Source organism: Balaenoptera borealis (genome assembly GCF_965194805.1).
Source record: "Balaenoptera borealis genome assembly, chromosome: 18".
Taxonomy (NCBI): Eukaryota; Metazoa; Chordata; class Mammalia; order Artiodactyla; family Balaenopteridae; genus Balaenoptera; species Balaenoptera borealis.
This window is the reverse complement of record NC_138877.1, coordinates 71,472,607-71,616,785: the sequence shown is the minus strand read 5'-3', so window position 1 is coordinate 71,616,785 and position 144,179 is coordinate 71,472,607. Positions and strand designations below refer to the sequence as shown.

At 39.5% G+C, this 144,179-nt stretch overlaps 1 long non-coding RNA gene across 1 annotated transcript; it reads right to left on the bottom strand.

Moving 5' to 3' along the window:
• Nucleotides 1-63,886: 63,886 nt before the first annotated feature.
• On the bottom strand, nt 63,887-135,993 carry LOC309616032. Its single transcript, XR_014237218.1, has 5 exons — nt 126,839-135,993; nt 125,116-125,693; nt 122,111-123,729; nt 115,573-120,964; nt 63,887-68,277 (listed from the first exon to the last, which is right to left on the bottom strand). It is a non-coding gene; the product is annotated as an uncharacterized lncRNA (long non-coding RNA).
• Between the last annotated feature and the right edge of the window lie 8,186 nt (nt 135,994-144,179).

Here is a 144,179-nt window from a genome sequence, read left to right as displayed (position 1 = left end):
AGATAGCATTCTTCAGCTTTCAGATGGCTTAAAGCAGTCTGGAAAGGCACCCACTTAAATAGTGATTATGCCTCAAGAGGAGAGAAGAGTCAGGAAAGAGAGAAATGTGGTCCATAAATCCCTTATTCTCTTAGTGTTTCATGCTTCACCGTAAGTATGCATAGTTTAAGCAATTGGATTTTTTACATAAATGTAATGGAAAAGTCATTATAGGCTAATATATATGACCAAAAGAGGCTTCACAGGAGATGTTTGGGCTTGAGGGAAAAAGAACTTAGGGCATTGGTTCTCCCCGGAGGACAACGTTGCCCACTAGGGGATGATTGGCGATGTCTGGAGGCATTTGCGGCTATTACAAGGGGAGGGTTGTACTGGCGTCTAGTGACTTGAGAGGCCAGGACGCTGCTAAACATCCAACAGCACACAAGACAACCACCCACACCAGAGAACCGTCCTGTCCAAACTATCAAGAGTACCTTGGTTGAGAAACCCCTACTTAGAGAAAGGGATACTGCATGTTTCCGAAGGAGAATGAGCTGAGGAAACCCACGGAGGAGAGGATGTCCAGGGTGTGAACAGTTGACCCCGTCTACACCAGCTATGCTGGAGCGGATCACTCAGGTATTCTCAGGGGGCTTCTCAGCACAGCGCTAATGCACTCCCGAGAATGCTATGCTTTCAGGGGATGAAGCAGAGGGAAATGAGAAAAACAGCATTAAAGCTGTTTTGGTTGACTTGCATTACTTCAGACTTCTTGCATTTGATTTTATACCCTATGATTATTTAAAAGGTTTCCTTTTTTTTTTTTAACATCTTTATTGGAGTATAATTCCTTTACAATGGTGTGTTAGTTTCTGCTTTATAACAAAGTGAATCAGTTATACATATACATACATCCCCGTATCTCTTCCCTCTTGCGTCTCCCTCCCTCCCACCCTCCCTATCCCACCCTTCTAGGTGGTCACAAAGCATAGAAGGTTTCCATTTTAATCAAGACTATTTACTGCATTTTAGACGTCTGTTCTGCATAAAATAATACCACATGTATATCATAACACTTTGAATGTTCAATTTGATGCATTTTTAAAAACTGGGTTCCACAAAAAATGATTAGTAAATACTCAGTTCTATCTGATACGTTGGATTAATGAGGCCTGGCACGAGGAAAAAATGACTAAGAGAATAAAACACTAATTTTTAGCGAAATTCCTGCCACAGAGTGTCAAAATATACTCTGGCAAGTGATTTCCATACAGTTGGTGAACCTGGGGATCACCGGATCCAAAAGCATTGATCAGGAAGATAATTATTTGAATTCAAATAGATATTCCTACCATTGCAACAACCCCACAGAGTAAGATTTCAGTCCAAATTCTCCAGGCAGCTCCACTAGGTAAACTGGGAAAAGCAGATGGATGTGACTTCCTTTGTCAAACATCTTTTCAGGTCCTGCTGCATGTGGATGATTTGGTAGCGAGAAAGGTATGCTTTGGCGATACATGTTTTTAAATGATTTAACCAGGGTTGTCAGCATACAGAGGATGAGACACAACTGTCTACACTTCACAAGGGTATTTCCGGGCTGGGCTATGACTCTCCCAAGATTTCAATCCCCAGTCACCTAGCTTGCTAGGGATACTGTCCAAAAAGCCTCTTTGATTTACCAGGGTAAGCCTGTGGTTTGACAGAATGTACCAATAAATTGCAAAGTCTGGGCTAACCTGGCAGCTACTCTAAGAAAATGCATCTCAGTAGTCCAGTGGGACCCTTTGAAACATCTTCAGCAACTGGAGAAAGAAAAAAGAGACATCCATCTCCCTTAGCCTAGGCAACTACAAACGCATGAGTTGTTAGCTCAGCTGAGAGCATCGTGTTAAAGAGACCAAGGTCTCTGATCTGATTCCTGATTCTCTTCTGTTACATGGCCACAGTATCTACAACAGTAAAACTCCTTGGACTCAAGAGGACCCAATGGAAAATTACAGATGAAACAAAACATAAATAGGACAAGGAAGATTACAAGCCCTTAGGATGGATTAGGAATGGTGTATGCACAGAACTCCATTAACTAATTCTTTTCTACATAGCATTTTCTGAATTTTTCCTACAAATCTGCATTCAAATGGAAATCGTTTTGTAGAAAAAAGATACTTCTGTGAAAATAGACAATTGAATAAAAATGAAATGTCCAATTTATGCACTACCACAAAGGTGAGCAATTTTTGAATGAAATTTTTTACTTCTCATCTGTTTTTCTCATCTTCATGGAAATAGCCCAGACTGGAAAGTGGGATTAGAAAGAAGTGAGAGAAATTCCACACAGCATACCTTGTATGTCACCTCCATTTCTTCTCTTCTTGATAAGGAAATGGTTCATGATCACAGTCACCCTACCACAGGGTCTCCCTCACCCCAAGTTCTTCAATAGCACTCTCATAACTTGCTTCTGCAAGTGTGACCCGTGAACCAAGTGTCAAGGTCACTTGAGAATGTATTAGAAACGCAGGTCCGCAGGCTCCTCCCAGATACACTGATTCAAAATCTGCCTCTTGACAACCTGCCCGGGTGACTCTGATGTGGATGAAAGTTTGAGAAGCGCTGCCCTAATAGAGACCCAGAACATGACCAGCAGTGTGGCTTGTCCAGGTCACATCCGTGGGGCCACGTGTCCTCAGCAGTCATTCCTTGACGTGCCAGCTACCTGCTTCACAAGGTGGATCACACCTGGTGGTGTTTTGTGGTTGACCTGTTTGATGGGAATTCTTTTCAGAGCTTATCAGCATTTCACTTGGTGTTACAGGTATCAAAATGTCTAAAAGCTCAGCAGGATTGAGCAACCAGCAAATGTTTGCCGGTTCAACGTGCTCCTTTACATGTGAGTGAAAAGCAAAGGCTGCCGTTGAATACAAATAGGACACAGTATGTATTTGTGGACTAACCAGTTAAATGTAAATGGCTTACCCATAATATCATTTAAAGGGCTCACAGCATGTAAAATTGCCGTTTGAAGCTGTTGTACTGTGGACTGAACAGTGGAAAACATCACACTGTGATTGACCTTGTTAGCTAATAAAAATGGTCAATATTGAAATACTTTAGTCTTTGACAGTTTCGTGTACAAGTAACCCTTTTCAAAAGTGTGGAACCAATGATTACATACAGGACACAGGAAAGCCCATTGAATACATCATCTTTCTAATAAACTATTATTGAAAGAATCGGTTCAAAATGAGGTATCAAGTATTTCTACATTTTAAAACCTAATCCCAAGAATAAAACAATTTTTAAGAAAAGGAGCAGAGGCTTAGTAGATCAAGAGCATCAGACATGGAATTCAGTATTTACAGATCAATCCCTGTGTCTCAGTGTTTAATGAAGGAAATGTACAGGGTTAGAACTTCACTTGTTTTCATCCGAGACATACATTTTTCCTTGAAACGCTGAATGTGTAGAACTCATTTCTAACCTAAATTCTGACTCTCGTTGCTCTGTCCTCTCGTTTTTTAAAATTATCTGGTAGGCTTAATAGTGTTATGCTGTGCTATGTCTTTTCAGAGACACAAAAACCGGAACAAAGGTCATAAAAAATAAGGGTGATTTCTTTGATCTGGCAACAATCAATCAAGCTGATTTTTTTTCCTTCTTGGGTGGTTGTCTGTTGCAAATAGTCCTTTGTTAGGAAGATAGATTCCTCCTTTTCCTTTCCTCTTTGCTCAGGCCTGGTCCTGTCCTCCATCCAGACATCTGACTGCTGAGTATTGGGCTACTGATATGTAGGCACTAAGACTGCCAACTTCCAGGGCATGGAAAGGGGGCCCCTATGGCGCCAGGGTGGAAGTACTTACTGAATAAATAAGCAAACGAGTTACCATGAAAGCAGGCTAACAACTCAGCTGGCAGCCTCAGCGTTCAGACCCGCCAGCCCCACTCCCCTCTGCCTTGTCTGTCTTTGCCCCTGGCCACTGCTGCGCATTCCACAGTGATTTTCAAAAACATTGTTAGAGTAGGTTTATGTCTCTTCTGATTTGGCAGACACGCTGTATATTTACTGCAATGAAAGAACACTGTCATCAAATCCACAAACAGCTGACAGTTGGAAAAGGAATTCCAAAGTGGAAATCCCCACTTGGGACCTTTGATCATCACAGAGACGAGAACGCCAACCAGTTCTTGTAGGAAAATGAAGGGATGGCAGCTAAACCTGGACTGTTTGTCCTTATTACAGCAAACTGTAAAGCAAATGCCGGTGTTGAAGAGAAGTCCAGAAAAGATTCAAGCAGATTCTGCCTTTCTACAGGAAAATGCATGGACAATAAATTCAGTGGGGTTGATTTTGTGTCTTGGACCTCTGATATGAGTATTAATTTTCTTAAACCAAAGGTTTCTCTAAACATACTGGTCTTGACCTCATATCAGAAACTTGGGCAAGTTGACATCTCCTTGAGAGTCCTCTCTTTTCAAAATGCAGACCAAAAACTCGATATCAAGTTTAGGCTTTTGGAATTTATCTTAGCCATTTACAATTTTAATGGCTACCAGTTTATGTAGAAGTTGGCATCTGTAAAATCTCCTACCAGCAGGCTCTCAAAGTGCATTTACAGACTGAGTTAATATAATTGCTGAAAAAAATCTACCCCCTTCCCCTTACTTTTCTCCCCAGACCAAGTGTTGTAGTATTCCAAGGTTTCACTCCAGTTTAAAATCTACTGAAGGGGGAAAAAGAAAAGTAAAAATAAAATTTATAAAATGCATCTATTATAGTTTTGACACGGATAGGACTTCCAAGAAAGAATGGTGTGTAATTATCATGCTTGAATCAGTCGTCCAAATTTTACCTTGGGAAAAAAAAAAATAGAGTGTTTTTAAGACTTTTGATGTAATCTCTCACTCCTGTCAATCACGAACATAAATGACATTTGCTTAGAAAACAAACTCAAATCATGTGTGTCATCGTGCTATACAAAGTTATTTTTAGCTGATAATGCCACCTTATATTGAATTACTGTCTACCAACAGACCCCATTTGTAGGCTTTATCCAAGAGTGACAGTACAAATTTCACACACACATTTTTTTTTAAGATTCATATCAACAAGGCCTCTGGGCAAATGTGCAGACAGAAAGTTCATACACTGCCTTTCCAACAACTTTCTCAGTGACATTCCAGAAAAGACTGTGGTAAAACAGTCTTGTCAACAGATTGGGACTTCAATGTTTAATTTGTATCAAAACCATCTATTTTTACTTGGCTTCACATAATACCATTTATTAATCTCAGTAGTAGATATTAGCACAGTATTTTAACAACCAACTGTGGGAAAGAGTGTTACCCAACAATGCAGAATATCTGACATTTACTATTGTACACATTTAAACACCTTATTATGTCAAATTACAGAATTGACACAAAGGCCTTCAATCCTACTATTAATATTAACCCAGTAATTATTTTAAAAGACATATATTTAGAAATATGTATGTTATATAAGTATAATGTAGAAAATTTAGTGAATATCTTTTCATACCATTCTCTTTGGCTTGGCTAAAACATTTACCTACAATTTGTTATACAGTACACGGCATTTTTATTTGGTATTAACTTTTACTTTAACAGGAAATTTGTAAATCACACCTTTCAATTATGATGTAAACATCAAAGATGACGCTCCTTGGAACAGATGTTTATGAAATGAAGCTTTATCTTCTTAACATCAATAAAAAGTAAAACCTAAAGCCTTACTCTATTTGTGATGCCTCAATCACATAAATAACATTTTAGAGCTGGAAGACGGAGTTGAGATTTATAATCCAATCCCATCATTTTAAAAATGAGGAATCTGAGAGCTGGAGATGTTAACTGACTTTTTCAAGGTCACAGAATTAGTTAGAGGCAGATTGGGAAGTAAACATCCCAGCCATCCACATGCCCTTCCCTTCGCAAAGGGTTTGGCATTTGACCCTGTGGTAATGATATCTTTAAAGATGCACACACCTGGCTCCAACTGTCCATCTACTGAGAAGAAAACAAATGATATATAGGCCCTTTCATGGTTCCAAGCCCAGAGACAAGACCACTCTGTGACCCATTAAGCCAGATGGGCTAAGTCTGCCTGGAAGCCAACTAGATGTCAATCTGTTAACCTTGGTGTGGACTCACTTTCACTTTAATGAAATATTAAAATATTGACATCTTCCTGGGTAAATGTCCAGGAGGATTCAAGCTTCTAAAGTCCTTTAGTCCCACGGTGTCTGTGGGAACATTTCAGAATCCGAGCACAGTTATAGGTTATCCGGCAATCCAGTTAATGGGTAAAAAATTAGTAATAATAAATTAATTCATTAATAAGCCCATGCTTTGAAATAAAGAGAAATCCCCCAAAACCTTCTTTAGGGCATCTTTATATCTCTGGTGCCTAAAAGAATTCCTAGCATTTAGTAGGTTTATTGAATGAACTATTTATTGATGTTTATTCATTCCTTAATAAACCTATAAATACAAAAAACAAAAATAGATCCACACACTAACTTACTGAAACTGATGTGACTTTAGGCAATGTCTGGCGGGTTTCTGGGATATGCAATTTGGTTTGTGCCTGGTAAGTCCACATAGATGAGAAAGCCCAGATCGAGGTACAGGGTCAGCAAGCCTGGCTGGGATGTTTATGTTCAGGAATCAACTAAAACTAAGCACTATTAATAATCTGAGCACAGCTCGAAGCCAGAGGTAAAAGAAAGAAATAACTTTCAGCCAATTGATACTGGCCTATGTAAAATGAATGGGTATCTGGAGATTTTGACTGGAAGGAAAGGAAACATAATCCCTTTCAATGTTCTGCAGATACCCATGTGTTTAGAAATAATAGATGTGTTAAATGTTCTAGATGTTTCATTTGCTGTCTCTTTTTCTGCCATTAAACTGAATAGTACTATAGCTGAGTTGTGTGAATCATGAGATGTCTGCTCTACAACCAGGTGTGGCATAAGAACAAAAGGAAGATTGTGTGAATATGACAGAAAGGTTCAAGACAGGTTTTCAAGGTTGTTGGCCGTGTATCCTTTTGACGATCCAATGGACTAATTTCATAATAATGCTTTTAACTGGGTAAAAAATATATATAAATATAAAATAAGTGTAAAATATTTAATATAAATAGAAGTGTAATAAATATGACTAAATAAGTATAGAGTATAAAAAATAAAATACAACTACGAAGGAAACAAATTATATTAAAATGCACATATCAATATGTTAAAAATAAAGTACAGTAATTTATCAATAATGATAAGTAAATGTTATTTCAAGATATCTGCAACAACTGAATTGTGATATAAAAACATCTGTGCTTTTTATAGAGGATAAAGTCTACATATACTGCAGATACTTCTGTGATTGTCTGCATTCATAATTAAAGAAAATGTTCAATTCCAGTTAGAGGTAAACAAAGATAAACATGCAAATTTTTCCCCATCCAAGTTCATGGAATCCCTAAGTTCCTTCCACAGACTCCCTGAGGAAGTGTAGACCCAGGTTAAGAACCCCTGATTTGGTGTAAGACAGATCCTGAGCTGGAATTCTAGCTCTGCTGTGGGTGATTTCAGTGACCTTGAGTAGGTTGCTTACTTTCTATGAGATCCATAACGTGAGAGCAGAAATGCAAGTCACATGGAATACGGTGTGTGTCATAGTGTACACTGCCTGGAATATATTAAACTCTCAAAGTATTACATTTTTGACTCCCAATGAGACAATTTTTTTCTAGCTCTTGATTTAGTATTTTAGAATAAGTTGCTTCACTTCCAAGTAAGCATGTGAGATTCCTTCTCTATTGCTGAGAATTACACTCTTCTTCATTTTAGCAACTTAATTCACAACAACAAAAAAATATGCTGAGGGGATTAAGGTCACATGTGATTCTAGAATACTTCATAAGACAAACAAAATATCAAGTGTTCCATACACCCAAATTCATACTGTTGGAGAGGAGGTGGGCATTGAATTTAAGACACGATATCCCTTAGATCACTGAGACAATATGGTGCCCCCAACAGTATATACCAATTTTAATGTTGCTATTCATATCAACTAGGTATTTGTACTTAATTGAGCCAAAATAGTTGAGATTCAGAAAAGCTAAGCAGGAGAAACTCTGAGTATCTGATTTCATTTCAGCAGGAGCCTTTCATTTCTAGAATCTATAACTGACCAATGGCTATGGTCAATCCAGCCTGTACTGATGGTCATTACATGGAGGCACAGAATGGGAAAAAGAGAAAAGAATTTTAGTGATTACCATGCATGATCATCTTAAGTGAGAAAATGCATATGAAATCATTGTAAATGTTTTTTTAAGTCATCAATTCAATTTTTGCACCCTCAAATTAGAACATAGAGAGTGAGGCAGCATGCTAAGAATTTTTTGGAGCAGAAAAATCTGTTCCCTCCAAGGATGAATTGACAAAAATAAGGTTTTCTTTCTTGGGTTTGGAGGATACAGTAGTATATCATTTCATACTGGAAGAGATATATGAAAATTTCATCAATATTGTTATTAAAACAGAAGCAAAAATCAACAAACGAGAGTACATCAAATTTAAAAGTGTCTCCAAAGCAAAATAAACAATTAACAAAATTAAAAGACAACCTACAGAATTGGAGAAAAATGTTGCAAACTATTTATTGGTAAAATATATAAAGAACTCATATAATAACTCAATAACAAAAAAATCTCCAAACAATCCAATTTTTTAAATGAGCAGGAGAACTACAGAAACATTTTTCTGAAGAAGACATTCAAATGGCCAACAAGTGCATGAGGAGATGCTCAGCATCACTAACCATCAGGGAAATGCAAGTAAAAACCACAGTAAGAGAGTATCTCACACGTTAGAATGGCCATCATCAAGAAGACAAGAGATAAAAAGTGTTGGCGAGGGTGTGGAGAAAAGGGGACCCTTGTGCACTGCTGGTGGGAATGTACACTGGTTCAGCCACTGTGGAAAACAATATGGAGGCTCTTCAAAAAATTTAAAATAGATCTACCACATGATCCAGCAATTCCACTTCTGGGTATATACCCAAAGGAGATTAAAACAGGGTGGTGAAGATACATATGCACTCCCTTGTTTATAGCAGCATTATTCACAATAGCCAAGATATGGAAACAACCTAAGTACCTGTCAGTGGATGAATGGATAAAGAAGATGTGGTGTATATATATATACAGCAGAATATTATTCAGCCATGAGAAAGAAGGACTGCTTGCCATTTGTGACAACATGAACGGGCTTTGAGGACATTATGCTAAGTGAGATAATCAGAGAAAACCAAATCTTGTATGATATCACTTATATGAGGAATTTTAAAAAGCCAAATTCATGAAAACAGAAAGTAAAATAATATTTATTAGGGACTGGGGGATGGGGGTGGATAGGATAGATGCTGTTTAAGGGTACAGATTTACAACAAGTAGCAAATAAATCTTACAGATCTAATGCACAGTACAGTGAATATAGACAACAATATTGTGTTATAATCATCAAACTTGCTAAGAGACTAGACCTTAATTATTCTAACCACTGAAAACAAATGATAATTACATGACATGATAGAGGTGCTGATTATCACTACAATGGCAATCATAAAATATATAAATGTACCAAATCAACATGTACACCTTAAATTTACACAATGTTATATGTCAAATGTATTTCAATCAAAATATGGATTTTTAAGCATTTAGACAATTAGAACTAATGTTGGAACAGAAAACCTAAATTATCCTTTAAAGTAATTTTATGTAATTGCTTTTGCCTATGATGAATTCGAGCAAATTTAGAATGAACAGTACATTGGTAGAATAAGATTACTATAAGTTTTAAAGATAAAGATCTTTGATTTCTCAAGTAAAAAGAAACATTGTTATTCATTGAAGTTCATTAAAATTTTGGAAACCTTCAAATGGGGAAGAGGAATTTGATTTTCCTAAGGACTGAAACACATAAATTATGCCTACAAGTTCTTAAAAAGTTCGTTTACCCTTTCTAGGAAATGGGAGATATCCCTTTTGGCTATTGGGTGAAAATGTCCTTTTTATTGCCATGAATAATTCAAATCCTACTTTTGTATTCTATATATTTTACCATTTAGTTCAAGTTTTCTTTCTTAATTTCTTTTTCTTATGTTTTGTAATTTTTTAATACTTATACTTTTAAAATATCAAGTAAACTCTAGACAAATCTTTGTAAATCTTTTCACCATATTTCTCTTCTCTCTTTTGTTCCTTCACTGTAAACCCCGAGTTTGAAAGTTGGCTTTTGCCAAATTACAGTTAGAGAATTATAATTAATTTATTTACCCTGTTCTAAGCAGCCAAACATCTACACAAATATCTCTATAGAGAAACAGTATTATAAAACTAATTGACATATTTCCAGCAAAACAAAAACTTTATTACCTTATGGCTCTTCATATTCTAAACATTTTAATTTTAATTAGGCTTTAAAATTTTTTTTTAAATGCCTTAAACATGCACCCAACTTTTTGTCTCTGCAATCTCTGCAACAGATCCAGGCAAATTATTTTTCAAGTGACTTAATTTCACAAGATACTACTTTGTACAGTCAATGTATAAACCATTGATTGTTTCTAAATTTTCCTGTGTTTATGACAGCGAATATCAGAACAGATAGCCAGTGGAACCCAGTGTATAACTATGAATCAACTGTACCAGCAATAAATACTTTCACAGAAAAGTGTTCATGAATCTTTCTTAATTTCTTACTTACCAAATCTAGATTCCAAACTATATGAACCTATAAAACCTCATGTGCTCTGGTTACATGATCTTGGATAAGTTATTTATCTTTCTAAGACTCAATTTGTTCAACTGTACAATGGAAATAATAATAGCAATCAGGTAGGGTTGTTTGAAGTTTTTGGCAAAATGTATAACAAATAGCAAGAAGCTTGGCACACAGAAGTACCCCATAAATAATAATCACTACTTTTCTCATCCTCAGAAGCATTGATAGTCTTGGCTTCTGGGTCAAACAGCTGCATTGTTCAATTACATCCAATCCACCAAATGTCCTACTACTCACAATATATACTGTCTTCATAAATCACCTACTGTTGGAAACCCATGAATAAAATCAAGAATTTGGCTTAAATATTTTTACATATGAGTCAAGTAAGTACAATCAAAAACCATATTACAATTAAAAGAAGGAGTTTTGCTTCATGTTCTGTGGCTCCAAATCCCAAATTTCCTTTTTGTATTTAATTCTATTTTTATTATAGATATAGTTTCTCTATGAATAGGGAAAAGGGTGATCGAATTCTCCACGAGTCATTGAAAATACAAATACAATTAGTATTCCAATTTTTAAAGGAAATTATTACTTTTTAAAAATACTTCCCCTTGAAATATACTTTTTTAGGATAACAAATGATTTAATGTCAAACAAATAGTAATTACATAGCACTTTATATTTTATACAGTTACATGTAAAGGACAAAATTTTATAAAATATTTACCAGAAATTATAAACCTTATAACAGGGACAAGCAAGATTATGATCCTACAGATAAGAAAGTCAGACCCACTTCACTATTCATGGAAATCCATCCAACAGCCAGTAGTGGCAGAATTGCAAATGCAAGCATAGTGAGCTGGTAAAGCGACCCTCAAAAAAAAAAAAAAATGAAAGAAGCCTTGATTTGTCACATTTGTCAATACTCGTGGTCCAATATGGCCCACTATGACCAGTTTCAAGCTACCAGTGATTTAGCAACCAGCTATAAAATTCCCGAACACATTCAACAATCAGCTCTCAAGAGCCTGTCCAAAAGGACTTCTGCCCACCACTGAGGCTGGTCTCCAGACCCGTAGATTAGTACTCTCTCCACTTCACAAGGCCACCTCCTCAACATGCATCATGGACATGTCCAAAAATAATGTGTTTTGGGAATTCCCTGGCTGTCCAGGTGTTAGAACTCCACTCTCACTGCCAAGGGCCAGGGTTCAATCCCTGGTCGGGGAACTAAGATCCCACATGCCATGCGATGCGGCCAAACAAAAAAAATTAAAAATTAAAAAAAAATTTTCAATGTGTTTTTTCTAATCTTTTCGTTTTTACATCTGTCTTTATGTTCTGGAGTTAAGGCCACCTCGGTTCAAATTCTGGGTTCCCCTACCTCTAAGTTGTGAACCTGACTTTGGGAAATTTACTTAACTTCTCCATGCTCAATTTACTAATCTGTGGAATGATGATAAAGAAAGCTAATAATAGCACCTACTTTATAGGGTTGTTGGGAAGCTTAAATGAAATGTGTATAAAGTGCTTAGAATAGTGCTTGGCATAAAGTGAGTTCTCAATAAATGGTAGCTCGTTGATATTAATGATATAATCTTTAAGTAAGTATAGAAAATATTAATATATAGCAAATATTTAATACAGCTTCTAAGTGGCAGAACTGAGATTAGAGATTCCATACTCTTTACCAATATGCTATACTATCTCTCAATACACATATTAATAAAATGCACTAACACATTAACAGTGATAGTCACTCTGTGGATTATGGGTTATATTTATATTTTCTTTATAATATTTTCATATTTTGAAAACTGAAGTATTACTTTTACATATATATGAAGATGTGTTTGTATAAAACACACACTCACACATACACGCACATATACACATACACAAGTTTTCATAAACAGAGATATAGCTGACCTAATAAAGGCAGCCACAACCCAGGTCTATGCCTATGGTTACCTTAAGGCTGTGAGATATATATATAGATATAGATATATATAGATGTATGAAATATAATATCTAATATATGTATGTATTAGATCTATAAGCTTTATATAATCTCCTTCTACCCAGCCTTCTCAATAAAGAGATCTGGGCTTCCCTGGTGGCGCAGTGGTTGAGAATCTGCCTGCCAATGCAGGGGACACGGGTTCGAGCCCTGTCTGGGAAGATCCCACATGCCGCGAAGCAACTAGGCCCGTGAGCCACAACTACTGAGCCTGCGCGTCTGGAGCCTGTGCTCCGCAACAAGAGAGGCCGCGATAGTGAGAGGCCCGCGCACCGCGATGAAGAGTGGCCCCCGCTTGCCGCAACTAGAGAAAGCCCTCGCACAGAAACGAAGACCCGACACAGCCATAAATAAATATAAATAAATAAATTTAAAAAAAAATTTTTTTTTAAATAAATAAATAAATAAAGAGATCTAACTCTACAGAGCATTAATGATAAAAGTAGATTCTTCTGAAAACTTTGATGGGGGGATGTCACATCATAATCTAAAACCAAAAAATTTTATGAGATGTCTTCATTCCTCCAAAGTACCTCTCCAGCCTCATTTTCCCTCTCATGGGCTCTCAAGGCCACTCTTATGTGCTGAATGCGTTAGATTTCGAATGTCATTCAGCACAATAAAAATCAGGCACAATAAAAATTTTCATTCAACCTGCCCTGCGACAAAAGAAGAAATTGAAAAGCAGGTATCACAGTGGTTGGAGGGGAATCTGAGACTAAGAAAATATGTTATGTTGACTTCTTGCCTATTTAGAATATTACCAAATATCGTATTTCCCAAATTAACTGATATCTGTCATCAGTACCTTCATTTAGCTATCAACTTAGCCTTCAGCTACGCAAGAGTGATTCAGTTCATTTAATCAAGCACATTTTGAGGACCATTATTTCAGTCATTCATATTCGACAGTTGTTTATGGGTGTCAACTACAGCATTAGATTCTGAAGGTCACAAACATGAATGAAAAATGGTCTCTGTTTTAGGGAACTTATAGTTTAGCACGCAAGATAATAAGTATATTCAGAATTCAAAACATGAGCCCTGGTTTATCAACACCGAAAAGTAGTCTTCTGAGACGGAGAGATCTTGTTCCTCTGGGTAACAAGATACCAATAATTTTTGAAGAATGAATGAGTGAATGAATGAACAGTTGCAGGAAGAATATCCCCAAAGGTGTTTGTAGTTTGAATATATTTTTACTAAATAACTGTCTGATGAAAACATACAGGATCTTCCTTTTACTCCAAAGAAGTGTTCCCAATATCAGAGCACCACTCAAGACCAGAGGAAGGTAATAAATGGATCAGTTGCCAAGAGAACACAAAATTAATTTGAAAAGGAAGGTTTTCTTTCTTTATTTTATTTAGAAGACCCTCAGGAATCAAATTCCCAGAAAGAAACAGTAACATTAGTTGGGAGAACTGAAGAAGGAAATGCATAACTTAAAAAAAAGAGTTAAAATGAAGGAAATAAAGGGGAGAACTCTAGTAACCTACAAAGTGATCCATACCCATGAATGACAGGCGATGGGAAACAAGCTCAGAGAGAAAAAGAAGGGCACATGGTTCCAGCAGAGGCTTTCGTCAGAAAGGTAGGAAAAAAACCCAAAAAAACAAAAAACAGTAGAGCGAGAACATGGGGATAAATACTAAAAAAAGAATATGGGTATGAAACTACCCCCAGGAAAGAATAGACCACTTTATGTGGTACTAAATCCCCATCTTTGAAAACATTGGAAGAGGAGATGGATGAACAAGGATAAAGCAGAGATGGTTCATTCAAGTACAGGGTTGGGCTAAGTGACACTGAACACTTGGGGTTCATTCCAATGTGGAGAAAAGTCTGATAGTGTGAATACTTTAAAACAAATGAAGGATGAGGCACATAAAAAAGAATGAGCAAAAAGAGTATGGAGACTCAGAGAGAAACAAAGGAAAAAAAGTAAAAAGAAAGAAAGAAATGAAGGAAAGGAGGGAGGGAGGAAGGAAGGAAGGAAAAAGAAGGAATCTGTAATCCCAACTACGAAATGCCAACATGCAAGTGTTCCTTTTGAAGACACCTCTATAAGTCCAGGAAAATTGAAAGCTAAAGTAGCGCTACAAGAGAAATGGCCCATAACCTGGTCTGCTGATAGCAATTTCAGGGGCACAGAATAAGCCCTGGTTCTGATTATGCCACAGCAGCTTCAGGGGGGGCTCCAGGAACAAACTGGTCCTAGAGCCCCCTCCCAGGCTCACACCACTGGTTCTCAACAACAGGTTTATGAAACCCCACCTCCCAGCACACTAGTAATTCACATACACTGTGTCAGTAACTAGTCCAATGAAAGATTTTCCTTTGCCTGAGAAATTCACTCTTGCTGGAATTTGAACCATAGATCCTTAGATCCGGAGGAACTAGAATCAACATGGTGATTCCCAACTCCAGCAATATTCACTTACTCAGCTCCCTGTTAAATCCCCATGTGTTTATAAGTTGTTAACTGGGAAAAGGCTCGTGCTCACTGACCATATTAGCTTGAACTGTCTGAATAACCACAGCTTTGTGACTTAGGAACTAATGACACTCAGGCCAAAGATTCTGGTTCTTTCCCATTTTCCAATGTCCAATTACTTCCTCCAGCAATGAGGCCAGATGCCAGGCATTAACACTTTCCTTTTCCTTCATAGGGAATCTAAATGTAAAGTTTCCTTATCCTCACTCTTTCTGGTAAGGTAAATTTTTTTTTCACAAGAACTATTTATTGTAGAAGTTTCTTTGGAAAATAGGCCTTTCACGTTTCAGAAACTGAGCATTGCTTTTCATCAAGAATTCAAGTTCTTTAAGAAAGATTAACACTTGCAAAATTAACACTATAAATTATAGGAAAAGAGACCGACTTTGACTCTCAACCGAGTTACATTAAAACCCCCATTTCCTTATAAACTTCCATCATTTATTTTCTTTTCTCTAATTTTATTACTCTAAAGTTCACTTTATTTTTTTTTTGCATTTTATTTTATTTATTTATTTTTTTAACATCTTTATTGGAGTAAAGTTCACTTTAATGCAGTTGTATTAGGACCAGGAAAATTAATATTAAACTACTGGAAGTGAAAATCAAGGCACCTCTGATTTAAGGATTTTTTCAAAATAGTGCCTCTGAAATAGCTTCCTGGCTGTTTATTATATATCTTAGCAAGAACCAAACTTTCTTTCAACAATTTACACATAATTCAGAAGCTGGAATATGCCAAATGAGAATGATAATATCCTTTAGAATAAATTCTTCCATTTCCCGAGACTCTACAATATTTTGAAACATTATTTATAGCAATGGTAAAATACTGCATGTACAAGGCACTATCGTGTACCAACACAGAAAGTGTGATATTTCCTGCTACATTAGTCACATACAATTGTACAGAGAGATCCCACCCCAAATCTTTCTCTCTCTGCTTTTCCCCGAGGTCTGCTTGTCCTGCTAAGTCTGACTCTAAAAACTTCGTCTTTGTGACACCATTTTAATTTTTAAGCAAGTTACAACAAAAGAAATCAATAATGTGCAACTTTGATAGGTTACTGATATTAAAATACCAATTAGTATTCCTCACTTTCTTTAAGAATAAAGACAGAAGATGGATTTTGAAAGATGGCAGTTTTTAATTATTTCCCTTATCTGTGAAAATTCTTTGAAGTACAATAAAAGGTTTCTAGGCATAAAGGCACTATTTATGCCAAGAGGAAGATATAGGTAGACAGGGAAATGGCATCAACAAATTTTGTACGCTGTGTACATTTTCCATTTGCTTGGTCTTCTACTACATTTCTGAGACACGATTCTTCATTAAGAATATAAATTCACATAACTCTATTAAAAATGGTGGTGAAACTGTCAGAGGGATCCGAAGAGATGTGATTTACATTTGGGGGAATAAACAGAAAAAGGTTTTCGGAAGAGGTCCCTAGGTAAAAAAGACCAGTATCTCAGATTAAAAAGCCCTGGAGAATGAGACAGGAGTTCACACTAATCTTAAGAATATAGTGAGAAAATGTAAGGGATCAGCCACCAGTGAATGCTCAAGGCAGATTCAGGGAAAAATAATAGGCTTCCCTGATAAAGTAGAGAATAAGTATATGATGGTGCTCTGAATGGAAGATGCCATGGGTGCTTGATGGAAAGAGGTTATTAAAAGCATATAGTCCCTACAGCCAGTTTGATGTCAAAGGAAATACTCAATACAGGAGATGGCCCCTGGGAAGAAAAAGGTAATTTCTCTCTAAAAGTTAAACCAGAAATAGTAAATACCCAATAACAGTATCCATACGGTGAAGTCATCACAGGAGAAGTGTTATCTCAAAAAATGACAAAAAAAAAAAAGGGAATCCTGGTTGTCTAAAGATGGATTCTAGAGTAAAATCTAAGGAAAGCAGAACTTTAGTATTGGTAATAACTCAATATTATTGTAAAAAGAACATGTGAGCAGAAGAAATGTTATTTCATGTGACAGAAAAAAGAGACATTCTGAGATCTTGGCAGATTTCATCATATACACGCCAAAGGAGAGAGATGGCTGAGGCTTTGTCTATTAGGGCAACATAATTCTTAAGGACAGGGATCATTTAATTTAAATGTCCTAGCCAGGAGAAAGTATGTTTAAGATTATCTACCTCCCTAGCTTGGATTTTATCTTCAGTTAACTTTTGAAATTTAATTTTGCTTCCATGGGAGAGAATATGTGGATTGTGGATGACAATATCAATTTGCAAAGCTTCCTACTGCAAAATAATGAGTTTGCATTCCAATGTATTCATTAGTTTCTTGTAAATGGTGTTAGTGTCAGTTCCTAGAGGATGATCAACGTTCGGGACACTGAAAATTCAAACTGAGGGTTTCATTAAGGTATTTGTTCCTCTAAAGCTTGTCTGGGTCATCAGCTCACTCCAATCTCTGCCATCTTTGTGAGAGCATATTTAAATTCAGTAAAGGCAGCAAAGCCTATTAGTACAGTGCATGTGTGGCAGGTAGAAAAATGCTTCCACCACCTCCAAGATGTCCACCTTCTAATCCCCTGGAACCTGTGAATATGGTAGGTTACATGGCCAAGGAAACTAAACCTGTGGATGGAACTAAAGTTGCTAATCAGATAACCTTTAAATAGAGAGATCATCCTAGATTATCCACATGGCCCAAGGTAATCATAAGCATCCTTAAAAGTGGAATAGGGAGACAGAAGAAGAGAGTCACAGGGAGATGTGATGACGGAAGCAGCGTCAGAGAGATGCTACCTTCTTAGCTTTGAAGATGAAGGGAGAGGCCATGAGACAAGGAATGCGAGCGAGGGTGCTCTAGAGGCCAGAAAAGGCAAGGAAACATTCTCCCCAAAAGCCTCCAGAAGAACCGTAACCCTGCCAACACCTTGGTTTCAGCCCAGGAAGACCCATGTTGAACTTCTAGCCTACTGAAAGGTAATAAAGTTGTATCATCTTAAGCTACCATGTTTGTAGCAATTTGTTACAACAGCAATAGGAAACTAATACAGCACGTGGGCAAGTACAATTGCATTATGATTTAGTTGAACTAGACTTCCAGAAATGCAGTTGTGTAACCAATTTCTAAAGAAATTGCTCTACTAGGATAATTAAGGTAATAGGATTTGGAAGTAGACAAACCCAGATTCACATTCCAATATGGACCATTAAACGGCGATATGAGTAGATTGTTTAACCTCTTTAAGCCTCAACTTCATCATCCATTAAATAAAGAGAATACCTACTCCATAGACTGTAGTGTGAATTTAATAAGATAAAGTTGCCTGGTCAAGTAAAAATGTCTGTGAAGCATTCACACTTGGTAAAATGTTTGATGAGGGGAAGTTATGCAATGATTTAAAAATACCAATTAGCACTTCTTTTCTTTTTTCCATTTCTTCTTTTTTTTTAAAATTTAATTTATTCATGTTTTGTGCAGCAGGTTCTTATTAGTTATCTATTTTATACATATTAGTGCATATATGTCAATCCCAATCTCCCAGTTCATCCCACCACCACCAACCCACCCCCACTTCCCCCCCTTGGTGTGCATACGTTTGTTCTCTACATCTGTGTCTCTATTTCTTCCCTGCACACTGGTTCATCTGTACCATTTTTCTACATTCTACATATATGTGTCAATATACGATATCTGTTTTTCTCTTTCTGACTTACTTCACTCAGTATGACAGTCTCTAGGTCCATCCACGTCTCTACAAATGACCCAGTTTCATTCCTTTTTACGGCTGAGTAATATTCCATTCCAATTAGCACTTCTAATATTAGGTGCTGGGTCTGCAAAAACCAACTTGATAGACTCTGAAAAATAACCATGTGACTAATATCTGATGATAAACCTTTGATGAGTGTGCAGAAAGTTCTATTATCACATAGGGGCACTTTGGCTGGACTTACGTATCAGAGAACACTTCTTTAGGGAAGTAAACTCTAAAAAGAGGCCTAAAGAATAAGTGGAAAGTAGACAAAATAGGCAGAGGATGAGTGGAAGGGCATTCTAGATCGGGAACGATATGGTACAGGGCATGAGAGCTTGACAATCGGGGGAATTGAAAATCACAGTGGGAGAGCTACATTTCTGGCCAGCACGGGAAGCGTCTTTTATCCTCATTGCCAGATGGATTTCTTGCGATGTTTTAACTGGAGAAGAGACACAGGTCACGACTGTGTTTTAGGAAGATCTTTGTTGCTACAGTGTAGAAGACAAATTTGAAAAACTAAAAAGACAAAAAGTCAATAGGATACCCACTGGGAAAGTGCTGTAATAACACAGACAAACTACTATTGCTACTTTTGGAATCAAGCTATGAGAAAAAAGGAACACACATGAAAGAAAGAAAAGAGATGAGCCCATGCAGAGGCAGTGCTTTACTCCAGAGTGGAAATGGAAGGAAGGAAGGAGGGAGAGAGGGAAACTACTGCACAGCAGCTCAGGAGAGCAATTGTTCAGAGACAAGGGACCAAGGAGTGAAGGGTCCATCAGCCACTTACAGGCAAAGAGAGAGGAGAGCAGGATGGAGGGCAAGATGTGACCTAAAGACAAGATCTCAGACCCAACAGAAAATCAGACTATCCCAGCTCAAAGGGAGCCCTGTCTCACTATTACTGGGTTCTCCTGGTAGAATTTTAAATGGAATGTACACAACAAAAATGCAGGATGTGACTGAACCACAAGAATATTCCTGTAGAACTTTAGGTTTCAGGGTAAAGAGAGCAATCTTGGGAAGTAATACTCAAACCCACAAGTACCTCAAAACCCTGTCTAATTCTGAGCCAATGTGGAGGAATGGAGGCTCTGCTCCATGGCCTTCTCGCCCCCCGGGGGGCCTGGGGCTTGAGGTGGATGAGGAAGCAGGAGACGAGATACAGGTGCTCATGCGCAGATGCTCCGTGGGGAGCAGGAATGGGGAGAAGCAGGGTCACAGCACATCATCACTCAGACTCAGCCAGGCTTTCACGAACAAGGGATCTCGTGGAAATGTCCGCTCTCAACAAGAGAGCCTGTACGTGTCAATAAAACCTTTCCCCATAGGCAGAGGAATCTCACAAGAAGCCGGAAGTGAAAAGAACAAGGGTTTGTTTGGGTTTTTTTGAGCAAAAAAGCAATACTATCGAATATGATATTAAGGTAAAGCATAATTTTCATAACAAGGGTAAAATCGTGACTCTTACGCAGCTATAAAAATGAACACGTGTTTACAATTTTATTTAACTCATGAATAAAGAAAGCAGTGAGGTGTTGCCACCAATTCAAAGGAGAAAACAACAACAGGACTATGAAGCAGTCAGAAATATTGAAATGAATGTGCAAAATGAAGACAAAACTGGCCACTTCCACAGTCAGAAGAGAGAGGACAACAGAATGAACCTCACTGGACAGAATTCGTGTATCCACAGACTGGAAGTGTTCTAGACTTGCTATGGTTATCCATAAGGACAGCTTCCAGTGTAGTAAATTAGCTCCCACAGAATAGAATCACGTGTTATGGACAATGATAGCTTTCCACTGAAACTCAAATTTTTCCTGAGAGTGCTTCAACTGGTATTTGTCTACAGAAACTTACCAAAGGTACTTGCAGATGGTCCTGGAATTTTAGAGAAAGAAACCCATCTCCAGGCCACCATTTATGCTGAGGGTGGTACAGATCCTGAGGAAGCAATAGAAGATGATGGGGTGGCAGCAATCAGAGAACCTTGCCAGTGTGACTTTCTCCCATAGCTCTTTTCCGAAGATCTGTCTATTAATATTTGATCACGGAGCCTGCCTGTACCAAGTTCCCTGTTTCTCAGCTCATTGCCCACCTCCCACGCCCAAAGCAGACCTTGAGAAGGTCTGAACCTGGCCCCCACTCCTGGCACCACCCAGGCACAAAGCCTGGGTCTAGGGGATCCCCCAGTACTAAGATGAAATATGACAAATCCAACCCTCCTGTTGTTTATCTGTAGCGCCCAACACTGAATCCAGATAGCGTTTCCACGTACAAGCTCAGCCTCCCCTACCTCACTTGGGTGACAGATGTTAACAGGATTAGAGCTCAAAGGCCTTTGATGGTGGAATAATAGACAATGACCAGCACTGCTTACAGACTAGAGTAACCAGAAGACCTGCAGCCGAAAGTGGATAATTCCTTTTGAAACAGGAAGCGAAAAAGCATGTGGGAGCAATGAAACAAAACAGTAACTTCCACAGGAAGCTTATGAGAAAAAAGTACATTCTAAAACTCCAGGGAACTCCCAGAATCCCGAATAAGTACAAACAATCTGCCAATATGTTGTTTCAAAGGCAGAGGATAAAAAAAATATTAAGTCTAGGTGGAGGGGCAAATTTTGCCTCTAGATGTCAAAAGTAATTGTAACACAATATGGGAGAGACATTGGGGAAGCTCCCAGCAGCAATTTTACATATGCACGGTGGTCATTTCCAATCATGTAGACAGAATGACAGCAGTAAACAGTTGCAAGAAATAAGAATACAATCTAGACCAAGAGATTTTACTATTCTCAGATGTCGATGTTACATGTGATTTAAGAAAAAAAAATCCGTTCCCTTGTATGTTAAAACTGTCTTTAAAATGATGTCAAACAAAATAAAGACAAAAGTAATATATTTTATGAAACTTTATAACAAACGAATTTCTACTTGTCCTCCAGGTTGGAATCTAAATGCCCTATTTGTTCATGGAAAACCCATTATGGCACGTGGGGAGAATGCATTTTGTTAAAACAAATGAGGATTCGTCCCATCTCACTGACACCACTCTCTCATAGTTAGTCCAGAAATTTTACAGATATCAACAGTGGCACATTCAGCAGACATATCATTAAGTCCTAAAAAGAAAGATGAGAAATAAATATTTATGATCGCTCTGTGCCAGGCCCTGAGCTAAGTGTCGCCTCAATCTTATTGAGTCAATCACACGTCCAGATTCAACCCTAGATACAAACAGAGGAGGATTTTTAAAAAGAAAGAAAGAAACTCAAAACTGAACCTAAATAATCATGCTTGCCCCAAACAATTAAGCCATGGGGTTTGGATACAACCCGATTCTGTCTGATTAGAGAGGAAGTAAGACTGCCTTAGGTGACGGGTAGAAAGCAGTCTGAGTTATCTTGAAGCAAAACTACTCTTCGACTAAACCAAGATTATATTCCAAAACATCTTTAACTATACTCAGTCAAAATTGATTTTCTGAGCACCTGCTATTTGCCAGATATTGTTCTAAGCACTAGGACACATCAACACACTAAACAGAAAAAAAAGAAGAAGAAGAAAGTTCTGCCCTAGTCGACTTACAGTATATAAGACATAGATTTGCTGATATCTTTGGAGAGACAGAAAACATTCCACTCATATTTTCTTTAATTAAGGTTCTTAAAGTTTCCCAAAGGAAAAAAAAAAATAGATCTGTCAATAGTATGGTGAAATTAGCAATAGTATGATTAAGCCTCCTGGTATTATAGTAAGATGTCAGATTTTGGGAACACTGTTGTCCCAGTAAAACAGACGATTCCTTGCCTGACTTCACTCTGTAAGTGGCGGGTAGGATGCCATCGTATAAGGTAACGTGGAAGAGTGGCGCCTGGAGTCCTACCGTGTGTGTTCCAGCCCCTGCCCACCAGTTACTAACCCTGTGGAAATCACCCCAGCTCTCCAGATCCCAGTTTCTTCAGCTGTAAAATGAGATAACAATACCTCCTCCACGGGGTGGATGAGAAGCTAAGTGAGCAGAGACAGCCCTCAGCTTAGCACAAAGCACTTGTGAGCGTTAATAGATGCTATCATGATGTGAACGAGAACATGACTTACTGCTGCTACCCAATTCAGTTGTCTTTAAAAGATCAATATCTATGCAGTATATTAATACTTAATACCAATGTCACACAGCAATAACATTCCATCAAATCTATTGGCTATGCTAGAGGATGGAAACGGTAGTAGAAATATGTGGTATATACACACGCACGCACACACCCCTACACACACATATGAAAGGAAAAGAAAATGTGTGTGTATTACTTACCTAATTTCTAATGTGCACAATTATCATGCTTGCCCTATACTACTGCTGCATTTCACAGAAGAGGAGACTAAGGATCCGAGTGATTGATTAATATAGCCAAGGTCACATAGCACTTAAAAGAATAAATGTAACCCCCATCCTCGTCTTTTTTATTCTGAAACCTTGGTGCTTCCAGCAAGACCATGCTTCTCTCACATATAAAGACTTAACAATATTTAGTTCTGCAGTATTCTTCCATACTTATATTTGGAAAAAAATTTTTTGCCTTGTATCCTGAAACTTCCCAATGCCTCCATCTAAAAGCACAAAGTTGTCCTGTGAAAACTGTTACGGTCTCCATGCGTCTTTTAATGGCTGAGAATCCCCAAATCCTCACTCCATTTGGGGCACATATAAAGCATCTCTGAGACTTAGACAAGTTCAGGATAAGAGGTGCTTTCTTCCTTCTCTAAACAACTGAGAGCCACAGCCTCTATGTGACTCACCTGTGATGATCTGGGGCCAGTGTGTGGATGAATAAGTGAGTGAATCCATTAATGCATCGGATGTGACTAATTCAAGAATTCTTGATCAGCAGTTACCCCAAATCTTTATGTTCGCCTGCTGTCCACCATCTTGTTACCCACCGTCCAACCCCAAAGTGGATCAACAAACTTACTATGTAAAGTCTAAGAGGGAAAGAGTGATGAATGTATGTACTTTCAAATACCTCCTTATTTCCATGACTCTAATGCAATGTAAATACTCGTAAACACGTAATTTGTACATTAAATTGTAATTCAAGAAAGGTTTGTACAGTGAGAATCACTAGATTTGCTTTGAGAACCATCACAGCAACCACTTCAGATATGGTCATTCACAAAGCAACCTACGCACTCCAGAGTTTGTATGTTTGAGATTTGCCTTGATTACTTGGAGAAGGCTGCAAACATAACCGTCCTTGCCAGAGGGACGTGAAGTCCCCTTACATCTTCTTTTTTTTTTTTTTAATTTTATTTATTTATTTATTTATTTTTGGCTGTGTTGGGTCTTCGTTTCTGTGCAAGGGCTTTCTCTAGTTGTGGCAAGTGGGGGCCACTCTTCATCGCGGTGCGCGGGCCTCTCACTATCGCGGCCTCTCTTGTTGTGGAGCACAGGCTCCAGACGCGCAGGCTCAGTAATTGTGGCTCACGGGCCTAGTTGCTCCGCGGCATGTGGGATCTTCCCAGACCAGAGCTCGAACCCGTGTCCCCTGCATTGGCAGGCGGATTCTCAACCACTGCGCCACCAGGGAAGCCCCCCTTACATGTTCTTAACACCTGTGACCAGCCGTCACGCTTGCGTATGAAGTCGCCAAGATCTTTTGAACTTTGTTATCTTAACCATTCTGTTTATAATCAGTTTCAGTTTTTAATTTGATTTTGCAACTGTAGTTAATCAAAAGATATTTTCAGTGCCACATTTTCATTTCCTTCCAGCCAACACTGCAATAACTAGAGTTTTAGCAACTTATTCCTCATTAAATGCCCATTAGAAACACCTTCTCCTCCGTATATTTTGGATGATAGTTCGTATTTCTGATCCTTCTTGCCTTTTATAATGCTTACAGTTTTTCACTGATAATCATACTTTGGTTCCTTTTCATATGAAAGTTGAATTTTTATTTTTCTTGTTTTGTTTTCATTGTCAACATTCCAGATTGAGTTTTATGTCAGTGCTTCTTGGAAAATATATAAATGTTATATCAAAATTCCAAAAGTAGGAAAAATTGTATTCCAATAAAACAGTTTATATATATAATATTCCAATTCACTTTTATGAGGCCTCTAGGCATGCTAGGGGAAAAAAAGCCCTGCCCCAAAGTTGCCACAATCTATATAGTCTAAAATAATTAATGATTAATTTAGCCCAAAGGTCAACTTTTAAATAGAAGGGTAATTGATCATTCTTAATAAAATATTTAAGAGTGAAAAATACCTGGAATAAAGCTTTTTTTTTTTTTTTAATTGTGATCAGTTTCAAGTAATCAGCACACTCTTCTCCTTGGGGACCAATATTCAGAAAAAGCAGTTCATTTGATTTTATTGACAATATAGTGATACTTGGCAGATTGGGTATTTTTCCCCTTTTTAAATTTTTTAGATGTTGAAGACCTGCCACGTTGGCAGCTCTGGAAATCTCAGTTACTTCAAGAAACTGGCTCTCAGTATCGCTGGGTCCCCCAGTCTGGGGGTGCAGATTTTCTTGCGGATTTTTCCCCCTCTTAATTACTTTCCTCCTAGAGCACAGTCATTCATGAATAAGAGAAACCACTGGAAAAGTGGCTGACCAGCTCCGTCCCTAGTGAGAAATAATTGACTTCTTAGTATGACAGGAGAAGAATTGGAACAGAGAGCAAGGAATAGAGGCGAGGGAAAAAGAGAAACAGTTATAGATCATGGAGTCCGGTTGTAAACATCATTTACTAGGCTGTCGGCACGGTTTCTAACCCCATCTGAGTAAAGACGCAGGAAATACCTGAGCATCAGAGAAGATCTAGCTCCTTCCCACCTGCGGGACTGCAGAAACTTCGACTCTAATGGTTAAAGGACCCTGGAGCTGAAACACCGCTCACAGCTAACGTTTGCATCCTCTCGAACACATGCTTCCCAGGTGATCATCTGTTCTTCCAGCGACAAGAAACTTTATATCCCCTAAGGAAGTTCACTGGAGAGATAAATATTCTTTTTATGAAGTCGAAATGCCTCTTCTTCCAAACTCAGACTCTAAATGGCGTGGTGGTGGCTGAACCCAATTCTATCCCTTGGGTTCAGCTCCTCGGAAACGTTTTTTGTGTATTAGGTTTTCGACCATCTTCCTCTTTCTAGTCAAGGCAAAGTTAATAAGAAAATAACCAGTCTTGTAAATTACCATTACTTATGTCTCTCGGCCTGTCTCCAAATGACCCCAGGCTAAAAGACAGTTTTTCATTTTGCTCTTATCTAAACCAGGGATTTGGGGGTTTGTTTTGAAGCTGAGGAGCCCATTTCTATTTGCTTATTTTTCATTCAGAAAGTTTGTATCACTCTGTTTTTAAGTGTCTTTTAAATACCTTTCATCCTGGGGGACATGGGCAGACCATCTCCAAAATGTGAATAAAATAGATCTCGTCACATTACTGTTAGGGGCATTGTTGGAAAATGCCAAGTCCTGGGTTTCAAAAGAAAATGAGAAATTTTCAATTTACAGCTGTAAATGTATGAAACACCAAACTAACTTTGCTTGAAGTGCTGACCATGACAAAAACACACTACAGTCCTTGGTCTGAAAGCCCCTTGTTTCCCGACATGAGTAGGTAATAACACACAAAAACCACCTCAGATGACTTTTTCTTCCAGACACATGGTCAAACCAAAATAAGCGCATATATTAGCTAAATAGAAAATTAACAGAAACCATTCAAAAATGGGCTCTGTTTGCACTCAGGAAAGGGCACAGAAATGTGGGGCACACATCCAATTAAAAGTTTATTTTCTGATGTCTAAACTGTTACATATACACTATTTATCAAAAGTGTCATAGGCAGTAAACTACTGCAGAATGATACGCATGCCAGTGGCAGACTTGTGCCCTGTAATACAGGCTGTTGGTGATTTAAAACTTTAGAAGAGTGACAAACATTAATGAATTCTGCATGTCATAAATAGTTAATTACCCTTTCTAGAACAAATGCCAAAAGAGAACAGTGGCAGAGAGAGAATAGGAGATTCGAATGACATATCTAGAGACCGTATAATATAGGTTATCTCTGTCTACTGATTCAGACACCAGTTGAAATGAGTTGCTAAAATGCAAATATTCCTAGGTGCCTGTGATCCTCTGAAATTCATATCACCCACTAAAGAAACTAGTCATTAATAGATTCCATTTCTCTAAAGCACGTGTGACTGATCCTCTTAGAAAATAAAGCCAAAGTTGGAAGGGAAACAGTCAGTAGAAGAAGCAGTTTCTGCAGCTTCTCCAGGTAATGGCACTTTATCTCTATTTCACTCCAACTAAAGTATCCACCAATGCCTAAGGGACTCCTTCTCAAGAGGCAGACAGACTCTAATTTCACAAGCCCATGCGCCAAAGGAGGTTATGCCATTCAGGCTTTCCAAGCAGGGTGTGAAGATAAACCTCTGCATTGAAGGGACAACCCACTTTAAATGTTACATCTTACACTTTGCAAAAGCACGAAGACCAGAACGAACTTACACACAACAGCGCTCTTTTTTACTATAAAGCATGTCAAGTTCATTTGGCTGCAAATTAAATAAGTAGCCAAATGTGACTATTTGATTTTCCGTTCTTAAGTTCTTTTTGATCCAGTTGCTTCCAAAAATGCTGAAGAAAACAAATGTAAAACATCTTCCTGAATTCAGCAGTTTTCCCCTTTTCTAACATGGGCAGGAAAAGTTGATATGAAAGTCACTATTTTAATAGTGTATAAATTTATATGTAAACTCATATAATTTCAAATTAATAGAATAATACAATAGTTTTTCAGAGTAGTTCCATTCTTTGGAATGTTTAAAACCATAATCAACTGTGATGGGGTATTTTAATGGTTCAGTTTGATTCAGAAGTAGAATGCCCTCATAAAATATACACACTACTATATACAAAATAGATAACCAACAAGAACCTACTGTATAGCACAGAGAGCTATACTCAATATCTTGTAATAACCTATAATGGGAAAGAATCTGAAAAAAGAATTGATATATATATACATATAACTGAATCACTTTGCTGTACATCTGAAACTAACACAACATTGTAAATCATCTATATTTCAATTAAAAAATCTTTTAAAAATCTAAAAGAACATAAAATTCTTTTAAAAAGATGTAGAATGTGCTCTATAAAGAGGAAATGAAGAAACATGGTTAAAAATTTGATCTATGTTCTGCTTTAAAACATTTTTTTCCAGTGAGGAAGCTATTCAAACTTACAGACAAGAGATGAGTAAAAATAACTTCCCATCTACTAAGACCTCTTTGACCACTTCAGTTCCCCCCTTTCAGGAGTAGTATTTTAACTAAAATAAATGGAACAGTTCTTATGTCTCTTCCCTACACCCACAGATCCTATTTTTCTAGCCGGCAAGAAATAGTATCATAAATACAAGTCAAGGAGGAAAAAAAAATCTAATGATGCCCTATCAGAAGCATTTTAATAGAACCCTGGTACAGATGATTTACTAAGAATACATCAAACTCTTGGCTGGAAAAGGAAAAATAAGCAAAACAAATGCTTAGAAATACAGTAAGAACACATATGGCAAAAGCAGAGAAATGAGTTTCCAGAAAAATCTAATAAACCCCCAAATGCACATAAACTGATTTCTTAATTCATCTGAAGGTTCTGCTTGATTGTCATGTCGAAGCCACCTATAAGCTAAGGCATACTGACCATTACTCCAATATGTCAAGCAGTTTTTCCGAAATTTGATCTAAGTTTCCATCACAAATGAAACAAGTCTACTGAAAGTTAAAATTTACTTCTAAAAGGAAGTTGAGCTTAGTATTCCATTTTAGTGTCTGTATAAGTCTCACAAAATACAATACATTGTAAAAAAAAAAAAAAGTAAATTTATTTCCAAGGAAGAGATTATAAAATATGACAATGTCCTCTGGGAAGCCACTTACCTGACTGAGACAACTTTACCACAGTCTTTACATCATTGTACTTTAAATGTCTTCCCCTAAGTACCTCAGTTTATGTTCAAATAAGCATCTGTTTTTCAAGTAACCAAATGAACATAACCCGATCACGTGGAAGCAATTGACTTGTATAGCTAATAAATATTACACAAACCAAGGAACGGTGGTAAATTTATGACAAATGGCATTATGTTTCCTTTTAGATGTATTATAACACTCCAAAATGATTGCCAATACCATACTTTAAACAACACAATTGAGTATTTTCCAAAACAATATTTTTGACAACATATATATATATATATATATATATATATATATATATATATATATACCAAATGCATCATGTGGTAAATTGATTTGATTTTATAAGCTACTTCTCCCATAGAAAGTAGAGTAAGGGAAAAAGCACCCCATCAAAATTAAGAACTTAGGGGAAGGAAAAAAACACGGAAAATACATTTGAATTAGTGGGGTTTTTTTTTAAAAAAAAAAGGTCTAGTAAAATTGTACAGGTTGGATTTAGAAATCTGCTATGAACTGTATAGATGATCTTTGAGTACTTGAACCGTAACTAGAAAGTTTACAGCTTGGATCAATTATGAGTAATTGATTCTCTCAGTTGCACTGGCCGATACGTGTGTGAACTCATTCTCCATAACATAAATAAAAGGATGCCTGTCTCAAACAGAGACTAAAGGCAGCCACTTAGACAGACAGGGCTACTTGAATGACTAGGTGTGTGTGTGTGTGTGTGTGTGTGTGTGTGTGTGTGTGTGTGTGTGTGTGTGTGTGTCAGTACAGTAAATTGTCTTACAAGATACTCAGCATTTTAATAAGTCAGGTTTTTAGTTTGTTAGTGTTTTGCTTTTGCTTTTGGTTTTGTTTGGTGGTGTGCAGAGAGCTGGACGTCGTGGCTGAGATCCAGAGATGCTTGCGGCATGCTGACAAGACACCTTGGCCAAAGTGCTGCACCTTCCATCTGACAAGACACCTTGGCCAAAGTGCTGCACCTTCCATCCTCTTGGCCTTTCCCGAATTCCCCAGTTCATTTGTTTCTCTCCCAGAGAGATTCACTGAGCAGTTAAAGATCATGCTTAATAGCCCTCGGATATAAGGAAAAGATTATATTTAATGGATTTAAATATTCCTTTCCCTATCACGATTAGCATTTCACAATTCAGGAACTTAATTGGTTTCCAAAGGTACAGGGGGAAAAAAATAAAAAGAACTCTGGATTTTATATGCAGTACTCTCTTGCCCCCTACTGGAAAATGTGAGCCTGGCATACTAATCATTCTCATTTTAAAGTATTTTCTAATTGATTTTTCCTGTACATCAGCTACAAACCCATATCTACTTCAAGCAAAAGGGAAGGGTAGTAGAAAAGTGTAGAAAGCTTTAATACCATTAGCTATGCATTTTATTGAAAAAAATGAATTTTAGAAATCCAATTTGTGAAAAGAAAAAAAAGCCCTTAGGAGTATACAAAAGTCAATTTTCCAATTGCATAGTAAAAGTAAATCCACCGTATCAAGTTGAAAACTGGTAGAATTTTTGTAAATAGAGCTTAAGGGAAGCTTAACATTCAACTGGATATGCAAAGATTATAAAGGGAGTATGTTTCCTGCTTTTAAATATTATTCATGACTTCTTGAGCATCAAGAAAACAATTTCATTAGAAAGAGTATTTCAATAATATCTATATTTTTGAAGGCACACTTGCCATTTTTCTTCAGAAACATTTTCTAACACAGAGCAGCTGTGGCCTCTGGATCACTTTTTGATCATTTTTCCTCCAGCAGTAAAATTATTAACGTCCTCTCTTATTAGGGTGATGACCATCACTATTTCTTGGGTATGCTTTTTAGTTTTTATGGTTCAAGACCTCCAAACATTTTTATACAAATATAGCTAATCACAAATCGCAACCCGCACAAGGATTTACGTTTTCCTTAGAGCAACATTCTTTTTTCAACAAATTCCAGGGATCGCCAGGTTGATAATAAATATGACCGGCCTTCAAACAAAGAAGAGGTCCCTCTTGGTGGGGTGTGCCGCTGGGACGTGCGTCTCTGACTTTTTCTGCCTCTTTAGGTCTTTCAGACAAGCAGCGGTTTCCTCCTGGGTGTCAGGGACCTTTGTAAGGAGAATAAGCAACAGTGACCTTAATCTTTCAAATGACAGGTCACTTCCCTGGTGAGGAAAATGTCCTCTTCCACCCACATCCAGCGGGGAACGGCTCAGACAGACAGGCAAGGGCATCCTGTGAAGAGTAAGGACCTTCGCTCTCCACAGCCCTCCTTTGACACTGAATGTCTTCAAAGGCCAGTGCTTGGCTTGATACCAAGACAAGCGTTGCACTCCAAAGGCACCGAGCAGACACTGCTGCCAGCAGACCTTCATTTACATGCCTCTTGGCTCTTGACTTCAGTATATGGAGGGTTCCCATCTCCTTGGAATGATCAGTGGATTCTTTTGGATTCTTTTCATCCTTAGTGTTCTTCTGTAGTCCGATCGTTTTCATGCGAAGAGAGAGCTCTCCAGGTGAGACAGAGGCGCATCATTATCTTTGATAATAATCTTTGAATTCCAAATTGCAAACATCTGCTCCAGGACAGCCGCTATCCTTTCCTGGTAAATGGCATCCTGGTGAGGGCAGGGAGAGGGCAGTCGTTCAAAGGTTTCATTTCATAGAATGCCTGAGAAGGGTCTTGAACCTTTTAGGACTAAGTCATTCACTCTTGTTATGGGCGCCAGGGATGCTGCCTCAGAAAAATTACCTGCTCTATAAATAGCAAGAGCCAAATCTCTCCGCTGACTTCTCTGTGACCTGTACAAAATGAGCATCTTCCAATAAATTTCCTAGCAAACAGGTGTGCATATTACCAAGCTCAGGGTAATAAACACCCCCCTTACCCGCACAACAATAAGGACTGGAAACAGGGGACACTTCGGTAAATGTCTCAAGTTGAACTGAAGTATGAATAAACTCAGCTCAGTGATTATCCTGCCCTATATCCTGCTACAGAAGAAATAGTTTCGGTTGTAAACCAATTCCGGAAGTGTCAAAGATCAGCATTGTCTCAAAAATGTACCTGACGGTCTCACTCCACCCTATAGGGAGTTGACTGCCAGGACAACTTTTGAACAGAAAATCAGTAAGGATGCAAGGTCATTTGAGTTTTCCTAGTCTTTTTCCTCCTGACTTGTCTGCATGGGTGTCTCCTCAAGGTTCACTGGTCGGACTTTAAGGAAAAGCAAACTATCATGGTATGATGCCATTAAATCAAATTACTTACACACCCCTGAGTATGGTCAAAATAATTAAGTGGTACATCTGGAGTTAGATTTTATAATATCTCTCTATAGGTCAACTGATTTAGTTATCTGTAAATGGAGGGCCATTTTGTAATTCACTATGTCTGTCCTCGGAATCTTCCAGGCCTCTTTTCTAGAATTTAGGAAACAGAACCTTTAAGTCTTCAATCAAACAGTACTGAAGAATTTTCTCACATCCCAAAAAATTTCCTGAAAAGAGTTTCAGGCTACCTGTAAACAGAGGGAGGTGGCATCTCCAAACACAAAAGTCTTCATTAAGAATGCCTTCATCCTACTAAGGATATATGTACTGGAAGAGCCATCTACTTTCTTGCTATCTAAACACATACCTGGCAAGTAAAAAGATAACCTGAAACACTCAGCCACAGCTATTCGCATCCATTTACCAGTAGGAAAGCAGGCATTTCTGGGTGTCACCTCTCCATTGCTTTGGGACATCTGATACAGAAAACGCATAGGTTTGGAGAAGCCTCTGGGGAATGGGGCTCAATGCCATTGCTTCACTTGTGTGTCGTGTCCTTATAATCAACAACACAACTACGGGCACTTCAGGTTAGCTCAAAGGCTTTACTCTCAAATTCTCAGCCCTCCACGTCATGTTAAACTCACTGAAATGGTTGATTTCCAAGGGCTTTCGACCTTTAGCCATATTGGCCGAAAGTAATCCTCTGGACGATTCAAGTTCTGGATCTCCAAAAAGTCAAACTCTGGGACAATTATTCAATTAATAATTTAGTTTTATTAGTGTATAGAAAATCTCACGAAACTCATATTTAATACTTATTACACACACAACTTTTGTACAAAGCAGCCTTGGAGAAACAATGAAATGGGTATCACTACAATGAAATGAGTATCGGTTCCCGATTTACGATGCTTTGACTCATGATTTTTCGACTTTACGGTGGTGCAAAAGTGATGTGCATTCAGTACATGCTTCGAGTTTTGAATATTGATCTTTTCTTGGGCCGGCAATATGCAGCACTATCCTCTCTCGTGATGCTGGGTGGTGGCAGTAAGCCACAGATCCCAGTCAGCCATGCAATCAGAAAGGTCAACAACCAATACACTTACAACCATTCTGCACCCACCCAGCCATTCCAGTCTTCCCTTTCAGCACAGTGTTCAATTACATGACATATTCAACACTTTATTCTAAAATAGGCTTTGTGTTAGATGAATTGCCCAACTGTAGGTTAATGTAAGTGTTCTGAGCACATCTAAGGCAGGCTAGACTAAGTTATGATGTTCAGTAGGTTACGTGTACTAAATGCATGTTTGGCTTATGATATTTTCAACTTACAATGGGTTTATTGAGACATAACCCCATCATAAGCTGAGGAAGATCTGTACATCTTTTGTAAAAAGTCTGCCTTTTAAAAAGGAATAAAGATTGTGATGTAATATCATATTCTCTTTTGTTTGCTTTTGCCTTGCCTTCCAGATCATTTAGTGCAAAAACTTTGTCCTCGATGATGTCTGATTTTCCTAGTGCAGGAATTTTGGTGAAAAGACCCTCTTCACTCCTTGAGGGAAGCATCATGCAGTGCCTGGCACACAGCAATTGCTCAATAAAAATCAGTTTCCTACTTTCCTTCATTACAGACTTTGAGCAAGGGTAATAGCCTCTCTAAATTTCATTTTCTTTATAAATAAAATAATAATATTAATACTGCCTACTACAAAGGGTTGTTGAAAAGATTTAGTGAGTTAGCACATGTAAAGTGCCTGCAAATCAAAAAAAAAAAAAAAAAAGCAAAATAAATGTTAGGTGCTGTTATTGCTGCTTTTGTTATACTATTATATTTCTATGTTCTAATGGTGGTATTGTATTTTTCTCTTGTAAATCACTGCTAATCCATCTAATAGGTGAATAGCATGGATCATAAATCAATGATATGTATAAACATATCTAAGGCAAAAAACATCAAGAGTCATACCCAATGATGTGCCATGATTGTGAAGAAGAAAATAAAGGCGGACTTTCTGAGCTTTAGGAAGAAAATAGAAAAAGTATATTTCATATTATTGAGGTGGCCATCAAAAATTTTCTGACCATAAATAGGTATATTTTATGGACTGAAGAGCTCTAGAAGAAACCTCTACCAGAGGACACTCTGGTAGATCCTAGGAAGGTAAAATGATGACCTGAGACACTCATCTGTGCCCTTCATGTCCAGTGGCCAGTGGAAAAGGAGTTGTTTCTGGGTATCCCCCTCCACAGCATTGGGACATCTGACACAGAAAACACAGAGGTAGTGAGAAGTCTTTGGGGAGCGAGACTTCAATGTTACTGCTTCATTTGTCTTATTTAGTAAGTTAATCAGGACAAATATGAATGGATTATAAAATGAAGTAATGTGTCACTTCTTTGAGGGTTCAGACATTTTTCTTCCCATATCTTTGCTCATTTCATGTTATTTTCCACGATGCAGAAAAAAATAGTTCAAACTCCTGGTTTCATTGGATCTGCAACTGAATGTTTGTGTGTCCCCGAAAAACCAGATTACAATTAGAAAAACAAATGAACACAGCATACCCTAATGATCGGTCCAAATAGCTAAAGAGTTGCTTCTTCCTTCTTCAAACATTCATCCCAGTCTCCATTTCGGGTTTTAGAGTTAAGACTCTGATGGTTGTTTCTTATGGTTTACAAGAAGTAGATAGGAAAGGAATAAATTAAAGGAACAATAGGAGTAATAGAAAAGGAATCAATTAAAATGACCCTCTTAAATTTTCATTTTTCATCTGAAATGCCAAGCCTCTTCCACAAATCCTTGGACCTCAGCCATCAGTCTCTTACTCACTTTACCCTCTAGCTTCTGGTTCTTTTCTCTTCATGACCCCAAAACTCTTAGCCATTCACTAACACAACAAGCCATTTATTTATGTTAACTAAAATTAGAAGAAACAGGTAATTAATGAAAAGACAAACAACCAGTGTCTTCATTTACTAACTCATAATTTCATCTTAAAGAAAGCATGCTCTCGCTATGATTTCTAATTGATTCCTTCCTCTTTGGGAACACTGGTGTTGTAGTTAAGCCATTCCTTTAAAAAAAAATAATAAAATAACTATGGCTTATTTCAAAAATAAAATATGAATAACTGAAATGATTTTTGATTTCTTTTGACTGCACAAATTATTTTGAAAGCTAACAGCTCTCCACATTTTAAAATAGATTCAATCATTCAAACTCAATCACAAATTTTCTACCCCATAATAATTTCTAATCATTTCACAGTGCACACACACCCGCATCTAAATGCCTTCTTCCACATGTCAAAATAAAATTCATATCTATTACCACATCTCTGAACCATCAAATCGTTCAAAATGAAGATCATAAAATGAAGATATATGGAAATGATGTGTAATGCCACAGTGGAATGTATTCAGCAGAGGTGAGCTAGCCAAACTCCGATAATACATTCCTAAAACTCAACAGTATTTTGCCTTTGAAATAATTTATTATTAACTTTATAAAATAGTTCGTAATACTTGCAACTTAACTCAAATTTTGCTTAAAAGAGCCCAGATTTGTGCTGAACACAGTATCATTTTTGGAAGCATCTACAGGGTAAACACTGCTAATATCATCATTACTGTCCCTCATTCCATTTATAAGGTTGCTGCAGTAATTTATGCAGAAGCTCAGATTTTAGGAAAAATAATTTACCCCAAACAGAAATAATTCACTTGTGGATAATGAGAAAACTTTATTAAGACTGAATGATCTATATACACTTCCCCTTCTCCAATAAATAGCAATAATTATAAAATAAATGACTCCCTTCACGTTTCTCCTCCTCAGGACCTCCACTCCGGTCCACACGTGGAAGCAGACACAGAAAACTTCCACGTACACACACTTGCACACACCTAGACTCACATTCTCAAATGCTCACACACACGCACACACGTGTATACACAGCAGACCTACACACAGACATGCAGGTGAGGACAACCCGGATGGTCTAATAAGGGTGACATGCTAGGACTGTCCTTCAATACACCTTTATTCTGGGCCCCTACTTATAGAAGAGAAATGTATCTTCTGAGCCCTATACATACCTGTGAACGAACTGCTAGACAGCAAAAGGCCTCATGACCCAAGTCCTCCCAATGCCAAAAGTGGTTTCCTGGCTGTGATCATGATGTGACTAAGTTAGCAGTGACCCCAGCTGGCATTATAACAGACTCTCCTCTCAGAGGACAAAGTTCACCTACAGAGGACAATCCCATTATCCTGGAATAACCATGCCCCCTTTTCCTTCCTTTAGCTGGGCTGCCCCTTCTCAAAAACCCCTACTCCTCTCTTCCCCTGATGGGCTACACACACCCTGAAGGATGCCAGAGGCTCAATTAAGCAGGCTTTCAGCTGAAGGCTTCAATCAAATGCTGGGAAACAACACACAGAGAAGGAGTCATCCACCCCTGGAGTGGCTAACCCATCCCAGGGACCACTCAGAAGGGATGCAGCCTCACTGGGTAGACCTTCCAGGAGAACCCAGTAAAGATATTCCTCATTCCCTCCCCCAGATGTTCCCTACTAGATGCCTCTTATCTTTAATTAATCCTGACCTTGCTGTTTTCCTTCCTGTCCCCTCCCTCCACTTGGGCTACCCCATCTCTGTGATAGAAGTGTCTCTTCTCCAGTTATTTCCCTATGTGTCTTCAGTGGGAGGCCCAGGGTGTCTTTAGATGTTCTGTCCAGCTTGGAGTGATTTTCTTACAGGAAGCCCCGAGAGTGACTCTTTTTACCAGAACTAGCCTTCTTTAACTGTTCATAGCTTAGCCCATTTTCTAAGTTAGATTCTTTCCATCCAGTCATTCCAGAGCACCTTGTCTTGAACTTCTACACATTCCTATTAAATTTGTATTACTTGAATTAATACAGCTTCCCAAAGCATCCTATTTGGGCACAAACCATGAAATCCTCTTATTTTACAACAATATGATAAGATTTGAGGAATCATTTGCATTCCTGGTTAAATGGGATATTGTTTCTGATTCATCAAAGTAACCTAATTTTCATCAAGAGTTTGGTCTTTCCCTTTTAAGATCTCCCACAGCCCAGTCCCAGGAAGGATACAGTAGGGTTCACATTGCACTGCTTGTTCCTCTCCAAAATCATTAGCCTCCATTCTGATGGTGTCAGCCAGAAAAGAGGTAGAATCCTATGCTGGTCAGAATGGCCATTATCAAAAAATCTAGAAACAAATGTTTCTTTGAGTTCGATTTACAAGGAGTTGAATTCATAACTTCTAAATGGTTTGATTTGAGAGGAGGTTATTTGTTAAAATGCCTCTGGAAAGGTACATGATAGCATGATGATTCATACGGAAGCTTAACACAAGCCATAGAGTGTATTATTTCGGAAACATCATCTCCGGGGGTCGGGCCAGCAGGCAATACATTCTGCTGGTAATCCCATCAGGCTGCGTGTTTGGTCATTACTATTTCCTTTTGTTTTTGCTTACCTACTTATCCAGTTCCCTGGGAAAGTGATCTTCTCTGATTGCTAAATGAAGATACTGAAATTTGCTCAGAAAGAAAAAAAAACAACAGCATTCTTTTAGTAGATTTTGCAATGTCTTGCAGTTTCCTTGCATCATCGTCAAAGCATAGGATTCTACCTCCTTTCTGGCTGACACCATCAGAATGGAGGCTAATGATCTTGGAGAGGAACAAGCAGTGCAATGTGAACCCTACTGTATCCTTCCTGGGACTGGGCTGTGGGAGAGCTTAAAAGGGAAAGACCAAATTCTCGATGAAAATTAGGTTACTTTGATGAATCAGAAACAATAGGCTGCTACAAAACTGCACAGAATATAGTCTTAAGCATAATGATATTTCAGTCTTACAAAGGATTATAAAACAGATACACAATAAGAAAAGTAAACTAAGATACGTGTAAAGGAATGCTTTGGAGGTCAGGGAGGTAAGGATAAACTCCATCCTAGCTATTAAGACAATGGATGGTTTCACAGAGGAGATGGCGTTTGAACTGGGGAAGATTAGGTGGGACGTGCTCATTTGGAGGCGGAAGAGAGAGAGTTGAAAGGGGAATGTCATGGCAGAGGGAAGAGGACCAACGAAGGTGAGAAATCGTGCGGTATGGGAATAGAAAGCAGTATTCCCCTTAAGTGGCCTGCAGCAATGGCTCATGAAGAAGGGGAGTGATGGGAAACATATTTGTTAAAACATGTTGAAATTAGATCAAAGAGAGACTAGCACGCCACCTGAGGAATTGCTCTTTATTCTAGAGGGAATGGAAAATCTCTGAAAGGTCAGTAGTCAAAGGTGGCTTCGGGAAGATTGCCAGCTGTGTGTAAAAAGTAGAAGGGGACACAGCTGGACACAAGACCAGTTAGGAGGCTACTGCAATAGACCTCACAAGAGAGGGAAGGAAAAAGTCCAAGAGTGTGAGGGATACCTCAGAGACAGAGCTAAGAGGGCTTAACAATCAAACCAATAGGAGGGAGACGCCAAAGAGGAGGGCTCATAGAGCCTTGAGTAACTGGGAGAACCATGGCACCTTCACAGGCAACGCAATAGAAGGAAGCAGAAGAGAATAAGCTCATTTCCATGCATACAAATTTGTGTATTATTTCTGCAAATTTTAGGTGCATCCTCCAATCCAGAAAGTTGTGCAAGTCATCTACGGAAAATATGTGTGTTGGATAAATATCACTCCCATTAATTCTAAAGCAACATTTGCCCTATCAACACCTCAACGTGATCTCCACCTAATCTTCTTTCTGCCTTCCCAGCAGCGAGCCTTTCCACCTGATGGCTGGCTTGTCACCTCACCCCGTTCACCCACAGCTCAGGCTCTCCATGCTGGCCTTCCACTGACTTCAGGCTGCTCTTAAGCATTGGACCTTCTCAGTTTAGCCCCAGCATCCTCTCACCAGGACTTTCTAAAAATCCAGCTGGACACAGCATGTCCAAGGACCTGCCCCCATTGGATGGCTGGGCCCAGACAGAATCTGAGGTGTCCGGCCGAATGAAGGTGGCGACAGTCCCGTTGGAAAGGCAAGATGGGAGCGGAGAGTTCTGAAGAGCTGGGAGATCTCATGACAATTATCCTCAGTCATCATCACAGCGAGGGGGACCATGGAATGTGCCAGCCCATCCTGTGGGACAGCAGGGTGTCCCTCTGAGGACAGGAGGGCGGGGAAGCTCACACACCTGGTCTCTTACACACACCTGGACGTTTGCCTAGTAGAGGATGGACAGGCGTTGGGACTATTTTGCCAAGTTGATTCTGCAGCGGGAGAGTGTGAGTGTGCCCTCTGGCGGCTCACGGATGCTGAAGGACCACTGGTGGCCCGCTCTAGCCACAAGCAGCAGGCGTGCCCTTCAGAGTGGAGCCCTGGGAGGCCCGGAGTGAATGAACAGCTAAAGTGAAATGAACAGAGGTTAAATGCTCTTTCACTTACTTCTAAGTGACAGGTTTTAATTAAACATAATTCACACCTCAGTTGGGCCCATCAGCTCTGCAGAGAGTCCAGGTTTCTGCTGCTGATGGACTTGAAGGCTGATAAGAGAGGAAGTGAGGAAAGGAGACCTCTGTGCAGATGGGGTGGAGAGGGAAAAGGTGCAACTTGTGTGAACCCATCAAAATTAAGAAAAGAAAGAAAGTACACTAAAGGGAATACGCTATGACTAAATACAGTTTGACATACTTAGGCTGGTGATTTTGATGTTTTCACTCTCTTAAAAAAGTAGCTAAATAACTTGTCTTTGTGAAACAATACCTTGGATCCCAATGTTACTTTTCACCAGTTTCAAAAATTACTGGAAAATGTTATCAATATTTATTTCATGACAGTAGAAATATCATAAATCCAAGCATTCCCATTATATAGATTCGACCACTATATAATGAAGCAGGGACCAAGTTATGTGGAGAACACGGTCCAGGATGACAAAAGAAACTCCGATTCCTCCATACAAGACTCCAACCTGGCTTTCAATGGAAGAAAATCTGACAGCAGCAATGGCTTTTGCCATTGAAGCCATTCCCCTTTTGTTTGCCAGAGCTAAAAACAATTAAGGATATACAGAAAAAACTTATTCTTGCTAAAATTCTATTTCTGGGGTCACAGCTGCAGGATTAACATATGTTAAAGCTCAAACTACTGAAGGTTGATTGTGCACATCTTTCTAAGTGCAGCTTAATCGTCCAAGAATGCAGATCACATTTCAGATGTATTTAAAGCATGAAAAATATTTATATAATTATTGTCTCATCCGATAAATATTAAAATCCTGAACCACTCTACTTAAGGTCCCTGAAGTTTCTGCTTAGCAAAATCCTCACCATCCACTCAAATCAGCTCAAATTCCACATCCTCCGTGAAGCCGCCCCTAGTGCCCCAACAGGAACTAACTGTCACCTCTGTGAAACCTCAGAGCACTTTGTCTTCCTAATGTGGCGCTTATGTGCCCTGGATGGTCGTTATCTGAAGACGCACACGTCTTATTTCCCTACTTCCCTGTGTAATCCCCAAGGGAAGGAACTGTAATTTACTCATCAGCATATCTGCCCTAAGAGCCCAGTAAAAGACATCCCACTTAGGAGGTGTTAAATATATTTTATAAATGAATGATGACTGCATGAAAATTCTCCAGGGTACCCCAGTTTTCCTTTTAAAGTTTGGTCTTCTAGAATATGAAAAGCAAGCTTCTGCCAGATGCACCTAGCCCAGGGCTACTCCTCCGCCACTACATCATAAATAAATCCCATCTGCTGCTCCTCTGTGCCCAGACCCTCTGGAGATTCCCTTTCAGCTAAATGGTCACTCTCTGCTCTTACCTTGGATTTCTCTCAGTTCTCACTCCTGGGGAAACCTCACTTAGGCCAGGGGTCTATCTAGGATGCTGCTTTCTAAGTTATACGCTCAATACCATACGCTTTTCCTCTTTAAACTCTTAATCACTACTTTCTTTTTAGTTATCTTCATTTCCTCCCTCTTGAAATGTTCCGTTTCCGGGTCTCTCCTGAAACTATCTCCTTTGAGTCTCCCACAGAACGGAAGGCAAACAGATGGTACTCCAATATCACTGGTAATTACCCCCTGAGAAAAGCATCCTTGTTCCCAAAGCAGGTAACTTGGACTAAATGAGAACTTTCGCCAGAATAACCCAGGTGAATAGGGTGATGTGCTCTGTATGTATACGATCATATTTTACATCATAGGAACCATCATCATTACTTTTGGGCAAAACCAGGCTGTCACTCCCTACAATGAAGGATGGCCAACATCTAAAAACTAATATTAATGATTTTCCTTTCTGTCTAAAAGGAAGTCTTTCAGGCTCCACCCACTTCCACATCCAACTCCACCTTGAGTATGGATCTGGGGGCACCTGAATCACAGAAGAGAAACTCTTGGGCACCTACTCTTACCAACAGTCGTGTACTCTCCTTCTCATAACTAACGTTTAAGCACAATGATCTTATTTTTAAAATGCTACTTATGCAGTTTCCACCACCACCAGGTAAATTATTTTGACTTTTTGGCAAAGTCAGTATCAAATCTTTAAACCCAGGCTTGGGACAATGGGACAAACAAAGACCCCTCTTTGCTCGAGAGGAAACAGAATTCTGCCTGCACATTCAGTTTGACTGTAACTGCAAACCATGATCTGCTGAAATTTTCCCCTAACAGTAACACTAACTAGCGAGCTTTCTCCAAGAACAGAGCATCTATGTCATCGGGCAAAATGGCAAAGGTCATCCAAACGTACTTCACACAAGAAGAAGGGAAACAGTGAGAAATGATAATTGCCCTTTTCTCACCCAGACCAGGTCCAATTACCATCAGTTCTTTGCGGTGGTGTTTTTCCTCTTTTCTATCTGGTGTATTAGAGGGATCATCCAAAGGCTACAATTTAGATGCAGGGCTCATTAAAAAGAAGGTTGGGATTTTAATATGTATACCCAACACAAAAGCAAGATATTTATTGCACTTGGCAGATGGCTGAGGTTAACATTTCATTGAAAAGATTTTTCAGAGATTAACATAACTGCATGTATCTCTTTCCTTCTTCTCTCATAGAGAGGCAAAATAGAGCAGGAAAAAGTACGTAAGGATGGCAGAGCTCCTGCTAAACTTGTCAGCTTCATCAACATTATGGACAAACGATGGTCAATTTTACAGTAAAGTGCCTGTGTTTTCCATTTCAGCATTTTGAGTCTTAACTTAGAAGGCTGTTTGGTACTGTTTTGTAATCTTCTCTTCCTCTGCTTCTTCTGACATTCCAAGTTGTCCAGACTGCTTGTGTTTTCTGTTATTAACCTTCGAAACTCCCATCCACGCTATGATAAACTTGCTGGGAAAGTAAAAAGTGAGAGAAGAGTGATGTTTTATTTTTCATTGTTCTACTTAATGAAATAGCTTAAGGAATTAGTTTGCTCTTTAAAATTTACTCACCTGTATCCGTGGGAGAGAAAATAGCTGTCACATGAAGCAGCATCAGAACCTCACAAGTATTAGCATTTCTAATAAGACTCAATTCTCTCAGTCTGGTGAGAAGGAAAAAACAACTGTCTTGGTCATTTGTAAGAGTAAACTTAAGACAAGTAACTCTGGTTAATATGAGGCCAGATAATTTGAATAGTAGTGAGACCAACAGAGACCTACCAGAGGAAGTAATTGATTGATAATGGATAATCAATTAATACTATGTATGGCTAATAGCCAATACTTGACTCTTATCTCTTATGGACTCTGCCAATAGAAATAGCTCTATTTGCAACCCAACTGATAAATTCCTTCACATTGAGTCAAATTCGTACTTCAAAACAGTCCTCGATAAGGCCTGGTAAAGCCACGAACTGCACCTCACATCCAAGGTACTTTGATGTTATTTATAAAACAATTAACGTCATGTTAAAATCAGTTTTGGACAGGCTATGTCAACATGGGTAGACACAGTCTATGCGTTGGACCCTTTGTACCTTGAAAATTAGCAATTTGTTCCATTGGGGGTCCAATTTGAAGTTCCATTGTGAATAACAATAATTCATGACCTGAAAAGGAGCCTATATCACCTATGAATTGTCCTTCAGCAAACTATGGTCTGAGGCATACTGTCCTCAGACTCCTCAGAACGGTTGGTATTTGTCAAAGTCTGACTCTTTCCTGACCAACAGGCTCCCATAACTGGAATACCCAGGAGCAGCGGTTCTCAAAGGGCAGACTCAGCATCACCTGGGAACCTGTGAGAAAGACAACCCGTGAGGTCCAGCCCCAGACCTGCTGAATCAGAAACTTTAAGGGTGGGGACCAGCAGTGTGTGTTTAACAAGCCCCAGGTGATCCTGATGCAGGCTCAAGTTTGAGAACCACTATTCTTGAGAGAGATTTCTCCAAATGTGGTATAGGAACCATTGGCCTTAGAATCACCCAGTACTAGTTCCTGGAGCCTGCCCTGACTTGCTGAATTACAATACCTAGAAATCTACATTTTCCATAAGCTCCCCAGGCCTCTGTATGCACCCTATAGTTTGAGAAACACCCAGTTAGACGTAAATGAATAGAAGATTCTTCCACTGAAATGCAAAGGGGGATATGAACCCAACTATTGGATTTGCTGAAAATGTGTCATATTTGAAGACATCAGTCTAGGTCTCTCCTTCAAACTTGGGAACTGTGAAGTAAGTCAGACAGAGAGACAAATATCAAAGACATCACTTATATGCGGAGTCTAAAGAAATGATACAAATGAACTTATTTACAAAACAGAAATAGACTCACAGACATAGGAAAGAAACTTATGGTTACCAAAGGGGGAAGCGGGCAGGGGGAAATAAATTAGGAGTTTGGGATTTACAGATACACACTACTATATATAAAATAGATAACAACAAAGACTTTCTGTATAGCACAGGGAACTATACTCAATACCTCGTAATAAACTATAATAGAAAAGAATCTGAACAAGAATATATATATAAATATATATATTTTTATATATATATATAACTGAATCACTTTGAAACTAACACAACATTGTAAATTAACTATACTTCAATTAAAATTTCAAAAAAAAAGAAACAACTTGGGGACAAGTAGAGAGATCTTCCGTACTGGTTAGTATGAGAGCTAAAGTCTGCACCTTCATGGTAGCTATGAAAAGGCCTTGACTCATCACAAAGAGTGATTATTTTCTAATTGAAAAGAATAAAGCTGAAATAGAACTAACATCTCAGTGTCCCCAGATCATTCTGTAATTAACATGAGGCTGCAAACAGCCCAAGGAGTAGGCATTTTTTTGTGAAACAGGTTTTTTTTTTTTTTGGGGGAGTCCAGAAATATCGCTGGTGACAGCATGGACATTCCCATGCCTCTCCTCAAGCGGCCACACTGTCCATCAGTAACATCATTAAAGAGTCTCCCTCTCCATCAAAACACAGCCAGAATTAGTTAAAAAACACTTGCCAGTACTAACAAATATTTTCATGTAGGAGAAGGGGCAGCAGATGTTGAGATGGGGAAGGGAGGAAAAGGAAAGTGAAAAATGGAAAAGCAATAGATTAAAAGACAGAAGGCCAGGCTCCAGACTGGCCTTAATAGAAGTCAATTACCTCCCCCTTTATCTTGTTGAGTGAAAATAAAAATATCTACAAGCACAGTAACATTCCTATAACAAGGATTATAATCATGGCAGCAGCCTCAAAATCCCACCCTTTTCCTCTGAGGTCTCTGAAAATAAAAATCCACAGAAACAAAACATTACATAATTAAAAACCTGCACAGTGCAGTGGTTGGACATAGTGGGTTTTCCCAGCATCTTCATACATCACAGAGCCTTTATCAAGGTAACATTTGGATTTTGCCAAATTAATTTTTTTTAGCCTTATCATTATAAATGAATGTGTCTACTCTCCAACCCTGCAAGCAGCAACAACAAACAGATGAACCTTTCAGATATTGCAAGAAACTGCTTTCTCACGAAGACAACGTGATATTTTGGAGAAAGCAGGATGTTTGCAACAAGAGAGCCTGGGTTCAAATATCTGCCCTCCCATTTAACTACTATGTTAGAGGAACAAGTCAGTAAAATCAATCTGGGTTTCAATTTTCCCATATTACAAAGATCCTTCAGAAGTTTGGATATCAGTTAAAATCCATGAAAATTCTTTAAGTGTAATGAGTTTTCATGCATGTCGCTGTACTCTAAGTGTCCTAACATTAGGAATTGTGTCTTTTCATCCTTTCCAATGCACATAATAACACATAATTTATTTAATTAGTAGATTAATTAATTAGGTGATGTCTGATCCTGTCATGGGCATTAGAATTGGCCCCAGAAGATTGTCAACCAAGTAGACCCAAACCCCAGGGTTCAAAGCCAAACCAAGAATGGCAGTTATCTAAAATGGAGCCACCAGTTAGTACAAACCCATGTCAGAGGGTGAGTGGAGACGGTCCAACAGCAGGTACTAAATCTTTCATCTGGCCCCAGAGGACAGGGCAAGACCCAAAACTCGAGGCCATGCCCAAACATCTAGGAGTGAACAGCACAGGCATGTAGAGGAGGGAAGAACAAGGAAACAGGACCAGAGACGTCACAAACTATGCCCAGGGGACCCTCATTCCAGGTGGTACAACACCCCAAGACTTGTGTGATTCAACCTGAGTTAAAGTCCCAGGATCAGGGCAGATGGCTGGCTAATTTTTACTTACCATTATTTGAAGGAGTGAACCTAGTATATTTGAAAGAACTTGGGTGGGTTTTCAGCCAGACAGAACCAAGTTCAAATCCCATTCTGCAGTTTACTAGCCTTATGACTTCATGTAGGGCACCTAACCCTTGAGAATATCAATTTCCCATCTCCCCATAAAATTAGGATAATAATACCCTCCCTAATCCCCATAAAATTAGGATAATAATACCCTCCTCACAGTGCTTTTGTGGAAGTTAAATAAAATCAGCAGTCATGAAGGGTCTGAAACAATACGTGGCAAACACTCAACAAAAGTTAACTTCCTCTTCTGGCTGTAATTTCTTGACTTCTCTCTTGGCTACATTTTTATTAGCAATTTATTATCCTTATAAAGTTTTTAGTCAGTAAGTTCTTATTGAAAAAGAAAAATTAGACTTTAATTTTCTTTTAGCCTTACTTCAATATCTGATTCTAACATAAACCATACCACCCAGAACCTCTGATTCCATTCATAAGAGGCAGCAGTAGGATGCTGGAAAAACATTGACTAGAATCCTCGGCAGTAGACTCTTCAATAAAAGCAAACAACCTGCCTCACACTGACTAAATAGGCCTCGATACCTATGCCATAAAATAGAAGGTTCCCTATGAACTAACATTAAAAAAGAACTTTTTTTTTCAGAATGTGAAATCTTAAGATTGGCCTTTACAGGTGAAATACAAAGAAATCATAAGTTGATGAATACATTAATTTATTAATTTATTAATTTATTCAGCACATATTTATTGAGCTCATACTGTATACTTGATATTCGGTTAAAAGTTCAGGACACAACATTGGAACAGACAGACTTTGTGCTGCCCTCAAAAAGCTTATAGGCTATTTATCAGGATAGCCTGCATAATAAATGAACTTATAAAGTTTCAGTAATTTCACAAGGCCAAGATGTATTTCTCAGTCAGTTAGTAGCTAGCAGTTCTCTGTGCTTGGCAGCCCTCCTTCCAGTGGTTAACACGTGTATCCAAGTTTCTTCCATCTCTTTGTGCCATCATCTTAAACACGTGGCCTCCAGGGTCTTTAAAGAAAGAGAAACGATAATTCCCAAAATATGCAAACAGCTTATACAACTCAACAACAAAAAAACAACCCAACTGAAAAATGGGCAGAAGACCTAAATAGACATTTCTCCAAAGAAGACATAGAGATGGCCAATAGGTACATGAAAAGATACTCAACATTGCTAATTATTAGAGAAATGCAAATCAAAACTACAGTGAGGTATCACCTCATACTGGTCAGAACGACCATCATTAAGAAGTCTACAAATAATAAATGCTGAAGAGGGCGTGGAGAAAAGGGAACCCTCATACACTGTTGATGGCAACGTAAGTTGGTGCAGCCACTATGGAAAACAGTATGGAGGTTCCTCAAAGAACTAAAAATAGAACTACCATATGATCCAGCAATCCCACTCCTGGGCATATATCCAGACAAAATTCTAAATTAAAAAAGATACATGCACCCTTATGTTCATAGCAGCACTATTTACAATAGCCAAGACATGGAAACAACCTAAACGTCCATCGACAGATGAATGGATAAAAAAACATGTGGTATATATATACAATGGAATACTATTCAGCCATAAAAAAAGAATGAAACAGTGCCATTTGCAGCAACATGGAAGGACCCAGAGCTTATCATACTAAGTGAAGTAAGTCAGAAAAAGAAGGAAAAGTACTATATGATATCACTTATATGTGGAATCTAAAATACGACACAACTGAACCTATCTACAAAACTGAAACAGACTCACAGACATAGAGAATAGACTGTGGTTGCCAAGAGGGAGGGGGAATGGGGGAGGTGGAGTGGGAGTTTGGGGTTAGGAGATGCAAACTAGTATATATAGAATGAATAAACAACAGGGTCCTACTGTATAGCACAGGGAACTATATTCAATATCCTGTGATAAACCATAATGGATAAGAATATAGAAAAGAATGTATATATGTATAACTGAATCACTTTGCTGTACAGCAGGAATTAACACACCATTGTAAATCAACTACTATATTTCAATTTATAAAAAATAGAGAGAAAGCGAGAGAGAAGAGAGTAGGTGATCGACAGCGCAGCCTGGAAGTGGATTACAACACCTTACCCACGTCCCACTGGCCGAACCCAATCACGGGGCTCCAACTTCATGGCAAGCAGCGCTGAGGAGGTAGTTTTCCTATATGCCCAAGAAGAAAAATTTACAGTGGGATTCAGTGAATATATAAAACGACCTCTGGCATCTCTACTGTTTGCAAACTGCTATCCTGGGGAGTAAGAGAAACAGATGCATTCCCTCCCCCAAGGCCCTTCCAGGAGCTTACAATCTAGTGAATGATGATAAATATATACATGAATAACTGATCAGAGATAGACTGGACCTATGATATTACAGAGGGTCTGAGCCCTGGAAACACTGAGCTCCTGAAGCATATGCAGGGGGAAAAAATGTAGTGAAGAAAGGGATGAGCTTTTACAAGGAAATGTGAGGGAAAGAGTTCCAGGTGGAGAAAGAGTTTGAGAAGAGGAAATGTTTGAGCGACAGCGGGGGGCCCAGCGTGGCTGGCGTGTAACTCATGAGACACATGATGAGCTTGAAAAGGGAGGGAGCAGGGGTTTGAATGTCACGGCTTAGCGTTTGAAATGATCCCTGTGTACAGCAGGTAGAAGGAGCAGATGTTTGTTTGGAGAATGCAGTCAAGAGGCACTGAGGTTCTAAAGTGAGGACCTTCCCAGGCCGCTCCTTGATTCCATGCCCCTTGGAAGCAAGTACCATGTCTTCGTCAACTCCTTTTCTTTTTAATTTTGTTTTTAATTCACTTCCCTGCCTACCCAGGGCATAGAGGGCTCACTTGGTCGGTGTCGATTGACAGAACAGCTGCCCAAATAAATGTATGAATAGAACCCTTCTGACAAGAGCAAACACCACAAGGACACTGATAACTGCCCCATACGTAGGGGATCCACGTACAAAAGTTAAGGAAAGAAACAAGTAGCAAATGATGGATAGTGTGCGCCATTTTAGAGCTGAGACCACACATCACTTGCTCAGCAAGAAAAGAGTATGATTCATAGGCCAAGGCCCAAGAAATGAAGAAACAGAAAGGCTGGCCTTCCATTTTGGGTATCTCCATGCCCCCTGCAGCAGGGAGGGCCTTTACCCTGGTTTCTGGGACAGCCGAGTTCTCAGCTGCCTCCACCGATTTCCAGCCCATTGGCCTCAGACAAGCCAGCTGCCCGTTCCATTTCTTCATCCAGACACACTGATGTTGCCAGCTACCTCCCCCAGATTTTAAGGAGGTAAAAGGAGATGGATGTCAAAGCCCTTTGAAAAGATGAAAGTCCTAAATAATATATAAAGTACCCATTTTAATGGAAAGTATGGTCTTCAGGTAGAAAGCGCAAGAGATGGAAGCAGGACACTGGTTAAAAGAGGAATGAAATCGAAAGCTTTTTTTCCCACCACCATGCTTGGCCCGTCCGCGGTGTAGGCTTCAAGTGCCAGCTGATTTGAACAGAAAGCATCCCCGTCGGCAATAAAACCAGTTTCAGACCCAAAGCAGCTTCTGCCTTGGGCTTTGCACTGGTGATTAGCTTCTCTTGTTCAGCACCCGAGGGATTGGCTCTTACCATACTGTAGGGCAACTTAATTAAAGAATCAGATAAACAATGCAATGCCTCCCTCTCTGAATCAAGCCAAAGTGTCATGAAAAATAAAACAATTAAGCAGAAACAAAGGCCCCGATAAAGTATTCAAGCAGAACAAGTTTATACAAAAACTTAATGAGGGTTTATTATTACAAATCAAAAGGCCAAGAGGCAGCACGCCAAGCTCTCCATGGCTACCTGTATCAGGCTCACCTATAATGCAACAGCGCCGAGGGGAAAACGAACAATTATGCAGAAACCACACTATGCCGCGCATGTGTCCTGCGTTGAACTTTCCCGGGAGCTTTGATAGGCTACATCTCTTTTAAGCCTTCCAGCAACCTCTCTGAAATAGGTATTAGCTTCATTTTTCAGATAATGAAACAAAGCCTTGGGGAGTTCATGTGGCTTGCCCAAGTTCACAGAATTATGAAGCATCAACCAGAACTAAAACCTAGAGAGCTCACCTCAAAACACCGTCCTGTACTGGGGTTGTAGGTTGATCTCCCTACCCTCCTCCTCTTCCCTGATTTGTGCCCATGCTGGACCTTAAGTGGCCTCAGTGATGCATTCCATTTCTCTAACTCATCTTTGAGGCTAAAATTTTGAGATGAGAAGAAAGAGATGAAGTATGGAAATATTGTGACCTGTCAGAAGGCAGAATCCCACCCTTTGTAGTTTGAACCAATTAGTGATTCTTATAGAGAAAAGTTCAGAATGGATAGCAGATGCTAGTAAGCAATATTTCTGGGCAAGCAAAGTTTTTAAATATGCTGCCAGGTGGGGTTGCCCACTCCTCCTATTGAACCATCACCAACTTTGTGTCTGACTCTGAGGCTCCTTCCTCTATTCTGAGTATTGCTGATATGGAGGGATTTGGTCAATGATAATGGATGCTTATGAAGGTGAAAATCAATAAATACCAACGTCAAAGGTATTATAATTCGTGAGCTTAGAAAATGCCCTGTGTCCTGAGTTCTGTTGTTGTTCTTGTTGTTTTGCATTAGAGGAAATGGAGAAGAAATGTCAGATCTAAGACACTGAACTCTTAAAAAAAAAAAGGCAGAATTTGAAGATAGAGATAGGTTGACAGTGAAGAAAAAATCCTGTAGATGTGGACACCCACATCAGCCAGGACCTGAGCCTCATAACCAGGAGAACAGGGTTGTTGATGGCAATAAATGGGAGCACTGGAGTCAATGTATAGCTGAAGTGGAGACGACCCAGAGTTTTCTGGAAATATGCAATTGTGAGAGTCTTGACATGTCGGTGGTAACTGACATGACAAAGAGAGTAAAGGTGAAGTCAGAAAAAGTAAGAAAGGATCAAGTTTAGACTCAGAGAGAAAATGTGAATGATCCGTGGGCAAAGAAGAAAAAACAATGAAGGGTAACAGGATAAAACAACTAAAGAAATGAAGAAAACAAATCCAAACCAAGAACCCTTATTGTAAAACCTAAATCAGTCAGGATCCCAGCAGGAAATGAATGGTACACTCACACTGGGAGAAGGGTTTATTAAACCCTTCAAGGAGGATTTATTAAAGCAGCTCTTACAAACAGGGAGGCAGGGCATTGGGAGACCACAAGAGAAACTGCAGAATCCCAAGGCTAGCATGAGCTGAGCAGCTGTCTCCACCCCACGGTCTGAAGGGCTGTGAGCAGAGAATAATGACCAGATCCTAGAAGGTGAGACTTACAGAGGGAGAACCAACTTGGTGGGGCTGTGAATTTGATTAAGGGGCACACCAACTTGAGGTTACCCTGCAGGGAGGGTTCTGGAGACTCAAGACCCCAACCACACCTCCTATTCCTCCCCTCCCTGATCTCTTCCTGGGGCTCCCCACTGGACAAATCCAACCAGAACAAGACAGTGAGGGTGCCATTGGGGTAATTCACGCAAGTCAACCACAGAGCTGAGAGAAAGGGGGAAAGGTACAAACGGAAGGTGCCCAGCTTAGAAGCCAACAGGACAAGAGTCAATGCCTCTGATCCAGAGTCTAATCTTGGTACAGAGAACCAGTCTCCAGCTATGACATCTGAGTGCCAAGGAGAACATGGAAGGACTAACTACATTTCAAAGCTCTGTGTGGAAGAACCCCAAACTGATGTCACTTAGCAATCATCTACTCCTCAAAACAAATACATATCGTTTACTTTTAGAGTCGGATATAAAGAATATTAACACCCAGAATAGACTTTAATGAATCTGTTAAGGAAAACAGCAAAATATCACCCAGCAAAAATTCAACTCCTTAATTAGTAGTCACAACAAAAGCCCTAACACGTTTTCGCCACCACGAGTTACAGAGACCTCACTCGGCCAGACTGAAAAGTCAGGCTCTCGGCTGTCAGGCCTCCCAGCTGCAGGATCAGCCGCGCTCTGGGCAGCCCGTCTATGTTCGCCGCACTAACTCATTAATAGCCTCTCTCTCTAAACATTGAACTTGCCCAGGCCATCTCGTCTAGTCAATTGAGAGTTCTCTTTGGAACACGGCATGCCGAGGTTTAGAAAAGAAGCACCAGCATTTTTTTTTAACATGCCCAAGAATTACGGGTGCCATAATTGCTGTCCCACGTGGTCACCATTTAAAGTTTCCAATGATCCCGCACCTCTCGCTTATTAAAGGCTATTTGACTTAGAATGTAATAATTAAAAAAAAATGTTTTTCTACTTATGGCATCAATTATGCAGGTTGGCTTTTCTGGCGGGGGGAAGCAGAAAGTAATGAGACATCATCAGTATTCTTTGAATTTCTAACTTTAATTCACAGGTACCGTGATAGTATAACTTATTATTGGGTACCTGAGGTTGATGAATCCTCCACAGGCTGTCAGTAATTATTCTCGCGTATCTATTAGGAGGACACAGAAAATTGCTCTTATGTGCTGACTCAGAAGTGTGTGTGAGCCCTCTGCCACCCTCCCTTTTCCTTCTCCAGGCTCTGAGATTTCACCATGGTCTATCTGAGCTGATTCGCTCACAAAAGTTCTATTAAATTTCAAATTATCTCATCACACTTCTGATGGTATATTAAGATATAAATAAAAGGAAATAGCGACATGATTTATTGGGTACGTGTCACCCCATAGGAAGAAAATGCAAAATGAAACCCCAGGATGATATAAGTAGCAGCTCCAAAGAAAAATATTTGAGGGGATTTCTGTTCTATCTCATCTCATGAGGCCTCAAATATAAGTTTTGGTGGAACATGAGAGCCCCAAGCACAGGACAGCTGTCCCTGTGACCTCGTCAAAGTCTGGACCCTTCGGATGCAAGTGAATGCAACCCAAGTGGTTCTGGACAAAGCAAAAAGGGAAGTGATTGGATGTCGTAACTGAGACGTTGGGGCTTCAGGAACTGCAGAAACTCACATGAATGATGGCATCCGTTGCCCTCCCCACCTTCAAGGTGACTTGTTTCCCGTGTATTGGTCTTGTTCTCACTTGTCGCAGTTCTGTCTTTCCTTGAGGGGTGTGGAGGAGAGGCCTGGGTGACCTCGGGTGTGGTCGTCTGAGCTCAGGGCCTGGGATGGGGACAGAGGATGAGCCCATAGGCCAGGTCCTCCAAGGAAGGTGGTGTTGTCTCCAGGAGAAGAGCAGGAAGGAACCCTGGGGGACAAGATCAGGAAATGTCCCTAGGGATTCTAACCCCAGAGGCCCTGAAGCTTCCCCTCCGGACAGAGGCATTGGATTTCTTTGGGGCCCCAGGGAGGCGGAGAAGGGGTCCTGAGCAGATGCACCAAGAGTTGTGAGGCTTTGTGTCTTCAACAAAAGAAGTTACATTTATATGTGGAATCTAAAAAAAATGGTACAAATGAACTTATTTACAAAACATAAATAGAGTCACAGATGTAGAAAACAAATTTAAGGTTACCAAGGGGGAAGGGGTGGGGAGGGATAACTTGGGAGATTGGGATTGATATATACGCACTACTATATATAAAATAGATAACAAATAAGAAACTACTGTATAGGACAGGGAAATCTACTCAATACTTTATAATGACCTATATGGGAAAAGAATCTAAAAAAGAGTGGATATATGTATAACTGATTCACTTTGCTGTACAGCAGAAACTAACACAGCACTGTAAATCAACTATACCCCAATAAAAATTAATTTAAGGGGCTTCCCTGGTGGCGCAGTGGTTGAGAATCTGCCTGCCAATGCAGGGGACACGGGTTCGAGCCCTGGTCTGAGAGGATCCCACATGCCGCGGAGCAACAAAGCCCGTGAGCCACAACTACTGAGCCTCTGCATCTGGAGCCTGTGCTCCACAAGAGAGGCTGCGATAGTGAGAGGCCCGCGCACCGCGATGAAGAGTGGCCCCCGCTCGCCACAACTAGAGAAAGCCCTTGCACAGAAACGAAGACCCAATACAGCCAAAAATAAATAAATAAATAAAAATTTTTTTTAAAAAATAAGAAAAAAAAATTAATTAAAAAAAAAAGTTACTTGTTATGTTGTTCCTTCCTCTTCAATCCCAGAAGAGAAAACAAAGATCTGAGGCCTGGAAACAGCGGAGGCCGATGGAACATCCCCGAGGCTGGAAACCTGGGGAAGAGGACCGACTCCTTTCAAGGGTCGTTTCTTCTGCTCACTAAAAACAAATTAAACAAACAGCCACCAGAACAAACAAACCTCATTTTCTTTTAGTTCCTATAGCCTTTTAATAAAAATTCAAAATCTACTGGGAGCCTCTATGTAGTCCTTTAGCAAGTAAGGTGCAAGAGCAGAGGATGTTTTCATTGGAATAGACGGTGCTCCACGCTGATCTGTGCGGCTTTTCTTAAATGATTAACCTTTTTTCGTGTTGACATGCTGACTGCGTATTTAAGAAGTAGTATCTGATGAGTCTCCCCTTCAGAGCTGATGTAAGAGGCACCGTGGCTTCTCCATCCTATGCAGGGGAGAAAATTAGACACCTCTCTGTAGCCCTCTCCCACTCCAGCTGCATTCACCCACCAAAAGTTTTCTGAGAGGGCAGGAGTTTTCCCCTAAAAGTATTTTTAAATTTTTTTTCCTAAAAACAAACGCCTTCCAAAATCTGGGGAAATAGAGTCACAACCATCAGTAAATTCTGATACAAGGAGAAGTGTGTACATGGGCGACCATAGGACACAGAAGCTCAGAGGACAGGGCAGCAAACTCTGCCCTGCAGATCGATGGGGGCTCCAGAAAAGGCTCTATTTATGCTGTGTGTCTTCAAGGACAAATAGGACTTTGCCAAGCAGCCAAGGGGAGGGTGACAGGGCTGGAGGGGGATTGAGGTCCTCCAGGCAGACAGATCTATATGGGAAAGAGCATGGAAACAGGAGAGACCACAGAGTGGAAGTTAAGATATGAGCACCGGGTGCTGATAGAAAGTATTGGGAGCCTGTGCTGGCTGGTAAAAATCTCTGTATCCCAAGTGCATTAGTCTCCCAGGATGGCCATGACAAAGCACCACAAACTAAGTGGCTTAAAGCAACAGAAATTTATTCTCCCATGGTCCTGGAGGCTGGAAATCTGAAATCAAGGTGTTGTCTGGATTGGTTCCTACTAGAGGCTCTGAGGGAGAAACTATTCCAGGCTTCTCTCCTGTCTTTCAGTGTTTGCCAGGCATCCTAGATTCTCCTTGGTTTGTAGCTGCATCCCTCCAATCCCTACCTCTATTTTCACATGGGCTTCTCTCCTCTGTGTTTATCTCTGCGTCTCCTCTCTCCTCATAAGGACACCAGCCACACTGAATTAGGGCTCACTCGACTCCAGTATGACTTCATCTTAACTTACATCTTCATGACATCTGCACAGACTTAGTTCCAAATAAGGTCACATTCATAGGTGCCATACTTTTTATGTGGACAATTCAACTCACAACGCCAAGGTAACTGGTGTCAAAGAAAAATTGCATGGACAAGTTAGACAGGTAAGGAAGGCTTTATTCAAGATTTTGCCATGCAGAGGAGATCAAGACCATTGAAATAGGTGGGAGAGATCAAACTCAGCTCCATGGAAACACAAAGGATGCGTTTTTAAGCACAGGATTGAGCTGGTGGAAAAGTACTGAAGAACATTATTGGGGAGTTTGGTCAATGTGATGAGGCATCTGTGTTGGCTGATTGGTGCTGATGGAACTTAGGCTCCTACCCTCCCACAGAGACCGGCAGATGGGGCACTAGCTTTCTTGATAGTTGCTTTTCAAAGGGATGGCTCCCAGGTCCTTGAGAAAGACATTGCTGGCTTGTAGAAGATTTACATCCCAAAGGGGCAGAGAAAGAATCAACAACTGCAAATGTCTAAAGGAAATGCTCTAAGAAAAGGGGGGTCAGGGCCTGTAGTCAGGAAGAAACAGGCTAAGGAGAACATTAAGGCAATCTTGGTCACTGGTTAGTCCCAGGGGTCAGAGCTTCAATGATGTGCGACGGTTACAGGTGTGTCTGGGTATAGAGCCCCTCCGCCCAACAGCCTCAGACTTTGAGGAGCTCTTTCCATGCATTTCGGCGTGCTCTGACATGAAGGTCTTTATGTAGCTGCTGGAATTTGCAAGAAATTTGAAAGAAATTCTAAAGACCGGGTGAAGGATAGTTCATAAGGAGACAGGAATGAAGGCAAAACAGCTAATTATGAGGAGCTGGAATATCCAAAAGTAGCATTAGAGGAGACGAGAGAAGAGGTTAGAAGCATTTTTAATGTGTCTGAAATAGTCTCAAAAATTGAGGTTGATTTGATGCAGTGTCTTGTGGTCTCGAACTGTTCTGGAGACAAAAGGCCTGTCACTTTCCAGTCCTTTGAGGTGTTTGGAAAGATGCCTTGGGAAGTGTCCATTCATAGCTTGTAAACCGCAATCACCTCTCCCTTCCACTGTCCTCGTGCAGAGCAAGAGACGGAGGAAGAGGGGCTGGGAAAAGGAAACGAAAGATTGTCGTCTGTCCCTAAATGACAATCTGAGTGGCTGTCTTTCCAAATTAAAGAGCAGCACATGGGCTTCCCTGGTGGCGCAGTGGTTGAGACTCTGCCTGCCAATGCAGGGGACACGGGTTCGAGCCCTGGTCTGGGAAGATCCCACATGCCGCGGAGCAACTAAGCCCGTGCGCCACAATTACTGAGCCTGCGCGTCTGGAGCCTGTGCTCCGCAACAAGAGAGGCCGCGATAATGAGAGGCCCGCGCACCGCGATGAAGAGTGGCCCCCGCTTGCCGCAACTAGAGAAAGCCCTAGCACAGAAACGAAGACCCAACATAGCAATCAATCAATCAATCTTTAAAAAAAAAAAAAAAAAAAAAAGAGCAGCACACACTCAAAGACGTCTTCAGCAGCTTTCGATAAACTCAGGATGCCCCAGGGACCATGCGTTCGTGATCACATGTTGTCTTTGGTCCATAGATTTTAATCTTCCTCAACTTAAAAACAAAAAGGTGATGCAGTAAGCCTTGCAAAGAGGTCCACCGGGACCTGAATGAATAAAACAACCCCCTTGTCCTTTTCTGCTTGAAAAGAATTCTACTGGTAAGCAGCATAGAAAGTCTACAGGTATCAAGCTGGGCAATGTTCAATTGTAACCAGTGTATTTCTAGGGAGGGCTAAGGCTTTCAGTGAAGGGTTAGCAAACTTTTACAGGGAAGGGCCATAGCATAAACATTTTTGGCCTTGCAGGCCCCATGGCCTCTGTGGCCACTACTCAGCTCTGTAGTTGTAACGCAAAAGTAGCCGTAGTCACTGTGACAATGAATGGAGATGACTCTGTTCCAATCAGACTGACTCAATGACACGGAATCTTGACTTTCATATGCAATATTATCTTTCTTTTGATTTGTTTTCCAATCATGTAAAAATGTAAAATCTGTTCTGAGCTTGCAAGCTGTACAAAAACAGGCAATGGGCCAGATTTGGCCCACAGGCTGGAGATTTAGACCCCTGGCAAAATGAAAAAAGAATGGCAAACCCCACATATGCCCAGCATATCTCATTTTCTTGCTTTTCATCCAAACATGAGCCAGTCATAGGGGCAATGTCCCAGCACCCACGCTGACAAAAAGAGAAAGAGAGGCAGATCCTAAGTTGCTTTACCGGTGTCCCAGCCTCATAAGTGCCTAATACTACACAGAAGCAATCATTAATCAACGTGCTCGCCACATGTTTACTGAAGGCCTGCTCTGGGCCAGGCATGCACGAGACACTAAGCCTACTTACAGCAGAGACCCAAACCCTTGGCCTCATGGAGTCCTCCCCACGCTGTTGTCCTTTAACCTAAGAGAGCGTTAGATTCACCGATGAGGCTCTCAAAATTACAGAGAGTGGATATTTCTCAGAATGCCCCCAGATCAATTAAACCAGCATCTCTGAGGTGGGGCACAGCCAGCCTTCGCTGCCAAATCGATTGGCTTTTGAAACCTTCCGCTGCCCACACGGCAGCCTCGGGAGTGGATTTAATTGCTTTGGGGTGGGCCTGGGCACAGGTAGTTTTTAAAGCTCTCCGGGTGATGGTAAAATGCAGGCAGGATTGTGAACACCAGCCTAGAGCTTCTAAGGAAGCAGGTTTGATGCATGAGACTCGTGGGGCCCATCAGTCACACCAACACCTGAAAGCAGCTTGGGGAGGAGCCCCCTAACCCCTGCCCACACCCCCAGCCTGCTGGTGACTTCATGTGAATGAGGGCAGAGTGTTCTAGCCTCGGTCAGTCCCTCAGATCCTCAGACCCTCTGTACCCAGGTTCAAGTCCCTGACCTTTTCACCTTGAGATCCAATTTTCTCAATTACTTCCCTGACTCCACAAGGTCATAGCTCAGCTTCTCCTTTCTCCCCGAAATATAGCCTTGAAAACATAGTCTTCTTACTACTAAGATCTGTGCAGAGTAGTGGTTCTTTTTTTTTTTTTAATTTTATTTATTTATTTATGGCTGTGTTGGGTCTTCGTTTCTGTGTGAGGGCTTTCTCTAGTTGCGGCAAGCGGGGGCCACTCTTCATCGCGGCGCGCGGGCCTCTCACTATCGCGGCCTCTCTTGTTGCGGAGCACAGGCTCCAGACGCGCAGGCTCAGTAATTGTGGCTCACGGGCCCAGTTGCTCTGCGGCATGTGGGATCTTCCCAGACCAGGGCTCGAACCCGTGTCCCCTGCATTGGCAGGCAGATTCTCAACCACTGCGCCACCAGGGAAGCCCAGAGTAGTGGTTCTTAAAGGATGGCTCTTGATCTGGCAGCGTCAGGGTCACCTGGCACCTGATTAGAAATGCGTATTCTTATCCCCATCCCAGACCTACGAACCAGGAACTCTGAGAGTGGGTCCCAGCAACCTGGTTTTTCTGTTTGTTTTTGTTTTGAAGTATAGTTAATTTACAATGTTGTGTTAGTTTCAGGTGTACATCAAAGTGATTCAGTTATACATATATATCTATATTCTTTTTCAGATTCTTTTCCATTATAGGTTATTATAGCATATTGAGTAGAGGTCCCTGTGCTGTACAGTAGGTCCTTGTTGTTTACCCATTTTATATGTAGTAGAGTGTATATGTTCATCCCAAACTCCTAATTTATGTCTCCACCCCACTCCTGCTATCCCCTTTGGTGACCATAAGTTTGTTTTCTATGTCTGTGAGTCTATTTCTGTTCTGTAAATAAGTTCATTTGTATCATATTTTAGATTCCACACATAAGTGGTATCATAGGGTATTTGTCTTTCTCTTTCTGACTTACTTCACTTAGTATGATAATCTCTAGGTCCATCCATGTTGCTGCAAACGGCAGAATTTCATTCTTTTTATGGCTGAGTAGTATTCCATTATATATATGTACCACATCTTCTTTATCCATTCATCTGTTGATGGACACTTAGGTTGCTTCCATGTCCTGGCTATTGTGAATAGTGCTGCTATGAACATAGAGGTGCATGGATCTTTTTGAATTAGAGTTTTTTAACAATACCTCCAGGTGAGTCTGAAGCACATTTGAGTTTGGAGAACCAATGGCACAGAGAAGTGAAGAGTATAGTGAATTTGAAGATGTCACTAAATCAATTAGCAATTGTTGGAAAAAAATAAGCAGTGGACTAAAGTTTGGGGAGATAAGTGTTTCGGAATTTCAGCCTTTGATCCCTTAGAACACTCAGACTCTAACTTGAAAGATGGTAGAACTCTTTCAGACTTGAATCCTTCCACTTGCAACACCATGGATGAACCTGGAGAACATTATGCTGAGTGCAATAAGCCAGACACAGAATGACACTCACTGCGTGATCTCACTTATAGGGGGAATCTAAAAAGGTCAATCTCATAGTAACAGAGAGTAGAATGGTTGTTACCAGGGGCTGAGAGGTGGGGAAAATGGGCTGATGGTCAAAGGGCACAAACATTCAATTATAAGATAAATAAGTTCTGGAGACATAATGAACATCACGGTGATTATAGTTAACAATACTGTACAGTCTACTTGAAATTCGCTAAGAGAATAGATCTCAAGTATTATCACCACACACACACACACACACACACACACACACACACACACACACACACAATGGTAACTATGTGAAGTGATGGGTATGCTAATTAGCTTGATTGTGGTGATCTTTCCACAATGTATACATGTATCAAAACACCAGGCTGTACATCTTAAATATATACAATTTTTATTTGTCAATTATACCTCAACAGAGCTGGGAGGAAAAAATAATGGAGCTCTTTCAGCTAAAAACTGCAGCTCTTGGGGATTATATCTCCAGACTTAGAATATTCTCTTAAATTAGATTACATAAAACATATCACAAGAACACTTCCAGCATTTCTAGGTCACCAGCATAGAACTTAATTGGAGAATGGAAGACAGAGCCGTCTCTTGCTTGTTGGAAAATTAAAACTCCTATGAGAGGGTTTGGGGTGGCAGGTGGAATGGGAATTGGGCCATGATATCACGTATAAAGCTTCAGAGAGTTTGGCCAGCAAGGAGCTAGTAAACTGAAGGGTAACCCACCCGCCACTCTAGGTTGGGCCTATCTGATCCTGGTGTTTGGATATGCTGTTTTCAGAAGCTTGGTTAAATTTGTTTTCATTGCCCACATGTCACCAAATATGAAGGCTTGAGAGGGACATAAGGATAAGGGGTCTACATAACCATTGTCAGTGATAAACAATGCCAGATGCTATCTCAAGCAGTAAGGATGGATTTTAATCAGTAATATAGTGTTGCACTAGGGAAGAGAGTCCAGTGTGAACGCAACTCAAATTCAATTTGTACAGAGGAGATGGGGCATTTTAAAGGGAGAAGGAAATTAGAGAGAGGGAACCGTAGGGGTTTGAGAAGAGTGAGGGAAGTGAACAATGGCAGGGCGGGCAAGGGGGCTTCGCCCATGTGAGAACCACCTGGGTTAGGCCCCTACCCTCCCACAGAGGCCGGGACACAGCGACCCTGCCTTCTGGTGCTCAAATGAGGTCACCTATCTGTGCATTTGGGGACATAGCAGGCCTATGTCAGTGTGTGCGTGTGTGTGTGTGTGTGTGTGAGAGAGAGAGAGAGAAAGAGAGAGAACAGTGCTAAAATTTCTCAAACTCCCCTGAGAAATGGTATCAGGGGAAAATAAACAGAGAAAAATTAAGAAGCCTCTCAAAGACATTTTTATCTCAGAGAAAGTGGGGCACCACCCACGGCTGCCTCTACCCAGGAGAGAACTTGTTTAGAAAATGCAGCTACATCATGAACCTTAGAAGGAAGGTTCACAGAGGCATTTCCTTTTTAACTTCAGTGAGAGAAACACAGCATCAATATTCCAAACTGCTGCTCTAAATTTGTCAAAGAGACCAAAGAAATGGCAGAAGAGTTAAAGGCACGGCCATCTAAACACAACAGATGGTAGGAAGCCTGTCTCCTGGTGGGGTGGGGGGAATCTTGAAAAACAATCAGTGCCCAACAAATATTATCAAGTGGCAAAAGCAAGCGCAGTAAAATTCAGGTGGAAAATAGATTCTCGGCTGTAACCAAGCTAGGAAAACAAGACAGATTAGGGGCTGTAAGAGACTTCAGAGTATAATTAGAAGGGCAAGAAGAAAAAAAGCCCACGAACGCCAAAGGTATAGAGTGAAAAGGCGCCCCAGGCGTGTAATGAATGAAACGCAAGGAGAGGAAGAAAATACTTCACAGATTCTGACCCTCATCCTCTTGTTCCTATTAAATTTCAGTCGGAATCAAAGTTACACATGCAGAAGAACAACAGGCTTAAGAAGATATAACATGAATAGATGTATAAAAATCATTTCTTACACAAGAAATTAAATTGAATCAAGATTCTCTTTAGTCTTTTTTCCTCTCATGTTCCGTCCAAGTTAGATTTAATCACCCCGTGAGCTCAGAGAAACCCATACATGTAAGGACATGAAGTCTGACAATTGCTCAAGACACCACCACCTACGAGGCTCGAGGCTGCTGCAAGTGAAAGCCAGTGAGCCCCCGGGAAAACTTCCCCCAGATTCTGCAGTTACTAGGGGCAAAAGATGACCTCACAGCTGGTGCCTTGAACGTTTTCCTGACTCAGGGGAGGAAAATAGCTCCCAGGGAGCTGGCACGACCAGTAGGAGGGATACAGACGCTGATCAAAGGAACAGCTCGGCAAAGCCGTACACCGAGATGTCTGCGGAGTTCTGGAGGATGCGTGTAGACGAGTGGTTCCCAGCAGCGGTGCTCTGGTCCTGAGGCGACAGCTGGCAATGTGTGGAGACACTTTTGTCACACCGGGGGAGGGCGACAAAGACATTGAGTGACTAGGCATCCGACAATGCATGAGACAGGCCTCCGCAGCAGATCCATTCAGCCCCAAATGTCCCTAAGGCTGAGACGGAGAACCCATGGTGTAGACCAAGAAAGAAAAACGCTGCTGAAGAATGAAAAGGACTCAGCTTGTGGCAGAAGCATTCATATTAAGTATCGGAGGATGCTGGAGAAACAGCCAGCCGAATCGTTAGCACAGTATGTGAACGTTAGTACGGGCAGGTATGCTCTGGGAGGAAAAGAAGACAGAGGCCTGGGAACAGGGTGCATAAGAAGTCATACGATGTCCTCTACGCCATACTTATAAGTTGGACAGGGTTGCACTGAGCGTTTGAGATTTTATGAAGTAAGATATGCAAACAGTGTAGAGTGAGGGGATTGGTCTGAACCCCTGTGTGAGTCACATAAGACAGGCTGCCATGCGGAAGACAGAGGCTGGTTGAATTAAAACCACTTCAGTGAGGCGTCACCTCACACCAGTCAGAAAGGCCATCGTGAAAAAGTCTACAAACAGTAAATGCTGGAGAGGGTGTGGAGAAAAGGGAACCCTCTTGCACTGTTGGTGGGAATGTAAATTGGTGCAGCCACTATGGAGAACAGTATGGAGGTTTCTAAAAATCCCAAAAATATAGTTACCATATGATCTAGCAATCCCACTCCTGGGCATATATCTGGAGAAAACTATAATACATGCACCTCAATGTTCACTGCAGCTCTCTTTACAATAGCCAAGACATGGGAGCAACCTAAATGTCCATCAACAGATGAATGGATAAAGAAGATGTGGCACATATATACAATGGAATATTACTCAGCCATAAAAAGAAATGAAATGGAGGTATTTGTAATGAGGTGGATGGAGTTAGAGTCTGTCATACAGAGTGAAGTAAGTCAGAAAGAGAAAAACAAATACAGTATGCTAACACATATATACGGAATCTAAGGGAAAAAAAAGCCATGAAGAACCTAGTGGCAAGACGGGAATAAAGACACAGACCTACTAGAGAATGGACTTGAGGATATGGGGAGGGGGTGGGGTGAGATGTGACAGGGTGAGAGAGTGTCATGGACATATATACACTACCAAATGTAAAATAGATAGCTAGTGGGAAGCAGCCGCATAGCACAGGGAGATCAGCTCGGTGCTTTGTGACCACCTAGAGGGGTGGGATGGGGAGGGTGGGAGGGAGGGAGATGCAAGAGGGAAGAGATATGGGAACATATTGTATATGTATAACTGATTAACTTTGTTATAAAGCAGAAGCTAACACACCATTGTAAGGCAATTATACTTCAATAAAGATGTTTAAAAAAAAGATAAAAAATAAAAAATGCTAGAATATAAAAAAATAATAATAATAATAATAATAATAATGAAATAATGTCATTTACAGTGACAGAGATGGACCTAGAGATTATCATACTAAGCCAAGTAAGCCAGACAGAGAAAGACAAGTATCATATGATATCACTTATATGTGGAATCTAAAAATATAATACAAGTGAACTTATATACAAAACAGAAATAGATTCACAGACATAGAAAATACACTTATGGTTGCCAAAGGGAAGGGGTGGGTGATAAACTAGGAGTTTGGGATGAACACATACACACTACTATATATAAAATAGATAACCAACAAGGACCTACTGTATAGCACAGGGAACTATATTCAATATCTTTTAGAACCTATAAAGGAAAAGAATCTGAAAATGAATATATGTGTGTATGTGTATATAACTGAAGCACTTTACTGTACACCTGAAACTAACACAACATTGTAAATTAACTATACTTCAATTTTAAAAATAGGTAAAAATAAAAGAGAATGACAGGAAATATTGGAAGATAAAAAGACAGAAAGGAAAACACTTCAGTGGCTGCCCAGCCGCCAGATGGAAGGTTCGCAATCCCTCTGTCAATCGAGGGCAAGGTTGGGATCCTTAGGTTGCTGGTTTATAGGTTCTCAAAATAAAGCTATTTGCATGGTTGGAGGAGCAGTTTCTTCCAAGAAGAAGGCTGAAAGGGGGAAGTTTCTGAAAAGGTAGAATTCACCTGAATCTATTGATTAATCTAGATAGAGAACTAGAAATTGCAGCATCGTGAGCCTATGAGTATCATATGAAAAGCTTCTTCCTAGATTCTTGATTTAAATATGGTACTTTTGGACCTTCTTCCTAGCTCTCTGAGACCCTGCAGGCTTAAACGCTAACAATTATGTGCAGGACAACTGATGACATCAGAAACCTTAGGGCCTGGGCTTCATCTGCCTCATGCTGCCATGCCCTTAAAGAGCCAAACCCAACAGCAAATTTAATAAATCCCACACATTGTAGTATGTAGTCCAAGTCTAGTGTGTCCCACTGGTGGATTTTGTTTTATCACGCTTTAAGCAGTCTCTCTGGAACTCTCTGAGTAACTATGCTTTTTTATTCTTTTTATTTTTAACAAATTCATGTTCACTGATCCATAGATGTTGTGATACCATCATAAATCCTTACAATACCAGGAGTGCCTTCAGAGATTTTATTTTTGGTTGCTCCCAGTATTCTCATCTACTTTGATGTGAAGCAAAGCCTTTACACAAAATTCAAAGGGCTACAACATTGAAAGGATTACAATGGCAAAATGTCAACAATTTTGCACAATGAACTGAGAACTGTTTCTGAAAACTGCTCTCTTTATCAAAGGAGCATACACGTCTAGTTATTCGGAATCTGTGCCAATCTTCTTGCAATGATGTCCTTAAGAGCGTGTAAAGGGCTTTTTGTTCCATTACAATGACTGAAACAATATTAAAATAAAGTTGGAAATAACATTTCAATAAGTGAACTAAAAATGAAGGAGAGTGGCACCTAATTCATCATTTTTCCAAATTTATTTACCTGGATGTTCATTTGGATCAAACCACCAGAAAATGCCATATTGTCCCAGAGATACCCTTAAAAAATACACTAAACTAAAAATGGCTGCTTCAGAAATGTTTATATATATAATTTTTATTTTTGTCATATAATCTTTTCAATAGCTGTAAAATTGTTACTTACTTTGGAGAATTCCTTAGTTTTCATCAAATGTGCATGAATGTCACTTCTTATAATCATTGATCTCAATTTTTTTTAAAAAATGAGTTCTAAGAAATGCATATAAGTATGCCTTGGGAATCCAGTTTTCATTTCAGCTGACCAGACAAAACCTATGAAAAATTTAATGCTTGTGAAATCTAAAAAAATTCTGATTTTAAACAGGAAAATTATATCTACCCTATAATATACATTCAATAAATTTGAATATCATGTATTTAATATTCTATTTCAAATTTGCATATGATCCACGTAATTAACAAAAGACCAACAATAGTTGGTCTAAAAACCACCTAAAAACACTTCAAATCTACCATATACTTTTATATAGAACTATTACTATATTATTTAAATATTAATTTTCACACAAATAAGTTCATATAAAAACACCTTAGGTCTGCAGGCTAATGGGTAAAAAGGTCTGCAGGCTAATAGGTAAAAAGTCAAAATTACAAAATACTAATTTCTATTTAGTACTGGTCTGAAGTTCTTGATTTTTCCAAAAAGCAAAAGGAGAAAAAGTAAAGGAGGGAGAAAACCAAAATTCCAGAAGCACCCACCACGTTCCAGGCCTTTATGGATGGTCCTATACTTGGTCCTTTATATCAAGTTATTTCATTGCAAGAATAATTGCATGGGATAGACTCTTACACATGAGAATAATCTAGGCATACGTATCACTTTAACTTACCCTATTTCTGACAGCTAAACTTGTAGTAAATACAATTTGGTTTTCCCCAGTGTCATGCCTTTTTGGTAATCTCACAATTTTCCAAAGACCTATAGGAAACAAACCTATTTAGTTTTATTTACTCCATCATTTTCAAATTCATTTGACCACAGAACCCTTTCATTTTCCTACAATTAGATGTTAAAGGAACAATGAACTATACCAGTCTTTCTGGTGTGGGTAAATTGAACGTATTACTGGAAAATACAAACCATACAATTTGTCAAGGACACTCAGAACAAGCCCCTAGGAAGGGACCTTGATCTAGTATAATGCTGCATTTCACCTCTTGGCTTTTTAATGTTCTCAGACTCTCAACTTGTTTCAAACAATTCCCTATAACTTGTTATGGCTTAATTGGCTACCCTCTCTAGAAATGTTTTCAAATTAAGGAGGGCAATGGTGAGAATTCCCTCCTTCAACGCAAAGGTAAGATCTGCCGGAGGAGTTACAGGGCTCCTTTGGAGTAGCTAAGCTTTTCAGGTGCACCTCAAAACCCAGCACCCCCAAGATTACCTGATCAGCGTATCTTGGGTCTTGGGCACCTACATGACCCAACTGCATCTTTTTTTTTTTTATATTGATTTTCATCTTTATTTATTTTTTTTAACATCTTTATTGGAGTATAATTGCTTTACAATGGTGTGTTCGTTTCTGCTTTATAACAAAGTGAATCAGCTATACATATACATATATCCCCAATTACATCTTCATTCCCTCTTTAGAAAATGTGAATAACAAGATGCCACTTTCCACAGATGTATAGAAATGCTTAACAATTGAGTGAACCGTTTTTAACACAATTTGAGCTGCGCATACAAAGATGTAGAAGAAAAGGTCTAAAAATGTAAGGTACTCCTATCTGGTAAAGTCATTGATTTCGGTTAAAGTATACGTTTCCATTTAAAAAGAAGATAGCATCAACAGTGAAATGTGCAACTTAGTAAATCCAAAACCCATTCTATGAAAATGACTTTTTTTATTAAATCAGGAAGAAACTAAAAATGTTTTTGACTATGAGTTCACTGAAGTATGACATGGTTACCGTAATTTCCACATTTAAACATGAAATAAATGCATGATTTTGGTTTGTCGAAGTGAATATTAGGAAGCCAGAGCAATTTAAATTGAGATAATCTCCCATTTTCCTGTTATTGCATTGTCACAAAAAGGTCAGCAGAATAAACAAGAATATGTTAACAGAATTTCAACTCTGATTTTGTCACAAAGCCGTGTATTAGTCGGGTGTTTTCCTCTGCATTATTCTGTGTGAAATACTGTGTTAAAATGTGACTTTGAAAAATTCAAGTCAAAGTTTTCAGTAACTGCAGGCATTCACAGCTCTCCAAATATTTACTTACTTTGCCAAATTAAAAACATGCTGTTTTTCTAAAATAATTCAGTTACTCTAATACTTCTATTATGGGCCCAACCTCTGCTAAAGACACTGTAGAAGAACACACACACACAAAGTGTACATACCATGGTCCCTGCCCTCACAGAACTTACAATTCAATTATGAATTAAAATAACAAGAATAGTAATGGTTGAACACATCACTACAGCGTAGATCCTTGATGTTCATGACAAAGGCATTCATCTGGAGAGCCTCATGGATCCTAAAATATCAGGCTCTCCCTAAAGCCCTCCTGTGTTACAGAGATGGAGTAACACACCAGCTAAGTGACTCTGAGAAGTGAAACAGAAAGAGGAGAAATGATGAACGGTACCTTCATGAATGCCCAAGTCTACTTCAAATCACTTGTAAAATTGTGTGATGCTGGCAGTAATGCTAATATAATTCAGAAAGTATGGATATGTACAATGATGTATTCACAACAAATATTATTGCACACTTACTATGTATCTGGCAACTGTTCTTAGCATTGGAGATATAGCAGTGAATACAGGATACAAAGGCTATTCTCTCACGAAGCTGACATTCTAGTGGGAGAAGACAGAGAGTAAATCAATAAATACTGAATTTGTCAGGTTATGTTGTGAGTGCCGGGGGCAGAGGCACTGCTGGAAATGGGGATTGGTTGCTCTTTATATGGAATGGTCAGGAAATACCTCTTTGTGACTTTGATATTTGAGTAGAGAACTAAAGATGTCAAAGGGAAGACCTTGCCAAGAGAAGAGGAAAGCACATGCAAAGGCCCTGAGGTGACAGTGCTGTTAGCAAATTTGAGGAATAGCAGGAGTGAAGTGCAAAGGGCAGAGGTGGGAAATGAGGTTAGAAAGAGACAAGTACATGGGGTAAGGGCAGCAAGAGCCAACTGTGCTGGGCCTCAATCAAACATGGGCTGGAGTCTTACTTGAAAGTGTCATGACATGGGATACCTTTGTACAGATACTGAAGGATAAATGAGATTTATCTAACTTGAAGGAAAGGAAATTTGAGATTCATGCTTATGTCTGTTTGCTCTTTATTTTTAGATCTTTCTGGTACTTCTGAGAACATTAAAAGAAAGACCAATGCTTGTGCTCAGACTTTTATTCAAAATGAATCATCCATTCCTGGCCATTTTTTTCCCACCAGAACATCTTGGAGCCCACTGAATTCATATGGCCAGTTCACTGGCTTTCTAACTTTCTTCACTTTATTCAAATCTCTCAAAAAATGAGAATGTATAGTAAAACGAGTCACATATGGCTCCACGTGAAAGGAAAACTTCTCAAAAACTATTTAAACATCTGATTAAATTTTTTAAAATCCATTGTGGCCTCGGTCGGCTACCAGCTTATAGTAGCAGAAACTTTAAGAATGTAAGAAGGTGAATTTTCATACACCTGTCTGATAAAGGCATTCAAGCGTGGTTTGGAAAAAAAGGTGAGAACTAATCAAGCAAGGTGATCTCACCCTAAATATACATTAATTTATGAAATGTTAACAGCATGGGAATTAACCTATGAAATAGCTGCTCACTTTATTAAGCAAGGAGGACCGAAATGTGCTACTCTCATTATAACAAAAAAATGAAATACATCATACTGCAAGGCAACTAGGCAATGACTGAAATGGGTTTTATAAGGACAACATGCCTACTGAATGGCCCAGCCCATTTCAAGTTCAAGAGACTAAATCAAGAACTAAATTTCAAACTGATTTCTTGAGCCTTCATAAGCATATATGGAAAATTGATTTCTCTTTCTACTCTTCAATTTTCTCAGCTATTCATTGAGGAAAATTCCATTTCACTACTTCCCAAGGGGTATGTTTTGGAGTTGTTCATGTCTGCGACTGCTAAATATTATGGTTTTCTCTGCTGTGTCTATAACCTCAAAACAGTTATTTGCAAATTCCAAGGCACACACACACACACACACACACACACACACAAAATCCATGCATCCTAGTTTCATTTATTAGAAATCTCCTAAAAGTTCATTGGAGTGCATAGCCCAGTATCCTGAATATCATTTTGTAAGGTCTGGGATTCCTCATGGATTTTTCTGTTGAATTTATACAAATGAAAAAAAAAATCTGAGCAGTCATTTGGGAATGGGAGTTTAAAAATTCTGCAACCTTCATAAAGCCTTTCTCAATCAGGTACATAAAAGTGATGTCTCCCTTCTTTGAAATCTTCTAGCAGTTATGGCCTGTATTAGTCATTTGTCAATTTATTTTATACTTCTCTTTGATAGTTCTTCTAGTCTTTGTATTTAAGTATTATTTTTAATATTTTATTGTTACATTTCTCGATACTTAGGACTTATTTAACCAGATTTTTAACCTTTACAAGATTAAAGACTAAAACTGTAACATCTATGCAATCCCTTGCCCACCTAGGCATTTCCAGATAGGAAATATCTGGAATACAGCAGCTATGCCTTCCAACAATAAGTTGATTAGATTTTTGATTTCAGATACATTGTTGGAAAAAAGTCCACAGCTGACACAGCTGCTGATACTAAAGCAACTACATCTTCCAAAAATATTCACAAGAGCCTGAATAAGTCAACCTATAAGGATAATCACAATTTTTACACAATTGAAGATATAAAAGCTGTACATTGAGGAGGATTCTGGAAAATAGCAGAGTAGGAACCACCTGGAATCTATCTCCCCACCTAGACAACAATTGCACCAGCAGAACCTATCTACTATAACTATTTTAGAACTCTGAAGGCTTGAAACTTCCAGGGGGAAGCAATTAAAGACATCCAAATTGGAAAGGAAAAAATAAAATTATCTCTATGTGCAGATGATGTGATTTTATATAGGGAAAACCCTAAAGATTCCACAAAAAAAACCTGTTAGAACTAGTTCAGCAAAGTAGCAGCATGCAAAGTTAACATGCAAAAATCACTTGCATGTCTGAACACTAACAATGAAAAATATGAAAAGGAAATCATAAAAACAGTTCAGTTTACTAGAGCATCAAAAATAATAAAATACTTAGGAGTGAACTTAACCAAGGAAGTGAAAGACTTGTGCAATGAAAACTACAAAACAGTGCTTTAAAAAATCAATGAAGACATAAATAAATAGAAGCACATCCCACGTTCATGGATTGGAAGATTCAATATTAAGATGTCAATACTATACTAAGCAATCTACAGATTCAATATAATCCCTATCAAAATTTCAGTCACTTTTTTTTTGCAGAAATAGACACACCTATCTTAAAATTCATATGGAATCTCAAGGGACCATGAATAGCCAAAACAATCTTGAAAAAGAAGAACAAAGCTGGAGGGCTCATACTTCTTGATTTCAAAAGTTACTATAAAGCTACAGTCATCAAAGCAGTGCATTACTGGCATAAAGACAGGTGTATAAAAAAGTGGAATAGAATAGAGAGCCCAGGAATAAACCCTCACATATCTGGTCAAATGATTTTTGACAAGGGTGTCAAGATCATTCAATGGGGAAAGGACAGTATTTTCAATAAACGGTGTTGGGAAAATTGGATATCAACATGCAAAAGAATGAAACTGGACCCTTATCTAACACCACATACAAACATTAACTCAGAATGGATCTAATAGTTAAATATAAGACCTAAAGCTATAAAACTGTTAAAAGAAAATATAAGACAAAAGTAACTAAGAGGATTTTCTTGTTTAATTTTTTTAAAGGAAACTCAGAACATTTAGCCCAACCTTATTAGTTTATTAAACAAACTCCACTGCATGCATTTCTGTGGACCACCTTTACTTGTCTACTTCTGTTCTACTCTTAGTATGTTTCTATTTATGTTTTGTTTTATTACATTGTATGTGTTTATGCAGCTGCAAAACGTTTTAGAAGTTATCTAAATACATGAACAAGGTACATTAGATAATGCTGGGCATTGACAGATTTCCTTAAGGATTACCCAGTTCAATGATTGGGGTTTTTTTTTTCATCAATAAGCAAGAGAAGAAAAGAAGTTAAATGCAAAAAGTCAGTTGATCATATTTTTCACTTTATATTTTTAATTGAAGTATAGTTAATTTACGATGTTGTTTTAGTTTTAGGTGTGTATATATATAAATATATTCTTATGTTGTTCACTTTTGATTGTTGTGTCGTTAAATAGAAAATGTGTAATTCTGGCAGTGGCTTATGAAATAAAATATTTTCCTGCATTAAAGTAAACAGGATCTTACAAAGGCATTGCTGTAGAATAAGGGCATATAACTGCAAAGAATTAAGAAAAGGCTATAATTAATGATTTTCTTTAGCCCTCTCTGTGCAACTCATCCACCATGAATGTCATGGTTTTCTCATTTCACTGCGTTTAACAGGAAACCAAAATTCCTGAAAAAGCTGAGTTCTTCATCTTACCCCTTTCACTTTACGATTCTCTTAACAGCTTGGACAGTACAGTTTTGTTCATGTGGGAATATCCCCCAAGTCACAGAGGTTGAGATTTTGACCCATGCCTCTTACTTCACAGAAGAGATCCCACTGCACCTGGTATACAAATTAATGTTTTTAACGTCCTCACACGCCAGCAAACACATTAACTTTTTAAATTGTGACTGAGTCATTTCTTCGAAACTTTCTCAGAAAAATGCTGATCCTAACAGATTTGCTTTCAAAAAATCTGGATATGATTTCCATAACATTTTGAGGGCAAAATGCCAAACGCTCAGAACTATTAAAGATAAAGAGCAAGCAGACGAACAAAAAATATTATCAGCTATAAAAGTCACCGACTGGGAGAGCTTCACAGTTAACTCTTGCATTTCTTCAGCTATGGACTTATCTGGATCAGCTTCTTCAATAAATTTGATTATTCTTTGATCTTAAAAGGAATCACAGTGTTATTTGAATGGAGAGAAGATTGGTATTTCACTTGTCGTGGAGAAGGAGGTCCTGTGACTTTACTTAAGGCATCACCACCTGTATGTAGTCTCATCAGGGTCTCTATTTCCTTATTTAGGTGATGGGTAAGCTTTGTGGACATTTATTGAGCCATACAGTTATGCTTTGTATGCTTTTGATAATTAAATTATAACCCCCCAAAATTATTAAATGTTTTTAAATAAGTGATCTTGATAGAAATCTTTTAGGTACATACCAACCTGAGAGATGTACTGAATCCTGCATGTTTTGAAATTCATATCAAATTTATTATAGGCAGTAATGATTTAGTGTATGGTTCACTTAGGCATCTTGTTTCCCTTCCTCTCTTTTCTTTAAACTACTTGCTACTTAGTATATCCTCTTCCAGATGGACAAGAGAAGGAAAAATAAGATCAAAGTAACCTAAGGCTTTATACTACCATAATGGGTGTACCAAAAGTCTCTCATTTTTGTAAAGGAGGTAAAATATATTTGCCAGGGAATTCCCTGGCAGTCCAGTGATTAGGACTCCGAGCTTTCACTGCCGAGGGTGCAGGTTCAATCCCTGGTCGGAGAACTAAGATCCTGCAAACCTCACAGCGTGACCAAAAATAAATAAATAAATAAATAAATAATAAAATATACTTGCCAAAGAGAAATTGGGTGATTATCAATGGGATTCCATGATTCATTCTAATGCTCACTCATTTGTATGATACTCAAGAAGTATTCAGAAATAAAATTCTGACACCTGTACAAGATCTATTAATAATTTGTTTCATATTCAGATGTCCCATCAGTTACTCTGGGTTTCCCTTTTCCTACTTTGAATGCTGTACCAAAAAACTTCCCCCCTCCTCGATTTGTTCTTCTTTTTTGGCTCTAGAAAGGATATGGCAGAGCTAATCAGTTCTTACCATGATCTTCACTCATTTTACTTTGATTTTCCAGATTCCACCTCCTAGGGCACATGTCATATGGTCCCACGTGCTTCTCTTTATTCATGGGTTAAGAAATCTACCAGGGGTCAATCTGAGTGACAGTATATATATTTTTCTAACCAAGGAATTCAATCTATGTGGGATTTAGGTCTACTTACAGGAAGTATGCATAAAATGCTATCAGTTGAAGTGTGTGTGTGTGAGAGAGAGAGAGAGAGAGAGACAGAGAGAGGACGGGAGGGAGGGAGTTAAGGAGAGAAGCAGGGACAGAGGGAGACAGAGACAGAGCAAGCATTGGAACCCCGTTTCTTGGATGCTGATCATTTCACACGTCTATTGCACCTACTAAATTCCCATTCAGAAGCTATTGACTTTACAGACCATTCTCACTGATATCCAACAAAAACAAGTTACAAACTATTAAGCCTTTTATGGCGATAAAGCACATTGATATATATTACCTCATGTGATCATTACAACCACCCTTTCATAAATGTAGGCGGACTCTCATTAACCTATCAAAGCCATGGGAAAGAAACTTTTCAGTTAGTGCTTTAAAAAAAAAAAAAGCAGTTACCATGGGAAGCATTGCTTGTAGTACAAAACCAATGGAAATGTCAAAAACTTTGTTTAACTGAAAATGTATAGAGTTGCTGAGAAGCCTGTTTAAATAATTCCTCCTTATATTTTTTAAACTGACTTTTTAAACCTAGCAAATAAAATACAGTTGACCCTTGAACAACATGGGTTTGGATTGCATAGGTCCACTGACACGTGGATTTTTTTTCAGTAGTAAATACTGCAGCACTACACAATCCATGGTTGGTTGAATCCGTGCATGTGGTACCATGGATATGCAGGGGCCACCTATACAATGGACTAACTCTAAGTTATACTCAGATTTTCAACTGCTCACAGAGTTGAATCCCCCGCTTTGTTCAAGGGTCAACTGTAGACTAAAAGGTTCAAATCAAACCAATCATTGGGATTTTCAGAACATCTTCCACAATTAGAAATGTTTTTCTCTTCCTTAAGAACCTATGTTAATAGAGAGATGATAAGGTTGGTCTGAACTATCTAGATTAACCTCACTCACACAATATTCACAGATTATTGATTCCTCCATTTTAGATTATTATTCAAAGCAATAATAAAAAATTCAACTCAATTTTAAGTGGGCAGTTCTTTAAGATGTGAAAGTTCTATTTTAAAATATGACCCTAGCTTTTTCCAGTGTTGTATGATATTTATCAAAAAAGGTGTCATAAACTGCATGAAAATTTAAACTGTGATGAATTACTTATGAGATTAGCAGATATCAAGTATTAATGGACTAAATTAAAGTTATAACTTTGTCAACACAAAGTGCCTTTCACATATGTTATTAATAAAAGAAGCTATTTGGGACTTAATTTTTTTACTAGCTTTCCAGTGTTAGATTGTGAGATCCATATCAGAAATATGATAGATATTCTTAATCAGTGATACTAGAATTCTCATTAGGTACTCATTAAACTCCTGCACCTTAGAATAACCTTGAGAAGTACATTAGACACTAATGAGTATATGCTTTCATTGTATAGTCCTTATTAATGATAATGGAATTTACGTGCCTGCAGTAAGCAAAGACAGTATAGATAAACTATAAAAATAATAGCAGTTAAAACTTCATACCGCAAGACCAAAATAAAATATATATTTGTTGATTTGTTAAAATAAAACTCTCTGCATAAATATGGGATAAAAATTAGTTAAAAGAAAAAACTTCCAGACATTTAAAAATACATAAATGCTTGGAGATAAAAAATGAAAAACTGCCTGGATTTTTCAGAACAAGAATAATTTTTCAAAAACAAAGCAGTAGTTTTGGATTCTGTGAGATGTTAGTCAAGTTTCTCAACTTATTTAATTAGCAATACCCTTGATGAATGGATAAACCACTAATCTCACTACTGCCCTTTCTGATTTTTGTTTATTGTTGTTATAGTTTTTCTTATTTAAAATATGCCCATGCTCAGAAATGCTTTGCTGTGGGGAAAGACATTCTAAAGGTCAAATTAAACCATGAGTCGGAGGTAATAAGAACCTGTCTATTTACTTCCTTTTGATTTTGAACACAAGTTGCTAAATCATTTTCATAAGTTACTATGCAAATTATTTTTCAAGTTGATCTGCAATTGAGATTTCCTAAAACTTCTGATGGTCCTACTCGTGAAATATCGTTGTCTTTCAGGAATTTCTTTTTCCTTGGTACCTAAATTGCTCTAATGTACTTAAATTCCATTTCTTCTTGAATCCTCTTTAGAGATGAGGAAAATAAGGTCACCATCTTGGAAGAGTAGAATCTTAGATCTGAAAGCTGTTGAAAAGATCAGCTACCTGCCATATAGTAGTCATTCTTCTTGCATATCTCTAGCACTGAGAAACTTAGTACTACAGAAGGGAGCTCGCTCCAATTGTTAAAACATTCTTTCTTTTAATTAGCTGAAATCTACTCTGTGGGTAATTTCTGCTCCCAAAACCTAGGTCTGAAAGCCCAGGGGAATAAGTGTTAATTCCTCCTCTACATAACAGACCTCAAATGCAGTAAGGCCTGTTTCTGTGCTGATGTCCCCTTTTTCCCACTGAACATCCACGGCACCCTCGACCATTGCTTATGTAAGATCGGGTTCATTACCCACTGACCTCTGGCAGAGATGTTAGAGAGATGCTCTCCTGCTTCAGTAAGGCACCTAGAATTAATCACAGTTTTCCTGGTGTGGGTTTAGTTGTGCTGAGTGCAGGGAGCTTATTATCTTCTGTGAAAAGGATACCATTCTTCTATTAATGCAACCTAAGATTACATTAGATCTTTTGCCGGCCTCATCACCTTGGGTCACCCTCCATGTCCGTGGTAATAACCAGAAGGGAATTGAGAGGAACTTTTAACAGAGCGTCTAATCTGCCCCCCTGATCCCTTGGTCAAAGAGCAGTGCTTTTATACCTGGCTATCTGGAAACCTATATAAATGGGTCGTTAAAAACATTGTAGTTTTTGAGCCACTAAAAAAGGGGGCAAAAAGATTGTCCAAACACCTCTTCATTCATTCCTGTCCTCACAAATTCAGAGTTTAATATTGAGCCATCGCCTTGTGTCCGGCTGGGACAGACACTGGCATCTCAAGTCCCAGGTTTCTCCAATAATATAAGCAAATCACCAATAACGAACTGCACAGAGTGGTGTGATGACAATTAGTAGCAGTGATGTGAGAGCACAGACCAGAAATACCCAACTCAGCCCAAGTCAGATGAAGCGGGGAGGCGTCACGGAGAATCCTATTCTGACTTCAATCTTAAAGGAAAAGTGAAGGTTTTCATAGATCCCACTCATTAGTGCCTTAGAACAGTGCCTGGGCGCTGAAAAATAAAGGAATGAAGGGAATTCTCCAGCGGTCCAGTGGTTAAGACTCTGCGCTTTCATTGCCGAGGCTCGATCCCTGGTTGGGGAATGAAGACCCCACAAGCCACGCGGTGTGGCAAAAAAAGGAATGAAAATGTAAAATAACACAAATTTAAGCGGTGGATGAGTTAATTAACTGATGGATGGATTGATTAATTAATTAGAAATAAAGAGTACTTCAGGCACTACGTGCCTGTCAGGAAGATGAGAGTCTAAGCTAGTCATTGAGAGGTAAGTAGTTTGGTTAAGTTACAGCTGGTGCTTGTGCAGGTAGAACACGAAATGGGACTAGGGAAGTGGGCAGTGGAGAGAGAAACGCGAGGGGAGTGACTAGACATGCAAGAACCAGCCAGCATCACTCCTGCAAAAGTCCAAGTGGGAAAGAGAGAAGGGAAGAGAGGTGGGGACAGGTCTGAGAGATGCTGAGGACCCGACAGATGTCAGAAGTAAAGGATAGACATCCTAATTCCTTCATTTCTTGCTTGGACTCCTGTAAAGAAGAAGATTGCAATTATCAACCACAGGTAGAGCAGAGTTTGAAAGTGGGGAGGATGACAAATCCAGTTTGATTTGGATTAAATGAAAGGATGAAATAATGCCATTTGCAGCAACATGGATGGACCTAGACATTCTCATTCTAAGTGAAATCAGACAGACAAAGACAAATATCGTATGATATCGCTTATACATGGAATCTAAAAAAAAAGGCTACAAAAGAACTTACTGACAAAATAGAAATAGACTCACAGACATAGAAAACAAATTTATGGTTACCAAAGGGGAAAAGGGGCGATAAATTAAGAGACTGGGATTAGCATATACACACTACTAGATATAAAATACGTAACTAACAAGGACCTACTGTATAGCATGGGAAAATATACTCAATATTTTGTAATAACCTATAAGGAAAAGAATCTGAAAAAGAATACACACACACACATATACTGTGTGTGTGTGTATGTGTGTGTGTGTATAACTGAATCACTGTGCTGTACACCTGAAACTAACACAACATTGTAAGTCAACTATACTTCAATAGAAATAAATAAAATGAAACAAATTAAAGATGGAGTATTCACAAAAGATGTTCCTGAGGAATTGACCATCCACACCCAGTCTCCAGCTGGGGAGAGAGGTCTAAACACAGATATCTGCGTCATCAGAGTCAGAGCTGAAGTCCTTGGTGCGGGTGAGATTGTCCAGGAAAAGTGCATAGTGCAGAGGGAAAAATGCCAACGTCTGCAAGCCAGACTTCAGAAAGTAGTGAGAAAGGTTTCCTCGCTAAGATGGAGGGACTGAATATATGTGTATGTTGAGTAACAAAGCCCAGCTGAGCAGAAGTTGAAAACAGGGAGGACAGAATAATTAATGGATCAAAGCTTCTAGCATTTATCTATAGTTCAGAAAATTTCTCCTATCTTTCAGACTTAAATCATAAAATGAGAACTTTATTCCCAAAGAATACATTTTTCTAAGAAATCAGCTAACAGGTTGTTTTCTGAATTATTAATGATGTTTCCTTTAGTCTCTTTCTCACATTCAGAGTCTCCACTCAGCTACCTCTGATGCTAAAATTCCTCTCCTGAACCTTCTGGAGAAGCTAAGGATGGAAAAGAGGCAGGGTCCAAACATGGGCCTTGAGATGGAGTTGGGGTTTGACTCTCTGTCAGGTAGGAAGCTCTAACCAGTAATATTCAGCTGCTCTGGACCACAGCATCCAGCCTTTACCAGAAGGTACTGATGTCCAACAAGACACCTTGCCTAAGACCTCAGTTATGCAGAACCCAAGGCCGCAGCTCATTGTGGATAGCTGGATGGTTTACCAACCTGCTCCCCACACCCCATGACTTTTTGTGTGGATTCTTCCCTAAAACCCATCTACAAATATTTCTATCTTTATTTCTGTTTCTTAGCATGTTATAGTGAAAAAATAGAAGCCCTGAGGGGCATCCCCTTATCTTACCACCAGCAAAGTCACCAGCCTTCTCCGTATCTGTTCCCTGCCATCCCTCTTTATACCCTGGGCAAGTGCCTCAGATGGCATCACAACCTACCCATCCTTTGTGCTCTGGACCCCACCCTCACTCACTCACCTTCACGATGACTTTGCCCGGCTATTCTCAGAAATTATCCCATCTCTCCCCTCTCTTCTACATTCTTACATTCTCCCTCACTACTAGAGCTTTCCCTTTAAAATACAAATACACTATACAACTCCCACCTGACACTTAACATACAAATAAACACCTTGACAAGCCAAGGTCTACACTCGCCTTTATGGTGTAACCTCAAATGAGTGTGACTATTCCTGCTGCCTCTACTCTCACCTCCCATTTTCTCTACCACTGACGGTGCAATCTGATGTCCAATTTTTCAATAGAATTCCAAGTGGATTTTTATTTTTTCCATAAACTGATCAAATCACGATCGCCAGTGAGCCCCATGTTGGAAGATCCAGTGGTCCCTCTTCAACCGTCATGATATTCGACCTTCCACAAACATCTGATTAAGGCACACTTTCTTCTGTTGGTTTCCACAACCCTTTGAAGTTTCTGACTTACCTTGCCGACTGCCCCTTCTTGCCTTCCATTGTTCATTTCTCCTCCTCCTTGCACGATCTCCACTTTGATGTGTGTTACAAATCCTACACTCAACATCGCAAAATGGAGTTTGTCCTTTACACCCCAAATTCTCTCGATATTCCCCATTTCAGTAAACAGCACCGCCAGCCGTCTGCACAGTTGCTCAAGTGCGCGCGAATCTTCCTTGATGCCTCCCTCTCTTCCCTTCACCCCACACGTGGAATCTGCCAGCAAATCCCTCCAGCTCTACTTCTGCAATATACTTGAACTTCACCACTTCTCCCCATCCCCAATCCCTCCCCCTGGGCCAGCCACCAACCTATCCTGCCTGGCCTTTCCTAATTACCTGATAAGCTCTCTTCTTGTGCTTTTACTTCCTTGTAATTCAGAGTAACCTTTTTTAACCTTTTTCAAACTAAGTCGGTCTCCTGAATAAAACTCTCCAATGTCTTCCCACTTCACAAAGAATAAAATCCAAACTCCATATCAGGGTCTTATATACGGTCCCAGCCTCCTCCCCTACTTCAGTCTAGAATTCTCTCTACTCACCATGCTTCACTTTAGCCACAGGAGCCCTTCGGTTCCTTGAAATTACAAAGCCCGTGCTGACCTCAGGGCCTTTGCATGTATAGTCTCTCTGCCTGGAGCACCCCTCCCTACAGGCTTAACATGGCTGCTGCTTCTGTGCATTCAGGTCTCTCCTGAAAGGTCACCACTATGAACAGTCTTCCCTAATCTAGACTCCTCTGCCCCAGCTGTAAGCTGGGTCTCCATCCCACTATCCTGTTTCCTTCATCTCACTTTTTGCTATCTGAAATTAATCTTCTTTCTTATGCTGTCATCTGTCTCTCTCCACTAGAATATAAATTCAATGAAGCCAGGTATCCTGTCTGTTTGAGTCAATTCTGGGTCTCTCCAGTGCCTGGCATATATGAAGGGCTTCACAAATAATAAATCAATGTTTAATCAGGGATCAATGCTACCTGGCTTTGATTCTGCGATTCCTGCTAAATCAAAATAACATTTGTGGTGATAATAGCTGTTGTCCCTTACATGCTGACAAACTCATGGCCTGGTCGAGGTGTTGGAACACCTCTGATTTAGAAGTGTAAAGACGGACACGGAACCTGAAGGAATGTATTTTGACACAGAGTCCGCCCGGGACGGTGTAAACACCTTAACACATGACCTGTCCCAATGACATTAAATAGTTTTTAGAATTTTAAGCACTGCTGACTATTGTTTTACAGTTAACATCTCCAGGTCCACAAACGGAGGCATAAAAGGCAGCGTGACACTGACTCCAGCAGAAGTTTTAATGGAGTGGCCACGATCATTAGTCCAGTATCCCGACCACTCAAGTTCCCTAAGCTCGGGAGCTGCACGGCTGGTTGTGAGTCCCTCTCCGCCTGTATTCCCACAGTGACTAGAGCTCTTAGATTAGAACACAGGGGATCTAGAGACTGTCGTACAGAGTGAAGTAAGTCAGAAAGAGAAAAACAAATATCCTATATTAACGCAAATATGTGAAATCTAGAAAAATGGTACAGATGAACCGGTTGGCAGGGCAGAAATAGAGACACAGATGTAGAGAACAAACGTATGGACACCAAGGGGAGAAAGCGGCAGGGGTGGTGGTGGTGGTGGGATGAATTGGGAGATTGGGATTGACATGTATACACTAATATGTATGAAATGGATAACTACTAAGAACCTGCTGTATAAAAAAATAAATAAAATTAAATTAAAAAACAACAACACACGGGCCTACGCTTGTCTTAGGGGAGCGAGTTGCAGAGAGCCAGGAGGGGTGTTGACAAGGCTTTGGGAGATGCTGGGAGCTGTACAGAGGAAAGGAACAGGTGAGAACTACTCAGTCCTCCTGCAAGAAAAGAAAGGAAGCATGGGGATCCAATTGGGACCTAACAAGCGATAAAAACTAGATTTGCAGCCACAGGACCATGGTGCCTCCACGCTGCCTCCTCAGTGCTAACGGCTATGCGGGGTCAGAGCATCTCAGGATGAGGCTGCCCGCTCCTTGGCCTTGAACCTCAGAGTTAACATGATTTTTCGGAACTCAGCTTTCTCATCCGTAAACAGGCATTCCAGGTCACTATTTTCTCACGAGGGTGCTGGAAGAATTAAATACTACTAATAAGTAAGGATTTAGTAGATGACGGCTGTTATTATTGTTACACAAAAGAGCTTTGGTGTCTGATTTCTCCAGCTCTTCTGCTTCCATTTTTGCTGTTGGAGCATCACTTCTCAGCAGATCTGCTTTGGGAAGCCCTTCTCTTCCATCAGACTCAACAGTTCTTATCTATATAGGGCCTGGTACGTCTTAAGATTGAAAATAAATGTATGGTTTTTCATTTACTCTCTATCTTCTCCGTTATGCTGTAAGCTCCGGGAAAGCAGATGAAGTCTGTCCTGTTCACCCCACACCCTCACAGGCTCGCTTTGGCTTCAAGCCAACTTCCATTTGTCTCCTGACTCAATGAATATTTGTTGAAGGTTGTTGAGTGAATGGCTAGAAATCTGGTCATCAGACCCATCATCCTAGTGATAAGTGAAGATGTGAGTGAAAGTCAGGGGTTCCTTTATGAGGACCGTGCAGAAGCTTTAGTATGTGAACTTTTAAATAACCTCTCTCAGAAGCTTCTCGTCCTACTTCTGAGTGATTCAGTAGAAAGAGCTTCGAGGAACACTGACTGGGGAGGGGCCATTTCCCAACCTCTGTGACCTTGTGCCAGCCGACCACGCTGGGCTTTAACTCCTTCATCTATACAATGGAAATAACGAAAGCAAACCCACAGGAATGCTGTCAAGTCTAAGTGTGATATAGAAACAATTTCAGTTTTATTTTTAAGTGAGAGGAATCATTTTTAAAACAAATATGATAGGAAATCCCAAGATACAACAGAACAAGTGGAACTTCATGGAGGAGGGCTGGTACTTGGCATGTCCCCAGGAAACCTCATCAGAGACCAGAGCTCAGTGGCCCACAGTCAAAGCCACTGACACATAGACTGATGGAGAGTCTAATTGGCAAGCAGTGGACGTTCATTCTCTCTTTTCTTGCTTCTCTTCATTCTATTTAGCTGAGGTTGCTTGATAAATAAGTTATAGATCACAGGGCAGGGGAGGGGAGGGATACATGACTTTCCTCCAGTATGAAATTTAAGTTCTCATCTTAGAGTTACAGAAAATAAATTAGCGTCTGCGCTGGCAATTCTCTAAGTTTTAAATTCTTAATATTGCATTAAAACCGAGATTCAGATCCTTAAACCCTAACTGCAGCCATGAAAGAAAGAACACTTGCTCAGTACTGTTTCACATCATCTTAACTAAAGTCATGTGGATAAAACTGAGCTCCACCCAGGGATAAAGCAAGAAGCATTATTTGATAACATCACAAGCGTGTGATTGGTGCAGGGCCATTTCTGGTAAAAGCAACCAGCAAAAAATATTTTCACAGCTACAGGTTGACTATGAAACACACAGGTGATAGTCAATTTTTTGTTGTCGTTTTTAATTTCTCCTCCATTGTAGGAGAGAAGGAGAGGGAGCTGGCTCCTGGCATTATCCGGCAGCTGAACCCAGTCTCGTGACTGGCATCTTTTTCTTCTCACCTCCTCAGACACAGATCACTGAGCTCTGCCAGAGGCTCGTGGGTCTGGCGTAAGCTCACCGGTTCCTGCTGCCATCTCAGCCCGGGAATCTCATCCAGTTCCTTGGCATCTCCCCTTCTTGAGCCGCCCCATCCACTGACTTCCTTGGCCTACAAATAAAACAGTCTGGTTCCACATGCACCCAGGGCACCAGAGATTAACCTTTGCATTTCTTTGTCTTTCAATTTAGCTGATGATGGTCTTTGGTTGGCACTTAATGGTGCTTCTCACTCTGCCAGAGGGCATTGCTTTATGTATTTTTTATACAAAACATCGGCCCATAGAGTCAGCATGGTAGGCGACCTGTACAGCCTGACAAGAGTGTCAGGATGCCTTATTTTTTTTCCCTCTCAGCTCATCAAGAGTGCCCCCAGCACCGCCATACAGAATTGTCCCTCTAGCCCACTGGCAGCTCAACATTTGCGAACAGTTCCTAGGAAGGCAGCAAAATGTTCAGCTAAAATTCTCTCTTATGAGGAGAGAATGCCCAGCCTGAACAAGAGCTCAAAATATAGCCAGGAACTTTGTTGCTGTCTTTCATCCAAGTCTGCTCAGTCCCTGTGAGGAGGCATCCAAGACTGACAACCAACAAATTTACATCATCTTTTGAGTTTCCAAGTCTGAGAAAAGGAAGTGGCAGGAAGCCAAGTTTAGGTAAATCCTAACAATGCTGGTCATCCACAAGTTTAATTTTAAGGGGAAAAAAGAAATAGCAAGTGGTCGTAAATTGTTTCCTGCAGTTGATTTGGACAAAGCACAATAGGATATCATTACTTCAGTCCCTGCAATTCCTTTTATGCCAGCTGAGTACAGACCAGAACAAACCAACCCTTCTCTTAGCAAGGCAGGTCTTAAAGGAACTCAACTGCAGCTTACCGATCCCCCGTCTGCTTTGATCAGGAAAGCTAAGGAGCTGGCCTCCAGTCTCATTCCCACAAGGCTCCTTAGCCTGTCTGATGCAGAGCAATGTTCCCATGGGGTGAACACGTTGCATAAGAGACACAGGGAAAATTGTTCAGTGACAACCAAGGAAGGTTCTATGGCCTCAATCAGCCTCACAGTACGAGGAGACCCACATCACATCAGACACACTGAAAGGCAGTGGTGGCTTATCCCTCTTCCAGTGTGTTTCCTGTGCCCCAGAGTCAATGGACCGGCACGGCCTGGCTCCTTGGCTAGCTTTACCAAGAACACAGAGCAGTGTAGGAGGAGTCATAAAAAGAAGGAAAGGAGATGGAGGGATAAATCAGGAGGAAATGACCTGGGTGACAAAGGCAACAGAAGGAAAGCGTGCCCAGGTCTTGAAGAAAGTGGCTCCTAGGGAGATGGTAAGTCTCCTTCCATATTCAATGCTGCTGGCCTCTGTGCAGGACCCTAGAGGGGGCCTCAGGCAGCCTGGCGACCTCATTTCCCCTCTCAGTTAGTTGAACAGAGGGTATGGCAACTGATCCAAGATGGCGCTACCAGAGTTTCTCCCAGAGGTTTGGAATTTGGAAACAAAAGTGACACATTCACATTCTTTTTGGAGGCCAGGATCTATGGCATGTGGGTATAATAATAGCTAATGGTCACTGTTCTTGGGACTTTAAGGACAGGACTTGTTGGGTCAGGATGAGGGAGCATCTTCCACCCACCAACCGTGGAAGCAGAGAGAGCCACGTGCAGACACCTTAGAAGTGTCTTGGGTCCCAGACCAATTGTCTTCATGGGCAAGCTGGCCAGAGAATTCTCCCACTCTCCCAGATTACTGAAATCTCCTTCTATTTCACAACCAAGTAAAAATCTGCCCCACCATTAAGCATGAAGCAGAAAGCACTGTCCTCCACCTATTCCTACAACAATATTTGTTGAACCAGCACTGTTCCAGGCACTAGTCAAAAACTGAACAATAGCAGCAACAATGCAGCTTCTGTAGAACTACATACTGGTGAGAACTGAGTAAGAATAAAGAAGATGATGTAGAAAGTAAATGATATAACCAGTTATAGTTGAGAGGGAAAAACTATTACAGGACAAGAATCATAAGTGTTGGAAGCAGTATTGAGATCTTAAATGTTGAAATTTTATGTTTCAAAGGACATTTGCTCAAGTGAGAAAGTATTTTGAGAAAGTGAGGAAGGAGCCATGTAGATATGTAGGGGGAAAGCATTCCAGGCAGATGAAGCAGCCAGTGCAAAGGCCCTGGGGTAGAAACAGCAAGGAGGCCAGTGTGGCCATGAAGAATGAGGGTGGGGAGAGTGGTGGAGTCGAGGCCAGAGCGGAAGAGGTACTGATTGTGTAGGGCTTTGTAGGCCATTGTGAGACATTATCTTTTTTTTTTTTTTTTACACACACACACACACTGTATTTTATTTTTACAAGAGATAAATAGACTGACACCAAGCATTGTACATGGATGACCACAACAAAAGCAACAATGATTGCAATTACCAAACATGAAACACACTCATACTATGTGAGACATTATCTTTTGCTCTGAAATAAATCAGGAGCCACTGGAGGTGTTCAGTAGAGGAGTGACATTATCTGACTTACATTTCAACGGGATGGTACCCAATGCTCTGTTGAGAACATTGAAGAGGACCAAGGATGTTAAACAAAGCAGGAAATCACTTGGGAAGCCTCCCAGGATTGATAACAGTGGCTTGGATCAGAGCTGTAGCAGGAAAGCTAGTGAGAGTTGTTTAGCTCTTAGAAATATTTTGAGGGTAGGGAACAAATTACTTCTTGATGTTAATTTATGTTACTATTTTTACATCATCCTCAATACTCTAACCATGCATTTATTCACCTTACCTTATTGAGCATCTACTTTGTGCTCAGCCCTGGGTTAAATTTTTTTAAGCAATGAAATATTTAAAACAAGGATTCTAGACTCTATGGAATTTACAATCTAGTTGTGAGGTAAGAATGACAGCTATTTAAAGAATTATACTACTTGGGGTGGGGAGGAGTGATTATTGTCCTACAAAAATAAAAGATCAGCATGACAAACGGTTCCTGCTTTTGAAGGTGTGAGACTTGCCCAACAGCTATAGGAGACTCCTGAAAAGAACTGCCTCCCAGTCTATGTGCCTATGACACAACCCCCAATGTAAGAGGGAAGAACAAATCTGACTCCATATTGGATCTGTTTCTTTTACTTTAACCTCTGCATTCTATTGCTTTTGCTATAAGTTAAGAATATTGCCTCTAGCCTGAAATATACAGGATAGCCTATTCTCAAGGCTCTGACCTTTAACAGTATTATGCTTTTCCATTCATATAGAGATAAAAAGTTGCAGAACAGAGAATAGCATTTGTCTTGTTGGGGGTTTGCTGGAACATCTCGACCTGACCTACGTGGGTAGATGCAAGAACAAAGGATTCTGACACCAAGAAGTCTGCAACAACCAACCACACCCCAGCCCCTTTTAGTATAAAAGAAATTTGAATTCTAACTCAGGGAAGACAGTTCTTTGGGACACTAGTCCACCATCTTCTCGGTCCGCTGGATTTCCAAATAAAGTCAGTATTCCTTGCTCCAACAACTGGTCTCTCAATTCATTGTCCTGTCGTGCAGCAAGCAGTACAAGCTTGGACTCGGTGACACCAGCATTTATAACATGTTAGATATAACAGTAGCTCATTTAGAGAAGTTGTTAGCTATACTCCAGTATAAAATATAAAGTTTAAAAAAAGTAAAGAAGTTTTTAGATTTGTTTTGTTTTGTTTTGTTTTGTTTTGTTTTGTTTTGCAAAACTGTATTTGAGGAGATTATCCTTTTTGTCATAGAGGCTAAGATAGGAAGCCCAGCACTCCCTTCAGGAATGTAGGACTTTTCCTACAGGTGCTGGGGTGTTGCAGGCAGACAGAACCTCAGGTGTCAGCCCGCTTTGGGAATTGCTTTGGTTAAAGAAGGAACCCAGGCCCCTTCTTCCAACTCAGCACAGCTCTGAAGGGTCATCTCAGCCTCAGAGCTCCCCATAGAGCTGCCTCTTCCTTGCATCTAAGCTCTTCCTATGAGTGACCCAAATCTCCCAGTAGCAAAGCAAGTATATATCTTTTTGTTTTTACTTTGGGACAGGTAAGAAACGTTTCCCATACCCTTTGAATTGAAAGACCCTATCAGAGCCTTCCATTTAGTCTCTTCTTTTCCAGTTTATTTATCCATTCACCTACTGGAGGTCATCTTGGTTGCTTCCAAGTTTTGGCAACTATGAATAAAGCTGCTGTGTACATCAGTGTGTCGTTTGTGTGTGAACATAGTTTTAAATTCTTGATGAACACAGCACACAACACCTGTACATAGCACAATCCAGTGAGCTAGGTAGAGGGAGTTCTGTATTATATTCCTATCAGCTCTAGTTCCAGATTAAATTTTGTCTTTGAACGAACTTCTAGGACTTATTTTGTCAGGAAAAAAATAACTTTAAAACCCCAAATCTTTCCTTTTTGTCTATAGCTGCCAGGAAACATAAAGCTAAATTCAACAATTAGTTATAAATAAGAACACATTTCTACCATCTGGAAACATCTTCTCCCTCTGATCTTATTTTTCAACCCAACTGTGCTTCTTTCCATGATGTTCAATCTTATAAGCCCCTCAAATCCCTTAGGAAGAAAATTGGCAAATAGTCTAGGAAAAGATATTTGCTGCAAGGGTTAATAATTTGTTAGGTATTTCCAGCTGGCTGAACTAGGGTCCAGAGACCACTAATACAGAAAACACTCCTTAACCTCTTCAGCCTGAATAAGCTTTTTGCTTCATCCTTATAGATCGTTCAGAAGAGATGCAAATCTAGCTCCAAAAGCCTTGGACAGTAATGTAGATTTTTACTGAAGTTGTCTTGAGGATACCAAGCAAGGTGAGGTGACACTATAGGGACAGAGCAAAACCTCTATAAACCTTGTCATTAATCTCTCACCCAGGAGTAGTCAGGACTCTGGGGATTACAATTTTTAGTGACTCAAATCAAATTAGCATGAGAAAATACAGGGTTTCTTTTCTCAAAAACCTGGAAACTCCAGGAGTGGATCTGCTCCTATCATGGCAGAATCCAGAGTCTCCAATGGTGTCATTAGGACTCTATGTCTCACTCTGTCCCTTGCCTCATCTTACCTTGGTTTTAGTACAGACAGGCTTTCACCACCTGGTGGCAAGGACGGCCACCAGTGACTGTGGGCTGACACAGTCTTTGCAGCTGTTGATCCCAGAGAAGAGAGCATTCCCTTTCCCAACAGTTCCAGAGAATGTCCAAGGAGCTCAACGACTGGCCCTTTTGGTTTTGTGTGCCCACCTCTATTACGGGGTGAAGATGCATCTACCTAACTCCAGCCACATGAAGCAGGCTCACTATAAGAAACAGGAGTTCTGATCACAGGAGTGGAAAAAGGAGAGGCAAACTGTGCGTGTTACCAGACTCAGGTTCAACTGCTCGTCGTTCAAGAATCCACTACTGAGAGACAAGTGTTGGGTAAAAGGAAGGATAGCTTCATTGAGGAGACCGGCAATCCTGGGGAGAAGGTGGACTCACGTCCCAAAGAACCAACTCCACCTTGCCCATCAGGGGGCAAGAGCTTTTAAAGGGGAGTTTCAGGGGTGTATATGAGGAGGGACAGGGCTACATGCAAAGCAGCACCATCAGCATTGGCAGTCATCTTGAAATTGGTCATATGCACTGGTCTGATCAGTGTCATCTTGATTGTTTTAAGTACAGTTCATTTCCAGGGTCGGTTTCTTCCCATTTCTTTGAGGCCAATTCTCTGAATTATGGCAGTTTATATCATGGCTATAGTCTGGACACCATGTAGTTAAGTTCTTCCACCTGGTGGGAGTTTCAGTATCTACAAACAGCTCAAAGGACATGGCTCAGAACATTATCTATAGCTCTTGAGGAGGAACTAAAGATCCTTGACTTTGCTTAATGGCTAAATTATTATTATTTTGTCTTGCTTGACTATTTCCCTTTGTTTCTGTATTTTCTCTTTTCTCTGATTAAATTTTTTCTTTGGCTAAACTTTTTCTACAGACAAAAGGCAGGCAGAGAAAATGGTGGGGGTGGGTGGTCTGTCCTGGGAGGGCCCCATAGGGTCCCGCACCATTATAGACAGACAACAGCTATAATTACCAAGTTGACCACAGTCCCCAATTTCCCACAAGCCACAGAAGCTCCCCTTATGGTCTTAAAATTCTAGTCTCAACTTCCAATGCTTTGCTCTGATATTGTTTTGGTCACCATCATAATTAGAATTTATTTAGGCAAAAAATCATTTATGGATCCTAAAACTATTGAGTGAAGGTTGATGAGGAATAAGATATTTACAATGTCTCCGAACACCTCCTGGCAAGTTCTATACTAATCACAAATGGGGAAATAGTGACTTCATAATGGAGAAATCTGGCTGAAACCACATGAAGCAGATGATCAAAGTCAGTCACCATCACAGATCGCAGGACACTAGTCTGTCTCACTCAGCAGACTGTGAAATTGTGGAGAACAGGGTCCAAGCCTCCTTCATCTTTGTCCCCCCAGGTTCTTTAACACCACTTAGTAGCAAAGGCTGAGGGAACCAACATCTTTTGGGAGCTAAATATGTCTTCATAGTTCTCTGTCAGGTGGTACTTTTCCCATTTTACACAAGAAGCTAGTGGTCAAAGGGAACAAGGAACTTCTTCAAGGTAATACAACCAGCGATTTCCAGGGTCCAAACTTGGGTCCAGATCTGCCTACCTCCAAAGCCCATGCTTTTTTCACTTTCTCACAAAGCTTTTGGTATGAAATCTAACCATGAAACAATTGAATTCATCACCCGCATGACAGAGATTGATGCATCAGAAGAATCGAGAACAAATGACTTCGTATAGGCAAGGTGGCACAAACTCAAAATCAATGATTGTCCCCTTAGTACACAAAATGAGTGCATTAGGTAAGAAAATAGTGCATTGTGGGGACTGGGTTGAACTGGAGAATGAACGACTCATCCAAACAGGGCAGCTGCCTTTAGGTCCAATCCGCTGCCGGCATGTGCAGATAAAAACCCTGCGTTGCCAGCTCTTCTGATATTTCATGGGGAGGAAGAGGTCTGAATGCGTGTGAAACCTTCCAGTTTTTAAACATTGGCGGCTAATTTTTAAAAATGCGAAGTACTCAGCTGGCCAAACTAGACACATTTATGTGCCCTATCTGGCCTGTGGTCAGCAGTTTACAACCTCCGGCAGACAGCATCATTCTTATGATTCCTCATGTGGTCGGTGGTGGCCCTGCCTTCCCAGGGGATGCTGGTGTGAGGGTTTCACCGGGTGCACCCATCCCGGAACTCCTCCCACAGTTAGGGACACAGCAAACAGAGCTGAGCCTTTGCTGAAGTCGGCGTGAAAGTATAGTAGGCTGACATGCTGGTTGGTGCTTCATAACCAATTATCTGGGCGTCAGAAGGACTGAAGGAGATCCCAGACACCTTAGTCAGTAGTATCCAGGCCCACTGATTGACACTGCCTGCCACTGGTCATGGGGCTTTGATTTAGTAACTCCCCTGTGCACCCTTGAGGTGACAACATCACCAAGAAATAACAATACATGCCTGTGAAATACATATTCCGAGTATTTATAATGCTCTGAGTTTATATTAAATTGACAAAAAAAAAAAAAAAGGAAAAAGAAATACAGTTGTCTAAAATCTTCACTCGGAAGAGAAAATTTAGAGCTTCCTTCCTTCATGTATTAAGGAAATACGACACAAAGTCCTTAATCAAATGGCCTAGGTTCAAATCTAGGTGTATCATGCATCACCTATGACTTTGGGGCAAGTTATTGGAGCTGTGTATTTTTCATTTCTAATATGCAGATAATAATAGCATCTACCTTAGTGTGTTGTTGTGAGTTTCTGGTGGGGATTTGATGACACAAAAAGAGTATGCTTTATTTTTATATGTTTTATATATTAACTTTATGAGACAGTGACTAAGAATAATATAAGAAAATAACTAAAAGTATGGTCATAAATATTAACTTAAAAGTCTTAGTTTGATAGAGCTGGAAATAGTTTCTCGCAAGTTTGTTTCCAATACAATAATTTGTTAAGAATCTCTTCACCAGTGATTGAATGACGATAACCAGCAAAGTCATTAGGATTCTGCCTAATTTTAAAGCAGATACTTTCTTTATAGAGAGTCCGAATGAAATAAAAGTAAATGGAAGATGATGGAAGTGGTTATAGATACTTAAGAGAGTATTTTCCCCTGCACAAAAAGTGGATGTAACCATGACTCTGTACAGGGGTGATATAAAATATCAATTCAGGAAAAGGATGATAAAAACTTTTTTTTAAACATTTTGTCATATACCTCCCAGAACTGCTAAATTGCCTTTCTATTCTCAATAACACAAGTCAAAGGCCTAAAAGCCAGTATAAAAAATGTGAAACAATCCATCTCAGAAGCAGCACCTGATAGGAGAAAACAGGATTTCCAAATCAATTTGTCATGATCCAATATGGATTAAGCAGTTTGTTTTGACATTTCTCATTTGCTAAGTGCCAGCATGCCAAAGTAATCTTCCTGTGATACATACACAGACCAGAACATTTATTATTATTTATTTAGGGGATTTAGAGCCCCTTTTCCTCCAGAGAAGTCATTTGAAAGCAGAAATATTTTGAAATCAGGACTGCAGGTGGTTTCACCTGATAATAGCTTAACCTCATCATTTCAATCCTTCAATGGAAAACCGTGCTCTACCACCTCAGACAAGGTAGGAAAGACCTTCCAGGTTTATGTAGCAAACACAACTACCCCAGGGTAGTCTTGAATTCCACCCCTGATAGAAAGTGATGGAGAGTAATTTGTATTCTAGACCTTCCTAGCCCCATATACTATCCCTTCCCATTTGTCTTACTTTTGAACTGGGAACAGGTAGAGACTTAGAGACTCAGTAGGGACTCTTGAATAGAAACTAAACTGCAAGACACAGGATGGTATAATGACACGATCCCTCTTGGTGTCAGGCCAATTTGAGTGTGAATCATCGCTGTATTTCGTCTATTAACTATTTGACAGGAAGCAAATTACATAACATTTCTGACCTTCAGTTTCCTCATCCAATGATATAATCCTTTCCTCATTGGATTACAGTGAACTTTAACTCAGATACTATAAGTACATTAACTAGTACAGTGCTCGGCCCACAGAACCTCAATAAATGTTTGTCCTTCCCCTCCCGGCGTTCCCCAATTCCCCTGGTCTCTCACTTTGTGAGTTTTACAGAATGGGTGGGGGCAGGGGAGGGGAAGGGTAGAGACAAAGAGAAAGGAATGGACATCTTTCCAATGTGGCACAGATACATATTGCTTAATGTGATTCTCAGAGGCTCCATCTCCCAAAATGCCCTCTTCAACCCGTTTTAGGGAAGCTTGGAGAAATATTTAATACATCAAAGAAGATGAGAAAGAGAAGAGGGAAGAATCAGTGCAAATGACCCTATCAGGGTAGGGATTTTACCTTGACATGGTGATAATCCATCTCTTAACTGGACAGCTAGGAAGGTTATTAGAGAAGGGACATTACCAGCATCTGAATCCCTGGTACCTCTTGCTGTGAGGGTTGGCTTACACAGGTGTTGCCATTTTCACTTGTGTATTTATATTTTTTTAACATTACATATGTCCATTATTTCTTGAGTGTATTGGCTTAAGTGCACATTAGAATTGCTATTTATAGTTTGATAATGAGAAAGGATGACTAAGATGCAGCTAGAGTGCATCTGCCTTAAAAATGAAGAGGTGGAGGAGATGGTGATGGAGGAAGGGGACAGATTCAAATACCTGTGTTTCCAGGTTGAAAAAAAGTAAGTGAAGTGAATTAAATACACACCCTTGTATAAGCTGATCTCTGCTTGGTAACCGTAGAAAGAAGTATAACCTAGGACTCTCCCAAATCCAGAGCAGTGTCTTGCCTTCACCAACTCTGAGTTCTGAGCACAAGGGTCATAGGAGGGCCTGTGTGCTCAACACTGGGCTGAGTGTTTCCCATGTAGACCATGTTTAGTCTTCCCAGCAACACTCTGATGTCTTGCTAAGATCGGGAAACCAAAACTCAGATGTCATTGGTCCACACTGTCATTAATACTGTGAGCCTGGAAACCAAATCTTTTCTAGTTCTAAAATCTACACTCTTAATTTTATGTAAACTCCCTCCACCTCAAACTGTATCCTGCAGGATGGACAAAGGTTGGGTCTCCCCTGTTTCCACAGAAGACCCATGCTTGGAAGATTTGGGCTTGGAAAATAAGTGGTGGGTAAAAGTTCTGAAATGATAAGTACCTGAAAGAATTCTAAGGAAAGTCATGGGCCAAACAATTTCTATACGCCTAGTTGCCTGAATACACAGCTGAAAAGAAATTTGAGAGGCAGCTGTAAAATATGGGACAATAAAAAGAGTTTCAGACAAAGGATTACAGTCGTGAACTAAAAGAAGACTCCTCCAAAGAGTGAACCAGGCATTAGGAGAGAAAGGCAGAAGACAACCGCCTTTCTGCGATTCTGGTCGGCCAGGTCTGCAGTGCAGGCTCTGTCTGAAGCGCAGCCTGAGATGCTGGGTGGTTGAACTGCATGATCACTTGCATCCTCTGCTTCCCACAGAGCACATAACTCCATAGCTAGGAGAAGTGGATGTTGTCGGTGGAGACAACTGTGCACCCTGCTGCCACTTCTGCCCAGGAGACCTGATCTTGTTCCAAACGCCACACACCAAAAAGGACCCTCCATGGTCCTGACTATGTACAATGAAGTCCTGATTCAATGCTCCTAACAGCAGAAGAGATCGGCGAAGTGTTTGAAGTGTGTGAAGATCGGCGAAGTGTGTGTTTGACATGTTTCCTTCTACAGTGGGAGGCTGACTCTTCTACAAATGGCCATAAGATGGGGGATTCCTGAACACAGGCAGGGAAATCAAATACTGGACCGATGAAGGAATAGTAAATGTCCATTGCTGACTTGTTTCAATTTATGTCACTCACTATGGCCTCCAAATACTACACAGACAGTCCCATAAAGCTGATCTCACTACATCATCAAACTCCAGACAGTTGCAGGATTCCCAGGCTTTCTGTGGAAAGCATAAATTGCTTCGTAAGCCTATCGTGCCCTAAGATTGTCTGTGTTGGATCTGATGAAATCTCAAATTCCCTGACCTACCAGATTCCTCCCGAAAGTGATTGGAAATGTCTCAAACCATCGAGTTGTTTTGGAATGAAACATTCCCAAGGAAATTACAGAACTAAATATATCCCAAGGTCATGCCACCATTAAAATCTGCGCCCCTGAACGATCCCATTGGGCCACGTTGTTGATCCATGTCCCCCATCGTGGACACTTTGCCCAACAGGACTACTGAAATCTTAGTCACTCTCAATCCTGGGGACCCCAGAATCCTATGTCATTTGCACCTACCTGGCCTCATTCCACAGCATCTTTAAAATTTAGGTGTAGCTAAATTTAGCACCAGAAGAATCTGTGGATTAAAAAACTGTGTTGTGGTTTAAAAAGTGAGTCCTGATTTAAGACTGCATCTACCAGGTTTCAAATCCTAGCTATACCACTCACTAGATTTTATGAGCTTGGACAAACTTCTCTAAACCTTATTTTTCTCATCTGTAAATTAGGGATGCCAATAGTCTCTGCCTCATAAGGTTTCTGAGAAGATACATAATTACGCATGTAAAAATACCTAAAATGGTTTCTGACATATTCAATGCCTTGACAATCCTATTATCAACTTTTTTTTGCTACAAAATTGAGGCCTAAGAAGATTAAGTAACTTGTCCAAGATTATACAGCTATATTATGTGCAGATGTGATTTTTCTAAATTTATTCCAAAGGGTTGGCTAAGGACTCTGATGGGCTATGGAAAAATAAATGAAAACAAAGAGCAGAGGATATAATACATAAGGAATCCAGAGAGCTAAGCCCCAGTTTCTACATCTCTAAAATGGGTGGATTGGGCTTGATTTCCAGGTTAAGACGGCATTTGTTTATAATTCCTGGTAATCTCTAAATTTCTGCTATTGAAATAGTTATAAAAATATGGAAAATTTTTTAATATGCCATTCTCTAGGAAATTAGGGGTAATAGGATGGAGATAGACTAATCAATAAAACTGCTGGTCTAGATATGTGTTGTTCTCTAAAATAGAAGAGTATGTCATGCTGAGATGATAGTAGGAAGAAGCCAAATCCTATACCCACTGTCCCACTGCCTGTTACCAGCTTGGAGTCAGAGGATCTTCAAAATAAAAAAATTAATAAATAGGGACTTCCCTGGCGGTCTAGTGGTTCAGACTCTGCACTTGCAATGCAGTGGGTGTGGGTTTGATCCCTGGTCTGGGAATTAAGATCCCATATGCCACATGCAGCGTGGCCAAAAATAAAAAATAAATAAAAATAAAACACTCCTTCCTAAAAAAGAATAAATAAATAAATAATAAAAAATTGTATCCATCCCCATCCACCTTGCCTCACCCTACCATGCAGGTACTATTTCATAGGTTGTAAAAGTTACGTCCCTGATGTGGCCACCACTACACCGCTCTATCCCCCCCAGACAAATTAGCATGGTCCCTTAACAGGCTTTCTAAAAGAACTAGAACTTCAAACAACTTAATGGCAAGCAGGCAGTATCATTTTTGGAAATGAAAGAAGACCACCCAAATGAGAACAGACAAAGGCTGTTTATTCACAGCTTGTTATAGCAAGACAGTCAGCCACCATCACTTGCGTTTGGCAGAAACTCAAGGGCAGGCAGGGGAGGGGGAGTGAGGAGAAAGGGAAGCCTCCACGTGTACCCTGATTGGAGGTTGTTTGCCTGGAAGCTGGAGGTGGGCCAACTAAGAATGGGGCTCCTATGTGATTGGTTAGGGTGTCTATTTGGCTTTCTCTGATTGGTGGAAAGGTGGAAGCAGGGGTGAATATCAGGGAAGCTGTCAGATATTAAGTCCTGGCCATTTGGGGCCGATTGTTGCAGGGCCTATTGCCTGGCTTCCTACACTGGTTGCTGGAGACTGTGGTGGGACTTGTGTTAGGTCTGACTCGTAGATAGCAGGCTGCCTCCCTGAGCTGGTGACTGTGGATCATAGGGTGGTTTCCCCGGGCTGGTTGCCACAAAACTCTTTTCTATGTGGTCTGGCTGTTGTCTGTTTATATATTCAGTCTCTCAAATATATTATGCTTGGGATGTGCATGGAAAGGCAGGGGTGGGAAACTACAATGTCAGAATATGCCAGAAATTCTAATTTTTCACATAACTGCTTCTGGTTAGAAAAGAACCAGAGACTGTCAAGGCGACCTGAGGAAGAGTTCCTTGGTCCTACAGGGAAAGCCCCTGCAGGAGAGAAGAGGACCTCATCTAAGTCCAGGAGGACATTACTGAATAAATTCTGCTTTCAGGATACACGACCCTGACTTTGGTCTGAGATAGATAGGTTTTCAACAAGTGGACACTAAGAGCAAGTTTTCTATCTGTTAGGAAAACACTAAAACTAGACTAATGCTTCCTCAATCAAAGATGAAGAAACAATAAATCTTCATTGTCTTCATGAATAATTTTTCTATGGCATAAAAAGGGAATATTAGCTGTTTTAAAGTCTTCAGAAATCATATTTCTGAAAACTATTATTTGCTACCAGTAAAAATAAGTTTCAGAAAAATATTTTCATTTTTCTCAAATATATACCATAAATCATAGACTATTGAAAAAATAGAGATCAAGATAAGACAGAAAGACACGAGGCTGAGATCTAATCTGAGATCACAAAAGTTGAAGACCCTCTCTAAAACTGCAAGGGTAAGATTAAAATCCAAAGGTAGGCATCTTTTTTTTATTTATTTATTGACGTAACATTGATTTATAACATTAGATAAGTTTCATGTGTATTTCATTATATTTCTACTTCTGCATACACTAGAGTATGCTCACCACCAAAAGTTTAGTTTCCATTTATCACCCTTTTACCTATTTCAACCTCCTTGCCCCTTTCCTTCTGGTAAACCACTACTCAGTTCTCTGTATCTATGTGTTTGTTTTTGTTTGGTTTGGTTTGTTCATGTATTTTATTTTTGTTTATTTGTTTGTTTTTTATATTCCACATATGAGTGAGATCATAGGTATCTGTCTTTCTCCATCTGAGTTACTACGCTTAGCATAATGCCCTCAAGGAAACCCTCACTGTTTGTGGGAATGTAAGTTGGTGCAGCCATTATTGTGCAAACAGTATGGAGAGTCCTCAAAAAATTGAGAATAGAACTACCACATAATCCAGCTATTCCACTTCTGGGTGGGCATCTTAAAGAGAAGACTTTACATATATGTAGCTCCTACTCAAGGAAAAACTAAAGAAGTTACCTCAGAATGCAAAGAAAAAGACAAAAAGATTCGGAGTAGATGATAAAATGGAGGGAAAAGTAGCAAAGAAAACAAAGAAACTAACTAAGAAGTTAACAAAGAAACTAACTAAACATATATATGTATGTGTGTGTTTGTGTGTGTGTGTGTGTATATATATATATATATATATATTTAGAGATGAAAAAGAAATTCCCTGAGCTAAAAAAAATAACTGCATCTGTAGATCAAAAGAGTTCCCCTTCATCCCAGGAAGAGAATATAAAACTTGACAAAAATGTTAAATTTCAAAGATCTAGGGAAAAAAATCCTGGTTTTCAACAATAGAAGAGACATTATATTCGCCTCTTATTTCTCCTCCATCAGACTAGATTCCAGAAGAAAACGGAGCTAGGTCTATAGAGTTGGATAAGAAACCAGAGAGTTTCTTACACCATACTAGCTATTTATTCACAAATAGGAAGGAAAGATATTTTTCAGACATGCTATGAAACTGAAAAAATAGTTTTCACATAGATTGCTTGAAAAATATACTGCAGGATATATTTCAGATGACCAAGAAGTTAATCAAAATTAAAGGGCCAAAAATATGCAGAACAGCCTAAAGAAAAAGCTGAGACTGAACACTGAATAGTATTAAAGTAGTTATACATCTAAGTATCTTTTTGTAAATGAGATAAATTAATACAAAAAATTTAAATTATCTTTTGAAAATGGGCAAAATGTTAAAAAAATTCTGTAGTTTACTACAAATAATATATATCAATACACCAACATCAATATATGATAGATCAGGTAGAGTAAAAGAGACAGTAATCATATACCTTAATTTTAATCACACTACATCAATCTTTGTATTCTACCAAAAATTGTCAATAGAAATTTGGCAAATTGATCTTAAACTTGGCCAAAATAAATCTCAATTCTATAATTATAGGGGCCAGACTATCTAATTATAAAACTAATATTATAAATTAATTTGTTCATGTAATACAAAAAATATTCTTGTATATTAAAAAATTATTCAAAGACAATAACAGATAAAAAAGAAAAAGAGAAAAATTTACAAAATAGAACTATGAAGAGGCCACCAAAGGCATATTTAAAACTTTAGAATGCTATGATATTCTTTAAATAGAAAAATACTAGTATAATTTATTCAAGAAGCAGATATTTAAAATATTAAAGATAAGTTAACCAGAATATAATAAATTTGTGAATAGAAAAGAAAGAATTAATAAATGAGTGCAGGAAAAAGTTAAAATTAGTATATATTAGTACCAAGGTTGCTTCTTAGGGAATAAGTTAAATAATAGAAATGCCACATTAAGAAAAAAAAACAAAAACAGTAAGAAAAAGTTGAAATAACAAATATAGAATACTTTGTATAACTTCATGTTAATAATTTGATTTATTTCAAAGAAATGGAGGTTACCCTGAGCAATATAAAATAGCCAAACTCAATTAAAAGGAAGTAGAAAAAGTGAATATATCTATAAACAAAGAATGCGTGTGGAAAGACCATTTCTAGTGTCTCTGGGCACATGAGTGAATTATTTCAACCTTTAACATGCTAGATGATTCTAGACATTTATATGCTTTTTCAACACCTAGGGAAAAAGGTAAGTTGAGCAATTTATTTTATGAATCCACCATAATCCTCATAACCAAAGTTTGATAATGAACAAAACAGAAATTAGAGATAAGTCTCATCTATTTCCATATGTATATAAAAAAAATCCTAACTGAAATACTAACAAATTTGTAGTCCACTAAAATCAAGAACAAATGCTTGGATGTTTTAATATTAAGAATTTTAGCATTGAAATATATTATTAACTCAAACAAGAAAAACCTTGTAGTCACCTCAATTTTTGGTTGAAAAAGATATTTAATAAAGTCCAATCATTATTCTTGATTTTATAAGCTTTAAAAAATCTAAGAATAAAAACATGAAACAGAGTAACAATTTCACACCAAAAGTCATTGCCGTTATTAAGTCAATGAGACTCACCTTCTTCAAAGGAAGGTTATAATCATCATTCTGTCTTAGCATTGTTCTAGATGCTACAATGAAACTCAAAACAGATGACAATAATTAGGAAGAGACAATAGTATCATTATTAATGACTGATGTGGCTGTATATCTAGAGAATCTATAAATAAGCTGAAAAACTTCTTCTAATTCATATGAAAGTGGATATACACCAGACACACAAAAATCAATAGTTCTTTCAATATACCAATAATAATTTTTCAATAAAATTTGTAGTTTTTACAAAAGCTTGAAAACTATTGCCCTTTTTTCTAGGTACTTTATTGAGAAAAAGTCTTTTTTTTTTCCCTACCGTATGTCTAAACATTGTAAAAGAAAATCTGAATAAATCATCAGAAGTACCCGTGTTCCTGGGTATGTAGACAGAAGACACTGATTCCTCACAACTCAATGTATAGCTTAAACATACTAAAATCTCAAGTTTGGAACTGAAAATTATTTTTAAGAATACAAAATTTTGAAAGACTACAAAGTGATGGTTGCTAACAAGTATTTTATAAAGAACAATGAAAGAGGACATGATTGCTTAGACAATAAAATACACTCTCAGCTGAGATGTTTGCAATTTTAGCAAAATGCATGCAACACATACAAGTTACAAATTTAATTACAAAAATACTAAGGTTCCAATAAGGGATTGGAGAACAAACATAACCAGAAAGTCATGAAAGAGGTGATTCCAATGGCTAAATACTTGAAAAAAAAATGCGTCATGACCAGTAGTTAAAGAATTTGTCCAACTGTGAAATACTACTCAGACCTATTAAATTTGCAAATATAATACCAATACTGTCAGGAGAGATGTGGTACAACACCTCAAAGTTATTACCAGTGGAGGTGTGATAACTTTCTGGATAGTGATTTGGAAATGTAGCTGCAAATGGGGGGGAAGGAAGGGAGAGAAAGAGGAAAGAAACAAACAAAAAATATTTGCAGCATCTCAGTATAGTGAGATTCTATGATGTTTCCCCTTTACAGTTTTCTGTGCTTCTCAAATTTTCTATAATGAGCATTTACTAATATAAATTAAGCTGTAATAAGATAAATATTACTTTTAATTAATCTAAAATTAGAATGTGGAGTTGAAATAGACAATCTCTGAGTGACTTCCAGTTATGAATAATTCTATGGCTGTAATAATGTCGACATTCAGTTTTCCACAATTATGTTTGATGTACAAGGGAACCATATACATCTAAACCATATTTAAGACTATCGATGACCTACCATGAATTTTAAATCTCTGTACCCTTAGTCAAGCTTAATGGTATAGTTTACTTTTCTTGTTTCGGTAAAGTAGACTAGTAATAAAATTCCCCTGCTTACTCTAAAATTACATTAATATGTAAAGAATAGAAATAACTGATTGCCTGGAACATGTCTGACAATTCTACAAATTATTGAGACTCTTCGATTAGGTAAGCAAGCCTTACAAGTCATCTTTAACAAACAAGTTTGAAATATCTGTGAAAGAAAGCTTTTGTATGGGGCCCGACTATATGGACAGAGTATAATGATGAGTGAAGAAAGAACCATATCATTTGAGTTTTTTTTTTTTAAAAAGCAGGGGGAAGTAGTGTCTATGACTTTGCTTAGATTTGAGAAAGACTCCTATCGTTTGGGTTTAAAAAGGAGAGAGGCCTAAAATGTTGTCCATTCAATTGCTCACAGGGAGGAGATTAACCAGATAGTTATTCATCAATTCACATCTCTAATTGCAGAACATGATCATTGCTTTTGTCTCTTTCGAAAACCAATCAGCTTGTTGTCATTATATATAGTCTTCAATTATACAGCAGAAGAAAATTTAAAAAGGAAAAGTATGCTGTTAAATCTCTGTTTAATGTCAGTCAAGCTAAACTGTGGTCCTGAAACAGGCTTTCCAATATATACGACTTAAATAATTGACTCAAGTTTTTTAATTCTCTGTGCCTGGTTAGGCAAAAAAATCTTTCTGCTCACTTCAGTAAAATAAAATCAAAGGTGCAATTGCTGGGTTTGCATTTCATCAAGCCCATTACCCTTACTGCTTCCTTATCTGAGAGTTTAAAACTGCGATTTCTTCATATTCACGAGTTCACTATTCTTTGAGAATCTAAAGGGAATACCTTAAAAATTTGCTAACCTAGTCCCAGTAAAGGCAAGATTGCTTTGGGGAAAATGTTTCTTAGAATAGAAACTCCATTATTTCCATCTATTGTCAAGATCATCTTTTACTACAGAGACAAATTCCCGATCTAATTAGTCATTACTCTGACTTTCCTAAAAATTAGAAGAATTTTGCAGGTTCTCATGTATTTCTAAAACTTGAGCACATATCCAGGTGTTTCAATGAAATAGTTTCCGCTGTCTTCTATTCTCTGTAATAGACTGTTTACCTCAGCCACAGGTTTGAGTCAACTGTGAATCATTCACTGTCAAAATAATTTGATTAATCACTTTGAATTTTAAAATTCAATTCAAAGTAAAATCCTTTTCTTATTTTTTTCTTCCACCATGTGCTGTCTTCCAATTTACCTTATCTGGTGTAAATGAAGAAATCTGTGATGCATCTTAATTCATAATAATTTGTTCAGGCTTCATGTAGACAGATGCTTTGAAATCATTATCATGCCTTAAACTTTCTTTCTCCAAACTGAGTGTGAAATCTTTATGATTTCTTATATAACCCACTCTTCTTACCCCATAACACATTTTTTGCTCATCTTGACCACTCTGTTGATTTCAACCTTTTTATAAATTCTGAGACAAACATTTTCTGTAATTCATCAATTCATCTAGTATGTCTATACAAATTGAGCATATCACATGTACCAGGTTCCATGGGAGCCAGTAAGAGATTAGTAGGTGAAACGCTTGAATAACTACCTGAAAGGTACCGAAGACCACTTGGTCCTCTTTCTGCTGTTAGTCTATCCACCCCAACATCACAAACATTTGATTTCTGTGCAATGAGAGTGAGTGAATGATTTGATGATGAACTGACTATTTTCCTGCCACAGTTGTATATAATGTCAAAATCCTCTAACAGAGTTAAATATTGGTCCCTATGTCTATACTTTTGCTTTCAATACACAATTTTTCTGATTTATCAAAGCCACTGTGCAATCACTAATGTCATGTACTAAAATCTCAGTGGTCTACTTCCATTTAGGGACTCACGTGCTGAACCTAGTTTGAGAAAGAATTTCTGTTCATCTTCAATCCTAGTCCTTCAGTTAATAATTTTATTCTTGAGACACACTGTGCTCAGAACCCACATGACAGGTGTTGGCCTTGAGGAAGTGGTATCTAAGGCCCTTCAAGAAGCCATTTCACGTACTTGAGGCAGCAGGTTTCACCACCTCTTCTGCCTCTTGGTTTTGCCAACTTTGATTATAATTCTTCAAGATGGAAAGAGGAAAATTAAAACAACTAGAGAAGCCAAAATAGAATTAAAACAGACTGGAGAATGAACGAAGGATAGGGTCTCTGAAAAAGTATCAGTGGCATTAAATGGGCTTTCTTAGGGCCCTGATACTTTCAGAATACATTTGTGAACTTAGACGTTCTGCTCAATGCGCTCTTCCCCTAATCAGTACTGGCACATCCAGCTATGATTCAGAATGGATGATAAATTCAGTTTGAGTATAATGAAACAGAAAACACAGAATAACAGTGACTGAAGCAAAAAATAACCGATTTATCTCTCCTGTAGACAAAGTGCGATGGGTCCACTAGGACTAGGATCTCGGCCGTTCCTACCACATGGCAGTGTCCTTGTTGATCAAGATGGCAGCCTCAGCTCCAGCATGTCCAGAGGGAAGGAGCCAGAAGGGAAGTGGAAAGGGCAAGAGTACATGCTCCCTCCCTTTAAGGATGCTTCCTGCAAAGCGCCCACACTATTTCTGCTCCTGTTCTGCTCACATCACTTTGGCGAGAATTTAATTATATGGCCATATGAAATATAATGAAAGAGATTGGGGAATTTCGTTTTTGTCCTGGGAAATTATGTGCCCAGCTAGCATTTGAAGTTCCATGATTAAAGAAGAAGAGAGAATGGATATTGAGGAGAAACTATCATTACCTGCCAGAGAACTAATTATTTTTGTTAAATAATGATTAGAATAATTTGATGACACATGAGATCTGACCACCTCTTCTTCTGCTTAGACCAGCTTTCCCTCAATAGGGTGTGATGGATGATTTTGCCCTAAAGCATGGCTATAACAAAACCATGATTATAGATGAGATACCATTGAGCACAATATCTAAGTTTATCATAGATATCATAAGTATATCTTCAGATAAATCAGACAAAATGACCCATGCATAACATTTCACATAGAAAAGTAAAACGTATATTAAAGTTCATGAAAACTGGTTACTTCAATTTAAGCCATGTCTTGATAAACACATAAAAATGTTCCTCTCATCCCTAACTGCAATTTAGCATCACCTGGGGAGTCTGTCTTGTTGCTGTTGCTGTTATTTGCTCCCGATCATCTGATAATGCCAATGCCCAGCACACACCTGAGACCAATTAATCCAGAATCTGGCGGGTATAGAAAAAGGAAGTGGGACTAGGTCTCTGGATGTTTTAAAAGCACCTTCTCAAACATAGAACTCCATCCATACAAACTGCTAATGAAGCCTTAGAATATAAGGCTTTATATTCTAATATTAAATATTAGAATATTAAACATTGCAGCACTGATGCTTTTTTTTAAAAAAAGCTCAATTTTTATTATCAATGCTTTTTTTTTTAAATTAATTAATTTTATTCTTTTTGCTGCATTGGGTCTTCGTTGCTGCGCGCGGATTTTCTCTAGTTGTGGCGAGCAGGGGCTACTCTTCGTTGTGGCGCCTGGGCTTCTCTTGTGGTGGCTTCTCTTTGTTGTGGAGCATGGGCTCTAGGCACACGGGCTTCAGTAGTTGTGGCACATGGGCTCAGTAGTTGTGGCTCGCAGGCTCTAGAGCGCAGGCTCAGTAGTTGTGGTGCGAGGGCTTAGTTGCTCCGCGGCATGTGGGATCTTCCCAGACCAGGGCTTGAACCCGTGCCCCCTGCATTGGCAAGCGGATTCTTAACCACTGTGCCACCAGAAGTCCAGCACTGATGCTTTTAATTGCACTCAAGAGTAAAGTGCAATTAAGAAAATCTGTGATGTGATTGTATATTGGACTTTATTTTGCACTAAATAAAGTAAGTCACTAAGGTCAACTAAACATGTTTCCAACGACTTTCCTTTGAAACCCAGCACTTCTTTTTCTTCCAGGTTAATTATATAAAGCAATCGCAATGATATAATCTGTAGTAACAAAATACTTTTTACTTGCAGAAAGAGGGGAGACTTAGGTGCTCATCGTGATAGAAAATATAAGATTTAATTGAGATCCTTTAATGTCGTCACAGAAATTTTCAATTCTACCTGTTGGTGCAAGGGCCTGGGCGTCTCAGAAGTAACCCACTGCTCTTTTAGCCAGGAGGCTTTTGGTAGTTCCAGCCTTCCTAAATAAAGGGGACAGATGCAGAAAGATAAAACTTTTCTCCTAAAAATTAACGTAAGGGCCAAGCCCTATGACCAACATGAAAAAAACTTGGATTCTAAGCCCAGATATGCCCTGATTACCAACATGACTTTGACTTCTAATAACCCACTCTCCCCGAGGCAAGGCATCCTCATCTGTAAACACACAGGTATTTGACTAGCGGTGTCCAGATCCCCTTCCGGCTCCAGAACCCTAAGTTTCTCCCCAGCAGTCATCCTACTTGGAAAGAAAAGTACTAATTCAGATTTCCTGTCCAAATCATTTCATCCATCCTCCCCCTGACCACGGGTCATATTAGAATAGACGCAATGACTAGAGGGAAAATCCCCAATCTGAGCCTCTCCCAGGTTCCCCTGACGATGTAAGTACATTAAGTTCAGGGAATGTGGTTGGAGTTCACTCAGGGGTTATGCACAAAATACAGAAAACACCTGGCAGGACTTCTTCTCTTTGGGATCTCTAGGGAGGACCACTGCTTAAAGCTTTGAGACTTTCTGTCAGTCATGGGATGCCTAACTTTCCAATGGTCCATACAACAAAACTGACTTCAGAATGGGTGGTAGAAGCACTGAGGGTCTAAGGGGATAAATCTCATAAAAATCCAGATGCTGAGGATGAATATGGAAACCAAGACTAGAAAACTGGAGCCTCATTGATATGAGACAAACCTGGAACGTGTCTCAGTTTCCAGAATGAAGGGCCATGGATTGAGTTTGGGCACTGCAACACACAACCTTGATGATGGAGTCAAGAGACTTGAGGTTTTTGTGCAGAGTTACATGCCACCTGTTAGGAACTCTGAGTGAGAAATGGCATAAGGTTAATGGGAAAAACACGGAGAGTCTAGGGCTGCATGTATCAGAAACTAGAACATCAGACTACTCAAAGGCAGGGCCAAATGAAAGAAGAGATCATGAGACTCAGAAGAGAGTTAAGATAGATATCTTTGGTGGATAGTACACCAAATATTTTTCCAATTGCTTACTGCAGAATCCCAGGTTCATTCAGGGCAGTGATACATCCTGCTAGAAATTCTCAGTCTCACAGCCTCCCTTGTGTGAGCAGGGGGTGCATAAGTGGGGAACAGAGTCATGAAGTAATTCTGGCCCAGGTGATGTAGGCAGTAGCCCCTGGAGTTGTCATCCTCTCCCAAATCAGAACAGACAAAAGCCTCTGAAGGAGGCAGGCTGCTGACTCCTCCTCTTCCCTCAGCCTGGAGCGTGACTATGAGGCTGGAGCTGAAGCCTCCATTTTGCAACCATGAGGCAAAAAGAAGACAAAAGCTGGAAGGTAAGGGTGGGACATGGGACATCACAGAACCACCAGACCAACCTAGACTTCAAGCTATTAGAGGAAATAAAGCGCTATTTGATTAAGCCAAATTACAGGCAGACCATAACATTCAATAAGCCAAACAGCTCATTAATTACAGTTTAATAATACTTCATGACTTCATAATAGTGAAGAATTGGAAAGCATGAGAAAACTGTACAATAGAGCATACCCTGCTATTCCAGCATCCGCTCGTAGGAACCAACCAAATGCCTCTTGTTGATAATCTCCCTTGAGATTTTAAAAAAAATAATTAAAGCCTTCCAGGAGCCAGATGAACTCAGAGCTTTAAGACACATGGGAAGGAATTCTCAGCATACCCTTACTGAAGAGGGGAGTGTTTCTGCCATTTCTATAAACAATGGAGGAAAGATAGAAAGGCACTAAAATTAGATTCATGCCAGAGCCCTGACATTTGAGATGATACAAAAACTACAAACTGGCACTTATAAATGACGAGAGATTCACAGGAGACAAGCACATCTGCCCCGTGTAGCTGATTAGTTTGAAAGGCAGCATTAAGACTCAGCAGTTACAGATAATGCCTGAAGAATTTCAGATTAGTTGAAGAGAGACAAATAGGAAACTGTTATTTTTCCGGTTCGTGAAGAGGTCTTGGGGCCCGAACACCTGGCTGCTGGAAGAAATAAACTCCCTCGGGGCTGCACTGTATGTATGGCTCGGAGCGAGTAGCATTTGCCTTCTGCGTGGGCTGGTCGGAGCAGATGCGAGCCTGGTGACGTCCAGCCCTGCAGCCTTCTCAGGCTACTACGTGGACATCGGAGAAGGCGCAAAACAGAAAAGACCCCTTAGCCCAAGAGCTATTTTTTATTAGGAAAACCTAAACTTTCAGAGGAGCTTCCCTGAAGAAATGCTGCCAGCAACGCTTTCAAAGGCACCTCCACCAAGGAGCCTGTCTACACAGTCCTTCGTTCCTTCCGGGGAGATTGCTCTTTGGCCCCTCATAGACGCCTGGTGTCATGAATCCCAGTCAAGGGCATCACCAAGTTGGACCTCAGAGCTGACGACCGCCTCACTGTTGCTGGCTCAAGACAGACCAGCAGTACAATGTACGGCCTTGTCATTTCATTACAAGGAATGTTGTTTTAGAACATGTACTAAAGTGTTGATCTTTAATACAATTAATAATTTTTACTGCTTTATCATGAGCCTATTTAAGTGAAATTGGATTTGTCCCTTTGTTTTCACTGTGACTGTGGGTGGAGAAGAACGTCATGACTGCCGGTCCGCGTGGCTGTCACGGCCGTGATTCTGCTCAGACACCAGCAGTTTCACTCACCGTTGCTTTCGCACCATGAGTGCAAATGTCAAGACAAGGAAAAAGGCAGGTTTGTTGCCAGTGATAACATTTGACCTTTCAAGAGAAAAATGGAAATCTAGAAAACTTCTATTGTCAATGGGAGCTTGCCAACACAAAGATTTTTCTGATGGACTTAGTCGTGATATTAACAAATAATGATTTCTTGATGTTGTACTAAAAATTTGACAATTGGAAGATCTTCATAACTCTGTGAATCAATTTTTCCTAATGACCAATGAATGGTATTAGAAAGTCACTCACGGTTAAAAGATCTTTTCAAAGTGCAAGACCACTGGATTTTATGGTAATAGACCACAAAAACCTTGTTGTGCTTTTATATTCCACACTGCAATTAACCTGTAAAAAACCCACTTTTTTAATTGTCAAATTTTAGTGTACTATTGAAGACGTACATGCACAATTACCTGTAAAGGCTATTAACACGCTCCTTTATTTTTCAACTACATATCTGTGTGAGGCTGGATGTTCTTTATATACTTCAACAAATCTGCATGTTGTAGCAGATTGAATGCAGACTCAAGCATGAGACTCAGCTGTCTTCTATCAAACCAGACATTAAAGAGATTTACAAAACTGTGAAGTAATGCCATTTTTCTCACTAAAATTTTGTTTTAGGAAATACAGTTATTTTTAATTAAAATATTAATAATATTAATGAGTTTATGATGGACAGTTTTAATGAATTAATAAATAAATATGTTTAAATTTTGTCAGTTTTAATTCCTAATGCAGTCAATATCAATAGATATAACCCACAAACAAAAGGCCTTTGGGATCCTCAAGAAATTTTAAGAGTGGAGAAAGGACCCAAGATGAAAACACTGGAGAGCTACTGACTTAAGCCAAAAAAATTATAAGTACTTAAAAAAGTAGTATTTTGAAAGATGAGCTTATTGTTCCTTCTAGAATTAGTCAAGATATTCACAGTGCTAGGCGAAATAATGGCCCGCAAAGATGTGCAAGTCTTACTTCCTGGAACCCGGGAATATGTTACCTTATGCGGCAAAGTGAATCAAGAGGCAAATCGGCTGACTTTAACACAGGGAGATTATCCAGGTGAAAGAGAGGGGTGGAAGTTCAGTGTCAGGGTGATGCGATGTGAGGAAACCTCCACCAGTCAATGCTGCTTTTGAAGATTGGAAGGGGCCACAAACCAAAGAATGCAGCAGCCTCTAGAAGCTTAAAGAGCAGAGAACACAGATCCTTCCCTCGAGCCCCCAGAAAGGAACACGGCCCTGCCAACACCTTGATTTTAACCCAGTGGTACCCACGTCAAACTTCTGACGTCCAGAACTGTCAGATAATTAATGTGTGTTGTTTTAAGTCACTTCCAATGTCAAATTTTACCTGAGCCCTGTAATCCTGGAAAATAGCCAACATTAAGCAATCCCTCTGCCATTTTGAGCTTGGAGAAATGACTCGCTGCAAAGAACCCCACTTTCCCCATGGCTTAGATACGACTCAATGGATGCCGCCCTTGGTTACCTAATACAAGGCCAGATGCTGACCCTCCAAATCCCCATCCTTTGCCTCATAAATGATTAGCTGAGCTGTTTTGTCCACGTTGCCAAGTGGAACAAAATTCTTATTACCCAAACATCACTTAAGTTTCTCTCCTTCCTCCAGAGCCCTGAACTTTGACCCACCCTCTGCCAGAGCCGGCATATAGCTTCTCCTTAATGTTTCCGCCTAAAAATAGGGTGACCTCAGGGAGAAACATCCTTTGATCCGCTGTCCTATCATGTCACCCTCCTTGCTCATCCCACTTCCCACATCCAGTTCTTTCTAGCCCTGCTCACTCCTCCTTATTTATAATAAGAGAAGGCTTTTTTCTGACGTTGGAGACGCTTGCACCTTCACAACCAGAGACTCTTCCCTATTGCCATCGTCCCTTCACCCCCCTTGCAATAACCTTTTCAAACAAAGTATTTCCTTATCAAAGTGGAGATTTGTTTTTTATTTGACCCCACTAAGTGTGTGGTCATTTACTCCAGCAGCAATAGGAAGGTAATGTGGTGGGTTAACTGGAAGGTGAAGCAGCTTAAGCCCCTTACTGTTCCTGTTCTAAGTAAGTACTTTTAAACAACAACAACAAATCTGCCTAGCCCAGCTAACAGCAGGCTACTACCCAAAATCATCTTGGGAGAATGGACAAAGCAACAGCAGGAGATAATAACATTTTTTCCCCCTCATCTATAATTCCCATCACCTTGCTAGTATGGTGGCGCTCAGAGCGAAAGTGGTGACCATTTGAGATTGAAGGAGGTTACCAAGATGAGGATCTCTGATGACTCAAATCAATGATTCCTCCATTCAAACTTGCAGGTGGCACAGCAGGAAGTCTGAAAGAAACATCTAAAAATACTCAGCGGCCCAGAATCCAGACGGTCACTGTGGGGGACCCCTTGAGAGCCCAAACAGGAGTGCACTTGACCTCTTAGAATCCCTTCTTCTAATACAAGCCTGCATGTGGGAACTCTTACTTCATTTAAAAATCAAAAAGTAAAACTTGCAGAATGAATACGAGTCACACCATTCCCCGGGGTGAAAGATCAAAAAATAATCTTCCCTCAGTCATAATATTTGAAACCCTTGAGGAGTACCCCTGCCCCAGACCTTATGACATGTAGTATTCGCAAGGGTGTTGTTCTAACAGAAAGTGACTTTGTTCTCCTGTTTGCAATATTTTGAGCATTAGGAGGTGTGATGCAAGCAATGCTAATAGCTGATATTTGGGACTTGCAAAATGAAACCCTTTAGTTCATAAGAAAGAAATCTTTATCTCATAAAATCATCCTGATGAACCAGATGTTTGAGTGATGCCGGATGCTATTTTAATATCTTAATTTCTTTTTTTTTTTTTTTTTTTACTTGAAGATTTAAAAATGAAGATGCAGAGGGCTCACCCAGTTTCCTCAGCAGCAGGCAGGGCCTAGCTCATGAACGAGTCACACACACGTACACCTACACACACACGTACACCTACACACACACATGCATGCATCCATCATGCCCTATCACTTCAACACAGCCTGCTGGTCAACCCTCCGTATCTAAAACCACAGGTTGCAAACTTCATCTAGCCAGAACACTCATGACCATCTGAGGAATCACTGTTGTGCCAGACAACCACCACACATCCACTTTAGCCATCCCCATCTTTTCCATACAGTAGGTAGAATCTGAGACTTCTGGCTTATCATCCTATAAAATGTGGAGCCAGCAATTTAAGATATCTCATAAGATAAAAAGGGGTGAAATGGGGAGCTCTACCCACAGCTGCACTCCCGGCCACATTTTATTATTATTCTGTCCCTCTCTTGGCACTCAGCAACGTGGTTTGCATTTCCCCTGCAGCTGGAGATATGCAGGAGGCCTTTCCCAGCTGAGTGGCCCGCGGCAGAGGCAATGGCCCTTCTCCAAGGAGCACACAGGACGGCACACGTGCTGTTTCCAACCGGCCAGCTGACAAAACTGTGAATTGCCCCCATGTGAGGGTTGGAGATTGTGGAGGAGAGTTAGAAAAAGCAACAGAGAAAAAAGAAAGCAGGTTGAGTCTAAAGTGAACTCAACGTGTGAGTGGACAAACTCCACCCCTGGCCCACCTTTGATTCCCGGATACACAAAGCATTCCTAACCTGAGGTCCATGAGTAGGTCTTGGGAGAGAGATGGTTTCCTGTTATTTGATGCAAAGTTGTGGGGGGCGAGCAGAAGTGGAAAGAGCTTTTATCAGATTCTCAATAAAAGGTAAAAAACCCATCTTAGTAGGATTTAAAATTCAATTGAGTCAGAAATATCCTTTTTAAACTCTCCATCACAGTTTAAAGTATTAAAAATAATCTCTCTCATATCTGTGTTTTAACTTCAGTTATAACCAAAGGGAAGTTTCTGGTTTTTGTTTTTTTTCCTGTGTCCAAGAAAGAAAATTAAAGTGGAAGAAATGGAGAAACAAAGAAGGAGAGAGAGAGAAAACAAAAATTGGAGTATAAGACAAATTGTCCAGCTATATAAAGATGAGAAGTAAAGGATTAAAAAAAATGAGGATGAAATAAGAAATTGCTGCTGTCCAGGAATTTGAGAGCTAGAAGGATCACTTATTCCAATGCTCCCTTTTAACAAGTGAAAATAATCAGTAATTTATCAAAGACCAAACAGCTAAACTCTGGCCTGATCACACTGTCATGCATCTTAAAACCAGCAGCAAGATAACTGACCAGGGTGAGTGGGTCATGATGAATCATTACACAAAGGCATCACCTGCTGGGTCTCTAACAGGCTCCTTCCAGAAGATACTCCCTTCCGGGTTTGCCTTTAAAGATGTTATGGGTGCACAAAATTGTGTAGTGGCAGCTGGACTGACATTGAACAAATTCAAGTGAAGATTTTTAAAATTTTATTTGGTGATATTTATTTGGTTTTTCGCTTTTCTTTCTACCTATCACTGTGCCCAGGGAATTGAGAGAATTGGACTCAAGAAACATGTTAGCATTTGCTTAAAGTTGATTCCATTGTTTCATGCACTTCTGTGGTGTCTGTGTGCATACTATTGCTTAAAAAGATGTTATTCGAGAGCATTCCATTACCTGAGCAGAACATGAGGGGTGTCAGGGCCATGGTTCAAGGATCCTCAAGTCCTTCACCCCACACAGTCACCATCTCCATGTTAGTCTTTGCCATGGTCACCAGGAATGTTGGCCAATCAAGTGACTAACCACGCTGGGCTGCACCCTTGTCCTTCCTGCCTTTGGTCCTGCTGCTTCCTCTCTCCAGAATGCCCTTCCTCCTTTGTCCATCTGGTGAGTACCTGCTTGTATTCTCTCTTTCCCCCTGAACCCACCACTGGCAGACCGGCGCCCTCTTCCCCATGACACCACCAGACCCTAAGGTTGTTGACGGTTAGAACGGTATCTTAATCATCTCGGAAGACCCTGCAGTTGGCAGAGGGTCTGGCCTATAGAAGGAAGTCTCTGACTGTGTAATGGTTTGAACTAAAGTTTTAATGGACCTAGAATTTATTCATCTGACCAGTATTTATTGATCATGTACTATGTACTATGTCTGTGCCCTGAGGAAGGGATATAAAGCTGAATAAGAAAAGATACATACACCCCAATGTTCATTGCAGCATTATGTACAATAGCCAAGACATGGAAGCAACCTAAATGTCCATTGACAGACGAATGGATAAAGAAGATGTGGTACGTATATACAATGGAATATTACTCAGCCAAGTAATATTGGCTGAGTAATAAAGAACAAAATATTTTGTTCTTTTTGTTCAAAAAGAACAAAATAATGCCATTTGTAGCAACATGGATGGACCTAGAGATTATCATACTAAGTGAAGTAAGTCAGAATGAGAAAGACAAATATCACATGATATCACTCATGTGGAATCTAATTTTAAAAAATGAGACAAATGAACTTATTTACAAAAAAGAAACAGACTCACAGATTTTGAAAACAAACTATGGTTACCAAAGGGGAAATATGGGGTGAGGGATAAATTAGGAGCTTGGGATTAACATACACACACTACTATATATAAGATAGAAAACCAACAAGGACCTACTGTATACCAGAGGGAACTCTACTCAATATTCTATAATAACCTATATGGGTAAAGAATCTGAAAAAGAATGAATATATGTATATGTATAACTGAATCACTTTGTTGTACACCTGAAACTAACACAACATTATAAATCAACTATACTCCAATAAAATTTTTTTTTTAAAAAAAGCTGAATAAGTCACTGTTTCTGTTGACAAAGAGCTCTTAGTCTAATGAAAATGAATGCAAATCTGGCACCAATATGGGAGAAAAAAGTATCTAAGTTTATTCCCTCTGATAATAGTTCTGAGACATTGTATTCATGGATGAATATTCCACTATTATATTCTGTCATATTCTACCATTCTTAGAGGAACTCACTTAACTGTAAATCACATCCATGCCTAATGAAAGTTTAATAATTTGATATTTTTAAAGTCAAATTCAAGTTAACAGAGGCCTGAAGGTATTAGGGTTGGGTAGGGGAAGTACAAGAGAGAAAGGAAGAAAATTAAACATGAGAACAAGGAAGATAAAAAAGATAATCAAATTTTACAGGAGGAGATTTCGTTGAATTTCTTTGTCTCAAAGTAAAGGCTAAAGGAGAATTTCCCTTTATTCTTCAGAAAATCCACAGCCGGCCCAGGAGGCCAGGCTCGTACTCAGTTCCCACCTCAAGACTTCATTTATAGCATTCTCCTATTTTTAAAAATGGATTTCTGTGAAATGTTTCATAATGTGGATTGGTTTCTTTGGGGTCTGCCTCTGCACTATAGCTGCATAAAAAGAGACGTTAATAACTTCTCCGTTAATGGGTTTTTCAGAGTCTCCAAAGACTCACCTTGTACATTATAACTTCCTCCTACTTAGCCCGCTGGCTAAATCTTGATTGCCCTTGTAAGACATCTCCAGGACATATTGCTTAAGTTAAAGATGGTCCTTAGGAGAAATAACTTCTCATACTATGCACAACACATGCTCACGCATCGGCAGAGCTGAAGGGCCATCGTTTCGGGTGTCATTTTACATTGGTCCCGTGAAATGTTCAGCTCCGAGGGGGCCGACCTTGTCTTGTAAATGAACAATGTCAGTGACAGAGGCGCTGAGGCTCTACCCCAGACCTAAGAGGTGACTTTGAACTGGTTACTTCACATTTTTGTCCCTTGCCTGACACTCTATAGCCAAGTCCCAAGCCATCGGTTTCCTAAGGTGGAATGTAGAATTTCCAGAGCATTTCGCACAGTTTTGAAACCAATAGAAGAGGTTTAAAAAAAAGACTCCACAAAATTGCAATTTCCTAAGTATATATTTCTGTGTGTGTGTGTGTGTGTGTGTATGAAGTCTTTAAGTATATACATGGTATTTTTATGTATATAGTGCATAGATTTATAGATTATAAAGGTATTAAAAGTACAGTCTTGAAATAGGTCTCAAATTTGCTCCATAAGGGCTATGACATCACAGGATGTAACGCATCCAAGGGTGGGAACCATGCTGGGCTCATGTTTGTCACTGCACCTAGTCTTAAAATGTTAGCCTTTTCTGGTTCCAGGAGAAATGGAACCTGCCTCTCTCTAAATGTCTGTCACGGGAACTAGTAACTGCTGCCAGCCCTCTCTAGTTTGGCAAGCAAAATCTGAATTCAGATGTGACAAGCAAAGAATCCACGGCTCTCCTTGCTAAAGCAAGAGTTCTTTACCTTTCATGAGTTACAGATGGCTTTAAGAACCAAAGAAAGAAAGGTACATTGGTCCATACGCACAAGAGTTTGCATGCGATTTTTGGAAGATTTTTGGTTAGCTAGTTAGAGCCTAGCTAACAGAAAAGGCTCTGCTCTTCAAAATAGCTTTACAAGCACCTTGTCTCATGTCCCCACATCTTTCCCTTTTATTTGTGGGTTGGCAGCTCTTTGTTTCATTTGGGTCTCTACCATGTGCGGTGCTGACCAATGAACACTTGTTACGTATGTCACCACTGAAATTAACAGGTAATTGCAGTGGTAGGTGTGTGTCACCAGCTGCCCTTAAAAAGAAATGACAGTCTGATTACCAAAGCAGCACTGGTTTTAGACAGATGACAAAGCATTTGTAGCACTGAGATCGGTTTCAAAACAAATGGCTGTCTCACGCTACTCACCACTCTGTCATGGGATTGTCAGAGGCTGCCTGTGCATCGTTTGCATCCGAGGAAGCTTGGCCAAGCTGGCACTCTGAGGAGATGACATATATCAACAGCATCAGTCTCTGTAGGCTTCTAAGTGCTACACGAAACCTGCAAACACAAAGCATGATACGCTGGATATCCTGGGGTGGCAGCTGCAAATAAACAGCAGACAATGAAAAGTTGCTTCCAAAATTGGGAATCATGGTTATGACTCAGTGTAGCATGATGGCTCAAAGCACAGGCCTTGGACTCCAACAGACCTCCTGCCGTTTGTCCGCTAGTTACTGAACGACCCTGATCCTTGTTTCTCCCTTATAGAAAATGCGGATGGGGGTGTGGGGGATCTCCATTTTCCAGGGTTAAGAGAGAGGAGAGAGAAATAGGGAAAGGGAGAGCTCCCTGGTATCTCTTCTTATAAGGACACTAATCCTATCAGGTCAGGACCCCACCCTTATTGTAACCAAAAGTGAGGTCCAGCTGCTCCCCGCTCAAAAGCCAATAGAGAGGCAAGGCTGGTGGCAAGGAAAGTTTGCTTTATTTTGGATGCTGGCAACTGGGTTGGGGGGCAGCGTGGACGCCTGTCCAAAGGCCGACTCCCCTCCTGCAACCAGTGGGCAAGAGCTTTTATAGACGGAGGGAGGAGGCTACATGCAGAAGCAGCACAGTCAGCTCTGACTCTCATCTTGAAATTGGTCGTCAGTGGTCTGACCAGCGTCATCTTGATTGTTTTAGGTACGGTTAGTCTTCAGTTCCAGGGTCGGTTTGTTCCCATTTTTTTTTAGGTCAGTTCTCAAAATTCTAGCAGCTGATGTCATGGCTACAGCCTGGTCATCATGTAGTTAACTTCTTCCACCTGGTGAAGGGTTTCGGTATCTACAAACAGCTCACAGGACATGGCTCAGAATAATATCTATAGCCCTTGAGGAGGAACTAAAGGTCCTTGACTTTGCTGACTGACTAGACTATTACTGTTTTGTCCTGTTTGACTGCTTTTCTTTGCTTTTGCATTTTCTCATTTCTCTGATTAAACTTATTCTTTGGCTAAAGTTTTTCCACAGACAAAAGGCAGGCAGAGGACATGGGGGGAAAGACCATAGGGTCCTGCTCCGTTTCATTATGACCTCATTTAACCTTAATTACCCCCTAAAGGCCCCATCTCTACATATAGTAATGTTGGGGGTTAGGGGTTCCAACATATGACTTTGGAGGGGGACAAAATTCAGTCCACAGCAAGTGGTAATAGATTTTATGCATTCTGAGCAATTTGGAACAGTGAGATCAAAATTATGATATTATCTCTGATTTACAAATTTTATAAACATTCAACTGAGAAAAATAAAACATGAGTTGAGAAAAAAAAAAACCATATAAAATCTATTTCTCCTCCTCTGGGTTTAGAAGGAGCCACATTAAGCATGGAAATTCTTCAATAGTTGACCCACCATGTGAGAATATTTATACAAGTTGAGGTTTGGGTAATGAGGACAAAAGTACATGACGAACCCTCCAGCAACTACAGCAGCGAGAGAAGCAGAAGAAGGAAGACTGACCTACTCTTCCTACTCCCTTTGCACTGGGCATTTTCAATGGAGGGGTATAGGATGCCAAGAGAATATTTTAAGGTTCACATCACACAGAAAGAGCAGAAAGAGGCAAGACACATGTACTGAATTGAGAAAAACCTGCCAAGTTCTCTACTAAATCTTCATGGCTTTCTAAATAACTATCTGGGAAAACTAAAATATGAGAAAAAAAAGTCCTCTGCATTTCCAGCCCCCTCCATCTGTGCTTATTCCTTCAGCCTGAATGGTATTCCTCCCTTTCCTGGTGGACAAAATAGTCCCTCAAGACCAAGGGCACTTAACACTTACCTCCTCTCTAATTTTTCCTAAGTCCCTTCTGCACTCTCTCTCTATCACCCTATGTCCCAACACACTACCCCCGCATACAAACACACTTTCTACTATGTGGCCTTTTCACAAGTTCTTCATCTCTCCATGCCTCAGCCTCCTCACCTACAAAATGGGTACAACATTGAAATGTATCCCATAGATTTGTGATCTTTACAGAAATCATTGTCTCCTGTGCTTGAGTATGAATAGTTTGCATTGCTGTCTTCAAACTCTTTGACCTTTACTTCTGCAGCATCTAATCATCTGGTAAACTGGTCTACTTAATTTTTTTATTTCAGATATTGTATTTTTCAGCTTTATAATTACACTTGGTTCTTCTTATATCTTGAATTTTCATTTTCATTGTATTTATGTTTTCTTTTAAATCTTTGAGCATATTTACATCAGCAGTTTTAAACTCCTTGTCTGTTAATTCTATCTTTTGTTATTTGGGGGGCTATTTCTAATTGACTTATTTCTGCCCTAACAATGGGCCACATTTTTTCCACTTCATGTCCAATACTTTTTCACTGGATGGTGGATTTTGTGACTATTATGTTATTGTATTTTGTTATCTTCCTTAAGGAGTGTTGAGTTTGTTTGGGCAGTTATTTAAGTTAGATATCAACTTGACCGTTTGGGTACTTGTTTTTAGGGGTTATAGCAGCATGTCTACAGTAGCCTTCATTTCTGCGGTTTTACTTCTGAGGCATGAACTTTTGGAGTCTCTTCTAAGGCATGGCCTCTGGACTCTCAACTGAATGCCCCAAGTATTCCACAAGGTCTCTCCACCTGCCTTGTCAGAAATTAGGTGTCTCCTGGTGTCAGCTCTGGGAGTTATTCCGTTACAGCCCCGTGGTAGTTATCCTTTGCCCAGCCTCGTAGAGTTTCATCCTATGCACATGAGGTTTGATGGTCGGCCAAAAATCAAGGGCATCCCATGCAAATTTCTGCAGCTCTTTCTCTGAGCAACTCCCTTCCCTCCAGCCTCTGTCCTGCAAACTCCAGCTCCTTCCTTCTCTGTCTTCTCAGCTAAGTGCAACCTGTATGTTCTGCTTGTGTTTTCCTCTCCCTGTACCAAGGTCCAGAAAGTGTTTTCAGGCAGGAGTCTGGGACAACTATAGGACTCACACTGTCAGTTTCCCTTGTTCAGACCTCAGAGGACTGAGCTGCCTACTGTCAAATATCTGAAAACCGGATTTCCTACATATTGACCAGCATTTTAGTTGATTGCAGAGTGAGATGAGACCCACATCAGTTATCCTCTCATGGTTGGAAGTCCCTACAAACTTCTACACATATATTTTATTATTCAACTTGTCACTGAATTATAGTCATTTTTTAAATTAATCTTCAGCACCCCACTGGACCATATTGAGGTCGAGAACCTTTGGCTTTCATATTTGAGGACCCTGAATCTAGCAAAATGCCTGGTATGCCATGAGCATTGGCATGAAATATTTGTTGAACTGATACATGTGATTTCTTCTTCATTCCTGACTCTAGCCTCCAGTTTTTTAGATGTGACTGGCAGACCAACTTAATTTTCTTTTTTTTTATCAACCTTGTTTCCTCAAGGAAATATTATTGTCTCTGCTTGCTTCAGACGGAGAACTGTGTAGTTTAAAGCCAATCTGGTAAATTTATCCAGATTCCTATTTATTTCTTTACTTGATTTTTAATTTCAGGATTTTGAACTAGACTTTATCCCAAGTCCAACCAGTTTAGTTAGAGAGCAGGAAAGATGTGAACTTTCTCCTTGGCTGGTGTGTACAAATCAGGTAACGTGTAAAAGAATTGAAACAATCCCTGGCACATGGATGGTAGCTAATAAATGGGTTACTGTTTCTATATTCTCAACTAATCAGCCATCATGGAGTCAGAAACAATCACAAGAATCTACAACGTTTGCATTCCCAACTACACATTAACGGGAACACTCAGTGGTTAATTTGCCTTTTATATGCAAAATTCTTCATCTGGCTTTGACCTATACTCACTATAAGTGTTTTTGTCCACTCGCTTTTTAGTTTCATGTTTTATGCTGTTGCTCTTTGTCTGTCTGTTCTTCATATGCCTAAGCCCCTAGTAGGCAGTAATATTGGCTCATAGCTAATGTTCATCTAGCACTTACTCTGTGTCAGACACTGTGGCATGCATTGTATCTCTATTAACTCATTTACACTTCCCTAGGTGGTAAGTACTGCTATTACCTCTATTGTAAAGATGAGAAAACTGAGGACCATAAAGGTTATACCACATGCCCAAGGTCACATAACTATTCAGTATAGGAGCTGGGATTCAAACTCCAGAGCCAGAACTTCTGCTCACTACAAGACACTATTTTTGCAAGGATGAGCTTATGCTCCCTCACAAATATAATGTGCTTTGAATTGGATACCAGGCCAGTTTATGCATCATCCCAGGTACTCCCAGCCCAAATGTCCCCCTGGGTCTCAGCCACTTGCTTCCTCTCCTGGCAGGAATGGCTCCACTAAATACACACCTTTCTGTGGTCATTTCCTCTCATCTCCTGACACTATCAATTTTCTTAGCCTCTCTAGAGGGTAAGAGTCAGGCTTCGTGATGGCTATATCCCATTCATCACTGCGAGAACTACAACAGTCCCGGTACCCAGATCCAACATGATGAGACCCATGGAAGGGCTTTTGCGTTGTTGTCCAGAGTGACAAAATAATACTACCAAGGAATGTGGAGAGTTCATGCTCCATGGGAACTACTTTGACCTAAGACAGACAGGAAGAAGCCAGCAGAGAAATTCCTCTCCCTTCCTCCCCACTTGACCCCTCCAAGACAGAACGGTTCCATACCACCTCTCTAAAGACATCCCCTGCAACTGAGCAACCAACGGCATCATCCTGAGAAACTACAGCCAGCTTTGTCAGGTCCCACTTTGAAATTTTTCCTGTCTTCCTTGCCTCACTTTCCTTTCCCCCACACCCTTGCTTCCCTCAGATTGCATTCTCCAATAAAACAAAAGCATGCAATCTTGACATTCGGCTCTGTCTTCTTGAGCAAAAACAATTTGTTTCCTTCTGATAGCACAGTTAATTTGTGCTGACATGTATATCGTCTCTCTTGGCATATTAAGTAGTTACTGTTGTTTGTGTAACAAATTATTCAACACTTAGTGGCTTAAAACAATAAACTTTTTTTTAATCTCGCCATTTCTGTGGGGAGGGAATTCAGATGTGGCTTAGCTGCGTGGTCTGGTTCAAGGTCTCTGACAAGGTTGCAGTCAGGAGAGGAGTCAGGGTTGCATTCATCTGAAGGCTCGACTGGGCTGGAGGATCAGCTTACAAGATGGTGCCCTCACATGCTTGTTGGCAGGAAGCCTCGGTTTCTCATTGACTCTTGGAAGAAGGTCTTAGTTCTTCATGATGTGAATCTCTCCATATGGCTGCTTAAGTATCTTCACAACATAGCTATTGGCTTCTTCTAGGGGGAGTAATCTGCGAGAGAGCAATGAGGAAAATGCAAAGCCTTCTACAACCTAATCTTTGAAGTCACACACCATCATTTTCACCTCACTCACTAAGTCTGGCCCACACCCAGTGGGAGCAGAGTTATGCTCTACCTTTTTTATTTTTTTTTTCTTTTCCATTATGGTTTATTACAAGACATTGAATAGAGTTCCCTGTGCTATACAGTAGTAGGACCTTGTTGTTTATCTATTTTATATATAATAGTTTGTATCTGCTAATCCCAAACTCCTAATTTATCCCTCCCACACCCCCTTTCCCCTTTGGTAACCTTAAATTTGTTTCTTAGGTGTGTGAGTCTGTTTCTGTTTTGTAAGTAAGTTCATCTGTATGACTTTTTTAGATTCCACACATAGGTGACATCCTATGGTGTTTATCTTTCCCTGTCTGACTTATTTCACTTCGTATGATCATCTCTATGTCCATCCACATTGCTGCAAATGGCATTATTTCATTCTTTTTTTATGGCTGAGTAATATTCCATTGTGTATATATAACACATCTTCTTTATCCATTCATCTGTCGATGGACACTTAGGTTTCTTCCATGTCTTGGCTATTGTAAATAGTGCTGCTATGAACATTGGGGTGCATGTATCTTTTCAAATTATGGTTTTCTCCAGATATACACCCAGGAGTGGGGTTGCTGGATCATACGGCAACTCTATCTTCAGTTTTTTAAGGAACCTCCCTACTGTTTTCCATAGTGGCTGCACCAGTTTACATTCCCACCAACAGTGTAGGAGGGTTCCCTTTTCTCCACACCCTCTCTAGCATTTATTATTTGTAGGCTTTTTGGTGATGGCCATTCTGATGAGTGTGCAGTGATACTTCATTGTAGTTTTGATTTGCATTTCTCTAATAATTAGTCATGTTGATGCTCTAATTTTTGAAGGGAAGAGTCAGAGAATTTGTAGACAGGTATTAAAATCACCAGGCCTGGTTTCCTTAGTTGCTGAAAATACATATTTACAAGACAGTTCACTAGGGAGAGAGTCTTTACATGAAACAGAGCACTGCTAATAATCCTACAAGAGAATTAAACTAATGACTACCACCAAATAGCTGCTTTGCTGTATTGCACTATCAAAAACAATTTGCACATTTTTAGACTTACATCTGATGTCAAGGAAAGCACCCTGAAGTCATCTTAGTCCGTTCTTTCTTTGTTCTTCGTTTCCTTAGATCTGTATCTGCATATTATAATCAATAACCCAATATTTGATCAATACTGACTACATCTACTATCAATATTGACTGCATTTACTAATGAATGTTTTAAAAAATGTTCTCATTTGTCAGTGATCACAAGGTTATTAGAAGAATCAAATAACTTAGCAGGTGAAAAATCATCATAGCGCAGTGCCTGGCATAGTAGATAAATAGTTCAATAAATGTTCCTCTCTAAGTCAAAATGAAAAAAGAATGTAAACTAACCACTAATAAATCAGTATCTCTTGACTTATTAAGTCATTAAGACTTGCTTAAGTCACTTCACCTATAATCTTGTAGGCTCCGGATCATATAACCTGATTTTTTCCCTCTGGTCCTAAATGGTGGAAAGTAACTTGTCTCTTTCACCTGATATATTATTGGTACAAAATATACAAAAATAATAACATGTCAAGTTGAGCATTCTGCTTAACTGCCTTCTTCTTATACTTTGTCTTTCCCTTTGCCTTTGACCTTGAGGAAACATGAAGTGAATCTCTTCCACACTACAGGTTTAATGAGGTGATTACCCTGCATATCCAATGAGATAGTGGCTTATGTCATAAATTTCTGACTTCAAGATATATTCCTCTAGCTGTTGAAAGAATTAACCTTTTAACTGATAATAAACTTTAATTGCTGATCACAACTAGACCTTTCGATCTATTGTAACTTAAAATGAATATTTTGCATATGAGCAAGGTAAGCCTTGTGTGTAGCCACTCACTAAAGATATTTATGCCTCTTGTTAAGTTCCTGTGTCAGCCAACTCTTAATTATTTGTGCTAATAGGTAACAGCATAATTGAAATTAATGATCAAATAATGCCATCCTATTTTTCAAAAACCTTTGTTTGGTATTTGCCACAAAATGTACCACACTTAAATAACTTAAGTTTCATCTCTTTCTATTTCTACTACCCGTGTTTATAGATGAAATGCTAATAAGCAGACAAGAGTCAAATAGGTCAACTAGAAGAATACAAGAAAAGAGATGAGTACACTCAAAAAAGAATATCCATTCCCCAAATAAATAAGAATCAACTGCACTTCCTATTAGAAGAACAGAGTGGGGAAAAAAACTTTACATTGTGGTAATTATAAGTGATATGCCATCAGATCAAAAACTAGTACTTTTCACTAGGCCAATAAATAGTTTTCATCTTATTTATCAACTTTAATCTAAGTTATATGATGCTAAGCATTGTACTGCAAAGGATTGCAGAACCAAGGACATGGATGGAGGGAGAGTGGAAGCATATCTTCCTCTGTCTAGACTTTTGAGAATAGCCTCATTCATAATAAATTGCTTGAACCATTTCATATCCATCATGCTCACTTAATTCATATAAACTTTACCTTTGAGCCAACCATACCTTCCATTTCTGGGATGTAGATTACCGTTGACCATCCATGTCCTGCTCCCCACCTCCACTAATGCAACTGCCCCTGTGGATTCCCAGAAAATGGCACTCACTCCCAAAGGAGGACAGCAGCCTGAGAGAAGCTACATGGGAAGTTCAATCTGGAGAAGGAAGCAGAGAAGACAAGACAGCAAAGCTCCATGGGAACAGTCAGAGATGGTCATAGCTTTGAAGGGGGCTTATAATTCTTAGGGGGAAAACAAATAATGCAGGTTGGATGTCCCTGAAATCTTTGCCTGGTGATTCACCTTCATAAGGCTTGACCCAGCTTGCCTACGGATCTACTTATGGGCCAGGGAGGAGGATAACATGGGCTTCTATAGACAGTATAAAGTAAGGCTCTACCTGACAGCTTCTGGAAGACAATTATTTGTACAAAACAGTAGCTCTTCTATAAAAGGTCAATGCTAGACAAATATGCATTCAACAAACATGTTTACCCAGTGCCTAGGTAATGAAAGAATATATGTATTATTATTATTATTATTATTATTATTATTATTATTATTATTATTATTATCATCATCATCATCATCTCTACCAGACTGCACTCTGACACAGACCTCTGCCTTGACACTACTCCTGGCCCTCTGGAGATTTGCTCAAAGTATCAATCTGGCTTATCAGAGTGGGAACCCAACACTTCTCTCAAAGAAGAAGGAAAACTTCCACAATTACTTCTCTCACAGCAACAAGGATCACTTCATATTCCAGAGGAGTAGTTTCCCACCTGTGGCTCAGCACATAGCTCCCAAAGTGTGTTTACTCACTAGGCTTTCCTGAGCATCCATTTCTTTAACAAGTGCTTTGCCCTTACAGAGCTGACGCAGACAGATGTGTAAGGGCCTCTCGCCGATGTGCCTTAGATCTTGAAAGTCCTTCCAAACAAATGCCCAGTACCCGAAAGCCCATTTATTGTAGAGACAAATGCATTTGTTTCTACTGTAGAGCTACAGGCAAAGCCCAGAAGTTTGGAAACAAGTAAAGGAAAAACATATCTTTACATCGTTATGTCCTGTGTACGATTTCAGTCAAGACCGACAAAGTAACAAGTCCAAACAAATTTATACCAAAGACCTCCTTCACCAATTTTAACATGTGTGTGCATACAGCTTGTAAAAAAAAAATAAATCTGTTTCGAAGACCGAATCTTCATCTTGCAAGTACCCAATCTAAGTAACCACTTATTTATGTTAATTTAATAAATCCTTGATAATATCCATGTGTGATTGTTACCTGCATTTCTATGACTTGAATATTGAAACAATGCCTTTATTATTTTTTAATGTTCCTAGACTATTTACCTTCATAATTGCCTTTTTTTTCTATTTTCCTTTGTAAGCTAAATTCTAACTTCACCACTCCCAGCCTGTGTGGCCTTGAGCAAGTCACTTCCCCTCCTTCTGCCTCAACTTCTTTACCTATGAAGTCAAAATATAATAGCCCCAAACCCCTAGGGTTGGTGAAAGGATGGAACGTGGTGATACCTTGAGAAGCACAGAGACCCGGGACATTTTCAGTTTGAATATCCATTCAGGGAGAGATCAAAACCTCAGGTGACAATATCTGAAACTTCAATATTACAAAGTGAACATTAAAGAAGTATTAACTATTGGTTATTGTCACCCAAGGGCCCAGCACCCGACAGTAGCAAGTTCAAGGCATCCAAATGCTAGACATTCTTATCTCAGTAAATAATTTCCCATCAATGATATTCCCATCATTAGCTGACTCCTGACTTTTTAGACTTTCCCTCTTTTCTGGTACCTGGGCCTGATGACAATTCGGCTTCTGCAGTTTCACTTTTCAAATTCCCTGTAGGGAAGGTTTTGTGCTTGTCCTCTGGCTTCCTTCTCTTTTAACTGTCTTGAGTTGTGCGATGCCTGTCCTCCAGTGCCTCCCTCATGACACCCTTGCCAAAGGTAACTAACCAATGAGAAATAAGTACCTGGGCAATGGAGGCACTGGCCCAAGTGCATCCTGGGAGGGCCTCCTGAGCAGGACCAGGTAAATCAGCAGAGATGCACCTTTGGAGCTTGTTTGAACTCAGTCTTTCTTCCAGCACCTTGTGGTCGAAAGAGTGATCAAAAACATTTTATAATGAAAGCAACATTATATAGAAGTAGAGAGAAAATTAGCCATCAGCTAGATGCAATCTTGGCACGTGCTCTAATCCCGTTCCGCTTTCTTGCTTCCCAGAAAGCCTAGAAGGGAGCAAGTGTTTCGAAGAGAAGCGAGACACACCTAAACCAGAAGCAATGAGCTGACTGGTTCGGACCAGCCAGTCTCCCTTGAATGCCAGCATCAGGCTCCACAGCTTAGGCTCTCAGATCTCCACCCCTAGTGCCACCAACCTCCTTCAGGGCTTCTTCAAAGCCCCTTTCAAGTTCGTCCCCACCTGGCTGTCCAGCCCTGTTGCCTTTGATTGCCTCCAGCAAGGCTGGAATATTTGATGTTCCCCTGTGATCTTTCTCAATGATGTGTAATATTATTTCCACCAGAAAGTTATTTACCCCCATCTTACTCATTTTCCATATCAAATTTTACTTCCCCCCCTGACCACAATCACCGTGTCCTCCCACTCTCACCACAAGATATAATCTCTCTCCATCCAACCTCTCTTAAAACTCTGGGTATACCTCTCGTTGGGCCCTATTCCATTCTGCTCTATACTATAATCATTCACATATTGAATTTTTTGTTTTGCCACCATCAAACCATATTCAGCTTCAAGGTAAAGACGGTATCATTGTATCCCCTGCCCTGCCTAAAACAGAGCTGGGCATGCTGAAAGCCCTGAGTAAATATTTTCCAAGTTGAATTGAAGATTGTATTATGGATAAATATCCTTTCATTTACTTTATATTTATTTAAATTTATTTTGTATCATTTTGCAAATATTACTGACTCTATCAACTTAATATTTATCTTTCCCTGTTGTTCCTCTTACTGGCAATGAACAACACTCTCTATAGAGTGTGTATATATGAAACCCACAAAGAAAAAAGAAAGCAAGAGAGAGAAAAAAATAGAGAAAGAAAGAAAATGGTGAACCGACCGTTGTGTTTACTCTCCATGTTTTATATTTCCAGATAAAAGTCCAACAGCACCCCCATGTTCTCAGACAACCTGCGTAATACACTAGGCTATGGCTCCACTAAAAAAAACAATATTTAAAAAGCAAGGTTATATTATTCTTTGAGACCATACTTCTCAATTATCCTTTGGTTTGTCTCTAGATCATCTTCCATCCCCATGAAGTTTAGTGTTCTCTCCCTTTTTCCACTGTAAACAATTCACTTCACAAATGCAGAATAATGAAGTTAGGTTTAATCATAGAAGGTTATGAATGCTGGTAGAAAATAAATCATCTCTGTTTATCCTCCCTGTGCTTTGCTTCTTGGTCTCTGTGGTTTCTTCTTTCTGGATCTGTGCCTCTTCAATGCCTTAAGGTCTAAAAGTGGAAAAGATGAGAAGAATTTTTGTTAACGAGAACAACTGGGTACTGTGACTTTGTAGTCAATATTCTCAGTACAAAGCAAAAGAATGCTAATTTCAGAGCTAGCTTAAATGTTTCATCTTGTTTTTCAACAGGAACACCTGGAAGAATGTTCTGTTTTTGTTTAAATAGATTTTTTATAAGGCCCAACATAGCCCAGCATATTATGATGAACAAAAGGTTTTGAATAAAGACAGTATGATAAAGATAAAAATTGTCAATATTTTGTTTTCCAGATTATTTAAAAGACATTGAATCACTGAACCAGTAAAGGAAACGAAAGAAAGAAAGAAAGAAAGAAAGAAAGAAAGAAAGAAAGAAAGAAAGAAAGAACTAAAGAAAGAAAGAAAGAAGGAAAGAAAGAAAGAAAGAAAGAAAGAAAGAAAGAAAGAAAGAAAGAAGGAAAGAAAGAAAGAAAGAAAGGGAAAGAAAGAAAGAAAGAAGAGGGAGGAAAAGGAAAGAAAGGGAAAGAAAAGAAAAGGAAAGAAGAGAAAAATTGCTGACATGGGAGAATTAACACAAGCTGTCTTTTATAATAAGTAAATTGAAAGAGCAAAGACTTTCAATTAACTTCCACAGCAGCTGTCAAAGTCCAGGGTTGAGTCTATCTAAAGAAAACAATATGGTCAGTTTTTACTTTAAAGAGCTCTAATAAAGCCATCTGAAATGTCTAAATGTTTGTTCATTGTGACTCACGTTTTTCCTGAACACCCCGTCATGTACCTAACTGTTGTATAGTCAGCAGCATATAAGGTATCTTTCCAGATTCAATGCCCAAAGGCTAAGAGTCTTGGAAACCTTTTGTCTTCTACCTTCTACAGCACTTGTGCTGGAGGGAAGAGAATGAGGTGGGTGAAGGGTGTTCAGAAACTAGAATATACATTTTTTCAAAGTAAATCAGTGAAGAAGAAGAGGGACTATTGGAGGCATTTTCCTCCATCACAATTCTCCATTCAGATATTCCTATTCAAAGACTCAAATTCTCTTAAAAGCAAAATTTTCTCCCTATTTTTCTCTTGCCATTTCCTTAACTTAAGATTCCATCTATTCTCTATACCTCTTATTTGGGTTGCTGGATTTTGCAAATAAATATACAGGATGTCCAGTTAAGTTTGAATTTCAGGTAAATAACATAATTTTTTAGTATAAGTACCTTCCATGCAAGATTGGGAAATCTTATACTAAAATAAAAACCTCATTGTTTATCTGAAATTCAAATTTAAACAATGAATCATTTTTTAGTATAAGTATGTCCCAAATATTGCACAGGACATACTTATACTGACAAATTATTTGTTGTTTATCTGGAGCTCACATTGAACTGGACTTCCTGAATTTTTATCTGGCAACTTGGTTCTTATGTAAAATCTTCCATTATTCAAGCCCAGATCAAATCCTATTTCTTCAGTGAATGTTTCCACATCTATCTTATTTTGAAGGGATTTGTGCATTTATCCATCACCCCCCCAATCAACAAATATATATTGAACACCTGTTTTCCTCCAAGAACTGTGTTAGGGTCTATAGCTAAAAGGCAGAGGATGGCCTGGAAGGCAGCAACAATGACACAAGGGAACAAGTGCCATAGAAAGAGATGCACAGGGTACCAAGGGAAACCCCCAAATGAGCCTCCTAGAAGGACATGTCTTTTATCTCCTTTCTAACTGTATCTTGTCCAAAGCCAAACACTGTTCACACCCCTGGTTACTACCAGACAACAACAGATCTGCTTGATCTGAGAAAGGAGAGTCATGAAAAGCTTTTTAAGTAACTGTTTAACTTAAGGTTAATTATCATGTAATTAAAATAAGTGAAAATATCCTTACACATTTGGTAAAAAAAATTTAGAGAAAATCAAACATGGTGCACAGAGATATACTTAGGATGGGGTATTGCAACGTTATTACAAACCTAAGTATGCTGAATGCTCTAAAGTTTTAGTGACTTGATGAATATTAAAAATATCCAGTTTTCCATTTGCATAGAATGAGGATACTTAAAACATAAAAGATTAATTTGGAAGCACTCCAAACCTTCATTCTCTAAAGTGGGTTCTGCATGTTCCCACTTTTTGATGGCCAGGGTTTCTAGCAAATATGTCATAATTTAAATTTCAGCTACCTGGGATACCAATAGGAACCAGAGAAAAAACATTTTTACCATGGAAAGAGATGAGGAACTGACAATAGTCATGAAGAGGTTTTCATCTTCAGGAAATCATCTTGGTCTATGAATAACAGAGGTGGTTGTGGTACGGTCTCAGTGTTTATGTCCCACTTAGTTTAATGCAGTAAATCAGGGGAAGTATAATCTTTGCTAATAAGTTAAGGTGTTAAGCAAAATTGTCGGAAGAGTTGTTTGTCCCCATATGGCATACGGCTACCAAAGCTAAGACTTCATTAACTGTGAAATATAGTCTATGGCTTCTTTCATTTCAGAGTCAGAAATGGGAAGGAATCATAGCAAATTTTGTTTAATACTCATATAAATCACATTTTGAAATCTCAAAAATACACAAAATCGTCTTACTTTGGGTAAATTTTCCAACATATAAATTAGTATGAACTTCATATATAATTGATAATAAATAGTATGACATTTAGAAAAAGATAAAATGTCAACAGAGACATCTAGAGTGAACATGTCACAAAAGCCTGTGTTTATCACAATAAAAGATAAATAGATTTGGGGGAATAATAGAATCTCAGACGTTGAAAGAACTTTAAAGGTTATCTAGTTCACTCACCCTGAGTTTTAATATACTCTCCAGTATCTTCTCCCAAATCTGGCTTAAGTATGAGTGACTGTACAATGTCACCCAGGAGTTTGTAGCCTGTTTCCACTCAAAATCATCACTGAGACTGACTTATTGAGAAAGAGCAAGAAAATGGGACCAAGATTGGGAAGGGACTTTGAAAGCACCTGTTTTCCATCAATTCCCCAACAAATAATCCTTTTTGTCTCTCTTTCAACTACCACCCACTTTGTCTTCCAACCCTTAGAAAGAGTACATGGGCCCTTGGAGAAGGATTGGGAAGCATGGATGGGAAAACTGATAAGAAAGGAGAGTGAGGGTAAGAACAGGTGTGAGGGTCAGTGGGAACAGTGCGGAGTCCTGAAGGAGGACAGCAAGTGTCTTCACCTTAGTCTGAAGCTGGGGAAAAGCAGTGTGATCAGACACTTTTCTTTAATTGTGGTAAAACACACATAACATAAAATTTACCATCTTAAACCGTTGTCATTTAATAATAGTCCGTCATCACGGTTCATAGATCATTCTCTTGTGAGTTGTTTTAAGGTGTCAGTCTTTGAAAAGTTGATGAATTCCAACCACTCTGCACCAGCAAACCAGAAGATACGACTCTCACAGGGGCATCTCCCCAAAATTCTGCCACTAACGGCATATTCCATGCACAGCTGAGCTCTGTCACAGGTTTATCTTTGGTATCTAACTTCCACGTAGGGTCAAAGGATATCTATCTATTTATCTATTTATCTATCTATATATCTATCTATCTATCTATCCAGCAATAGTAAAGAATGAATCTCAGTGGGAAGATCCACCACAAGCTATGAAAGTCAAATTTAATTCAACCTGAAATAAAGGATAGAAACTGGGACAGTACAGGATAAAAGCTTAAGTTGGGAAATGGTCACAGTCATTAAAACCAGGACACCTAATAAAAATGAAGAAATAATTTAGACAGTCCCAAGCTATGACAGGCAGGGCTGGAAAGAAGCAACAGCATGAATTAGGACAGATGTGTCTTTGACACCCTTCAACCCTCCCCAGTCAGCAAAAGAATCCTGTCCGCCATTTTCACCCCATTGTCCCTTGATGTTGAACCTCTCTTCCATCCCCTTTTAGGTGCAACTCTCAGAAAAAAAAATATAAAATCAATCACTTACACCTTAATGTGGATTTTATTCTACTCTGTGGGCTCTGAGGATTACTCATATGTTAAGCCCTACCTTCTATGACTAAGCACCATAGTGAACTGAGTCCCTGGAAATAACCATAGAGGTATTTAAGCGGTCAGATGGCAGGGGAAGCAAATGAGGTAATCAATAGTTGTGCTAGGCCCAGGTAGGCTAAGTAGGTTCAGAATCAGAAACCCAGGCAAGCTAGAAGCTCAGTTTAGAGCCTGGTTCTGACCTCTCTGGCTGGATTTTGTAACAGACATCAGTCATTGACTGCAGCTTTTATTTTGTTTTCTGAGTTTTTGTCTGTTTGTGGTTTTGATCTGTCTGACATCTTGAGGGTCGCTGGTGAGGTTGGGGTGAGGAGGAGAGTGTATTATTCCTTCTCTAAGAGAAAAAGACACGGATGACAAGGGTTATGAATCCTAGTTTTAACCAGTTATATATATATCTATAGCCACCTCCAAAAAGACCTGGGGTAGTCATACACACAAAACATGAGGACGCACAAAATTACATTGAATGACTTTAGTACTTTGTTCCACAACCCGTAATCTAAAATAATTCAGTATGCCACCTCTGCCCTGTTGCTATCTGCACCAATTTTAATGGTTGTTCTCTGTTACTTTAAAAATCCACAGAAGGACGAACCCAAGGGGAAAGCATGCCAAAAGAAGGAAAGAATGTAGTCCTAAGACCAGCTTTGAAAAAACAATGTAAAAGGCAAGAGCCATAAACAAAAGTTGGCCCAGGCGATCTATTCTACCTTCCTCATTCTGTGGTCATCACCCTGGTTCCTACTTAGTAGTGCAATCCCTCTACAACATTCTGAGTTATATAGAAACCCAAAAAGTGGCCAACAGCTTGGAATAAAGATGGAACTCTTATAGTAAAAACAAACAAAAATACCTCAAAAATTATTTTGCCACACAGGCAACAAAAATTCAAAATGCTCTCCTCAATAATTATCAAATGTTAAGATAATTCTCAGTGAAACAGATGGAATAAATTATAGTTAAATATTTAAACATTTATTGGGGCTGCAGCAACTTTCTAGACAGTCCAAAATCCCAGAGTAATATTCCTCAAGATGTAGTGGATTTTTTGGAGTTCTTACCACATCTGAGAGGCTCTGCTATTTCTATTAGGTCCTCAGGAACAGGGAAGGGCATTCTGATGGGTGACTTCCAAATCAATGAGATTTTTCTGTTTGTGGAAACAAGATATGCCACAGGAAAATCAAACTCATATGTGAGTAAACTATGGTGTCTCACATTTCTTTATGGGAATTGACATCCATTGATTTTTTGAAAGTATACATTTAACCAGAACTCAGGAATGTTTTAAACGAGGCTTTCTCACACAGTATCATCAGCTTCAGTCACTCTATAATTAGATTCAATTAACATGTCCCAAATGCCAGAGGGGTTGGCAATAGTAACAACATTTAGTACAGTTAATGCATAAAAATTAAAATGTTTGCTCTCCATAACATTGAATTACATATCATATGCCTCTTTACTTCTCTAATTTTTCTTCTTAGGAACATTGAGAATTATGGTTTCTTGTAGTGGGTCATACATTGTGACATATTTTAAAGACAAGTTCACTAGTAGATTACATATTATGAAGACAGAAAAACCAACTCATAATAAAAGTGAGAAGTTTCCATATCCAACCCCTCTTTCTTGTCAATTGCCTGGTTGGAATTAAGCTTCCTGGAAGAGATCACCTTTGAGGATGAGAGAAGAGTAGTTTGAAAAGATGAAATGTAATATTCCTCAAGCTATGTAATAGCAACCTCCAGTTCTGTCAAATAAGAAGTATAAGATAAAATAAAATCTAAGTATAATCATGCCTATAATATTTAGTGGCTTCATAAGCATGGAGCAAAATACCATGTTAAGAGTGCAAGACAGAAAGTAAACAGCAATAAACTATAGTATGAGGTTTGAGGTTAGTACAACACACTGCCACATTATTTTCAGAATAAAGTTTACACATGAATTACTAACTCCAAATAGACTAATTCATTGACAGAAATAAATTCACATACAAATATTAATCAATAAAAGAGAAGAACAAAAAGAAGGGAAAAGTAAATAAATACTTAATAATTTGTCAACATAAATGTACCAATGTTACCACAAAGTAAGCAATTTTGAAAAACATTCCAATGAGATTAAAATCATTGTAAACACCTTTTTAAAATCTGCTTGAGGATAAGAGAGCTGATAATACAAGGAATGTAGAGCTGCAAGGAGGTTAAACAAGTATTGGGGATCATATTCCCCCAAGGTCCTTGGAATTCTACAAGAGAGCATAGAAAGGATTAGCTGCACAGTTGACACTTTTTAGGGATGGAACACTGTGATCAGAGTCTAGCACATAAAAAATAACCAAGAACTTAATAATACAGGACAAACTAAGTAAAGCCCAGTGGGAGAAAAAAAAGGCACCAGAATCAGATGCATGATGGTTCCAAATATTGGAGAGTCTGTATTTTAAAAGAAGTATGATTACTGTTTTCAACAAGATTGCAAACAATTGATAGTTATGATCTGAGAACTGGCCAATTTCAAAATAACGAAAATTCTAAAAATAAAAGGCACAATAACTGAAATTAGGTAGATATGAATCAGTTTAGCAACAGAACAAACACAGCCAAATGAAAAGAGAATTGGTGAACTGGTAGACAGACCAGAAGAGAAGATTCAAAATAAAGGATAGAGAAAATATTATAGAAAATAATGAGAGAATAAGCAATTCAGAAGGCACAATTATGAGACCTAAAATATATGTAATTTGTGTCTGAGAAAAAATGGGACAGAAGTAATATTTGCAAAAGACAATGGCTGACAGCTTGCCAAAATTGAGGAAAGATGTCAAACAACATATTTAAGAATACTATAAAGTCCAGGCAAGATAAATAAAAAATATATGTAAATACAACATATAAAATGCTGACAACTGGGCTTCCCTGGTGGCACAGTGGTTGAGAATCTGCCTGCCAATGCAGGGGACACAGGTTCGAGCCCTAGTCTGGGAAGATCCAGCAGAGCAGCTGGGCCCGTGAGCCACAATTACTGAGCCTGCACGTCTGGAGCCTGTGCTCCGCAACAAGAGAGGCCGCGATAGTGAGAGGCCCACGCACCGCAATGAAGAGTGGCCCCCGCTTGCCACAACTAGAGAAAGCCCTCGCACAGAAACGAAGACCCAACACAGCCATAAATAAATAAATAAACAAATACTTAAAAAAAATGCTGACAACCAAAGACAAAGAGAAAATATTAAAATCAGGGAGCTGGGGGAGGGGAAAAGGCAAATACTTTCAAAAGAGCAACAGTAAGATTTACAGCTAATTCTCAACAAACGCAATGAAATTCAGAAGAAAATGGAATAATTTCAAAGCTCTGAAAGCAGGTAACTGCTGAAATAGAATTTCACATCTAGTTTAAATATCCTGCAAGAATGAAGATGAAAATCAAAACTAGAAGAATTTTCTGTTAGAAGCTCCTCCCTAAAGAAAATGTTGAGTGCTGTTTTCAGGCAGAAAGAAAATCATCCCAGATGGAAGCTCAGAAATGTAAAAAATAATAAAGAGCAACAAAATATTAACTATATAGATGAGATCAAAAAAATATTAACTATGCAGATGAAATAATAGTTTCTTTTTATTTAAGATAGAAAAACATAAAATTCACAACATCACTGGCATATGTCAGGAGTGGTTACTTGCATTATCTGGGGATAGGACAGAAGTAACAGTAAAATTGGACTTGATAACTCAGGTATGCATGTCGTAATTTCTACTGCAACCACTAAAATAATAATAATAGTAAGAGTGTATAAAACTCCCATGGATGTAATAATAGAAAATAATAAACCCAAAATAAGGCAAGAAAGAAAGAAAGGAAACATCGAATATGTTCAAACAGAAAGCATTTAGTAAAATTAAAGACTTAAACCCAAATATACAATAAATCACATTAAATATGAGAAAGGATTTTTCAGAACAAATAAAACTTAAAGTGAAACTCTAAGTGGCTGCAAGAAAAACATCTTAAATATAAGTAAACAGAAAGATTACAAATAAAAGAATACAAAAAGATGTACTATGCAAGCAGTAACAAGAAGAAATTTATCATAGTCATATTAAAAATTGAGAAAATTGATTTTTTGACAAAATGTATTACCAGAGATAGAAACAGCTGTAATAAAGAAATGTTTAAATCATTAAGAAGACATAATTTGAGATTTCTATAATTTAATAAAATAACTCACAATACATTAAACCAAAGCTGATAGACCTTTAAGAAGGTGTAAGTATATTCACAATTAGCATAGGATATTTTAACGTACCTCTCTATATAACTAATAGAACAAGCAGACAAAAAATGGTGGAAATACAGAATATTTTTAAAATATGATTAACAAATGTGACTTAAATAACACTATACTCAAAATTGCAGGATACACATTCTTATCCAGTGCACACAGAACATTTACTAAAATGGAACATAGGCTCATTCATTAAACAAATCTCAACAAATTTCAAAGGATTAAAGCAAAACATGTCCCTTAACCACAAGGCAAGCTATAAATTTCTTAAAAAGATAATTAAGAAACTCTATATATTTGGTAAATATTAATATATACATCTAAATAAACCTTGTATCAAAGAAGAAATTTTTTAAAAATTAGAAAAGATTTGCCACCTAAACATGCCTCCCTAAAGACCATAGTATGGTTTTGCTTCTTTTTTGCATTTTAAATAAATAAAATCACAGACTATGGGTTCTGGTAATGGCAGAGTGGCTCATGGTGAGCTCATCCTCCTACAGGTACCAATTATAAATTTTGGCAAAAATATTAAAAAGAACTATTTGAAGGTAATGAATAGCCACCAAAGGCAGGAAGAAACCAAAAGATATTTGATTTTTTTTTTTAATTTTTATTTATTTATTTATTTATTTATTTATTTATTTATTTATTTATGGCTGTTTTGGGTCTTCGTTTCTGTGCGAGGGCTTTCTCTAGTTGTGGCGAGCGGGGGCCACTCCTCATCGCGGTGCGCGGGCCTCTCACTATCGCGGCCTCTCTTGTTGTGGAGCATAGGCTCCAGACGCGCAGGCTCAGTAGTTGTGGCTCACGGGCCCAGTTGCTCCGCGGCATGTGGGATCTTCCCAGACCAGGGCTCGAACCCGTGTCTCCTGCATTGGCAGGCAGATTCTCAACCACTGCGCCACCAGGGAAGCCCAATATTTGATTTTTGATTAAAAAAAAGAAAAGAAAGGAACCACCTGGGTGAAATCTATGACAACAAAGCTTCTTTCTGAAGGCAGCCATCAGTCCATGCAGTGTGGTGTAGAATTAAAGCAGAAAGCCACACAAGCTTGAGATGTCAGAGAAAAAGAAATTGGGATTGCCAGAGAATCTAAAAGTTAAGGGAAAAATCCCAGGAAGAAGGAAGATATAGGGAGATTTCCCCAATTCTCCATATAATCTTCCCTAAATCCTTGGCTAACTCCTCAACAGCTTATGTGCAGGGGAGACTCCAAGGAGAAAGGCAGAAAGACAGAGCTGGGAGTCTGAAAGAGGTGGACATAGTTTTCAGCTTCTGCCCACCACAGAAGAAAACAACTTTCGATTTGAGTTCCTACAAATTAGAGGGGTTTTGTAAACACTTCAGACTTCCCATCAAAATCAAAGAAGGGCCATGCCTCAAAAATAAAATCTATGTCTCAAGACTAAGAGTCTAGCCATAAGATTAGACTAAGGATAAAATGAAGAGCCTCACTCTTACAAAATGAAAAGCTGATACAAGTTCAGTGTAATAAGCCAGTAATTTAACTGTCTACTGGGTCAATAAGAAACACTCTTCAGAAGAAGATCCTATAATTAAGGTCTCTGCAACATGTAATGTACAATATCCAGTACACACTTGAGAAAATAAAACCTAGACATGTGAAGAAACAGGAAAGTGTAACCCATACTCAAGCAAAAATGTAATGATGTCTAGAAAAGACCTCAAAATGTGACATTTAGTCTCAAAAACTAGTAAAGCCTAGCACCCTTCCTCAAATAAAAAAAATGAAAGTCTGGAAACAAACAGGTTGGATACATAACCCAAAGGTAAGAAGTTCAACATGTAGTATCCCATCAATGGATGAATAGATGAAGTTATCTATTCATATATATATATAATGGACTAGGAATAGTACTCAGCCATAAAAAAAAATCTTGTCATTTGCAGCAACATAGATGGACCTTGACAGCATTATGCTAAGTGAAATAGGCCAGATGGAGAAAGCCAAATAATGTATGATTTCACTCATATGGGAAATATAAAAAACTAATAAACAAAATAACAAAATAAATGAATAAACCAAAACAAACAAGCAGATATAGAGAACAGGGTAGTGGTTACCAGAGGGGAGTGGGCAGGGGAGAGGATGAAGTGGGTAAAGGGCATCAACTGTATGATGACAGGGGGAAAATAAATTTTTAGGGTGAGTGCACGGTAGGGTATGCAGAAGTAGAAATACCATGTACAAATGAAACTTATACAATGTTATAAAACAATGTTACCTCAATAATTTTTTTAAAAAAAGAATATTTTACCTAGTCAAGTTGCTCTTCCAATAGGCAGGCAAAAAGTTATTCATTCTCAAACAAGAAAGAACAGGTGATGAGCCTTTCTGGATAAAACTAATCAATGGAATACACACAATTAAAAAAATAAATCAAAATCCAAAAATCATAAAAGGAGAACTCAAATCATCTGTGATGAATTAAAATTGGCCACAATTTTTTTTTGTCATTTTCCCCAACGAAAGATGAAGGTTTTTCTTCCCTACCTGGAATCTGCAGCAGAAACGGCGCTGTGCCAGTTCCAGACGTAGATTTCAAGGGGACCGGGATGCTTTCTCTCAGAACCCAAGCGCCATGATGCAAGAAAGTTCTAGCCACATGGAGTGGCGGTGTGTAATTGTTACAGGCAACAGCTCCAGCTGAGCTTCCAGCCAACAGCCAGCATTAATTTCCAGCATGTGAGTGATCCATCCTAGATGCTGTAGTCAACCACAGAAGCATGGGAATTAACGTTACGGTTATTGTTTTAAATCACTAAGCTGTGGGATATTTTGTTACACAGCATTTAAAAAAAACTAAAACACTAATATAGAAGAATTGATAATAAGTACTAAATCCGTCTTTTAAAAATCTAAACATCCATGAAACATAATTATAAAGCAGGATGTAAAGATTATAATGATTGCAATGAGAAAAAGAATATTATGACTCATCATGACTCATACTTCACTTCGAGTATAAGTCAACATCCTCACAATGTCTTATAGGGCTCTGCTTGGTCAGCCCTTCCAATCTGTAAACTTCTGCCCTCTTCTGTTCCTCTCTTATTCACGCACTCCTGTCCAGCCCTGCTGGCCTCCTCACGGGTCCTAGAACTGCCAGCCATGGCTGAGGGATTTAATCTAGGTTTCCTATGCCTAGAATGGGAACACCAGCTATCTGACTCCACTCACATCTTTTCTGCAATCTTGCCTTCAAAATGAATTATTCAAGAGAATAACCTTCTCTCAACACCCATACCTGGCACTCCCGCTCTTTCTTACCGTTTGTTTTTCTATTTTTATTTACTAAATTATCATCATGTTTACTTTCATTATTTATCTTCTATCTCCCTCTGACTATACTACAAGCTCCACAAGGACAAAAATCTATTCATTCTATTCATTGACGTATCCCAAACACCGAGAACAGTTCCTGGCTGATAGTAGGTGCTCAAATACATATTAAGTAATACAGTTGGAAGCTGGCAGATTGAGAAGAAATGTGAGAATGCTGATTTTTCCTATCTTTTATGCGAGGGAGTCAAAATTGCATAAAATTCATTGTGAGTTTTTAAATGCATTCAATGTCTTATGCTTTCCATAATATCCTCTCAATATTTACTTGAAATCCTTTATTTTACATTTTTCTGATAAACTCATATGAAATCATTTTAATGCATCTAATTTTTACAAGAGTGTGCATACATGATCTCATTTTTATAAGCTTATCTCTTTCTATGCCAACAGAAAGACCTTACCCTTCCCTCAGTTTATCTGCATAGGGACACATTTGACCTGATGCTCACTTAATATTAACAAAGGTTATTTCTGGAGGCTGGTATTTGGACATTTTTCTTACTTCCTTCTTTCAACCTGTTTGCATTAATCGAATTCTTTATAATAAATATTTATCAGTTGTAAAAATTATAAAGTTAAATTTAAAAGATAAATTACTTACTGCTTAATGAGGTATCTGTACTCAAATGTCCCCAAGGTAGCTCATATTTGACATGTACCAAAAAAATTGACTATCCTCATCCTATTTACCCCAAGCTTGTTTTCTTGTGCTTCATTGAGGATGAGGCCTGCTTATCAAATTGCAACTTGAAATTTAAATCTCTCTTTGACTCTGTCTTAACAAGGCATCTAGTTACAAAGCGTTCTTTGTTTATAATTTTAATTAGTGTCTCAGATCCATGTCTGCTTCTCAATTCCATTGCTGTGATCAAAACCCCTGTGCAGGAAGCAGTCCAAATTCCTGCATACATCACTGAAATATCTGATAATTTGTCCTTAATAGCTTTTCCTACCTCTGTCATTGTCTCTCCCCAGCCTAAGCAACCCTCTTGAATTCTTAAAAGCCTGGACAATTTGCCTATATGTAGGCTTTCATGTATTTTATTAGTTTTGCTTTCTCCTCTCTTTGTATTTAGTCAAGTATCCTTAGAAAAGTCGAGTGTTTCAAAGTGCAAAGGAAAACAAGGAAAGGTTGCCTGTCTGTTTTTTTGTCTTGGTTTCCCCCCAACCTAGAAGTTTGACAAGAGCTAGAGTACATGAAGATGGTGAAGAGGTGGGGAACCAAAGGGAGAAAATCTGAGAAAGAAGACACACCAAAGGGCATATTCCAGTGTTACATCATCTGCTTAATCAGCTGCCCCTGCCACTTGGAGAGGGATATTGCCCGGATACCACTGCTCCAGTTTTGGCGGGTATGTGTTTTATTAGAAAACTTGGTACCCTGAACTTTGTTTTTCAAAGTACAATGGCCTCCTGACATGATTGACAAATAATTGGCATGCAATGGCCAGGCCCTGGGTCCTCTCTGAGGTCCAGGCAGCGGTGAAGCCACCTCCTAGGGCATCATCTCTCATGGGTAAGAGGTCAAGCTGTGGTGGACATGACCAGTTCCTTGAGGACCAGGAGAGACAGTGGAAATCCAGGCACTTGTAGAGAAGCATCGGAAGTCAAAGTGAAAACATGTTCAAGGACTTGTGAGGTTGAGGCTGGCAATAAACCTGAGGTCTAAGAGGGGTGGGGGAGAGTTGCTGAGCAAGGACAGTAGGTCCCAGTCACATAGCAAATTCATAGGCGAGGCAGGGAGGAAAGGTGGAGATGACTGATACAATCAGGACACAGGAAGTTGCATATGGGCATCGACCATGGAAACCCCCATGACAGACAGGGGTTATCACAGCCTGATACAAAGCACTAAGCAAAGGTCCAACTGAATGTTTGCAGGAAGAGAATATTCTCATGCATTTAGTTAGCAAGGACATCTTTCCTGATACCATTCTGGTGCCAAATATATAGTAATGAGTAAGCGAGAGCCATTCTCCAGAAGGAACTCATAGGGTTGGTGCTATGGATTAAATTGTGTCCCCCCCAAAATTTATATGTTGAAGTTCTAACCCCCAGTACCTCAGAATGTGACCTTATTTGGACATACAGTCTCTACAGATGATCAACTTAAGATGAGGTCATTAGGGTGGAGCCTAGTCTAATACAATTTATTTTTAGGTCTCATTTCAAGTTTTATTTTTTATTTTTTTATTTGTTAATTATGTTTTATTGGAGTAGAGTTGATTTACAATGTTGTGTTAGTTTCAGGTATACAGCAAAGTGAATCAGTTATACATATACATATATCCACTCTTTTTTAGATTCTATTCCCATATAGGTCATTAGAGAGTATTGAGGTTCTTATTAGTTATCTATTTTATATATATTAGTGTGTATATGTCAATCCCAATCTCCCAGTTTATCCCTCCCCCCCTTTCCCCCCGGTAACCATAAGTTTTTTTTTGCTACATCTGTGACTCTATTTCTGTTTTGTAAATAGGTTCATTTAAACCATTTTTTTAGATTCCACATATAAGCAATATCATATGATATTTGTCTTTCTCTGTCTGACATACTTCATTCAGTATGACAATCTCTAGGTCCATCCATGTTGCCGCAAAAGGAATTATTTCGTTCTTTTGTATGGCCAAGTAATATTCCAGTGTGTGTTTGTGTGTGTGTATATATATATTTTTATATATATCATATCTTCTTTATCTATTCCTCAGCTGATGGACATTCAGGTTGCTTCCATGTCCTGGCTATTGTAAATAGTGCTGCCATGAACATTGGGGTACATGTATCTTTTTGAATTATGGTTTTCTCCAGATATATGCCCAGGAGTGGGATTGCTGAATGATATAGTAGCTCTATTTTTAGTTTTTTAAGGAATAGTCCAATATAATTGTGTCCTCCTAGAAAAAGGAAATTTAGACAAAGAGATAGACATGCACACAGGGAGAACACCTTGTGATGATAAAGGAAGATACTGAGGTGATGCTGCTACAAGCCAAGAACCACCAAAGACTGCCATCAAACCACCAAAAGTTAGGGGTGAGCCGTGGGACAGAGTCTCCCTCATGGCCCTCAGAAGGAACCAACCCTGCCAAACACCTTGATCTTGGACTTCTAGCCTCTAGAACTCTGCGTACCAGTTTGCAGTACTTTTTTATAGCAAGAGAAGCAAACTAATACTGGTGGAAATTGACAATAAATAAGTGAACAAACAAATATGCAATGGAGTCCCACTAGTAGTCATGGCTTTAAAGAACAGAGTAATGGGATTCAAATGGGGATGGGGTACTTTTTTAAACAGGGTCAACAGAAAAGGCTTCTCTGAAAAATTCCAGTTAAGGAAGACTTAAATGAAGTGAATGGATGAATAGTCCTAAAATCAAATGGAAAGTGTTCTGGGGAAAGCAATAGTGAACACAAAATCCTGAGGGAGAAATGAGGTGCTTTTATCCAGGAACAGTAGGAAGACCAGAGCAGGAGCAGGAACACCAAAGAAGATCAGATTAAAAAGATGGATGGGGACAGTCTATTTAGGACCCTTTACAACACAATAGTTTGGATTTTATTCTGTGGGAACACATTTGGAGAATTTGTGTATAGATTGGCATAATCTAATGATTTTAGTTTTAGTTGTTTTGTTGTAAAGATTGCTTCGTGGAGAACAGATGATGGTGGAAGAAAGATGGAAAGCCTGAGTCTAGGCTGCGGCTCAGATGATAACGTGCTGGTAGCTGGAGTGGGTTGTAGTGAGGTGGTGATGAGAGGATGCTTCGGGATGTATGGCGATGGCCTAGGTGAAGGTATGAAGCGGGGGTCTTGAGAAGCAGTCAGTAAGAGGGAAGAGTTGGTAGTAACATGTGGGTGATCTGGCTGAGATGCTGGCTCTAGGGATCAACCTTCAGGTATGAGGTGGGCAAGTTGAGCTTGTTAGAAAGTTCCTGCTAAATGGGCCAGGTCAAGGTCAATAGCAGGGGTTTATTGAACTAAAGCACAATCCACCTTGAGCCAGATGGAAATAGGTCTTCTGAGATACAGCTATCAAAGTCTCAGGTGTTTCTCTTGCCACCAAGCCTTGAAGATTTTGAGAGGGGAAGTAGTCTGTGTACGCATTTGTGGGGAGGTCTAAACACTGAATAAGAATAAATGTCTGCACAGCTCCCTTCTCACTGACAATAGGAAATTGGGGAGACAGTGTGACATGAGTCATTTAGTGTTTGTTGGATACAAACCCTGTGCCCAAATGGATCCAAGGCTCTGAGAAAAACTTTTCTTAAAAAAGGAGCTGAGGGGGGCGGAGTCAAGATGGTGGTGTGGGAAGACACCAAGTTAGCGTCTCTCCACAACTAGGGCAACAGCCGGCCGCTGTTGGGGGACGCTGATGTCCAAGGAGACGGGAGGAACCCCCAAGTGAACTGGTAGGACATAGGGGGACACAGGCGGGAGGAGAAGTGGAAGCCAGACAGGATGGACACCCCGGAGACTGGGGAGATGAGGAGAGGCAGGTGGGAGGGGCCCTCTGGGAGGAGCAGGAGAGGAGAGGAGGACGTTTGCCCCACCCACTCAGCCCGGGGAGCCTGCTGAGCTCCCAGGCCAGTCCCAGGCCCTCCAAGGTCCCCACCTCCCCCAGGCTGCATTGGTCCTGGGGGCATAGGAAGGAGACCGAGGGGAGAACTGGAGAGGCAGGTGGGAGGGGCCCTCCCGGACAGGAAGAGGAGAAGGAGCAGGAGAGGAGAGCAGGGTGTTGGCCCTGCCCACTCGAGCCCAGGAAGTCTGCTGGGCTCCCAGGTGAGGTCGCCTGCCCTCTGAGACCAGGGATGGGGGGAACGTCTGGGCCCCTTCTGTTCCTTGAGCCTAAGCCCCACCCCCCCCACAGCACCCAGGGCCTTTTCCAGCCCTGTGGGTCCTGAGCATAGGCCCCGCCCACCACCCAAACCTTGCCCTTGCTTAGGCCCCACCCTCCACAGCCAAGGCCTTTTCCCCATTTTTTTTCTTTTTTTTCTCTTTTTTTTTTTCTCTTTTCCCTCCTCTTTTTTACTACTGTGGTACTGATGTACCTTCTGGTTGTTGATTCATCTATATTTTTATTTTTATACTCTTTCTAACATATCTGTTAGTTTCCTAGTCTAATTTTATTTTTTACTTTGTTATTGTTCTCTCCTGTTTTTTATTTTTTGCCACCCCATGTGGCTTGCGGGATCTTGGTTCACGAGCCAGGGGTCAGGCCTAAGCTCCTGCAGTGGGAGCTCTGTGTCAGAACCACTGGACTAACAGAGAAACTCAGACACCAGGGACTATTCATCGGAGTGAGGTCTCACAGAGGTCCTCATCTCAGCACCAAGACCCAGCTCTACCCAACAGCCTGCAAACTCCAGTGTTGGAAGCCTCAAGCCAAACAACCAGTAAGACAGGAACACAATCCCAC